At 41.3% G+C, this 144179-nt stretch overlaps 1 protein-coding gene and 1 pseudogene across 4 annotated transcripts; one reads left to right on the top strand and one right to left on the bottom strand.

Annotated features, from left to right (window-relative positions):
* The first annotated feature begins 26194 nt into the window (after window positions 1–26194).
* LOC309815898 (DNA polymerase subunit gamma-1-like) lies at window positions 26195–42753 on the top strand (annotated as a pseudogene). Its single transcript has 2 exons — window positions 26195–26298; window positions 40398–42753. The product of its transcript is annotated as a DNA polymerase subunit gamma-1-like (transcript).
* Window positions 42754–46453: 3700 nt separating this feature from the next.
* On the bottom strand, window positions 46454–111656 carry ATL2 (atlastin GTPase 2). 3 transcript variants are annotated; one of them, XM_082642815.1, is made up of 14 exons: window positions 111525–111656; window positions 80219–80463; window positions 62990–63124; window positions 62633–62737; window positions 59262–59312; window positions 58906–58962; window positions 57344–57436; window positions 55094–55232; window positions 54183–54310; window positions 52537–52593; window positions 51542–51613; window positions 50428–50859; window positions 48878–48892; window positions 48298–48780 (listed from the first exon to the last, which is right to left on the bottom strand). In XM_082642815.1, exons 1-14 carry the CDS (start codon window positions 111640–111642, stop codon window positions 48673–48675), a joined length of 1755 nt encoding a protein of 584 aa, XP_082498941.1. In that variant the 5' UTR covers window positions 111643–111656; the 3' UTR covers window positions 48298–48672. The 3 variants fall into 3 exon arrangements, with proteins under 3 accessions (XP_082498939.1, XP_082498940.1, XP_082498941.1); XM_082642813.1 differs by lacking the exons at window positions 48298–48780; window positions 48878–48892 and adding an exon at window positions 46454–48291; XM_082642814.1 differs by lacking the exons at window positions 48298–48780; window positions 48878–48892; window positions 50428–50859 and adding an exon at window positions 46454–48291.
* Between the last annotated feature and the right edge of the window lie 32523 nt (window positions 111657–144179).

The raw sequence follows: 144179 nt of genomic DNA on the forward strand, positions 1-144179 counted from the left end.
GTTTGCCAGACCTCATAGTGATGATGAGCAAGCATCTTGGTCCTTGGAAGACACACAAGAAACCAGCGAACCATGGTCTTTAACGAACGGGGCCCCTCCAAAGCCAGCCGGTAACAACCACTTAGGATATTTACAGCTTTCTGTCCGTGCAGATTAAACATAGGGAACGAAAAATGGAACTCTTTTGTCTGGTAAACTTACGTCATTCCTTGTTAAGACAAATTGCGAACAAACCTAGATTTTGTTGGGAAACAACTTTTGCTTCTGAAGACAGTCTTGGATGATGATGGGAGTGTTTCTGGGGACAAGGACATCCTGTACAATATTATTCTTAAGTGACATGTTTTTTGATAATTTCATAAACGCTTTAGCTGTATTGTTTTCTAGCAACGGACTATATCTTGGCCAAGAGCAATATTTCTCACTCGTTCATTGGCAATTATTGTTGAAACAGATACCTTGTGGGTGCATTCCTCAGCAGAGAAACACCACCAAAGCAACAAGAGCTTGGCAGCCTGAGGTATCACTTTTTGTTTGAATTATGGACATTTTTCTAAAGATAAATCAGCACTTTGGGTGCTGAGATTGAGGAAAGTGTTCAGTTTACTGTCTTTGCAATCTGAGAACCATGGAGTTAAGGGCAATGGATTTTGGCAGAGAAACTTTTTTTTTCCAAGAAGGCATATGTGCAAGCCCAATATGTCAATTTAAACCCAGAAGTGCTTTGATTCAAACCAAGTAGGAGACTAGAGCTCACCTGATCAGCAACCCCGCTCCTCATGTCCACCCTAACCCACTGCCCCCACCAATGGGGTCCCCCAAAGAGGCTCTGTAGAGTAGGGCTTGAAAACCACAGGTCTGTCAAATGTGCCTGCACTGGTTGCTAGAAGACCTTGATACCTAATAGACCTTCTGCAAAGCTGTGTGAGCTTGGGGAAGCTCCATGGTCTCTCACTGTGTCTGGCTTTCTCATCTGGTAAGTATGGATCTCTTATTCCACCTGCCCAATGCGGTTGGAATGGATGTGGAATAAAGAAGAAAATCTGCCCATAAGCCCATGGCACCCCACCACTGCCCATAAGGGTTGTTTGTTTTTTTTCTTTTTTTGGCCACAGCGCTCGAACCCATGCCCCCTGCAGTGAAAGCACAGAGTCCCAACCACTGGACCGCCAGGGAAGTCCCTTAATGGTTGTTTCTTAAAATAACTTTATATAAGTCACCCATTGAAAGAATACAACTCAATGGTTTTAATATATTCACAGAGGTTTACAACTATCACCACAGTCAATATTAAAACATTTTCATCTTTGCTGTGCAAAAGCTTTTAAGTTTCATTAGGTCCCATTTGTTTATTTTTGGTTTTATTTCCATTTCTCTAGGAGGTGGGTCAAAAAGGATCTTGCTGTGAGTTATGTCATAGTGTTCTGCCTATGTTTCCCTTAAGAGATTTATAGTGTCTGGCCTTACATTTAGGTCTTTAATCCATTCTGAGTTTATTTTTGTGTATGGTGTTAGGGAGTGTTCTAATTTCATTCTGTTACGTGTAGCTGTCCAGTTTTCCCAGCACCACTTATTGAAGAGACTGTCTTTTCTCCATTGTATATTCTTGCCTCCTTGGAATCTAAAGAAAATAAACGGTTCTGAAGAATCTAGGGGCAGGACAGGAATAAAGACGCAGACATAGAGAATGGACTTGAGGACACGGGGAGTGGGAAGGGTAAGCTGGGACGAAGTGAGAGAGTAGCATTGACATATATACGCTACCAAATGTAAAATAGATAGCTAGTGGGAAGCAGCTGCATAGCACAGGGAGATCAGCTTGGTGCTTTGTGACCACCTAGAGGGGTGGGATAGGGAGGGTGGGAGGGAGATGCAAGAGGGAGGAGATATGGGGATATATGTATACGTATAACTGATTCACTTTGTTATACAGCAGAAACTAACACAACATTGTAAACCAATTATACTCCAATAAAGATGTTAAAAAAAAGAAAATATTTTTAAAGGAAAAAATTAATTAAAAAAAAAAAACATTTTCATCATCCCCAAAAGAAACCCTGTTCTCATTAGCAGTCACTCCCCATTTCTCCCCACCTCACATGCAGCCTCAGGCAACCTCCAATCTAATTTCTGTCTGCACAGATTTACCTATTCTGGACATTTCATATAAATGGAATCACATAATATAGAATCCTTTGCGACTGGCTTTTTCCACTTAGCATGTTTTCAGGGTTCATCATTAGTTCATTTCTTTTTATTGAAGAACAATACTCCATTGTATAGATATTCCATGTTTTGTTTAGCCATTCATCAGTTGAAGGACACTTAGATTGTGTCCATGTTTCAGCTATTTTGAATAATGCTGCTCCGAACATAATTGAACATTAAAAACATGTACAAGGGCTTCCCTGGTGGCGCAGTGGTTGAGAGTCTGCCCGCCGATGCAGGGGACATGGGTTCGTGCCCTGGTCCGGGAGGATCCCACATGCCGCGGAGCAGCTGGGCCCGTGAGCCATGGCCGCTGAGCCTGCGCGTCCAGTGCCTATGCTCCACAACGGGAGAGGCCACAACATGAGAGGCCCGCGTACAGCAAAAAAAAAAAAAAAAAAAGTACAAGTTTTTTCTTTTTTGGTTTTTTTGTGGACATGTATTTTCATTTCTTCTGGATATGTACCTGGGAGTAGTCCTATGTTTAACCTATGGTAACTCTATATTTAACCTTTTGAGGAGCTGCCAGACTTTCAAAACAGCTACACCATTTCACATTCCCACCAGCAGTATATGAAGGTTCCAATCTCTCCACATTTTTGCCAACACTTGTTATTATTTGTCTTTTTGATCATAGCAGTCCTAGTGGATACAAAGTAGTACCTCATTGTGATTTTGATTTGCCTTTCCCTGATGGCTAGTAACGTTGAACATCTTTTCATGTGCTCACAATGAGTCTTTATTTTTTAAGATAGTGGCAGGAAATGTAATAGTGTAAGATGTCAAAGTAGATGAAACTCTGTACGCATCCATTGTTTTCTATGTCTGTAAAGTGTACTTCTCATTTGAAGACTAAAAATATTTTTACTTAAGTTATGGGAACTATCTCCCCCAGCGCTCCCTGCAATTCACCTAACTTCATTACTATGCCCTGAACTGAGCCAAACTCTATTGCAAAACACGTATTTCTACAAAACTCTGAAAAACAGATGAACTCCAAAATCGTGCCAATAATTCACTTTCTCAATAAATCCTAGCATTGCCAGGTGACTTGAATTTCACAAGGCTGACACTCTGCAAAGCCCTAGAGTGCCATTCACAATGTCAGTTATGTGCCTGGAGCCCCCTGGAGCTGGGCAGTCCCACCTTGTGAGGCAGCCTTTCCCAACACACCTCTAACAGGAAATGTCCTTGAGAGTTGCTCGTTAGTCAAACACGGGAGTGATTTGCACGGACCTAAGGGGCATCTGCAAAATGGCCAAGTCGGGTGAAGAGCAGAGTGAGATCTGTTTTGTTCATCTAACTGTTGATTTCACAGCCTTGCTTGGAGCAATGGCCACCCCAGCATCCTCAGAAAGCTCTTTCTCAACCACAGCCAGTTACTAAAGGCAGCTCTGTACAGAGGTTAGGAGACAGCATTGGCTCTGGTACCCAATGAGTCTTGATGAAAGCATCTACCACCACCCGTCAGCTCTGCGATCTTACAAAGATTCCTTCATCATTCTGAATCTCAGTTGCTTTATCTGTGCACCTAATAATACATTGTTCAAAGAGCTGTGAGAATTAATAACACAGTGTATATACAGAATTTTGCAGCATGCTTAGGACACAGTAGGTCCACAGCAAATGTTGCTATTACTGTTATTTTTCTTACCAACAGTCCATTAATGCATAAGGATTTCTCACTTCCAGGTACTTATTTACACTTATGGTTTCCTCTGTCCAATATACTGTCCCATATGCTTTGCCCAAGTAATTCGTGTTAATCCTCTGACCTAGGTTTATAGGTACCTTCCTTGTACCACCAAGAGTAGGTGCCCCTTCCATGACCTCACAAGCACCCAATCTTACTCATAGTATGGTCACTATTACCCTGTCTCTAATTGCCTGTGTGCTTGTCTGCATCCTCCACCAGACCCTGGGCTCCTGTACTTGCTGGGAATTTCATAAATATTTGTCCAGTTTCTGCCTGTGCCTGACTCTGAGTTACGGTCTCTTTGCCATCCTCAGTACCTCGATGAAAGGAAAAGAAAATAACAGTGACTGAGCTCGCCACGTGCCAGTACTGTCCATTTGTTAGTTCATATAATCCTAACAGAAGACTAGGTGAGGCAGGTGTTCCTTCCTCTAAGGATAAGGAATGGTTGGCATGGGAGTTTAATTAACTTGATTAACTCACCTTAACTTGCCTAAGGTCCCACAGGCACCGGGCTGGGGTTGGCATCCAGAGTAGGTGCTTCCTGCACTATCCCCACAAAGATTCTCCCTGTCTTCTTTAAGATCTAGTTCCCAGTACTCCACAGGGCTCAACTCAGCTACTGCTGGTTTGGTGCTGAGGAACCAGGAACCATGTTGTGGGGTGGGTGGAAGAACACATTTTTTTCCCTTTATCCTTTATTACAAAAACAGTCAGTTATTTACTAATATCTGTTCTATTTGTTTAACTGATTTTGAACGTTTAGAAGGAGGTGGAGCAAACCCTCTCTGGGGCCCTTTCTCAGGGAGGAGAGCTCGGGTAGGGTTAGAAAGGGGGCTGAGGTCCGGAGATCAGGGATGGCTGCCTGGGGGCCAAAGATGGGGTGGACTGGCCAGTGGAAGGCAAAGGTTTGGTAGGAGACTGAAGACAAAAGCTCTGGTTGTGCATCTGACCAACCCTGCAAACCCCACACCCATTTTCTGAGAGGCTTTGTGGTTTGAGACGCTCACACATCTGTGGGTCTGCATACCACAGCATCCTGGGACCTTCTCTGTGCTGTCCCAGCCCTGCTCAGCAGACAGGACTGTGCATGCAAAATTGCATGGAATTGTAAAAGCCTGGGGTTCAGGGGCAACCTCCCCTCCTTATCTGGAGACCCTTGTAGAGGTGGCTCCACCCAGGGAAAGACTGTGGATATAAACAAGGACTCTTTTTTTTTTTTTTGGTCAAAATGAAGGACTCCAGAAGCAGCCCATCAGCACATCTGTATTGGAAGCACATCTGCTACGAGCCAGCATCTGCTTTGTGCGATGTGATTGTTAACGAACTGAAAAGGATCCTGCTGCTCTTATTTCCAGGGCACAGGAAGTAAAGTGAGGAATTTATTCGTTCCTTAGTTACTTTTTCAACAAATCCATATTGAGCACCTCCTCTGTGCAAAGTAGAGAAGAAAACTGGAATTAAGTTATGGCCTGTACGCTCTAGACAACGTGGGAGAAAAGGCAATGTGGTTGAGGAATTATACCGTTGATGTGTCTCATGCCTGTTGAGCACTCAGCAGGGGAGCTTATATTCTGCAAACTATAAGACATTGTTGAGAGAATTTATAAGATCTAAATCAATGAGAAAACATCCATGTTTATGGACTGGAAGACTTAATATGGTTAAGACAGCAATACTCCCCCAAATGATCTACAGATTCAATGCAATCTCTATCAGAATCCCAGCTGAATGCTAAAAATTCACATGGAAACAAAGGAAACCAGAACAGCCAAGACAAACTTAAAAGAGAACAAATCTGGAGGACCTACACATCCTGATTTTTAAATTCATGATCAACAGTAATCAATACAGTGTGTTACTGGCAGAAGGACAGCTATATCGACGAATGAAATAAAATTGAGAATCCAGAATTAAACCCATGTATCTACACAAAAACTTGTACGTAAATGTTCATAGTGGCATTATTTACAATAGCCAAAAGGCGGAAACAACCCAAATGTCCACCAAGTGATGAATGGATAAACAAAATGAGTTATATCCATACAATGGAATTTTATTTGGCCATACAGAAGAATGAAGTACTGATACATACTATATAACATAGATGAACCTTGAAAACAATATGCTAAGTGAAAGAGCGCAGTCACACATAACAAAACACATATTATAATATTCCATTTATGTGAATTGTCCAGAATAAGTAAATACAGAGAGAGACAAAAGTAAATTAGCTTAGTGTCACACTTAGCTTAGCAAGAGGAATGGAGAAACTGAAGTATGACAGCTAGTGGGTATGGAATTTAGTTTGTTTTTTTTTTTTTTGCAGTACGCGGGCCTCTCACTGTTGTGGCCTCTCCCGCTGCGGAGCACAGGCTCCGGACGCGCAGGCCCAGCGGCTCATGGCTCACGGGCCCAGCCGCTCCGCGGCATGTGGGATCCTCCCAGACCGGGGCACGAACCCGTGTCCCCTGCACCGGCAGGCGGACTCCCAACCACTGCACCACCAGGGAAGCCCCGGAATTTACCTTTGAGTTGATGAAATGCTCAAAAATTGATTGTGGTGATGCACAACTCTGTGAATATACTAAAACCATTGAATTGTTGCACAACTCTATGAATATACTAAAACCATTGAATTGTACACTTTAATCGAGTCTGTGAATTATATCTCAATAAAGCTTTAACAAAAAAAAGCCAGAAATGAACATTGTCTTACAGCACTTTATGCTCTTTTTGAAAAATGTCTTCAAATCGCATCTAGCTAAATTGTACATTAGACCCCTTACATCCCACAGAAGGACAGAAGCGCACAACTGACTTCTCCTGGCTTCTGTACCTGTAAAAGGGGTGAGAAGAATGTCTGCACTACTCTGACTTCACTACCCAGAGTCTTCCTCAGGGTTCATCCATCACACGCAGTGGACTCCTGAGAGTCCCTGTTGTCTTGGGTGAAAAATGTAACAGGGTATTTTTGTGATGTCACAAGGACTGCTGTTCCCAAAACACACTGCTTGGTACAGAGCTCTGGGGGAAGGAGATGGGAAATGTTAATGGGCCCAAGATACTTCTAAGGAGGAAACTGACCAAGACTTAACACCTTTTCCCTCAAGAAGATCAATGATATTAGATCTGTGTAACACAATGGGTTTTAACAGAGGTTCTCAGGCAAGAAAGGACACCAAAAAGAATCTCAACAAGAAGGAAGGAGAGTCTAGAACAGAGACTGCCTCAAGGGCAGGCTCTTGGTTAGGGTAGGGGTAGGGGTGCTTGTAGAGCCCATCCAGGTATCCCTCATGGCCCCAAGACAGGAGCAGGCAGAATGATAAAGAACACCCAGGGTCCTGGGCCTGTAAGGTAGAGGGAGAGTCTGGAATTCCTGCCCAGAATACACATAAGTATATTGTACAAAATGGTATGACTGGCTTAGGATATGGTATTGCTGGTTTAGGATACTGAGATCTCACACTTAAGGAAAACTCTGTTAGCAGGCAATTCTCCAATGCTGATTTTAATAAGGTGTTACCTGCTAATTATGTAAAGAGGATCGTTTTCCATTGAAGACAAATTAGCATTGTGATATTACTGGAAACAGCATGAAATGGATATCAATTTCATTATTTCTGGGACAGAAATTAGAAATGGAATTAAAAGGGTCTTTTAGTGTGGTCATTGCCATGACCACTACAGTTGTTGTTATTGAGCTGCAGCAAGTCAGCACATACACAGACACACACGTGGGCCCCCAACATGAATCCGGTTCTGTCTACTTCAGGGCAGGTTCTTTTGCACGTTGCATGATTTGTTCTCAAATTTCTCATGTGCTTATTCAAGTCACTCTCCACTTTTTACTTTCAAATTCCAAAAAAACCTAATTTGACCTCATGAGCATAGACACAAACACTGATGCTGATATCATGTGATCATAATCAACTAAAGATCTTCTAGAGCAAAGGTAGTGAACCCTTTCTGTAAAATACCAGATGGTAAATATTTTAGGCATCGTGGGCCATACACTTTCTCCACTATTTTCAGCTCCACCATTGTAGCATGAAAACAGCCATAAACATTACATAAACAAATGAGCATAGCTGTGCTTCAATAAAACTTGCTATACAGGGACCTCCCTGGTGGCGCAGTGGATAAGACTCCACACTCCCAATGCAGGGGGCCTGGGTTCGATCCCTGGTCAGGGAACTACATCCCACATGCGTGTCTCAACTAATAGTTCGCATGCCACAACTAAGGAACCTGCCTGCCACAACTAAGGAGCCCACATGTTGCAACTAAGACCTGGTGCAACCAAATAAATAAATATTTTTAAAAATAAGTAAAAATAAAACTTGTTATACAAATAAACAGGTAGTGGGCCAGATTTAGTCCATGGGCCATAATTTGCCAACCCCTGTTCTAGAATATCCTTAAACTATCCTAAATTTTATGTTATAATTAAAATGGTAACATGAAATTTTAAAGTGTTCTTGGAGAACTGTTGAACTCTTGAGAATGTGGATCTATGGACTTGTTTGAGAAAAACTTGCCTGAGGAAGCCAGAATATAAACACACAGACCAGGAATGGGGAACCCTGGCCCAGTTTGAGAGACAAAGTATACACCATGAAAATAACCTCAGGGACTTCTCTGGTGGCACAGTGGTTAAGAATCTGTCTGCCAGTGCAGGGGACGCAGGTTTGACCCCTGGTCTGGGAAGATCCCACATGCTGAAGAGCAGCTAAGCCCTTGCACCACAACTACGGAGCCTGCTCTCTAGAGCCCACAAGCCACAACTACTGAAGCCCACGTGCCTAGAGCCCGTGCTCCGCCACAAGATGAGCCACCTCAGTGAGAAGCCCACGCACCACAATGAAGAGTAGCCCCCGCTCGCCGCAACTAGAGAAAGCCCGCGCACAGCAACAAAGACCCAATGCAGCCAATAAAATAAAATAATAAATAAATAAATTTATTTTTTAAAAAAAGAAAGAAAATAACCTCAGATGGTCCCTGAGGATAGAGGCTTGGACTGGCTATGCCTGTGTCCCACACTAGATTAAGTATAATGTCCTAGCAACAGATAGTGCTCAATAAATGACCATTAAGTGAATCAAGTGAAAATCTAGAGGATCTTCTGGTTCAAACTCTGACATTTAAAGAGCCTGGAAGTCATCAGTCCTGTACTCACAACAAGAAAAAAAAACTAAGCAAATTGAAAACCAACAACTTTTCTTAGGAACATCAGAGTATTTAAATCACAGGACAAACTATCATCTTGAAATCTGGAGAGACAGGTGCATATGGAAAATGAAAGCTGAGATCAGCATACCTGAAGCAGAAGCCACTAGAAGCAGTGACCAGTAGGAACACTTTAATGGTAATTTTGAGGAATTAATGGAGGCTGAGTGTGGACAATTTGAGATTTAGAAACCCTGGTGAGGGTTGGGGGCAGATTTCGGGGGAAGGAGGTTAGGCTACCTTTTCATGGTTTTTACCTCAAAGATTCCTACAAGGTTCTCACAGTGAAGATTGGAGGACAATTCCCTCCTGTTTCCAGCAGAGGGAGGAGGGAAGTAACCACTTTTAACTATACCAGGGGAAAAGTAACCCTTGTGACGTAAGTCCAGAGCATTCTCCATAAGTAAGACCTGTACTCTAACAGAAATTGACCTAAGAGGGCTTCCCTCATGACGCAGTAGTTAAGAATCTGCCTGCCAATGCAGGGGACATGGGTTCGAGCCCTGGTCCAGGAAGATCCCACATGCCGTGGAGAAACTAAGCCCGTGCGCCACAACTACTGAGCCTGTGCTCTAGAGCCCATGAGCCGCAACTACTCAGCCCACGTGCCACAACTACTGAAGCCCATGTGCCTAGAGTCCATGCTCCACAACAAGAGAAGCCACCACAATGAGAAGCCCACGCACTGCAACAAAGAGTAGCCCCACTCACCACAACTAGAAAAAGCCCACACGCAGTAATGAAGACCCAATGCAGCCAAAAATAAATAAAAATAAAAAATAAATAAATTTAAAAAAAAAGAAATCAACCTAAGAAAAGGGAAATTAGCCACCTCTAACCCCCTCTAGTCTTCTTGTCTCATATAAGGGGAGGGAGAAGGCTAAGGAACATTTCTGAAGGCCACAGCCCAGGGACTCAGGCCCACTAAAATCCTGACATTTAATCATAAAATTATAAAACACCTCCCCCCACCCACATCCAATCACTACACCAGCAGGGTTCCACTACAATTACAGTGGCATACAACCAAGAGCTGCAAGACAAAGATTCTATTTAAGAAGTGTTTTGGGAGACATAAAAACAACACGAGAAGGAAAAAAAAAAAACAAGGAAACCAGAAGAAAATGGAGTCTCTGGCACCTACAGTGGCAGAAGACATTAAACATAGAACAGCTCACGCTAAAAGCCTAATTATCTCAGTTTCTTTACCCAATATATCATGTCCAGCTTTCAGCAAAAAAAGGAGATGACATTCTAGAAAGCAAGGAAAAACATAGTCTGAAGAGACAAAAGAAGCATAAGAGACTCAGGCATAACATAGTTTTTGGAATTATCAGATAGGGAGTTTAAAACAACTATGATTAATATGTTAAGGGCTCTCAAGGAAAATGAGACAACATGCAAGAACAGATGGGTAATGTAAACAAAGCAATGGAAACTCTAAAAGGAATCAGTGAGCTTGAAGATATGTCATCTCTAAAAAGAAATGCAAAGAGAAAGAATGATTTTTTTAAATGGAACAGAATATCAAGGAACTGTGGAACAAGTACAAAAGGTAGACCAAATGTGAAGTGGAAGTACTAGAAAAAGAAGAAAGAGAGAAAGGAACAGAAGATATATTTGAAGTAATAATGGCTGAAAAAGTCTCAAAATTAATGACAGACATCAAACCACAGATCCAGAGAAGCTCAGAGAATACCAAGGAGAATAAATACCCAAAAAATCTATATCAAACTACAGAAAGCCAAAGAGAAAAAAATTTTTTAAGAAAAAAAGAAACCTGATCTGTAGAAGATCAAAGATAAAAATTACATTGGGGGATTCCCTGGTGGCGCAGTAGTTGAGAGTCCGCCTGCTGATGCAGGGGACACGAGTTTGTGCCCCAGTGTGGGAGGATCCCACATGCCACGGAGCAGCTGGGCCCATGAGCCATGGCCGCTGAGCCTGCGTGTCCAGAGCCTGTGCTCTGCAACGGGAGAGGCCACAACAGTGAGAGGCCCGCATACCGCAAAAAAAAAAAAAAAAAAATTACATTGCACTCCTCTTCAGAATACATGCAGGCAAGAAGAGAATGGAGTGAAATATTTAAAGTATTGAAGGGAAAGCCATCAACCTAGAGTTCTGTATCCAGTGAAATTATCACTGGATATACAAAGAACACATAAAACTCAACAATAAGAAATGAACAACCCAATTAAAAAATAGGCAAAATATCTGAACACACCTCTCACTAAATAAAAATACAGACTTTAAATAAGTACATGAAAAGATGACATCATATATCATTAGGGAATTGCAAATTAAAACAACAGTGAGCTACTAATACACATCTATTCGAATGGTTAAAAACAAAACAAAACAAAAAAAACTGACAGTACCAAATGTTCTACACTAATGCAAGATGTTAATAATAGGGAAACGGTTTTGGTGGGGAGGGACTGCATATGGGGACTCTCTGTATTATCTGCCCAATTTTTGTGTAAATTGAAAACTGTTCTAAAAACTGAAGTCTCCTAATTTTTAAAAAACCAGTACAGGGTAAATTGAGGATGCATGGAAGATTCACAGAGCAAAAGAATGACAAAGATCAAAGGGGTTCAGAGCTAGAAGAGACCTTAGGATTGGTCATTCGTTCATCACATATTTATTGGACACTTGCAGAGTGTCACTCTCTGTGCGAGGCATGGCAGGTACAATGAGAACAAGATGGCCCCATAGCAGTAGAGAACTAAGTGAACAAGGTCAAATTATCCCATTTTGATACGTGTGTGTGTGTGTGTGTGTATGTGTCAGGGGTGGAGGAGAACTTTGAGAGGATGGTCACTAAGACATTAACAGTAGTTATTTCTGGATGGGCTTTATTTCCTTTTACTGGTTCATATCATTTCGTAGTGTTTCTATGATATGCATGCTTTGCCGTTGTAATAAGAAAATAAAATAATAAAAGTAATTTTTCTTTTATTCTAAAGATGCCACTTTACAGAATACTCCCAGGCAAAGGTGAATTTGGAGCCAGGATTGTGAAAAACATACGAATTGGAGTGGGGTGAGTAGGTGGGTGGAGAAAGGTCCTTTCTTGCAGGGGAAGTACACAGCGAGAGCCCTGGTACTGCACAGAATTGTCTTTGGTGGCCCCAGAGGACAAGCCCAGTGGCTTCTGCAGTGGATTTCACTCATTGGCAGCAACCCTTGACCACCACTAACAACAGCCAGCTTTGTGATCCTGAGAGGTTTTTTTTTTTTTTTTTTTTGCGGTACGTGGGCCTCTCACTGCTGTGGTCTCTCCTGTTGCGGAGCACAGGCTCCAGACGCGCAGGCTCAGCGGCCACGGCTCACGGGCCCAGCCACTCTGCGGCATGTGGTATCTTCCCGGGCCGGGGCCCGAACCTGTGTCCCCTGCATCGGCAGGCGGACTCTCAACCACTGTGCCACCAGGGAAACCCCTGAGAGTTTTTAACACTTGCTAATTTCCACTGAGTTTCCTCTACCCGTGTTTCCCAAAGGGTGTTTCACAGAAAACTAGTCCCCAAGGTATAAGTAGGTGGATTTCCATGGTTAGATGCTTTTGGTAAATGCTAGATCAAACAAAGAAGAGCACAATTATTGAGAGCAAAACCTTTCAAGGCCCTTTTTGTTCTATGATACAATATGTAACTCCAAAACAGAGTATACAGTATTTCCCAAATTTATTTGAGAAGAAAGTCACCCTCTCTACTTTGTTTGTTTGGGTGGGGGCAAGAGAATTTTAAGGAATGGGCATCATCATTTGTTACACACTTTGAGAAGTATTACTCTGCCATACGTCACATCAGTGATTCATGCGCCATGATTTATCTTCTTTGTCACTATATCCCCTAGTACCTTCAGTACCAAGCACAGCAGCTAGTACACAGAAGACTCTCAAATATTTGTTAAGTGAATGAATGAACTTCATTAAGAAAAACTGACTTAACAAAACCCTACACCTTCTGTTTCCCTTCCAGATTTTACTTACACTTCCCTACAGAGACCATCCCAACTTGAGCAATCCACATAGGCGTGGAAGAATTAAAAATCTAGACCCTTTCATCAGGACTGTCTTTCCCAGGGGTTTCTGTCACTGACAGATGAAATTCTCTTCCCAGCTGAGAGTTAGGGACAAATCAAGGAAGATGGGTCTGTGGTTCATCTTACTGCTCCCCTTCAACAAATTCAACTTGCTTCACGAGAGTCAGCTGGGAATGGCCTCCAAAGAAAACAACCAGTTGGATTATATGAATGCGTGACTGTCAGAGCAATAAAGCCTTGCTCTTTCCCCTTCTCCTTCAAAAGTTTAGCAAGGACACGCTTTCCCCACATAGCCTGCATAGCCTCATAACAGCTGTCCCAGAGGATGGATTGCATATGGATTACAACTAATTGGGGTCAAGAGAGATTGCCTACAGTTTTGCCCAGAGCTCTTCTTGGGCTGAGAAAGTGTGTGCTCCCTCAGATATTTTCCTACCCCCTATGGTACTAGTTCCTACCTTCTACGGATTTCTGTCATTGAACAACTAAGAAGCTATTAATTTCATTTCTTCTAAGGACTGAAGGAGCTCCTTAGTCCCTCAAAACACAACAGAGGAAAAATCTGTTCAGCCAAAATTCAAGCCTAAATTTAAAATCCAAATATTTGAAGTGATCATGATGTCCACATGCTACAAAATACAACTTTCTTTTAAAAAGAAAATGCTGGTGATTGTACTATTTTTATGTAGAATGCTGTTCAGTCTAGAGCCATTTCAAACTCTAAAAACTTTATACATGCAAGGAAAGCAAACTGAAAATGAAAGTCACTCAGTTTACTCTTATTTCTAAGATTAGTTTCAACCTCTCTGGTTTTCAACATTCATGCCAGGGTCCAGACTACTAGATGCAGCCACAGCAAGGGATTTCCTCAGTCACATAGAGAACCTGGAATAAATTACTCCGGAGGAATGGGTGCCATTTCTAAGTTTGTGGTCGGCTTCACTGTATTTAAAGTAAAGGTTATTAGACACTAATGCTGCACAGATTTCCTAAATACTTTGTATTGCCAATGGCAGAGCCAGATGTGAACCATATCAGGAGAGACATGCATGACAGCGTTTTCCTAAATGCCCGTGATGAATTATAATTTGCAAAGGGGAAAATTGCAGCTGTGTGGTGCCAGGGTAATTTCCTCCAAATACCACTCCCATCAGGTCATTTTCTCATCAGGGAGAGCTAGGGCTCTCTTTTGTGTGAAATCTAAAGGCTGGTATTAAAGACCTCAGTCGTCTGCCTGCCCTACCTTGAGACCAGCCAAAAGAATCCATACACCCCAGGACGACCTCTTTATTCTCCTCCTATATACTTTGCTTGGGTGGCTCCCTCTGGAATCCATAGCTCCAATGTCCATCAAAACCTGGCTCAAAGCTCATTAATGTCAAGGCGCCTTCCCTATCCAGCCCGTCTCCGTGCTGATCCTTCTGTACTTGGCATTCCCCATATTTATCTGTAAGTCGTCACTATGACTATTGGTGGGGCCACTGGAAAGCTGAGCATGGAATCCGTGACCCCTTAAGGCAAGTGTGTGGAATGGACTCTCTGGTGTGCATTTTCTGCACTTCCTCCTTACCACCTTCACTGTAAGCCTCACCCTTGATTTTGCTTTGCTTGTTCATCACTTCTAAGTTGTTACTTTGCTTTCATTTATCTATTTTATGTGGCATCTTCAATCTTTTCTGGATCGAAGCAGAGGGTCAACGTGATTTTTTGGACCTTATTAGCATGTGCTTTTCCCTTAGTACATGTCCTCTTGGAGGGTCTTACCTCCCACTACATCATATGCTCCTCTGAGGAAAAAATTATCTCAGAAGCAAATTATCATCTTCTGTTCTTAGTTTTTTGGGGGTTTTTTTTTTGTTTTTTTTCTAAGCATATTAAACACGAGGTTTATTTTAAGTACGAGTCCACTATGTGCTATACTGACAGTAGATACAGGGCCAGAATACGTTTGTAAATATTCATACACGTGTAAAAAAGACTACAACTTACACATACTTTATTTACTTGATTGAAAGCCTCATTGGTACATAAAATGCTTTCTATAGTTGATCTCAGCTTTGTTCACACGGAAGTGAGCTGTATCTGGGTTTTCTGTGCTCAAGACTGCTCAATTGCTGTTGCTGCCACTGTTGTTTTCTTTCAGGATCAAGGTGAGTACTTTCATATAAAATCTTGTTTTTAATTCCTTCTCTGGCAAGTCTTTCCTGGATTCTCAGCTTTGCATAATTATACCTACAATGGAACCAGCATCCTAAAGTCACCGAGATAAATCCTCCTACTCCAACGTCACATGACCTAACTCTACCTTCCCGGTCCGGGGCTCCCCGGGCTCCGGCGCAGCTGCCATGGGGATGGATAGTCGGCGCCTCCGCCCCGCCCCGCCTCGGCACTGCAGCTCTGTTCTAGTTTTTTGAAACTAACATTTTTTTGTTGTTGTTCTTCCTTTGATTAAAATATTATATGTACATGGGCTTCCCTGGCGGCGCAGTGGTTGAGAGTCCGCCTGCCGATGCAGGGGACACGGGTTCGTGCCCTGGTCCGGGAAGATCCCACGTGCCGCGGAGCGGCTGCGCCCGTGAGCCATGGCCGCTGAGCCTGCGCGTCCGGAGCCTGTGCTCCGCAACGGGAGAGGCCACGGCAGTGAGAGGCCCGCGTACCGCAAAAAAAAAAAAAAAAATTATATGTACAAGATCCTTTAAATATATTATCTGAACTCAGAATTATCATCTTTAGTTATACCCGAAGAACCACGTAATCAGGAAAATTAAATGGTTGGCCCAAGGTCACCCAGCTAATAAAGACCCAAGACTCAAACCCAGGTCTGCCTGACCCCATATCCTTTGGCTCTGCATGCCCTGAAACTGCCCAGCCCCACAATAGGCACTCAGTGCTCGGTACTAATTGATTTTTGAAGTACCACCAGGAAAACATGGTCTAGGAGGCAAAGCTATGGAAAGTTGAACTTGGAAAACTGAGTTGTAAAACAAATTGGCTTCATAAAAAGACTGAAGAGACCCTAAGCAGGTCTCTCTGGGAAAGACAAGTCAGACCTATGAAGGGAACCAACATGTAGGTGAACATAATACTGAAAGAGATGCCATGTGCTGATGTCCAGGTTTGGATACAGAGAAAAGAATGGATGGGGCATACTCGTTTGGGTTTAAGTCCAGGGCAAACTGATCCCACTGTGCAACTATCACAGGGTTTCAATGAGGGTAACCTTGGTGGTTATCTCCTGAGGGGGTCTGACAAAATGGGATAGACAGACTTTTTACATCTGAAGCCAGAATACAGAATCTTTGTTCACTGAGAGCCTTCACATATGTTATCTTCTCTATAACACTTTCCCTAGCTCCTCCTCTGTTTCATGTTTATATAATATTTACCACATGGTATTATACCAATGTGACTGTGTCTGTCTTCCCCACTAGACCATCAGCTATTCAAGGACCATAATATAATCTTTTGGAAACCTCATACATATGCACTTCTCCCCAAACTGCTCTAATGATTGGATACAATGCCTATTTAAAAAGTCAAATAGAATTGTTGAGGAATTTGACCAATAATTCTCAAATTTATGTGGAGAAGCCAAGATCTAAGCGTAAACAAGGCACTCCTGAAGAGGAATATCAAGACTTATTACAAAGCTGAAGTAATGAAGACAGTGTTTGCTGGCACAGATATAGACAAACTGCTCATTGGAATAGACTAGAGAACCCAGAAAGAGTGACAGAAAGAGGAGATGGAGGTGGGTGCTTGAGATATGATGGAGAAGGCACTGCAGATCACTAAGGAAACAACAAATTCTTCAGTAAATGGTACAGGATTCACTGGTTACTATATGGAAAAAAAAAAACCAACTGTAATCAGATCCTGCTTCATACCATACAGAAAAATCAAATCCTGGTGGGTCTTCAGACTCAGATGTAAAAGGCAAAACTCTAAAATATTTGAAGAAAATGTAGGAGAGTATCTTTAGGACCTCATGGTGGCAAAGATTTCTTAAACAAAACATGAAAGTACAAACTACAAAAGAAAAAATTTATAAATTTGGCCTCTTTCAAATTAAGAATTTCTGTTTCACAACAGATCTGTGATGAAAGTGATCAGAAAAGCCACAAACCAGGAAAAGATATTTGCAATATGTATAACCAATAAAACATATGTAAAGAGGATTTCTTTTAATCTTCAAAGTCCAATAATTAAAAGAATAAATACAAAGCCAACAGCCCAGTAGAAAAATGGGCAAAAGACAGGAACAGGTAGTTCACAGAGTAGTAAACTTGAGGCGTCCATAAATACATCAAAGAACACTCAATCTGATTAGTAATCAGGGAGACAAATTAAGACACCAGTGAGATACCACTTTTCGCCCACTGGATTGGCAAAAATTAAGAAGTCAGACACTGTCAAAATCTTGGAGAGGGTGTGAGTCAATCGGAATTTTTATACACTGTTGACAGGAGTCTAAACTAGACCAGCTCCTTTGGAAAACATAAATTGAACGTTCACATACTTTATAGCCTAGTAATTCTACCCTAGAGAAACCTGCACACGTGCCTAAGGTTCATTTGATTCTACTTCTTTCTCAGTATAAACTCTAGAGAAGCTTTTGCACAGCATTTATGTATAGGAACATTCACAGCAATATTGTAATAACAACCAGACAACCCTTATCCAAAGTAGCTGGAGAATGAGAACAATTATTTATTCATACTTGTGCAATAAAATGTTACACACCATAGCAAAAGTAATGAACTCCTTGCCACATGGATGAACCTTAGAAACATTAATACTGAGTGAAAAAAAGCAAGTGAAGGGCTTCCCTGGTGGCGCAGTGGTTGAGAGTCCGCCTGCGATGCAGGGGACACGGGTTCATGCCCTGGTCTGGGAGGATCCCACATGCCGCGGAGCGGCTGGGCCCGTGAGCCATGGCCGCTGAGCCTGCGCGTCCGGAGCCTGTGCTCCGCAACGGGGGAGGCCACAACAGTGAGAGGCCCACTGAAAAGAAGACTGGGTATGGTATAGTATAATACCATTTTTATAAAGTAAGCAAAATTAAATAGTATATTATTTGATGTTGTATACGTATGGGCTTACTTACTTTTTAAAACCAGGGGTTTATAGAAATAAAATTCAGAATGCTAGTCACTTCTTGGGGTAGGCAGGGCGTGGTACAGGAAGGGAACCCAAAAGCTGAAACAATGGTATTGGCTGTGATCTCTAAGGCCCACAGATCTTCCTGTTGCTATTCTTATTCATCATTACCTGTGTGATAGTTACATTCTTTTGCCAATATCAACTATGACATAATAATTATAAAAGGAAAAATCAGGTGGCCAGGCTTTTCTGAGAACACGGAAACAAGATTCTTCCAGTAACTGATGATTTTGCCGGTGCCCACAGGCTTGCCAACATCTAATGTTAGAGGTGGCCGGAGCAGCGAGGTCATCTAGGCCCATCACTAACTTTACAGATGAGGAAACTGAGGCTCAGCAACCATAGGCGACTGTTCCGTGATCACCTGGCAGAGGCAGGAGCCACATCCAGCTCTTCTGACACTTCCTGCCTTGCACCAAGTCCCCAGGCCATTCCTTTGGTCTGGTGGATAATAAAAAGAAAAGGAAGCTCTAATCTTCTTTATCTTTGCCTCTCTAAGACCTGAAACAAGGCCTGACAATTTGTTGGCTCTCAAAATATCTGTTCACTGGATATTACGGAATTCTTGATGGATTGTCCACAAGGTGTCTCTCAAGTGGTAAAAGGTAATTCTCTCTCCTGGTTCAAGAGCTTCAAACCAAAAAAAAAATTCCTGGAAGCAAAACAGAAGAAACTCTCAGTCCTGTCATTAGCAGGCATTCCCGGAACTCACATGTGTGGGCACACGGGAGGAGGCATCTGAGGGAAGAGAGGCCAGAGATCTCAGCAGTAGCCATGGATGGATTTCCCAGCTGGTTCCAGCAGGCCAGCCTCGCGTGACTGACTTCTGTAGCTTGAGGTGTAGATTTCGGAAGAAAGAAGGCAAGCCCTGTGAATGTGTCTTTGTTGCCTCAGAGGCAAGGAGTTGCCAGGATCTGTGGTTTGGCTGCAGAATGAGCAGTGGAAGCACTTTCTCTTCCATTAGATCTGCAATAACAGCCTGGCTGATCCCAGTCATGTAAGTTCCTGGCAAGGCAAGCGGTTTCCATCTTACTTCACTGATGGCTTCCCTGAACCTCGGGTTTCCCCAGTCCCAGAAGTCTGTGTGGAGAAAGTCCCCTCAGGTATCATCATCATTATACTTTTTTTTTTTTTTTTGGAAAAGGTTTATTGAATACTCACCTTTTATTCATTCACTTAAAATATTGTTGGAACCCTACTATGTTCTATATGTTTTAAACGTTCATTTGTTAATATGATTACAACCACAAGTTGATTTTATCCACACATTACAGATGAAAAGGCTGAAGCCATGTGAGTTTTGATAAGAAGTCCACAGCTGCGGAGTTGAATCAGTTACTCTTGCTGTGGAATAAATTGCCCCGAAATACAGAGTGTTAAGATAATAGAAACACGTTAAGCTTAAAATTCTGTGCATCGACCATTTAGGATGGTTTTGCAGTGTTGGCTAAGTTATGTTGTACGTTGGTGGTCAGCTCTGGGTTGGTTAGGCAAGAAGCTGAATGGTTGACTGGCTGGTAACTGGAGTCCCTCGGGTCTCCTCCACAAGATCGCCTAACTTCCAGGAGACTGACGTGGCCTTGTTTTCACTGTGGATGCGAGAATCCAAAAGCAAATCAGCCTAATTCAAATATCATTATTCTTCCTCCCCTGGTTTTTCCAGACCTTTCCTATCACCAGAAGGCTGAGCCAGGATCCTCGTTTGTGGGGACTTGGCAGCCTCCTTCTCTAACTCAGCAAAGGCTCTTAAAGGCTCTAACTTCCCGTGGATTTTATTTGGTCACTTATACCTGTTTACATTTCAGCAACTTTTGTCATTGCAGCATATTTCCCCCGATCTTTTGTATCTCTACCTTGGGCTCTTGATTACTCTTGAAATTAATTCCAAAATGTTTTGTCATAATTGTTTAAAATAGACTCTATTTTTTAGAGAAGTTTTAGGTCCACAGCAAAATCGAGTGGGAAGTACAGAGAGTTCCCTTATACCCCCTGCGCTCACACGTGCGTGGCCTCCCCACTGTCAACATCCGCAACCGGAGTGGCACATTTGTTACGGTTGATGAACCCACCCTGACACATCATTATCACTCAACGTCCTTAGTTTACATTAGGGGCCACTGTTGGTGTTGTACATTCTATGTGTTTTGACAAATGAATGATGGCACGTATCCACCATAATAGTATCATACAGAATAGTTCCACCACCCTAGAAACCCACTGTGCTCCATCTATTCATCCCTCCCTCCTCGCTAGCCCCTGGCAACCACAGATCTATTTTTTACTCTCACCACGGTTCTGCATTTTCCAGAATGTCATAGTTGGAATCATACAATATGTAGCCTTTTCAGATTGACTTGTTTCACTAAGTAATAATATGCATTTAAGGTTCCTCTAAATCTCTTCATAGCTTAATTGTCCATTTCTTTTTAGCACTGAATAACATTCCATTGTTGGGATGTACCACATCCATTCACCTACTGAAGGATGTCTTCATTGCTCCCAAGTTTGGGCAATTATGAAAAAATCTTCTATAAACATCAGTGTGCAGGTTTTTGTGTAGACATGCGTTTTCAACTCATTTGGGTAAATACCAAGGAGCACAATTGCTGAATCGTGTGAAACTGCCAAACTGTCTTCCAAAGTGGCTGTACCTAACTGAGTCACTTTGCTGTAGAGCAGAAATTAGCACAACATTGTAAATCAACTATACTTCAATAAAATTTTTTTTAAAATGGCTGTACCACTTTGCATTCCCATCAGCAATGAATGAGAGTTCCTGTTGCTCCACACCCTGTTCAGCATTCTGTACTGTCAGTGTTTCAAATTTTGGCCATTCTAATGAGTGTGTAATGTTGTTTTAATGTCATGATTTTATCAGCTAGACTGTAACATTTTTCTGGAGCTTGTACTTTCCTTGATATTTGTTTTTCCTGTTCCTTTCCTTCTTTCCTCTTATAATATCTTTGTACATTACAAGATGTTATGGTGGTTCCTTTTTAATTTCTTTTTATAGAAGCAGGTGATATTTTCCTGTATTAGACTTTTGCTTTCTTATATATGTTACTTGCCTGTGTTAGTCCACCATTTACGCTGAAAATGGTGACGCAGGAGGAAGGGGAGAGATAAGGCACTTCCATAGTTCTTTTCCTTTCAGTCCTTCCTTACTCATCAGGAAGTTGAGAGTGTAGGTAGAATGTGTGCATATCAGAAGTAAAGTGGGGTACTTCCCTGGTGGCACAGTGGTTAAGAATCCACCTGCCAATGCAGGGGACACGGGTTCGAGTCCTGGTCCGGGAAAATCCCACATGCCGCAGAGCAACTAAGCCCGTGCGCCACAACTACTGAGCCTGCGCTCTAGGGCCCGTGAGCCACAACTACTTAAGTCCACATGCCTAGAGCCTGTGTTCCACAACAACAGAAGCCACCGCAATGAGAAGTCCACGCACCGCAACAAAGAGTAGCCCCTGCTCACCACAACTAGAGAAAGCCCGCGTGCAGCAACTAAGACCCAATGCAGCCAAAAATAAATAAATAAATAGATAGATAAATAAATTTATTTTAAAAAAAAGAAGAAATAAAGTGAAAAGAGCTGAGCTCATTGTGTGCAGTGTTTCTACTGTTCTGGTAAAGACCAAATATGTCTGCATGTGTGAGCTACAAAATATGAATTGTATAATTTCAGTGATTGTGCATATAAGTTAAATGCGCCTATATTTAATAACTTAAAACAGGCATTGCACAATATAAGGATGAATGGTAAAATTCACACTAATAATATTAAATTTTAACTTTACTTACAAAAACATTAACTAGTAAATAAAAAAATCATAAGTCGAAAGAGAACACAGGAGAAAGGAAAAGCTTTATATTTTAGGACCTTTAATGGCACTTTTCCCCTGATTTTTGAACAAGGGTCTTGCATTTTCACTTTGCACTTGGCCCAACAAATTAGGTAGCCAGCCCTGCATAGGAGGTTAGTGCTGAAAAGACCCTACAGATTATCTAGCTCAATCCCCTCACTGGACAAGGAAGATGAGGCCCAGAGAAGTGAAGTGACATCTTGCTCAGGAAATGAAAAGGGAAGGGTAGGTTGGGAGGCACTTCATCCATCTTCAGACCTTGAGGAGTGAGCTAGGGGTTTACTGAAACACGCTAAATCCAGAGGGACCCACATCTCCCCATCTGTCCTTGTCCCGGTTTCCTGGTGCCCACCGGCTCCCATGATGATCCGAGGGTTCCCAGAGCCAGCCTTGTCTCCAGGAGTCAAGGGCAGTGGAGCCAAGCTCCCAGCATTCTTTGCAGCTCTGCGTACTTTGGCCACATTCTGACCATCCTTGATTCCCCCGCTAGGCATCACTCCCACACATTTAACGGCCAGACAATATCTTACATCACCAATTGTGTCCCGCCAACCCTGGGCACCTGGGGACTTTCAACAGACATGTGTTCTGTTCTTGGGAATGTTAGGCTTCTAGTAAGTCCATAAGGCTTTTAAAAGTTTGGAAAATGCTGTATAGCACAAGGAACTCTTCTCAATACTCTGTAATGGTCTATATGGGAAAAGAAGCTTTAAAAAGAGTGGATATATGTATATTTATAACTGCTTCACTTTGCTGTACAGCAGAAACTAACACAACATTGTAAATCAACTATACGCCAATAAATTTTTTAACATCTTTATTGGAGTATAATTGCTTTACAATGGTGTGTTAGTTTCTGTTGTATAACAAAATGAATCAGCTATGCATATACATATATCCCCATATCTCCTCCCTCTTGCATCTCCCGCCCACCCTCCCTATCCCACCTCTCTAGGTGGTCACAAAGCACCTAGCTGATCTCCCTGTGCTATGTGGCTGCTTCCCACTAGCTATCAATAAATTAAAAATAAAATAAAATAAAATAAAATAAAATAAAATAAAATGGATACTTTAAAAAAAAGTTTGGGAAATGAATTGTTCAAGGTGGGGTTTAGGGGAGAACAGGGAGTCCTGATGCCGTGTCCTGAATCTTCCTCCCTTGGACAAATGTCTTTTCTATGAAGAAAAAGCAGTAGGGGAATGAAGAGAGTGCTAGGAGGACTGAACTGGGAAAGATGTGAAGTCTTTTCCTGTTTTTCTGGTAAAATCCTTGTTGTGGGGCTTGGAAACGCTGATTTTGAAAGATTTAACAATTACTTTGCTGGCAACTGATTGAATAACACATGTATCAGGAGTCTTTTATCAGATGTCATGTCGTATGATATTCCAGCCGGCACCACACACACACACACACACACACACACACACACACACATTTTGTTTTCACTTCTACAGGGAATAAGAAAAAAATGGACGCTTTCCCTCAAATTACAGTGAGATATTTTTTCCCTCCCCTACATCCCTAGAGCCCACGTCATTCCCAAAACACAGCAATGTTTGAAAGGACACCATGTACCATTTCATTCCTTTGGGTGGAAACATGATTTTGAACTCCACCCGGCCTTCCCTCCACCTTCATTAAAACTCTAGAACTACATTTTCTTCGAATGATATGTTTTCTGGGATTTCCTGATGTTGCCTGAAAACTATTTCTTTCAAAACGTTTTGGCCCTGGCCATGGCTAGCATGCAGTGACAAAGCCGATTGGGACCGGGGTTGCATAGAAGGGAAAAGGGCCTCCTCAGGGGCCATCACGACCTCTCTCAGCTTTCAGGCTGCTCATACTTTCTTGGGGAACGTCTTTTCCAGCCACCACCAGCCACAGGGTTTACAAACAAGCTCAGAGCCTCTGGCTTCCATGCTGTGGGGAGAGCTTTAGGCTCCACCCCTGACCCTCTGGCCCTGCCTGGATCGCACCTCTCCCACGCAGCCCTCCCACCAGACCCTTCGCTTTGGTCGGGCTCTTTCTGTCCACCGGCTCCTGCGTGCTGGACTTCAGGATTCTCAGTCACTTCCTGAGCTTCCTCACCAGGACTCAGAATTCAGTCCTTCCGCCCAGTTCTCCTCATGCTCTTGCAAGAACCAGTTCAAGGGAATTCCCCGGCTGTCCAGTCATTAGCACTCGGCGCTTTCACTGAAGGGGGCCCAGGTTCGATCCTGGTTGGGGAACTAACATCCCGAAAGCCGCCCAGCATGGCCAAAAAAAAAAAAAAGAACCAGTTCAAATGCAATGGCCCCTCCAGGCCTCCCTCGTTGCTCCCAGAACCATCCTAGAGCATCTGAGCAAGGCCAGGATTCTAGCAATTATCTTCGCCTCATCTTTGCTTCTCCCACTCAGGAGCAAGGACATATTTTTCTATGCCTCCCCGTCCACCCCAATGCCTAGCTCAGAATATGTAGGTAGGTGCTCAGTAAAGACTAGCTGTACACTACCAAATGTAAAATAGATAGCTAGTGGGAAGCAGCCACATAGCACAGGGAGATCAGCTCGGTGCTTTGTGACCACCTAGAGGGGTGGGATAGGGAGGGTGGGAGGGAGACACAAGAGGGAGTAGATATGGGGATGTATGTATATGTATACCTGATTCACTTTGTTATACAACAGAAAGTAACACACCATTGTAAAGCAAGTATACTCCAATAAAGATGTTAAAAAAGAAATATAAAAGATAAAATAAAATAAAAAGATAAGCTGTACAAATTAAAAGTTCTCCACTGCAAGCACAGAGTTCTTTAACATACCTACACAAAAACTCAGTAAACATACGTGGTGGGAACTTCGATTTCAGTTTGATAAATGTCTCTCAGTTTTGTTCTCAAACGCACCCACCCACTCCCCCCAGCATCACTGCAAAGGCCATCAGGGAGGTTGTCACACTCCTGAGATCTGAAAAGTCACGTGGGCTGCTCTGCCCAGCTGTAGGGCACTCAGGGCTGCTGTTGAGCTTTGAACAAATCCTGGGATTATTTATAATTGAACATCAGGCTCGGCGAGCCTTCAGAGCCATGAAGGAGTTTATTATTCTCCACCCGACATGCTTCCCTCTGTCCTCTGGCCTCCCCCTCCGGCCTGACATCCTGCCACACTCACAGCAGGCTCTCCGGCTTGCGGGGAGCTCAGGGCACCTGGGCTGGCCAGCGGCCACCTTCCCGCCGGATTGTTCCAGGAGTCTGGAATCGCAGACCACCCGGAACGCCCACACATACCCTTCCGACTGGGATGGAGCATCCAAGGATGAGAATGGCCAGCTGAGGCGGAAACTCCACAAGACTGACTTACTCCAGGCTTATCTCAGCGGGGGCCTGCAGAGTCGGGACAGAAACGGACTTTGCTGGGAGGGCCTGGGTGGGAGCTCGGTCCTGTCCCCAGCCACGTGACCACCTCCCTCCGCATCCCCTGGGCCTGGGCCTACCCCGCCCGTGAACATAGCAAGCTCTTAGGCCTCTGACGTGAATCATGCCCAGGCCAGGGGACTAGGAAAGTGAAACCATAAAGAACATTAGCCCTGGAGAGGCAGGTAAAGATCCTTTAAGAGGATGAACGTAAAACTATTCTAGCTGCAGAGCCCTTTCTTCAAAAGGATCTTACCAGAAAACCCAATGAGCAAAACGGATGAAACCCCAGGAAGAAAAGCCCTCCGCTTTCGCATCTATGGAGCCAAGGTGTTTTGATTTTATCTCCCTTCCATCTTGACCAGCTGGGGCCCCTGACATCTCGGAGCCCACCTACGGTGTGCCCTCAGAGACTCTAAAGCCAGGCCAGCAGGCAGCCTTCTCTTGCCCGTGCAGGAATGGTGTTTACGGAAAGCCATAGAAGATGGGCACATTGATGAAAGCGTTAGAATGTTCTCTCTTGAGAGTGGTAGAAGCCCAGTACAAACAAGCCTAATTAAGGTGCAGCTTCGTTGTAAAGACCCTGGAGCATCCAAACATGCGTCTGGGCTCTCAGTGCCTAGAATTGGGCCTCGACGCCATGAAGGCCCCTCTCTCTCCACCTCCCCTCTCTCCTTACCGCTACTCGGCTTTATTACTCCAGTGAAGATGGATTTTCTCTGCGTGACTGAAAACATAGCCTGGGGGGCTCTAGATTCCCAAACATCCCTCCAACCTCCCTGAGTTAGGAGGACTTCACCACTAGCTCTTAGAACAGGGCCTCCGATTGGCCCAGATTCTGTCATGTGCCCATCCCTGAACCAATCACTGTGGCCCAAGGGATGGGTACATGCCTAAGCCCTGGCCAAGAGCATGGAGTTCTGGGATTGGCAGCCCCTCAGAACCACAGGGAAGGGGGACTGGGAGAAACAGTTCCCCAAAGAAAGTGGGGGCCCCTGTTAGGTTAGTGATCGTGAACAGCCCAGATTCTCAACATCTGTGACAAAGACTCTCTTGGAAACAGGGCCCTAACCCCAAGGAATGATCCCCATGAGTTCAACTTCAAGCATTAGAGACCGGGGCAAAGAGGGCCTCGCAGAGCCCCCGGGACCACCCACAGAGGGCGCCCGCTACCCTCTCTGCCCACACCACCAGAGCTAAACCCAAGCATTAGCTGGGAGCATGTGTGTTACTTTTCCATTTAAACTTAATTCAACTTGAAAGGACTCTTCATCATATCTTGTGCAAGTGAGCAAGGGAGAGTGTTGGTTCAGTGGTGCAATAAATAACCTCTCGTTATGAGAAACATGATGCCTCAGTCCCTAAGCCATTTGGTAACCATAATCTGATATTACAGAAGCTTTTCTTGTGAGACCAGAGATATCTGAGCCACTTCCCTTTTCAAACAACTTCAGCTAATGGCTTTCCATGCTTTTAGTGGAATGAGTCCAAGCTCTCTTTGATTTGTGGTTACTTGTTTGGATCCTGAAAGGGGAGGCTCAGATTTGCAAGCAGGAATAATTGCCTGGGAACACTGCAGAGTTATACAATTCCTGTGGAGTTGGAGGAACCACTCATTTGGAGAAACTTGACTCCTCTACAGAGATGAAAATATTTGTCAAGGTTTCTCACTCCCATGCTGGCCCCTTCCTCTCTCTGACAGCTCACTTCAGCCCTCTCTCTGTCCCCAGTGTTCCTGATGCTGAGAATGTTTTCTTAGAAAGGAGGGGGCTCTTCTTGGATCCTACTACACAATGCCAGAAGCCATTTAGAAAGTGATGCAGAGGCACAGCCTGGCTGGCAGGTCCAACCACCGTATCCTTAGGCAAATGTCAGTCCTGGGAGTGCACCTAGAACTCTGCCTCTGAATTGCAAACTCCAGTCACTGGAGGGCAGGTAGAGTGGGAGCACAGCAGTGTGTGTGGCCATTAAACAGAGTTTCTCTTTCTAATAGAAAGAGAGACACCATTTTGTAAAGTTGCCTGACCACCTGCAGGCTTCTGGGCTAACCCGCAGGCCCATTTTAGGAGTCCTTGGTCCCATTTGATCTAAAAGAAAATGATACTAGAACTTGCCACTGTACTAAGTACACTTCACAGGGAGGGAGGGAGAACACCAGTGGGACAGCATTTGTTTTGACACTAGAAACCTGGCTTCATTTTCTGAACCATAACAACCAGAGGTTATCTCAGGCCTGGAAGGGACTTTTTCTTTTTAATAAGCTTTTGATTTTGGAATAAATTTAGATTTACAGAAAAGTTGCAAATGTAGGGCCAACATTTCCCATATACCCTTCTCCCAGTGTCCACTAATGAAAATATCTTTCCTGACCGCGCTGCATTTGTCCAAGTTAAGAAATTAACATTGGTACCCTGACATCAGCTACACTCCAGACATTAGTCAGATTTCACCCATTTCTCCATTAACGTTCCAGAATTCCACGTGGCATGTAGTCATCATGTCTCCTTCGTCTTTTCCAATCTGTGACCGTTTTTCTGTGTTTGCTTTTTATCATGACCTTGACCATTGTGAAAAATTACTGGTCTGGTATGTCATACACTGTCCCTCGATTCAGGTTGTCTGATGTTGTCTCAGAATAGACTAAAATTATGGGTTTTGAGGAAGAGACCCAGAGGTGAAATACCTGGGAGGAATTTTTTTAAAGAACAGGTAGCTCAGAAGTTACAAACGAACCCGCCTTCAAATCAAATCATGTTTTGCTCGTTCTATCTGTATCTTTGAGAAATTTTGTGCCAATTTTGTGCCGAAGTTTTTCAAGTTAGCTTTTCAGCTTCTCTTTAAAAAATAGAAAGAGCTGGTGACTGCGGGCTTCCATGACAGTTAGAGGTGGGTGCCAGGAAGCTATGGCTCGCTGTGGGATGCGTCCTCTCCAGGCACAATCAGTCCTGTGGCCTCCCCAGCTCTGAGCCTCAGCATCAGCTCCCATTGGTCATCATGTCCACAGTGTTGATTTTCTTACAGTAAAGAGGTGGCGTCTGTGTTTCTATTACAGCAGAAATGAACCCAGATGGCCCCATGCTTCAAGAGAAAGAAAGCAAGAGCAAGAAATGTGGTGAGTCGAATCTCAAAGAAACTGCATGTTTCCTAATGACAGGAAAGGGTGTGAATGCACACCCTGAAAACTGCCTGTGACCCTCTGTGACTATCATTCACATGACACAGCCCTCACCACTCATTTGGCAGCAAAAAGCGGGGGTGGGGGTCAAGAGGGAAGCCAATCAACAGGGAAGTAGGTGTACGAAGGGAAAGGATGCTGCCCTGGGTTCCCTTCCCCAAGATCAAATTCATGTCACTGCCCAGGGATGGCCCTGTCACCTACTGGACACGGCCATGCAGTAGGGTCTACGCAGCTGGGCCTACCCTGGGCAGGAATTTCCAGCACTGCCAATTCCACCTCAGAAGAGGTCCTGCTAGCAGAGAGAGGATCTTCCACATCTTTTGTGCCCTCCCTAAACTATGGGCCTGCTGGAGGCACAGTGAGGCTCTGTCTGATTATCCTCTACACTCCACCCTGCTGTCTGTGAGTCAGACATCCTCTGGCACATCAGCTAGAATTCTGAGCCCCAGCCTTCCCCGCTCCCTGACAGGTCCCCCAGTCCGTCCTGCTTCTCCTCCTCCCCCCCTTTCCTGTCCCACCCCGTCACCCCAGCCTTGAAGGCTTTAGGATCTGAAGAGTGTGACCACACCAGGTGTTGGGGTGGTGACCAAACCAAGTCTCCAAGCGCTCCACTAATGTGCTGAGTCCTACCTGCTGCATCACCAAAGCAAACCTGGGGGGAGCAGGACCTTGAGTGAAAGGAGTGAGCACTAGACCAGGAGTCAGAGGATCTGGATCCAGTCTTGATTCCAGTGATGTGCAGTGTTGGGCAAATCACCTAACCCCTCTGAGCCTGAGCTATCTCAGCTATCAAGTCCAGTGACATTTCTGTGATGTATAAATATGATCGAGGGACTTCCCTGGTAGTCCAGTAGTTAAGACTCTGCGCTCCCAATGCAGGGGGCCTGGGTTCGATCCCTGGCCAGGGAACTAGATCCTGCATGCCACAACTAAGAGCCCTCATGCCACAGCTAAAGATTCCACGTGCCACAACTAAAAAAGATCTTGCATCCTGCAACTAAAGATCCCACATGCTGCAACTAAGACCCGGCGCAGCCAAATACATAAACAAACAAACAAACAAATAAATAAAGATGATCGAGCCACAGAGTCAGTTTCATGACTTGTTTCCTTTGCTCTCAAGCCCGAGTTATACCCTTCTCTACATGCCCAGAGCAGCTCAACTTTCTCCACCAGTGTCCCAACCTCACATTCCCTGCACCCCTATTCCTAATAGAACTGCCTGAGGACAACATACTCACATTGGAACATGGGGCCCAGCTCATACATGAGGACTTGCCTGAGGCAGGGGTGGGTCTGAGGGCTCCTTTGTGGCCCAGGACAGACCCTAAATCCCAGAGTTGACAGTGGGAGTGGTGACTCCCTAAGCTGACTCAAAGATACTTCTCTCAGATGAGCAGAGAAGGCTGAGCCATAGGCTTTAAAAATATTCCAGAGAAATAAACCTTCATTGTTATCGCTGGAGCTGAGGCCCAATAGTTAGTGGCCAGATCAGGAGGCCTCCCAGGACTCTCAGTGGACATGGGCTGCCTCTGAAGTGCTGGAAATTTACCAAACCAGGAGATGGCCAAGCTCACAATAGGCAAAAGGGCAAACAAATCATATGAGCAAAGTGACAAAACCAAGAGAGGGAGACAAAGCCCACTTTGGGACTGGCCAGCGGGATCCTGGTAAGAAAAGATTCCTTGTCCAGGAACTCGGATGGTGTTTGTCATAAGATTATGAAACACTGTGGAACTTGTTGTTCCTGTAATTTGTCTGCTTCAGAGGAGCTAATGTTTATTGATTTCCTTCTGTAAGAGGCAGAATCATCAATTTGGGTTGCCACTGTTGAAAGTTCTCAGGTTTCTGGAAGAAGCTTGAACAAAAAGAATTAGGCATCTCTATACTGGTTTTTTTTTTTTTTTTTTTTTTTGTGGTACGCGGGCTTCTCACTGCCGCGGCCTCTCCCGTCGCGGAGCACAGGCTCCGGACACGCAGGCTCAACGGCCATGGCTCACGGACCCAGCTGCTCCGCGGCATGCGGGATCCTCCCGGACCGGGGCACGAACCCGCGTCCCCTGCATTGTCAGGCGGACTCTCAACCACTGCGCCACCAGGGAAGCCCTCTATACTGGTTTTATTCTTTTTTTTTTTTTTTTTTTTGCGGTATGCGGGCCTCTCACTGTTGTGGCCTCTCCCGTTGCGGAGCACAGGCTCCGGACGCACAGGCTCAGCGGCCATGGCTCACGGGCCCAGCCGCTCCACGGCATATGGGATCCTCCCAGACCGGGGCACGAACCCGTATCCCCTGCATCGGCAGGCGGACTCTCAACCACTGCGCAACCAGGGAGGCCCACTGGTTTTATTCTTAATCACAGAGGTTGCTATCGTGACAGGCTTCGCAGACATCCAAATCCTTATTCTTTTTCAAATTCTCAGAGGTTGAAAGTGTCAGAAGGAATTAACATTTGTGGAACACCGAACATATGTCAGGCACTGAGCTGGGCCCTTTAACAAGACCGCAGGAGGACTTCCCTGGTGGTCCAGTGGGTAAGAATCCGCACTCCCAATGCAGGGGGCCCGGGTTCGATCCCTGGTCAGGGGCCTAGATCCTGAGTGCCTCAACTAAGACTGGCGCAGCCTAAATAAATAAATATTTAGGCACTCGGGATCTTCGTTGAGACATGTTTAGTTGCAGCATGTGGACTCTTAGTTGCAGCATGCATGTGGGATCTAGTTCCCCGACCAGGGATCGAACCTGGGCCCCCTGCATTGGGAGTGCAGATTCTTACCCACTGGACCACCAGGGAAGTCCCAGTAAATAAATATTAAAAAAAAAAAAAAAGGCAAGACGGCAGGGAATTTAATGCATGCAGGATCTCCAAAAATTATTATTATGCCTATTTCACTGAAGAGAAAACTGAATTGTAAAAAATTAAATAGCTTGCCCAAAGTTCCACAGATAAAATGGAGCCAAAGTGAGATTCTGATCCATGTCTGTGCGTCTCAAGTTCCTAATCTTTCCTTGGCTCATACCGCCTCTTTGTGACTGGTTTTTCTCCAACATTTTACATATTTTATTGTCCTATTGCATTATTTGAAACTTCCAAAACAATACTAAATAACGATACAAGCGGTCAATGCTATTTGTTCCAGATTTTAAAATGGCTTCTCTATTTCATAGTTTGATACAGTCGTCAGCATGTTTAAAAAGTTTTATTCTATCCCTAACTTACATGGAATTTTTATTAGTAATTGTTGCTAGATTTTATCAAATGCTTTTACTTTCTACTGCTATAATAATACAGGTTTTTTTCTCTTTTAATCTAACACAGTAAATTTTTTTGATGAATTTCCAAATTTTAAACTATCTTTATAAACCTGAAATAAACATGGGCTTAATTTCCTTTCATTCTTTTTGTAACTTTCCACTGGATTGTTACTAATTCTTACTAACTTTTGTTTAGTATCTTAGCTTCTATATTCATAAGTGAAATTTTCTAGTTTTCTTTTACTATCCTCATCAAGTTTTAATATTAATATTACTTGGGAGCTACTTCCACCTGTTTCTCTGGCCTGTGATAGTTTAAATAGTAACCTACCGCAGTTTCATGGAACCTGGCACAAAACTCCTGGATCAGAGACAAAAGGCAGTTTGTTACTCACAGCAATAGCAGAAGTGACAGATCAGCATTTTGGTGCCAATTTCCTAAGGGCAATGTGAAAAGGACCAGATGACACCTGCACATGCAGCGGTTGGACTACAGGAGAGAAGAACCCTGGGTTTAAAGAACCTGATAATTTCATAATGGGCACTAAGCATACCTGTCATTTGCTCCACTGCGAGACACACTCTGTCTTCCAAGGTCATAAGTAACCTGCCCTTTATTCTGAAGGGAACCACCATCTCTACCTTCCACAGTCGTTCACCATCCAAACATCCTGGAAAAGATGGCCCAGTAGTTCACTCGCAAATGCACAAAAAGGTGAGAGACCCATGGAGAACTATTTCCCAACAGTGGACAGCTGAGACCAAAAGGACAAAACATTAGTATTTGTTTATTCTTAGACAGTGGGCATGTGAAAGTCATTACATTCTTTTCTATCTTTTTCTATATTTTTTAAACACCCCTTGCAAAAAAAAAAAAAAAAAAAAACAAGGAAAGAAAGAAAGAAAAAAGAAAAGAAAGAAAAAGGAAGAAGAGCTTTCTCGTAATGGAATCACTACTTCAAGATTTGGTGAGTGTTCCAGCAGAATATGGTGACTTCCTTTTAGGGACATTGCAGAATTCCTGAACTGGATGGGTGGGGCAGGGTAAGGCCCTTCTAATTCAAGGAATCTACAATATTAAGTCAACTTAGAAGGCATTTCAGATCTCCTTAGCTATCTTACTCAGTACCTCTGCATTTCATCATATTCATAGGTGAACAGGGACAGATGATTGGAAATCTCACACACACACATACACACACACACACACACACTATTTCCAAATAACTCATGGCTGGGATTATCCACATTTCTTAATCTCTTTAGTCTTTTCTTAATGAGGTCAGTGGGAGGGCTGTTATTTTTGCTCCTAAAGCACTGGTATATGAAAAATGTCATGGTCACAGGAAAGTCAGTGGTGAATAAGATAAACATGACCCTGTCCCACAGAACTTACTATGTACAGGAGAAGAGAAATAATTCAACAGAATAATAAGATTTGATTGGCTCTCAGATTCACAAGAAATTGATTTAGCCCTCTCCCCTCCCACCTCTACTCACCCACTGACTCTCTAAGGAGCCTTTGCCAGAGGGAGTTGGTGTAGTTTTCCTGTGTTTGTCCCGTAGAGAGTAATAGAACAGGAGGCCCAGGGAAACCATAGATTAATAAAAGATCCAGTAAGGTGCTGGTTGATAAAAGGTATCTGCTCAGGTAACTCTCCTCTCTTTAGCTCAAATTTTCCTTTTCATAGGAAATTTCAATGTCTAGCTTCACAGCTCAGTTGAATACTTATTGCTTTAAAGGACCCAGCAAACCTAACATACCATTAAAAAGTCCAAAATTAGGATATTCTCTCGACATCTTTGCCCAAAATGCAACATCCCACATCCTTGGTCCTCTCCTTTCTTCTGCCCCTCTGATGCCATTCTTGTGGCCATAACAGTATGTCAAACACACACACACACACACACACACGCGCGCGCGCGCGTGTGCATTTGCTTTCTCTACATTTCTAAAATTTCCTCTTATTCACTCCAAAAGGATGTAGGAGTGGCTACTAATTCTGAAATAGGAATAAGATTAGCTAATGAGGATGGTCTTTTTACCCATCCTCTCAGCAAAAATCAAAACACAGCTACAGTTCAATTTAAGCAAATACTTAAATGAAAATTCAGATTTATGGAAAATATTCAATTGAATTAATGTTAAATCCATTGAATAGTCTTTATTTTTGAAAGCATCCAGAGTAGAATTCCTTTACTTAGCAAGCGTCCCTCACAGTTATTTCCCAAAAATATTTACTCTGAAAGAGAAAATGTACCTGCAGTTTGGCTTTTTCCCAGATTTGATACCAGAGATACCGAAAGTCAGATAAGCAATGAGCAAAATGCAAAACCAGATTCTAGTTTCCTTCAAAAACTGAAGTGACAATTCTAATCTGCTGCCATCTAAAACGCTGGGCTGCCGCAAATGATTTTGAAAGATGGACTTTATCTGCCCCCTGCTGTATTCTGAGTAAATGACAGGACATCCTAATTTAGCAGCAGGAGACAGCCAGACGTGGTGTGTACTAGCACCCCTTACTAGAATAGAAAGGTTATGGCAAAAAGACCGTGCCTGGGCTTTACCACTGTGTCTCCAGAATGAAGTGTAGCTGGAATGTAGCAGGCATGACATTAATATGTACCGAATGCATGCACATACAGGAAAGGAAGCTGTGTTTACATACTCTGTTTGCATAAGCATAACACCAAGCACATATAGGCCCAAGGGGAAAAAAAATATTTTGCAATTCTCTGTTCATAAGTGTTTGAAATAAACTGGTGGCGATCGGGCATGACTGGCGTCCTCTAATAATTCCACTGGGCTAAGCAAAATAATAAATTGGAATATTCAGACTTAACAATAAAGATAGATTTTCTAAATGTTGCTTACTGCCAAGAAATAAATCTTTGAGAGCTTAGGATCTAAAAGCCACAAGGTTAAAAGACCATATGATTATTTCCAAGATGGAGGACTGGTTGAGATATCATAAAATTCGCTGTGTTCTCTCTTTCATCCCTTTCTCCAGAGACCCCTCCTGCTACCAGCCCTCTAGTGATTATCCGTATATCTCTCAAACACTAGTGAAGGCAAGGACAAAAATAATAGGCGTCTTCCTTAGTTGGGGGTGGATTTATTGAATACGAAAGAAGTCACGTTAGGGCTAAGATTTAGACATTTGATATACCTCCATACCTACCCTGAAGGTTAGGCTTCTCCGATGACTCAAAAAATCAGTGTATGCAGAACAGTTCTAAAAGGAAGATAAATAAGTGCCAATGGATGTGATATAGAAGATGTCGAAAGAGAAATGTTTCCACCAGGGGAATCTTTCTACCAGTTGAGACTGGCACTTGGCCATTTCAGGTTCCTTGCACCACGCCACTAAATCAGCAAATAAGATGGGGTGCAGTGGGGAGTGCTGACTATTTCAGCTGAGGTCGTTGATCTTGGGTGTTAGGGAAAATAGCAGTGCTTCCTTAGGCCGGAGCAATGTTCACAAACTGAGGGGTCCTCCTTGTACCTCCCCACGGAATGCTGCAAGTTAGCAGGACTAGAGCAACCTTAGAGAAGTAGAGGGCCACCAAGAACTCAGATGCTCAGGAATAAAGGTTAGGGTCACTCCACCAGGTAAAGGCAGACCAAGTTGTGGCTGAGGGCAAAGGTAACATGGAGTGGGTAAATATCAACTATAGCCTTATATTTCCCCTTGCAGGTGAGTTATGTTATATAAGAATATATGTTAAATTTTCCCCCTCTCCCTTCCCCACATATATCGTGTATATAGCCTCTGTGGATTTATTTTACAATTTATCCATGGCTAACAGGGCATTAAGAAAAGAGTGTGTTTAAATTAGAAGAATGAACATCAGAATTCTGAATATGGAGCTGAATGCAATCAACTGAAATTTGGGGCTTCCCCTTTTGAGGAGAGAGTAGCATATTTTGTATAAGGGATTGTTGCATTGTGTTCTGCAGGCTAGAGATTTAAGGATGGAGGGAGGGTGTACATTGATGTTGGGCCTCCAGAGGGTGACTGCGGTGGACATCTGTCCCTACCCTGAATCTTTTAAACAGCTGCTTCTCACTTGGATAATTCTCCAAGTATAAATCCTACCTCCCTCATCTGGAATAACTTTTAAAAAATACATTGAAATTTTGAAATTAACACAGCAGGTGTGTTAGAGTCTACCAATCAGATATACATGTGTAAGACTTTGTTTTGAAAGTGAATTTTCTGAGAAAACAGAGAAGGTCCAGGCCAGCAAAGGCAGCCAGTTCTGAAGTCAAGTGGTGACGGGATTGTCTCCACCATCCACAGCAGAGTCCAAGTGTTTTGGCTGGGCTCCGTTACATGGTCAAATCTGAGGTGTGGTTCTGAGAGTTGTTCCTAGAAGCTCAACCTAGCTTCTCCAGAAATTCCACAAATTTCTAATCGCCTTTGCGAATCCCTTCCCAAGTAGACTAGCTAGAGAGGATTCTATTGTTAGAACTAAGACGTCTGATTAGAATAGAAAAAGTTAGTAGCTATGTGCCCAAGGCAGTTTGCTTTGCCTCTCTCAGCCTCAGCTTTGTCATCCTTGAAAACTTTCAAGCACTGTTGTAAAGACCAGAAATAATACAAAATGTCTTATATCTAAAAAAAACCCTATGGAGAACAGTATGGAGGTTTCTTTAAAAACTAAAAATAGAACTACCATGTGACCCAGCAATCCCACTCCCGGGCTTAATTCAAAAAGACACATGCCCTCCAATGTTCATTGCAGCACTATTTACAATAGCCAGGACATGGAAGCAACCTAAATGCCCATGAACAGAGGAATGGATAAAGAAGATGTGGCACATATATACAATGGAATATTACTCATCCATAAAAAGAAACGAAATTGAGTTATTTGTAGTGAGGTGGATGGACCTAGAGTCTGTCATACAGAGTGAAGTCAGAAAGAGAAAAACAAATACCGTATGCTAACACATATATATGGAATCTAAAAAAAAAAAAAGTTCTGAAGAACCTAGGGGCAGGACAGAAATAAAGACGCAGACGTAGAGAATGGACTTGAGGACACGGGGAGGGGAAAGGGTAAGCTGGGACGAAGTGAGAGAGTAGCAGCTGCATAGCACAGGGAGATAAGCTTGGTGCTTTGTGACCACCTAGAGGGGTGGGATAGGGAGGGTGGGAGGGAGACACAAGAGGGAGGGGATATGGGGATATATGTATACGTATAGCTGACTCACTTTGTTATACAGCAGAAACTAACACAACATTGTAAAGCAATTATACTCCAATAAAGATGTTAAAAAAAGAGAAAAAGAAAATGGGGTTAGACTAGGTAGTGGTTCTCAGTCCTAAGTGCACAATAGAATCACCTGGGGAACTTTTAGAAAATGGATAACCAACAAGGACCTACTGTATAGCACAGGGAACTCTTCTCAATGTTATGTGGCAGCCTGAATGGGAGGGGAGTTTGGGGGTGAATGGATACATGTGTATGTATGGCTGAGTCCCTTTGCTGTGCACCTGAAACTATCACAATGTTGTTAAGCAGTGATACTTCAATATAAAATTAAAAGTTGTAAAAAAAAAGGAAGAAGGTATCAGTGTTTATCTCCAACAAGTTCAAAGTATTCAAGATAATTGGTTTTTATATTTTCTAAATTTCTTGCATTTTATAATGAAAGGAAAAAAAGATGTTTTTATTTGGGGGGATTGTTTAAAGAAATGAGTTTACAATATAGTCCCAGTTCCCACTGTTCACACGTGGAATTTGGTCTGTCTGACCCAGTCTGTTTCTGGTGACAGGAGCATGACATAGGCCTTGAAGTATTAAGAAAAATCATCCAAAACTTGGAAATAACCAAAAGACAGTTACAGCATGTCCTTTCAAGGTCATACTGGTACATTGTTTAACATGCCTGCCAGGATATTTCTTAATCTAGGGCAGTGGTTCTCAAAATGTAATCTAAGGACCCCTGAGGGTTCCCAAGACACTTTAGGGATTTTGCAAGGTCCTCCCTTTCCAACTACATAACTGTGTGAGGCCAAATTTTCCTCATATACTTCAACCAAAACAACATATTGCAACATATGAATGCAGAAATTGATATAAGGCTTCAGCTGTCTTCTGATAAGCCAATTAAGTGTTCTATTTGCAAAAGTGTAAAACAATGCCTTTTTTCTCAAAATATATCTGAAGTTATTTTCCATTAAAACATGTTAACATATAGTGGGCTTGTTATTTTTATTTTTAAACTACAGTTGACCCTTGAACACACAGGTTTGAACTGCGCAGGTCAACTTATAAACGGATATTTTTCCTTAGATACCAGCTGCTGTGCTACATGATCCATGGCTGGTTGAACCTAGAGATGTAGAACCCAAGACAAAGGGTGGACTGTAAAGCTAGTCCTGGAGTTTTGACTGTGGGAAGGGTGGGTAACCCTAACCCTCACCTTGTTCAAGGGCCCACTATAAACTAATACTTAAACATTTGTGTTTCAGTTTCTAATAAAGTTAATATTGATAGATCATTGGGATCCTCAGTTTTTAAGAGTATTAAGGGATACTGAGAACAAAAGTTTGAGACTCGCTGAGCTACATGCTTGACTTTGCTATTCACTTTGGAGGGCTCAGATCACTCAGCACACTCATTTCAAAACACCCTTCCTGGTAGACTGCATAATTCCTGTTCCTCCGCTTCTGCTTCAAACCAGCTTTGCCATCTTATCAGTTTCCTCATTAAGGAGGTGAATAAATTTGACTAATACTCATTATATATGTATGACAGTCAAGTTTGATCTTTTGAAGATTATACTTTGATAGGAGGTGTAATCTCTGCTGATTCATAAAGACATTTATGATTTAGCCCTGGAGTTCTTTTCTTTGCATTCAAATGTGGATGAAGCAAGGAACACTATGAAAATCTCTTACTCTTAAACATTTCCCTAATGAAATGAAATAAGACAACTGCGATGATCAGCTGTGCCTAAAACTACTTTGTTCCTCGAGGAAAGTATTTAAGACAGAACCAGTCCAAAGCTTGGGAAGCAGAGCGGCAGGGTTTTTTTGGTTTTACATTTTATTTATTTATTTATGGCTGTGTTGGGTCTTCGTTTCTGTGCGAGGGCTTTCTCTAGTTGCGGCAAGTGGGGGTCACTCTTCATTGCGGTGCGCGGGCCTCTCACTATCGCGGCCTCTCTTGTTGCGGAGCACAGGCTCCAGATGCGCAGGCTCAGTAATTGTGGCTCACGGGCCTAGTTGCTCCACGGCATGTAGGATCTTCCCAGACCAGGGCTCAAACCTGTGTCCCCTGCATTGGCAGGCAGATTCTCAACCACTGCGCCACCAGGGAAGCCCAGAGCAGCAGTTTTAAAAGCACATCTAAGGTTAAAAATGGGTCTATAATTTGGGAGAGACAATATTCACTTTAATATGGAAGAATATACTTTTTAAAAAATTTTTATTTTATTTTTGGCTGTGTTGGGTCTTTGTTGCTGTGCGTGGGCTTTCTCTAGTTGCGGTGAGCAAGGCTACTCTTCATTGCGGTGCACGGGTTTCTCATTGCGGTGGCTTCTCTTGTTGTGGAGCACGGGCTCTCAGTACGCGTGCTTCAGTAGTTGTGGCTCGTGGGCTCTAGAGCGCGGGCTCCATAGTTGTGGCGCACAGGCTTAGTTGCTCCGCAGCATGTGGGATCTTCCCGGAACAGGGCTCGAACCCGTGTCCCCTGCATTGGCAGGCAGATTCTTAACCACTGCGCCACCAGGGAAGCCCTGGAAGAATATACTTTTAATCTACTGTTAATAGCTGTCCTTTACAACACAGGCTCCACCTCCCTCTCAGGTAAACAACATAAGAACATAATTTCAGCTGTCTGCAGAAAACTTTCCTAGTCAGTATAAAATCAGCAGAAATTGATCACCCTACTACCCATTAGGAAACACCTCTCAAATCCTTCAGCTCCAGTGCGCATCAGAATGATCTGAGAGGCCTATTAGACATACAGATTTGAGTTCATTGTACAGTGTGGGGCGGGGCAATACTGTGCATTTAAAACAAGCACTCCGGGTGATTGATTTAAAAATACATAAAACCACACTTTGAGAAATTATCTAGACAATTAAAACCTGCTGAACTGATCTCTTCCATTTTTCTAAGAATCACCGTGTATGCTTAACATCTACATGCCAAGTCTGTCTACGGGGTCCGTAAGGCACTTCACAATCTGACTGGTGTCTCACAACTTCCTCTCCCACCACTCCACCCATCTCTCCCCTACAACCCCCTCCCATCCTGGAGCCCAACTGGCCCACTGCTGCAGTCCTCCTTGCTGTTGACCCTCTTTCCCTCTCCCTTCCCCTGCCTGTGCAGGACTGTTTATTTTTCACAGCAGTGCAATAGCGTGGACAGTTCCTGGCTATTTGGACTCTAAAGCCAGTAGACCTGGCTTCCAATCCCAGAACCCTTTGGTAAAAGTGGCCGACCCTGGGGGGGCCTGCCCCTACATAGCCACCGAGTCCCTGTACAGGAAGCACTGTCTTGAACAGGGGAAGCAGCAGCTGGAGTCGCAGGAGGCAGACCTGGCTGAGGAGTTCCTGCTCACTGACAGCAGCGCCATGTGGCAGACGGTGGGAGAAATGGGCTGCTTAGAAGTGGAGGCCGAGGCCAGGATGGAGAACTTGTGAGTGGCAGTTCCAGGTCAGCCCCCCAGCTCTGACTGCTGCTGGGGGCCCAAAAGCCAGCCAGCCAGCTTATCACCACGGCAACGGACCCTACAATGATGTGGATATCCCTGGCTGCTGGTTCTTCAAGCTGCCTCACAAGGATGGTAACAGCTGCAATGCTGGCAGCCCCTTTGCCGAAGACTTCCTGCCCAAGATGGAGGACGGCACCCTGCAGGCTGGCCCAGGAGGTGCCAGTGGGCACCGTGCCTTGGAAATCAACAAAATGATTTTTTTGGAGGAATGCCCATAAACGTATCAGGTCCCAGATGGTGGTGTGGCTGCCCAGGTCAGCTCTGCCCAGTGCTGTGACCAGGCACCCAAATTATGATGAGGAAGGCCGCTATGGGGCCATCCTGCCCCAGGGGGTGACCGCTGGCACCATCACCATCTACAGCCCATCACGTGGGCTGTAGAGCCCACGTGGCTCATTGCCAGCAGCGCCCGACCTGACCGAGTAGGCAGTGAGTTGAAGGCCCTGGTGCAGGCCCCACCCGGCTACGCCCTCGTGGGTGCTGACGTGGGCTCACAGGGGCTGTGGATTGCAGCTGTGCCTGGAGACGCCCACTTTGCTGGCACGCATGGCTGCACGGCCTTTGGGTGGATGACACTGCAGGGCAGGAAGAGCAAGGGCACCAATCTACACAGCAAGAGAGCTGCCCCAGTGGGCATCAGCCGTGAGCACACCAAGGTCTTCAACTATGGCTGCATCTATGGGGCGGGGCAGCCCTTCGCCGAGCGCCTCCTAATGCAGTTCAACCACTGGCTCACGCGGCAGGAGGCAGCTGAGAAGGCCCGACGGATGTATGCGGTCACCAAGGGCCTCCGCAGGTATCAGCTGTGAGATGAGGGCGAGTGGCTGGTGAGGGAGTTGGACCTCCCTGTGGACAGGCTGGAGGACGGCTTGGGTTCCCTGCAGGATCTACGCAAGATCCAGAGAGAAGCTTCTAGGCAATCACAATGGAAGAAGTGGGAGGAGGTTGCTGAATAAGCCTGGATGGGGGACAGAGAGTCAGCAATGTTCAAAAAGCTGGAGAGCACTGCGATGTCTGACACACCACGTACCCCGGTGCTGGGCCGCTGCATCAGCCGAGCCTGGAGCCCTCTGCTGTCCAGGGGGAGTTTATGAGCAGCTGTGTGAATTGAGCGGTGCAAAGCTCCACTGCGGACTACTTACACCTCATGCTTGTGGCCATGATGAAGCGGCTGTTGGAGGTGTTCGCCATCGATGGCCGCTTCTGCGTCAGCATCCATGATGAGGTTCGCTACCTGGTGTGGGAGGACTGCTACGTGCTGCCCTCGCCCTGCAGATCGCCAGCCTCTCGACCAGGTGCATGTTTGCCTACAAGCTGGGTCTGAACGACTTGCCCCCAGTCAGTCCCCTTTTTCAGTACAGCCGATATTGACCAGTGCCTCAGGAAGGAAGTGACCATGGATTGTAAAAGCCCTTTCAACCCAACTGGGATGGAAAGCAGAGACGGGGTTCCCGAGGGTGAAGCACTGGATATTTACCAGATAATTGAACTCACCAAAGGCTCCCTGGAAAAATGAAGCCAGCCTGGATGGTAGCTCTGCCTGGAGGCTCTGTATTTGCTCCCGTGGAGTTTCATCGGGGCGATGCAGGCTCCTAAACTCAGGCTTTCAGCCGTGCTTTTTGCAAAAGGGCTTGCCTAAGCCCAGCCGTTTTTCAGTAGCAGGACCTGCCAAGAATGATTGCCTCTAATTGACGGTGCAATTGAGTTCAGAACCAAGATGCCAACGTTGGTGCAGGCTGTAGGACAAGGGGGCATTGTTGCTTGTTGGGTAAAAAGAAAGCAGAAGCCCCAAAGTTCCCATTAACTCAGGCATTTCACTTCTTTTTCCTTTTCTTCTTGGCTGGTTCTTTGCTCTGTCCCTCATGCTCTGATGCAGTGCCCTAGAAGGGGAGAGAAGTAACGCTCTAAATGGGGTAAGCCTGCTCGGAGGCAGTGGAAATAAAAACAAAGATCCTTTATCTTCTCACCAAAAAAAAAAGTGGGCAACCTCTGTGAGCCTCAGATGACTCCTCTATCAAAACGGAGGTTAAAATACCCACCCCAAGGTTATTATTACACCAGCACTGGCGGTATTTCGTTTAGATGCCAAATGTGTTCGTTTGGGGGTTTTGCCTCCTGTTAAACCTTCAATCCTCCCTGGAAGAACTAACTGCTCTCTCCTCTGTTCTAAGCAGTGCTAGCATTCCTAGAGATACTCGATGTATATAAAAACCCTTATCTCCTTACTGCACAGGTCTGTAAACCCAATTCTGTTAAGGACTTAAGGGCAGATACTTAAGAAGCTGCATTAGATCAAATCAGTATACTAAAGTTCTAAAGATAATCCAAATCCTTAAGGGTAACCTAACCTCACTCTCCCCCAAAGTTATTATACCAGATACTTCTTACTTAATGATCATGTTCCTTCGCATTTGGAGGCCAAGGGGAAATAATGCAAAACACTGATACTTTCGGGCCCATAGCTGCCACGTAACCACCTCGCTCATGTATAGCGGACGGTATATGTTTAAATACAGAAGGTGGGTGAAGGCGATGAAGTTGAACAGTCCAGCCCATGTTAAAATACTCTGAGGGCTTCCCTGGTGGCGCAGTGGTTGGGAATTTGCCTGCCAACGCAGTGGACACGGGTTCGAGCCCTGGTCTGGTAAGATCCCACATGCCACGGAGCAACTGGGCCCGTGAGCCACAACTACTGATCCTGCGCATCTGGAGCTTGTGCTCCACAATGGGAGAGGCCGCGACAGTGAGAGGCCCGCGCACCGCGATGAGGAGTGGCCCCGGCTCGCCGCAACTAGAGAAAGCCCTCGCACAGAAACGAAGACCCAACACAGCCAAAAAGAAAGAAAGAAAGAAGCTTTCATTAAAAAAAAAAAAAATACTGAGCATTTACCATATACAAAAATACTAGATAATATGAAAGATTAAAAGATGCATGAAGTATGGTTTCTTCTTTCCAAGGAGCTTAATCCAGTTGAGGAATAAAGAACTTACTGATACTGCTTTTCTCCATAGACAAAATAACAATGACCACCACCCTCCAAGATTCATCATGTTTTTTCTCTTCAGGAAGCAGAGGGTGTAACATTAAGCGTAGGTATGGTTTGGAAGGATAGATGCACGTGTCACAAACATCATCCCCAGAAAAGGGATTCAGAAGAATGTCTACCAGGATTTTGATACATGTTCTCGTCTCATCCTCCTCACAACCCTGAGAGGTAGGTATTATCTCCATTTTATAGATGAAGAAGGTGAGGCTCAGCTGTTACCTAAGTGTTTGCCCAAGTTCACAAAGCTTGGAAGTGGTGGTGCTGGGAACAAAGCTCTGTTTTTAACTCCAAGGTCCATCTCCTTTTCCTGGAGTTGAAATTCAAGTATTCATCCAGTTCTAGGTTACATAAGTGTTTAGGGAGTCTTCACACTTTGAGTTTGGGAAATCTAAACTATGCCATTTTAGACGACCTTTCTTGCTTGCTCTGTCAGTAGCTATAGACCCATTTTCCTCCACAATGATTATGTTGTTTGCCATATAAACGTATTTGTCAGAAAGCTTAAAATTAACTGTTATTTAAACAACAGCCCAAATTACTCCCATGCCCCACCAAAAAAAAAAAAAAAACACATTATGGACAAGCTTCAGGAAGTCGTTACCAGCAGATGGAGACTTAAGACAAGCAAAACTGAGTACAAATTTTCTATGCTACCTGCTTCTTTTCATATTTGATTCTCTCACCAATCCTGTGAGGGCAGGAATTGTCATAAAAAGTAAGGAAACTGTTAGCAGAGATCCAAGGTCTAGTGCTCTCTCCTTAAAACCCCACTTACCCTCAGAAGGGTCAAAGCAACCATGTGAGCATTAAAGAATTACTTAATGGCCTACAATGTCAGTTATATGAAAAAAAATATATCATGTACAGGGTAATTCTATTTTTGTGTAAAATAAAAATTGAGTATGTTTTATGCAATATAGCGACGTGTCAATAAGCACAGGGAAAGATTTCCACAGCACACACACCAAATATACGGTTACCTCTGGGGTGTATCAAAAGGACCAGAAGATTTTCACTTCTTGCCTCATGTGACTTGTTTTTTTAAATATAGTATTATGGGTAATTTTCACCTTGTTTCAGTATTAACAGAATCTTTTTTCTCCACATTTAGTACTTTTCAGAATGCAGCTAAGACAGAGCTTTGAGTTAGGAATGTTACTCATCTGTGTCTGAAACCTTCCACTGACTCAAACCCTTGGAGGTGTGGAGTTGCAGAATCCTGGTTTGCAAGCCTGAGATACCCGAGACACCTTTTTTGATAAAGTGGTTTCCTACCACAGGACTGTTGTACAAAAAGTGCTAATGTATATTTAAGTGCTTGATTGAGCTATGCAAAGGCTATAATCCCATCTTCTCCTAAGCTTTTTTACACTCTTTAGGTACTTTTGACCTGGTCAACTGCTAGCTTTGGCACTGAAGAATCGAAAAAGTCACAAACCTAAAGAGAACATAATAGGAGCTGTATCACACTCAAGTATGTCAAGGGTAGATCAATTCTTCAGCCTAAATTCCAGCAAACTGCAAACCTGGAGAGAAAAATTCCTAGGATCTGATAGAAGACTTAGGTAGAGAAGGTGGCATTTCTCTGTCCTGCTTGGGAAAGCTCTAATGTAGCTTTGTTTGCCCAAAAGCCAAGTGGAAGGATTCTCTCTGACAGAGGCTCCAGACTGAATCCAAGTAAGACAGTCATTTGATTAGTAAACTCTGGCCAAGTAAGATGGCTGCCTGAAACAGCTGCCAGCTCTCCAAGCTGATTCTCACCATCAACCCACAACTAGGACATAAACGGAAAAACATTTAGGTGCACAGATCAATTATGGTCAAAGTATGGGAAAATTCAAGCCAGGAATGAAGCTGCTGAAACCTAAAAGTGTGTGCAACAGACCCAAGCAACCCGCACTAGCAGAGAAGCAGCTCATCAGAAAGCTTTCCGTAAGGCCGTTTGACCTCAGTGGACCACTAACAGCAACGTCAGTGTTTTCTGAAACTTCATGGTATATTTTAATAGGTTCTTAACCAAGTTAAGACCAAAAAAACTTTTTTAATCCCACAATAATGAGACAATGTAACTAACAGCAGCAGCGCTCACACCTACAGCAAGGGTCACGTCCCTGTGGCCAGCCCAACTCTGGAAGTAAAATAGCTACAGGAAGCCCCGCTCCAAGTTCACTGAAAACATAAACCCTCAGAGAGTAAATACTGCTCTTCAGCGTCACAAGTAGAGTATGTTCAGTGAAGCTAACTATCTTCATGAGAGACATACAAGGCATACTCAATAGTAGGGTCACAAATGATTGTCCCTTCCACAAAAGTAAATTATTTATGTCTTAATTAGGAAGATAGACTGTTTGTTATTGTTTCTTTTTTAAAAACCTACCTTATAAATTACTAAAAAATTATACCACAGGAAATATACTAACACAAAACTTATTTCAGCAAACAGTTCTGAGTTTGTCTTTATTCCCTTTTATTGCTTCTTGCTTAGCAATGTCCAGAGTCTTCCAGCTGAAACCAAAGTACTTTCTTAGAATCCTTTATAGAATTGTATCTTTGGGGAAAACACTCTTTCCAACAAGAAATACTAAGAAATCCAATGGTTTAGATTTTACAACACTTTTGCTTAAAAATAAATAAATAAATAAATAAATAACCAACCTGTCTTTAATTTCAGAAGAATCGCTATTATACAACAAACTTTTTATTTTTTCCATTCATAAAAACAGTCTACAGCATTCATAAAATAGGGTGGTAAAAGAAATAAAAAGAGACACATTTCAGGTGGATTCTGTTTAAGAACAGATGAGTTGGTAGCAGTTTAATACAGATGGAAACAAATACAATCAATATAAAAACAGGATTTGAAGCAGGAGGCAGATATATTAACCAAAGTAAATTTAGAGCTTTCGGCCATGCAACTCAACATCTGAGTTCTCTTCACTTAAAAACCAAACTAGACGCTTTAATAGGTGTTCATAGAAAAGGCTACAAAAGTATTACAGAATGTTAGCCTTACATACACCACAAAAAAGAGAGAAACAAAATTAATAAATCCCCTAGGCTAATCACAAGTTTTCCCTAACAGAGACAGACACAGAAAAATAACTTTTTACAAGCTTAGATTCGAGGTATGAGGTACGATACCTTACAGCTCTCACTTGGGTGTTTCCCACTCATGCTCTTTTCAGTATAAACAAATAGGTTTATGTAATGGAATACATATTTGAAGAATTCCTTAAAAAAAAATCACAAGTTCCATTTTATATATACAAATTTTTAATTATGTACTGAAAATAAATTACAGGAAGGAACTTTAAAATGCAACAGAGGACAAAGTCACGATAAACATTCCCATTGAATTCCCTTGGGGGGAGGGGGTGGGGGGAGGGTGGTGAGATTGCAGTGCTCAAGATAAATATCACAAATATATCAAAAACTTCAAATTGTCTATGCATTCACACACTGACATGAGCCACAAACATTCCTTCACAGGGACTGTACTCATTAGCCTACCACAGAACCAGATTTTGTCATAAACTACAAAACTTTTAATACAAAATCGTATTTATATATTTATAATTCATATACATGCCCTACCTGTGATTTTAGAAAATAAAAGCTACACACTGTATAGACACTCTTAACTCATAGCTGTAGGCAACATTTTTGGATGGAATTTCTCCCCCAATAAATTAACGGCATATTTTATGTACATGAAGGCTAAACTGCATAAAGACAGTTCAGTTTCCCAGATATGCATCTCCTTTTAGGGCAGGTTTATAAATTTAAAAAGGCAAGACAAATGTACACCTCAGAATCACTTTCTTAGCTATAAGATTTGTCATGTAATTTCTGTGAAGTTTCTGATACATGCATTTATGTAATACTGGTATTGAAGGCAGTAAAGCAATATATACTTTTAATGTCGTGGCTCAATAAAGGCTTCATTGTCATTCCAATCTGATTCTTGATACAGTGATTCATAACTTCTCTAAAAATTAAAATTTCAATGGGACACTGTGTTAAAGAGACTCTAAATAGATTTCTTAAAATATTTCCCTGAAATATCCTTTACATAAGACAAATTTCACTAACATTAGATTAAGTAAAAAGGGAAAAAAAAGAATTAAACATGGTACAAGTGTGCATGAAAACTAATGCTCCTCAGCCAGTCTTCATGTCTTAGGAGCCATGAACAGAATGCTTAAAACCAACGAACAATTTCACACTCTGTGGCAGCCATCTGTGAAGCCAGTTATACTAAACTACTTCTACAGTTGATTGTAAACTTTGGTTTATCTTTGAGTTCTCATTGTACAGCAAGCATGAAAAAAAGAAAGAGGAGTCCATGAGGAGATGAACTGTCAGTCTGTCTTTAATCTGGCATGATGAGACACCTGGTCAGTCAGGCCTGCTTTGATAGAGTTTGTTACAGACTGCCTTATGTTTTCCTCCATCAAATTATCACCCAGGGGCTTCAATACCTGTGGTATGAGAAATGTGCAAAACAAATAAAAACATGAGGTAAAAAAAGAGTTACATATAAAAATAGATATAAAAATTCAATTCAAAGCAATGAAGAAAATAACCAGGAATGTGGGAAATAAAAAGGTGCTTCTCCCAAAAAAAGTTATGATGCTACAAATAATGCAGTTAGACATTTTATAATGCAACAAAAATTACTTTCCTCCTATTCAAACCATTTACAATTCCTATGAGATGGATGTGCAATTCCATACCCTATATGCAGCATCAAATCTGGTATGTATACAGCATTTATGCAGACCGGCCCAGACGGTCCTGCTTATTGTCCTACATGTGTAAGTGTGAACACTTCGGATAGAGAAAAAAGTTTAAAATACTGTCTAATTTTTCTTCTTGTTATTGTTGGATGACAGTCTCTGTCGCTGTGCTGATGAAAGAGCACGATGAACCATTCGACGTCTAGTAACTTCAAACAGTTTGGAAAACACCTAAAACATGGAGTGATTCGTTAGGAGAATGACTCAGAGTGCCTTGAAGTTAAAGAACTTAAGACTACAAGAAATTGAGACTTTGTAGGTTTCTCACCTTCCTGGGACTCCTCTGAAGCAAAAGAAAAGAGAAATGCAAAAAAATTTAGACAAGTGTTGACACAGCACAGATCTTCTGACTAGTGATCATCTTACCTCAACTATACTGAAAATAATTTTACACACTTTAGATTCTTCCATTTACATGTTTTGTAATAATGGCACCTCTAAAATCCTAGAATCAATGCTGTACGGGAGATGAGTGGTTTTCAAAAGAAGACAATGTACAACTATCGAAATTCATACTGCAGAAAATTAGTAATGGTCCAACATTTTTAAAGTAGGTAATATTTTAAGTGACATTGTGATAGCTTTTTGAGGTTGTGATAGCTTTTAATCCATCTTCTGTCAGAAGATATCAAAGGAATATAAAGAATGAGATTATTTTTAAGATATAAAAATTTAAATTTTACAAACATCCAGACACAAGCTTCCAAATCAGATCTGAATAGAGCATTTCTATAAAGAAGAAATATAAAATCCAAATTAATATAGTGGGTCACTGTATAAAATAATAATGACATTATTAATAAAAAAGTCAACATCCAATCAACTTCTTCAGTCTTTGAATTTAAAGCCAAAAGCAACATGGACCTGAATATCTTAGATCTTCAAATAAGCCCAATACTTCATCAGCCCAGAAATGGTATCTGAAAACACCTTTTCTAACTGTCCATCAGTAATAACTGTAGTTTTCATTCTGGTCCTTGACATGATGCTCAAGTATTTCACGATGATCATTTTAATGACAACATCCTTAAATGAAATTTTCTGAACACAGGCAATTCCAGACAACAGTTGGCTGATATACAACAAGGCTTTCCTTAGTAGATACTTGTCAGGCACAACTGTGAATTCTGGTTTGAGGTAAAAAATCATGATTTGAATTCTGGTTGAGATAATGGATTATGATTAAGAAAAGCTGGTTCTCTGTTTGTGGTGCTTTGCTTTGTTCATTAATATTTCCATAGTATAGAGGTCAAACAAAGTTTCTTTGATGTAAGAATTCCCTATAAGATTGTTCCTTGTAGTACATCAGTAAATCACTACTAACTTCATGGAAGGCAATGAAGACCCAATATTTTTCCTGGAATATAAGCATGCCTTGGTTCTTGCCAATATTAGTAAGAAACTTCTTTTGCTTTTCTAAAGCAAAAGAATTACACTTCCAAACTTCTTTCCTTACCTTCATAACTCTTGCACTAATTATATTTTCTTTTCTTAAAAAAAAAAAAATCCTTAAAGACTCTGGTTCTGCCCACTTGTCTGGTATAATCAGGCCTATGACTAAGAATCTATCCAAAGGATATTACAGATGTAAGCCAACCAAAGCACACTATAATTACAACTTTAAAGGGGAAAAAAAACAGTTCATACTTTATATTCAAATTATGCATCTAAACAAAAAGGAAAATATCCTTTCACCATTCTCCATATAAAGGAAAAGTAGGTGTGCAAATACTTGGGGTGGGGAATGGGGCACTGGAAGGAGGGGTAGGGAGTCACAGGGATAAGATTAGTCACTGAAAAACCAAAAGAGATACCAACCTGTTCCCATAGTGTTTCAGCAATCTGATCAATCACTGTTCCAATTTCTCTGAACTCCCCAGAGTATTTAACATATGCCCAAGTACAAAGAGACGTCAGTGCTAACCCCATGACAAGGTTACACAAGACGGCTATAGAGTTTAGGCCAACGAAGCCAGTCAGTCCTGAGATTATATACATAGCAAACATGACTGCAAATAGTGTGGCAGGGGTACGAGCAGCATAGAAGATATTTTTGCCATCATTGTGCTTTATAAAATTTGCATAGGTTTCTTCTATTTCAGCCTCAAGCTGGTCCTGATAACGACGGCAGAATTCATCTCCACCCATTTTTTTTACTGAACGAAACTGTTTAATCGCCACTTCCTTGAAATCCAGGTGTCTTCGCTCCAGATCTGAAGGTGCAATGTAAGGCTTGTCCCCACCACATACCTGTACAGGCAGGGTTACATTAGGACAGATTACATGCTGGAAATAATTCACACTTGAAAGCAATTCCCTGATCATAATTTTTAATCTCAAAAAGTCAAACCACCTACATGGTTTAGTTTTAAATCTGTTCATAATACTTCACCCATTATCATAACCTACTTATTTCTTATATGTTTAACTGACTCAAGCAAAATAAACTTTCCAAAATTAATTATATTGGTATTAATTATATACCAATAAAGACAAAAAGAATTATACTGCAATCTGTACCTGACTTCACCTGGCCCAGCAATACACCAAAAGAGTACAAAAGATTGCTGGCAAGAAAGTGGGTAAAAGATAACATAAAAAAGGTACTTTAATGTTTGAGTTAGCAAGCTTAGCAAAGAAATTGCTATTGCCCTTAAGCTGATGTTGCTTGCATCAGAAGCTACTAATAACAGCACTCTGAATCATGTGTCAGAAAATATTTCAGTGTGGTCTATGTAATAACTTACTACCCATATCCTGCACTCTAACCATGGAAATTATATTTTTAGTTTACTTCCAGCAGAGATGATAAAGGGAAATTTGGGAATGATGTAACATGACAATGTATAAGGAGCACAAATTGGTTCAATTATTTTAAATATAAAAATCTTCTATCTTACTCTAGTGTAAAATTTAAATTTTAGTTACAAACCTGCTCCATACTTTTGCAATAGATCTCTCTTGCTCCTGCTACTGCAGCAAGATTATTAGCTTCAGCTGTTGCCTAAGAAATAAAATAAAATGTGCTAATTTTATGTGAAATACCTGATAACTATAAATTCTGATTAAGACAATAAATTATGTACAATGACCAAGTCTGAAAATGAATCAGAGAAAATATTATCAACTTCCAGTTTTCCTTTCTAATTGAAGGAAACACCAGTATAAAGGATATAATAATTGCTTCTAATAGGACTACCTGCTTAATTTTGTTTTGCTTAGGTTAAAGTGGGTTTGTAGAAAATACCATATATGCCCAGGAAATTATAGAGAATTAAACAGATACAACCCTAAAATGTGTCAAGTCCCCAGGTGCAAAGAATCAAGAATTACTCATATGGTCCTCTCTCTCATAATCAGTATTACACACAACATACATTTTAAAATCCACAAAACTGCTTATTGTATGGGTTTTATGAAAAAACAGTTTAATCCACTATAAAACTGAGAAACTGCCCAAAGCAGCAAATTTTTTAAAAAAATGAATTAGGTTAAAGTAACATTGTCCTTAAAGAACACCTTTTTAAAAAAAAGAAAAACAAAATCTATATTCACTAGAACCAGACGCGAATCATTAATATCCAGAGAAAATAAGCCTTATTTCAAACAACATTCATTGTCAAAGACTCAGAAAGCAGAAGCAAGGCTCTTGGTTTGGCAAGGCCCATATGAAGCTATCTTCTGAAGCAGAAATTCTCCTACACTTTTTGAGCAACTGAAGAGAAGGCACCGAGGACCCTCATTTCTGGTGTGCACGGTGTGCGACCTGTAGTTACAAGAACTCATTAAAACTTCAGGACCCATGCCTTAAGTATCTAAAATGTATTTGCATGGAAAGAAACACTACCCCATTTCCAACATCTATCTCTAAAGCAAAGATTTTTTTTTCTCCTTCATAAATAAATGTATGTACAACACACACACTACCTGAAGCATGGACTTTGGATGTGGAAGTTCCTCTCCTTGATAAATTTTAATGTAAGCCTAAAAATACAGAAGACTCATTAGATTCATAGGTTATGCAATTGGCTCCACATCCCCAAAGAAAGAAAAATCATTAAATAGAAAAATGATTCACGCTATTATAAGGAAAGTCTAGGCTTTAAAAATCATCCACTCTCATTCCAACAGAGTTAACCCTATTCTCAACTTTATTGTGTATGTTGCTAAATAATATCCTAGAGAAATGTCTCTAAATATAACTCCAACTTGGCATAAAAGTTATGTCTCATATTTAAAAGTTATATATAAAATGCCATCTACTTTATGAAAAGAAATCCATAATTCTCCCCTAATGCCAACATTTCAAATAAATATGTAAGAAAATATTTTAACTCAGTATTTTACTTTGACCAGCTTAAAGTATACTTCAGTTCAAGGGAAAAAAAATTACTGAATTTGTGGTTTAAGAGTAAGAAAGAAAGATGAAAAATTTTGGGGTTTGGGGTTTTTTTTTGTTTTTTTGCAGTACGCGGGCCTCTCACTGTTGTGGCCTCTTCCGCTGTGGAGCACAGGCTCTGGACGCACAGGCTCAGCAGCCATGGCTCATGGGCCCAGCCGCTCCACGGCATTTGGGATCTTCCCGGACCGGGGCACGAACCTGTGTCCCCTGCTTCGGCAGGCAGACTCTCAACCACTGTGCCACCAAGGAAGCCCAAGATGAAAGTTTTAAAGTTTAAGTTTCATATAGGAATCTTTCACCTCAACTTTCTACTGACTCTAAATTCATAACTGAACAAAGATAGTATGAAAGTGATCAACTATCCATTAAATAATACAAAAATACACTCTTAGTTAACTGTATTTCCCTTCCGTCTATTTACCACTACAATGAATAAATACAAACCTCTACAATAGTCTTGCTCTGGCAAGCAAGCTATAAAGACTAGAGAACAGGGCTTCCCTGGTGGCGCTGTGGTTGAGAGTCCGCCTGCCGATGCAGGGGACACGGGTTCGTGCCCCGGTCCGCGAAGATCCCACGTGCCGTGGAGCGGCTGGGCCCGTGAGCCATGGCCGCTGGGCCTGCGCGTCCAGAGCCTGTGCTCCGCAGCGGGAGAGGCCACAACGGTGAGAGGCCCGCGTACCGCAAACAAACAAACAAACAAGCAAACAAAACGACTAGAGAACAGCAGAGGGGGAAAAAAAATCTATGCATAATTTACTTGAGCTCAAACCCAGTCTGGATACTTTCAGCTGCTCTTATCAAGTCCCAGACTCCGAGAGAAGGCTTTTGTGAGAACTCAGGATACAGAATTATGCTCCCAATACCTATTATCATCCTCAAATGATAGAGTGGTATTATAATATTATGGTGAATGGTTCTTCTTTCCATATCAGAGTTGGAGAAAAAGTAGGATAACTCTACAAAGAATAAAATCACTGTCTAGAAGATACATGTTGTCTGCTACAATCTTAAATATTCTTAAATACTGATACATCCAATTCAAGGCAAAAAATATATAAATTTTACTTTTTTGCTTTAAAATAAAGAAATTTCTTGTACATACAGATGAGTTTTAAGTCAGCTATATTTCTAACTTAGACAAAGCCATTTAATGTAAGAATTTTCCTACCTTAAAGTATTCTACAAGATCTCTACAAGTGACTTTAGATCCACTTATCTCTTTTTCTACCAAATTTTCTGGGGCAAGCAGCAATGGAACCAGATTTCGAAGCTCTCGTTTAAACTCTTCATCAATATCTAGTGGACACGAAATTAGTCAACATGTTAGTAAAAAAAAAAAAAAAAAAAAAAAGTAAAGTCCCCATTGGTAAGAGTTAATAAAATTCTATTTCATAAAATAAAAATATGCTACTTAAGCATAGATTCATTTCAAAAAACTCATCCAAACACGTCACACTGTCACATCTCCTAGGAAAAAATATAACCACCCCTCCACTCTACTACCCCACTTCCCTCATCTCCCAATAATTCTTTCAGCCCAAATAATAAATAAAACTGTGGCCTACCAGAACAAATTCCATATCAAGTATTTTAACTAAACTATCCTTTCCAAATGGCAAGCAATTCATGAAATTGTATTAAATTTTAATACTAAATTTTGTTTCTCCAGCCATACTGTTAAAAGTTTAGTCAATCCTCAAGCCTTTTGCCATCATGCTCAAAATAATCCTAAAACATACGCAAAAAATTACACCATCACCCCCAAACAGACTTAAATCTAATTACATCAATATAATATATTGGTAATGCTTTTTAGCAGACTGCAATCAGATGAAATACTGAAATGTTCTTAGCCTTCAGTATTTTTAGGACATCAGTGCTGAGCAACAGACCACCTTATAAAATGTTAATCAATATGCCAGGTGTTTGCAACAAACCAATACATTACAATCACACCATTAATAATGCATCAAAATGTCCTCCAGTATAAAAGAAAAAATTTAAGGAACCATGTATTTTTTTTTAACTTTCAGCCTCTAAAACTTAAGTTCTGATTTTAGCAAGAATGGGAATTCCCACCTTTCAATCTCCCATCAAAACTAGGATTAGTTGCAACTTTAAGACCAGGATGTGGCAAAAGGAAGCAACCAAGATTTGAGAAACAATTGTGAATGTGCTTCCTTACATTCTGTAGCTCTTCATGTTGATTTTGTTTTACCTGGGGACAGAAGGGGCAAGGTGAAGGTGCAAACAAGAGAAAAACACATTTTTTTAAGAAAACACACATACGTACTCACATGCATGCACACTAACTGATGCTAGTCTAGATGTGTGTTTCTTGACAATAAAGTTTACTAAAGACCTATTTCTAACCATTTGATAAGACCCCACTCTGTCTTAAACCAAAAAAGATTTTTCCCCATGTTAGCTGCCAAAGATATGAATTAATACAAATAATAATTAATCATAATATCTAACACCAGAACAACAGGTGTGGTTGTGATTTATAAACCAGTAAATAAATTAAGAATTTGCCTTTAAAGTACTTATAATGGCAAAGAGAAAAACGAAGTACTAATTTGCCTACAAATAAAAAGGTCAGCCCCTGAGCAAAACAACAGATAAGGCGAAAAGCTCCAATGCAGTCCAAAGAGACTTAAGAATTTATTAGGATTTCGGCACTCACTCCAAATGATTATTTATGATTTATGCTAGTTTATCAGTGTTTTGCAGAAGAGAGACTGCTATGTATTTCTGGAAGGAAATCCTAAGGTTAGATTTTTAATAACTACTTATCCCAATATAACTCACATATTCTCCCAAACTCTTCTCAAAAACCATTCTAAAAAACATGCACCATTCGTAATCAACAAAATCTGGAAACTACCTAAATCTCCATCAAGAGTAGAATGGAAAACCTGCTGCCTGTTCATACAATGGAATACTGCATAGCAATGAGAATAAGTGAACTAAACTACATGCAACAATATGGATTCATCTCAGAAATGTAAGACTGGGCAAAAGAAGCTGGACACAAAAGAATACATACTGTATATGATTCCTTTCATAAAAAGTCCAAAAACAAAGCCTGTTGGAGGTCAAAAGAGTAATGAAGGGTTTGGGGTGGGGGGGCAGGAGTTAGTGGATACAGGCAGTTGCTTCTGGGTGGTTACATGGCTATGTTCAATTTGTACAACTCCTCAAGCTGCACACTTATGATCTGAGTACTTTTCTGTATCGCTTCAATAATATATTTTAAAACCTCCTTATCTTTGAAGTACATAATTCTGAATTTAGTTAGTATGCCTGATGTGCTGTGGGTTAATTTCTTCTGCACAAACCAGGGAAAACGCTGATGAATGAAATTATCTCTGACAAGTCTAGAAATGCCTTTCAAATAATCCAAGAAATGAGGAGTTGGTTTTGATCTCATTTTAGGATTAAGAAAAATTACATTATACCCTAAGTCTTTGAATGTGGCTGCGAAATTAAATGCATTTTTCCATAGGAAACAAACAAAATTTTATTACCCCAAAGAGCTAAACCTCCTACTTATGAATAAAGGTATTTTTATGTATCTTTTGTGGACGTCAGTAGGTAGGTAGTATCTGACCTGAGGGTTTCCCAAAGTACTTCCATGTTATTTTCCAGGAATGACTTGGTGTGGCATTTTGCATAGGCCAGGCCAGGAGTTTGGATATTTGGGTCCTACTCCCAGTTATCAATGCTTAGTTAAGTGACCAAAGGCAAGTCACTTTTCTGGGTCCCAGTTGTGTGTGTGTGTGTGCCAGTTGTGTGTGTGTGTGTGTGTGTGTGTGTGTGTGTGTGTGTATAAAGCCTATACTAGATAATGTTTAAGATCCCTTTTTTCTCTATATGCTGCCACTCTACGAGATAGTATTCCTTGGAAAGAGAGTCTCACATCATCTGTGTTCAATGCATCCACACTAGATTATCCAGCCTGTCCCAAATGCTCAGAAGCTCAGCTGGGCCAGAAAGAGAAATGCATGCAACCTGAGCAGATCAAAAAGTTAGTCTACTTCAAACTTTTATCCTTTGAATATTGATTTATTGAAGGGGCAGTTGGCTCTGGAGAGAAATATCCAGTCCTTAACTTCTACTTGAGGGCATTTCTATTGTGCTCTTTCACAGGAGTGCTACCAATTTACTTCTCATCAATTATGTATGCAGTTATCTGGGTTAACTTGGGATACTCAATTTGTTCCAATGACACTTAGAGGTTGGTAGTCTAAGCAGCAGTCCAGACAGTCCACACCTTCACCTGGGGCTTGGTGCTTATGCTCTCCTCTCTAAGAAATGGGGGCTTACCTGCAATCTCTTTTCAAGGAATTGTTTTCCACCTTCCAAACCATATGAATGTTCATAAGGGTAACTCCAGTCTCGAATCAAAAACATGAGTGTCTACAGAAAGGGAAAAAAATTGAAATCATTTCTTATAAAATTTTACCAAAAATTACTACTTTAATAACTGAAGCACCCCTTACTCCCTAAAAACAATCCTTATCAAAAGTTATAGTAACCAAATGGCTTAATACTACTCATAGTTATATCAAGAGCCTACATAAGCCAACAATATTCCCAGCTCCTATACCAAGAAACTACCTCCATTTCAGAATCTCACTGTGTATAAAGAGTCACCACAAGCAATAATACAGGGTATTTTAAAAAGAAACAAAAGACATATCAGGGTATACAGATCATAATTTGAAGTCACGATTGTGTAACTAGAAGACCAACGAACCTAATTCTAGACCAATTGGTTCTTTTCACAGAATTTTTTAGTCCGATATGCTTAAGTTCCTCAACTCAGCACTACTGACACTTTGGGTCAGATAATTCTTAGTTGTGTACGGCTGTCCTACATTCTGTAGGATGTGGAACAGCACGTCTGGCTTCTATAAACTAGATGCCAATGGCATGAACTTCCTCCCCAAAACTGTGACAACAAAAAATGTCTCCAGACACTGGCAAATGCCCTCTGGGTGGCAAAATTACCCCAGTTCAGAAAAACTGATAGAGGCCAAATAGAGTATATTTCATCATATACACAAAATGACATCATAACCTGCCCAAATATTTCACAGAAGTGATCACCTGAGCCAGACAAGACTGAGGCAGAATCAATGTAACCCACTCACAGAATCACCAGTGATGCTATCACACAGGAAGGACTTCACACACTGATGAGCAAACAGGGTGGAGTCATTCTCACCTACTATAACACAACTAACCAAAGAGTACGATGTCTACTTACAAATTACACTTATTTCAAAAAAAGAATCTATCTGAAATTAACTCTGCTTTTTTTTTACATCTCTAACGATAAGACTCCATAGAAGCAAGCAGAGCATATGCTTCTCAAACCAAGGTTAATTTCTGACTTAATATTATGTACCTAGCATTTAAAAGTAATGAAAAAACACATGGGGCAGAGATATAATAAATTCTGAAACTTTTCTATTTGAAACAAAAATAAAGAATAACAGGTCTAACCTCAACTTGTAATATACCACACACACACACACACACACACACGCACATGTACAACCAATAACATTTTCTAGTAGTTTATCACATATAAAAGAAATTCACATGACTGTCTCAAGTTTTGGAAGTAATATCCAGTTAAGAGAAATGTTATTAACCTCTTTAAGTAAAAGTATTAAGAACCAGTCTATATTCATTTGTTCTATTTCCTACCCTGTAAGCTGCTACTGATAAGATGGTGATGACATTACCATAAATTAGTTTCAATTCCACTAGATCTGTTGCTAAAAATGAGTTTCACATAATGTCCTCATATCTCCAGAGATACAAGATGATAGCTTTTCATAGATAAATTTTTTTTTAATGATAAAATATTTATTTACCTGAAATGGCTTCTGGTAGATTTCTTCCATTGCAAGTCTGCCGTATTCTGTAAATAACTATTAAATCAAATTATTTAAAATAATGCCCCCGAAGAGGTTGAAAGAAGACCTGTGTAAAGCTATTCTATATCAGACGACTAGATGTCAGAGCCTTTAAAATCATTTGAAAGCCAAGCATTTAATTTTTTAAGACTGCGTATACTTTAAAATTTCTTCTAGTTAAGAAGTCGTACATCTGTTTAAAACCATATAATGGTCAATCTTCTTACAATATTACAGGTTCTTGGTGTAAAGTCACAACAAAGTGGGAATTAAATTTTCAATACTTTGGCACATATTCTTTGAGACATACATACTTGCAAGTGTTGAAGATCATCTTCTTGAATATTTTGAGACAAATTATACACCTGTTAAAACAAATTTTTGTTTTTATTAGTGTTTTACTTTGAATACCCAGCCGTGTATAACTTTACTTGTGGAAACGAAGGCTATTTTACACCTGAGCACAAATGAATGACTCAGTCACTATCTTAACCAGTGGTCCATGAAAAGAATTTTCTTTTTTCTTAACAGTCAGGATAAAACATTAAGGGGGAAGCAGTGGTGGTAAACTATGTAAAAATCATGAATATACGCATATGGGGCCAAGAAGGCAGCAGACATTTAAAAAAAAAAAGTATATTACATAGTTAAGTTTCTTTAATGTTACGACATGATTTTTTTTTTTTTTAAGTGAAGAGTTTCCCCAACTACCCAACTGTTTTTCTAAGTCAATGAATGTGAAGGGCATAGTTCTCTTGGTTTGGCCAGAAAGTTCGTTCGGATTTTTCTCTGTAAGATGTTACAGAAATCCCAAACGAACTTTTTGGCCAACCCAATACAAAGATAAATTCCTCCCTGGAGCATTCATAGCATATAGTTTATGGTTTATTCAGTGGGTGCCTCAACTAACTTGACTCTAATATTACGGTTATCGTTTTACTTAAGCAAACTCAGTCTAAATAACTTAACATGCAAATTTTACCAGACTGTGGCAGCTAAAACACACACACACCCCACCACCACCACCCCCCACCCCGTAGGTAGCACTCTTCCACTTTCCAAGGCCCATAGACCAGAGCTGATAACGGAAACTTAAGTTCTCTCAAGAAACAGCAACTGGAGAAAAGATTCACTAGGTCCAATCCTTCTGAGTCAGGTCTTTAAAAGATGACCTAGACCACCAAAGGAGAAAAGTGGATGTCCACAGTGGTCACCTCTGCTAGGAAATAACTTATATCTAAGAAAATAGGGTTACTCCAAGTACAGAACAATTTGTTCTAACAGCAAATAAGTGATAATCTACCTTAATCACTTGGAGGTCAAGAATATAAACAGCCAATATAGCCCAGCAAACCTAAAATGATATTCTCAGTTGACTAATTCCAAACAGGTTCTTAAAAAGTAATTAATGATGAGGTGATTAAACTCTAGATTTAAACTTAAAAACTGAAAGAATAACCAACCTATTCTCACCCATATGGGCCTTAGCTTTTAGAAAATAGGACCAGATCCCTTCATTGTCAGGGCCAGGTTGTAAATAGCAAACAGAAAAGAAGATTTGTTTATTGTAGATCATTAGTACTTAGCATATTGTGTTGTACTTAATAGATGCTCAGTAATTATTTTTTGAAAGAATAAATGACAAAGGGATCAATTTGTCATTGATCTATCAGCCAGATAACTTATGTAAGGAAGGAGAGAAATCTAGCCTCAAGAATCAGGAAAGAAGCAATAATAAAAACTAATTTTAGGGACTTCCCTGGTGGTCCAGTGGTTAAGACTCTGCACTCCTGGGACTTCCCTGGTGGTGCACTGGTTAAGAATCCACCTGCCAATGCAGGGGACACAGGTTTGAGCCCTGGTCCAGGAAGATCCCACATGCCACGGAGCAACTAAGCCTGTGCGCCACAACTACTGAGCCTGCGCTCTAGAGCCCGTGCTCTGCAACAAGAAGCCACCGCAATGAGAAGCCCGCGCACCACGATGAAGAATAGCCCCCACTCGCCGCAACTAGAGAAAAGCCCATGCACAGCAACACAGCCATACATACATACATACATACATACATAAATAAATAAAAAGACTCCGTGCTTCCAATGCACGCGGGCACGGGTTCCATCCCTGGCTGGGAAACTAAGATCCCATACGCCGCAAGGTGCGGCCTTAAAAAAGAAAAAAAATTAATCTTCTTGATTATTTAGTTTACAAACCGCTTTCTTATGCATTATCTCATTTGGATCTCATTTCTGACTGCCCACAAAACCACATGTGAGATAGGCAAGATGGGCAAAATCTTTGTTTTACGATAAGAAAGTGGCTGAATGGCTTTACGTGTTTGTCCAAAACCAGTTCTCTTGCTATCATAAAGTTGAATAAACAAGAAAACACCATGGTATAAGTTTTAGGACAGAGAACTTATAATTTAATGCAAGCCACAGAGCCAGCTAATCTGAAGGGCTATAATGCGATAATATAAACACAAAGATGTGGCTTCTGCTTGCCTCAAGAAAATGGCAGTTGTGCTGCCCTGCAAGATCAGAGAAAAAGAGGTAGGACAAACTGAAAAAAAGAGACTCTGAGGGTCCCCAATAACATCACTTAGTTTGTAGTGACATATTCCCATCCCTATAATAAAAAGAATAATCTCTTTTATCTCATAATAATTCCAAAACTTGTTTCCACTCTGACAGCTAGATACACTTCAAATTGAGGAAGAAAGGAAATGGGAACTTTAATAGAAACTGGTCATACATTCCAGATATTAATGGAAAGCACAAAAATTCCAAGACACTGTGATGGTATCACCTATAATCTACCATCCATAAGAAATATTTATCTCAGGAGAAGCACATACTTTTTAAAATATCTGCAAATATACATCTTGATACATCACCAGCTGGACCTAACCACCATACTTCAATAATTCATTTTTCAGCCAGAGAAGTATCAACCACAGATGAGCTCAGGAAACAGAAAGTAAAGAAATAAAGAATGACCTGTGGTGGTTTAATTCAGTGCAATTAGTCTAAATTATACAGAAAAGAGATGGCCTAGCTTGAAGAGACTAGAACTTGACAGAACCCAAATATAACTCTAGGGTACAGCGTAAGTGAAAAAAACAGAAAGGATTTTACCCCTTTCTAAATGAAACAGGTGCTCTAAGTCCTTAGTTTATTATATAAACATCATTAAGGTTTCCTAAATACGAATTATTATGCCTCTACCTCCATTAGTTCAAATAATCATGTACTAGTTGTCATACATATCAAGTAGAAAACTAAATTTAATTACTTGGTTTTGTTGTTTGTTTGGTTGGTTTAGCCAAAAAATAAAGAAACACTCTATATTTTACTGTATATGACTGAATTCAATTGAATTCAATATCAACTGAATATCCTTGAATTCAATTAAGGATAACATGCAATAATATATATTCCTTTAAAAAGAAAAAAGCATAGATGCTATGATGAAATACCAAAGGGATTGGCTATTGGTTCACTGCTTCCCTGGTAAGCACTAAAAGTATGAAATTTCACATTGTAAGCCAGAACAGCAAGCATAGAAATGTAAATGACCAATACTAAATGTAAATAGTTTCTCTAATTTTAATCCTTTTTTTTCCTTCAATCAAAAGGCATTTTGAGATTGTCTGACCTGATCATACCACAGCATCTCTGTATCTCACCTGGACAGAGCTAGTCATAGTGCTCAGAGCAAACACTGTTGCACAATCTTTGATAGTTGACTGGCTATCAAAGGCACCCTGGGTATCCATTAGCAGCACAGCCACCTAGGAATTTAAAAGTTTAAAATACTAAGTAAAAAATTCACCAATAGTGACTATAAAAGTCAAATATAAAATGGTTAATATCAAAATCAGTAATTAAGTCAAGAAAAGTCCTCTAACTTAAGTATCTCACACATTTTGACATAATAAAATCCACATATGTTAAAGTTATCAAATATTAATAGTTCTGTGTTGTTTTGCTCAAGAAAGAATATGGAAGAAAAAAACAGTAAAAAACTATAAAGAGAATCTCACTTTTGTTCCATTAGGTCTGTCGATCACAAACACTTCATTCCAGACTTGTATGCCTGTTGTTTCTCTTTCGCAACCACCTCGCCACGTAAAGCCAGTCAATGGTTCATTGTTTCCACCAATCCAACTTTGAGAATCCTGTTAAAGTCAAGCATAAATAGAAAATAAAACACACAAAAATAAGAACTCAAAAGGAATATAAGAAATCACCCGCTCTTCACAACATTGTAAATCAACTACACTTCGATAAAAATTAAAAGAAATCATCCATTCATTTTATAGATGAGGAAGGTACATCCAGGGAGATAAAATATACTGTAACATTACACAAGTACTTACAAAAACAGTCCCAAATCCCATCTAGGGCGTTTTGACTAAGAGAGATGTGGTCTTCCTCCAAACCTGAACCTTCTCGAATAGCTCTCATTTTCATACTCTAGGTTTCTAATAAGTGGGGTCACACCCACTTCCCTCATTTTGGGAAGATTTCCTATGTTTAAAAATCATAAAAAATAGATACTAGGGCTTCTCTAGTGGCACAGTGGTTGAGAGTCCGCCTGCCAATGCAGGGGACACGGGTTCGTGCCCCGGTCCGGGAGGATCCCACATGCCGTGGAGTGGCTGGGCCCGTGAGCCATGGCCGCTGAGCCTGCGCGTCCGGAGCCTGTGCTCTGCAATGGGAGAGGCCACAACAGTGAGAGGCCCGCGTACCGCAAAAAAAAAAAAAAAAAAGATACTAGCTATTTTGATACCTCCTTGTACAAAACTAAGTTCCAGACAGAATGGCTGTCAAAACAGCGTTGCTCTCTTAGAATAGCTTATACTAAAATGTTTTCACACTGCCTTAATTTTCTCTTTAAAAAATATCAACTTTAAAAATAACCACAAGACTTGTTTGAAACCTGATTCAAACAATCCAGCTATAAAACTCTTTTTCGAAATCAAAAGGGAAATCTGAATCCAGACTGGGTATTATATTAGATGGTGTTAAGTTGGGGTAAAGATGATTGCTTGGTGTGATAATGGTTTTGTGGTTGTATTAATAATAACAATAAAGCCCTTAACTGTTAAATATTCAAGTATTTATGGTGAAAGAATATGCTCAGCATTTGCTTTAAAATATTTCAGCAAAAAAAAAGAATAAAAGGGCAGAGAGAAAAACAGATGAAACAAGACCAGCAAAATGTTGATAGGTATACTGGGGTTCATTATACTCTACTATTTTGGGGTATATTTAAATTTTTCCATAATAAAATGTTTTAACGCACCTCACAGGGCTAGACTGTTATAATTAAATATCATAAAATTATATAAAAGTTACTATACCATAAGGTAATTTATCTAGAAAATTAAATCTGGACTATAATAAATGAGTTAACTTTGACATATATTAAGAGCCCTAGGGAATTCCCTGGTGGCACAGTGGTTAAGAATCTGCCTGCCAATGCAAGGGACACGGGTTTGAGCCCTGGTCTGGGAAGATCCCACATGCTGCGGAGCAACTAAGCCCATGTGTCACAACTACTGAGCCTGTGCTCTAGAGCCAGCGAGCCGCAACTTCTGAAGGCTGCACGCCTAGAGCCCGTGCTCCACAACAAGAGAAGCCACCGCAACGAGAAGCCCGTGCACCATAACGAAGAGTAGCCCCTGCTCACCACAACCAGAGAAAGCCCGCGCGCAGCAACAAAGACCCAACACAGCCAAAAATAAATAAATAAATAAATAAATTTAAAAAGAGCCCTATACTTTAAGTATACTTAAAGCCCATATACCCTTTTCTCAAAGTACCTCCCCCCACAGGAAAAATTCCTTTGTTTCAGAAATACTTCTAATAAGCTTTACTGGATAGTCCAAAATAGATATCAAAGCTCAAATTAGGGGTGGAAAAAAGATGGGTATGGTAGGCTCAATGAGGGATGAAGCAATTTATGAAAACGAGATACAAGGTGGGGGAAAAAAGTGTTGTCCAGACCATCACTACCTAATGTGAAGATCCGTCTTAAACTTCAAACCATCTATAATTATTATTATCCCAAAAAACTCCCATCCCCAGTAGGTTACCAATCCTATTAACTACAAAATTCTCTTGGATTCTCTTCTTCACTTTCAGTATCTTCAACTTTTGACCCTCATCCCTCGGTTGGTCACAAGGCTGCCTGCCACATGGCACAATTCTATTCACATTATATACTATGCACTTGTGCTTCAGGAGGCACCCTTACAGGGATTATGGTCTGCCCCTGGGCTATACTTTAGATGCCCCAAATAGCCTGGAACCTCCCTGTCGTACTCTTCAACCCATCCTTCCCATAGTCACTTAATTTTTTCAACAAGAAATGTAATCTTGCCACTGTCCTACTAAAAAGTCATCTGTGGCTCCCCAATTATTTACAGGACCATCTAGAGACCTGCTGCATACAATCCACCTTTAACTTACTTTTTCTATCTCTGCTCCTGATAGTACTCATAAGTTCCCCCAACACACACACACACACACACACACCCCTCTTCCAGTTTCTACCACTCCAAAAAGGTCACTATTCCCAAATACGTATGTTGTTTAGCATCTCTATACCTTTGTTCCACCCGCTGTCTGCCTAGACTGAGCCAGCTGTCAAGAAACTCCCTCGCTTTGTCACAGCTGTGACAAAGCGAGAGAGTGGCATGGACATATATACACTACCAAATGTAAAATAGATAGCTAGTGGGAAGCAGCCGCATAGCACAGGGAGATCGGGGAGATCAGCTCGGTGCTTTGTGACCACCTAGAGGGATGGGATAGGGAGGGTGGGAGGGAGGGAGATGCAAGAGGGAAGAGATATGGGAACATATGTATAACTGATTCACTTTGTTATACAGCAGAAACTAACACACCATTGTAAAGCAATTATACTCCAATAAAGATGTAAAAAAAAAAAAAAACCAAAAGAAACTCCGACTTTTGTGGACTCTTAAAGCATATTACCGACACTGCAGGTGGTTATCTTTAAATAGCTTTGCACTGCAGTTCTTGTGTGAATACCGAGAGCAAGGGCTGTAAACTCCATTTTTGTTTACAAAACTGTTCCTACCAAAGTGCCTTGCCCTATTCTAGGCTCTCACATGTGGCATCTCATTCCCCAACAATGTCAAAGTGGTATTTAATGAACTGATTATTTTTAAAAGGTCCAACCTACACAAGTAACTTAAAAGAATCTACCCTATTAGAGAAATGTTTTTATTCTACATCTTGTTTCCCTATCTCTCCTATGAGAATGTAAGTTCCATGAAGAAAGAAAGTTTTGTCTTTTTTTTTTCTCTCAAAACATAGAATAGTACTCCCAGAAGAGAGAATAGTGTCTGGCTTGCAGTAGGCACTCAAAATATTTGCTCAATAAATAAATACATTAAAATTTTTAATTATTAAGCTTCAATGTGTTCCCTTTTGAGCATGTGTAAGAGATACCTAAGAAATATGATCCTTTTGGGGACTTCCCTGGTGGCGCAGTGGTTGGGAGTCCACCTGCCAATGCAGGGGACACGGGTTCAAGCCCTGGTCCAGGAAGATCCCACATGCCTCAGAGCAACTAAGCCCGTGCGCCACAACTAGCCCGTGTGCAGCAACAAAGACCCAATGCAGCCATACATATATACATAAATAAATACGTTTACTAAAAAAAAAGAAATATGATCCTTTTAATTATTCCTATAAACAATTACATGAACAAGAGAGTAAAAATAAATTTTAAAAAGTATAGATGACTGATATCATAGGCTAAGATGTTTGTAAACCTTACCCTCTCCAAAGAAACTTTAAAAAGAACTGGTGTCTCATTTAAAAAAATCTATTGACTATATATCATCTCTTCTTAGTTTACCCTGTAATGGAAATGTTTACTAAACTGATTAGTCAAAAAAAGGATGAAAGAAAAGGTAAGTCAGAGAACCTAGCTAATTAAAACCACTAAGTTTTGATATTTCAAAACATGAAATTAAGAAGTCTTGCTATTTCTCTAACATATTGAATACGGATAAATTTAATATATTCATATATACTCATTCAACAAATATTTATTGAACCCCTACCATGTGCCAGCCACTGTTTTAGGTTCTAGGGATACAGCAGTGAAAAAGAACAAACATTCCTGCCCTCAGGGAGCATTCTAATGAATTCTAGAAGCAGCCTTGCTGATAACAGATACTATTTGCTGTCATAAGTTAGTAAAAGCAAACTTAAGAACTTGAAAAACAGTAATCTGATACCATTTACTACTGTAGAGACAAAAAAGGCCTTAAAACTCGAAATTTCTAAAATGATTTTAATCCTCCAGTAAAATTAAAAAATCTTATTGAATAAATCTCAGTTGCAAAAGGCAATATGAAAACACCTGAACTTTAAATGTAGTCAAATATTATAGTGAATAAACATAAACCCTTGCCAAGAAGACTTACCAGTGTAATATAATTATCAACAATAAAGAACCCGGGCTTCCCTGGTGGCACAGTGGTTAAGAATCCACCTGCCAATGCAGGGGACACAGGTTCGAGCCCTGGTCCAGGAAGATCCCACATGCCGCAGAGCAACTAAGCCCGTGAGCCACAACTACTGAACCCGCGTGCTGCAACTACTGAAGCCTGTGCCCCTAGAGCCCGTGCTCTGCAACAAGGGAAGCCACCGCAATAAGAAGCCTGCACACTGCAACGAAGAGTAGTCCCCACTCGCTGCAACTAGAGAAAGCTCACGTGCATCAACGAAGACAACGAAGACCCAACACAGGCAAAAATAAAATAAATTAATTAAAAAAAATTTTTTTTAAAACAATAAAGAACCCCTACCTACTCTAAATAATAAGAAACAAATTCTTATTTCACCATAGGAAAGATAACATTCTCTAGCAACAAAGTGAAACAACAGCTGGTAAACTTGAAACACAGACTTGGTGGTCCAACCAAGGTCTACATGTATCAGACCATACACCCTGTTCCCAATCTTACTGACTCCAATGGGCAGGCCAGAAGAATAAAGGCCCATTCAAAAGCCATAGTAGCTCATCACAGTGAGGAGGAAAAGGGACAAAAAGGATGAAATTACAGACCCAAGTAACTATACAATAAAAGACCAGATCCTTCCTAGTTGTGAAGCATTCCCCATAAAAACATAACAGATGGGACTTTCCTGGTGGCGCAATGGTTAAGAATCCGCCTGCCAATGCAGGGGACACAGGTTCGAGTCCTGGTCTGGGAAGATCCCACATGCCGTGGAGCAACTAAGCCCATGTGCCACAACTACTGAGTCTGCGCTCGAGAGCCCATGAGCCACAACTACTGAAGGCTGTGTGCCTAGAGCCCGTGCTCCGCAACAAGAGAAGCCACCGCAATGAGGAGTCCGCACACCGCAACGAAGAGTAGCCCCCACTCGACGCAACTAGAGAAAGCCTGCACACAGCAACAAAGACCCAACACAGCCAAAAATAAAATAAATTAAAAAAACATAACAGGGCTTCCCTGGTGGCGCAGTGGTTGAGAGTCCACCTGCCGATGCAGGGGAAAACGGATTAGTGCCCTGGTCCAGGAGGATCCCACATGCTGCGGAGCGGCTGGGCCCGTGAGCCATGGCTGCTGAGCCTGCGCGTCCGGAGCCTGTGCTCCGCAACGGGAGAGGCCACAACAGTGAGACGCCTGCGTACCGCAAAAAAAAAAAAAAACAAACAAAAAAAACCATAACAGATGAAAATCTTAATCTGTATAAAACTAGTACCTAATTCTGGAGATAGGTTATTAACATTAAACACACAAATCAGTGGATAGAATGAGTTAATATACACATTCTGACCACCAAACATAATTTACAGTTTTCATTTGAATAGGTAAGAATACTCTACAAGTCCTGGAACAAATTAAGCAACACTAGACTCTTAAAACAGTTTTAAAACTGTCTAACATCTTAACCACCCTCATGTCCAACTCCTCCCTTTTGGGGCTGGACAAACAGATGACATTATGACTGACCCAAGGCACTAGCTCAAACAAGGACAACTATATCAACTTAGGTACACACCAAAGTAGTGTAAATAACCTTTTTTTTAAGGTTCTGGTTAAAAGGTGACCTTGACCTGGAAGACATTATGCTAAGTAAAATAAGCCAGATACAAAATAACAAAATTGTATGATTCTACTTATATGAGGTAACTAGAGTAGTCAAACTCATACAGAAAGTAGAAAAGTGGTTATCAGGGGCTGGAGGAAGGGGAGGAATGAGGAGTGGTTTTTTTTTGTTTGTTTGTTTGTTTTTTTGCAGTACGCGGGCCTCTCACTGTTGTGGCCTCTCCCGTTGTGGAGCACAGGCTCCGGATGCGCAGGCTCAGCGGCCATGGCTCACGGGCCCAGCCGCTCCGCGGCATATGGGATCCTCCCGGACCGGGGCACGAACCCATATCCCCCGCATCGGCAGGCAGACTCTCAACCACTGCGCCACCAGAGAGGCCCAGGAATGAGGAGTTTAATGTGTACAGAGTTTCAGTTTGGGAAAGAAAAAGCTCTGGAGATGCACTGGTGATGATGATTGTACAATAATATGAATATACTTAATGCCACTAAACTGTACACTTAAAAATGATTAAAATGGTAAATTCTGTTATGCATTTTTTAACCAGTTTTTTTTTAAGTGTACTTGAGTGCTACTAGAACAGAAAGGCGAAACACCTCTAGTTATTAAATTAAGGTTTGGCATGGAGATTTGACTTCACAGTCTTCCACTGGACTTCCAGCCTCAGTGCTCCCATATATAAAGCTAATGTAAAAAGCACACCAGCCTCACAACAAGAAAAAAGCTCAATACGAAAATCAACAAACTTTCTTTCTTAGATCAGAGAATTGAGGTCACAGGGCAAACTGCGCACCAATATCTGAGAGACAGGCAAATACAAAGAATCACAAGCTGAGGTCAGTTACCAAGGAGCAGAAGCTGCTGGAGCAACTGGAAGAAACACTTAAATGGTAATTTGGACAAACTGCTGGAAGCTAAGAGTAGACTAGCCTGAGACCTAAGACCTCTCGTGGAGGTTCAGGCTTCATAGGCCCCCACTTTCTTGGGTTTTACCTCAAGGAGCTCCCTGAGGTTTTCTTTGTTTTGTTTTGTTTTGCCATGGCACACAGCTTGCAGGATCTTAGTTCCCTGACCAGGGATTGAACCTGGGCCACAGTGGTGAAAGCACTGAGTCCTAACCACTGGCCTGCCAGGGAATTCCCTGCAACCATTTTCAAGTAAACTCAGGCAAGTAAGCACTGATAGCAGTCCCCATTAACAAAGGCCTGCCCTCCAGGACAAACTACCTTATCAGAGCTTTATCTAAGCCTGGAAAGGGCAATTCATCAACTCCAGCCCCCTCGACCCTTCCTGTCTCAAGTAAGGGGAGAAAAAAAATTGTTAAGGCTAAGAAACCCTGCTGAAGGTCACAGCCCAGGGACTCAGGCCCACTTACAAAACTGAGACTTAATCATAAAATGATATAGCTTTCCTCTCCCACACCTTACCACCACATCAACCAGGCTCCACTACGATGACAGTGGATTACAACTGAGAGAGCTGCAAGACACATTCTATTTAAGGAGTTCTTAGAGAAACCCATGCATAATGGGGGAGGGGGAGAAAACTGAAGTCTCTGGGACTTAAAGCAGCAGGAAACATTAAACACATCTCTGAGCTAGAGCTAGATTAACATAACACCTCACACTAAAAACTTAACTGTCAGTTCCTATTTTGATATTTCATGCCTGACTTTCAACAAAAAAATTACAAGCCATGCCAAAAGGTAAGGAAAAACAGACTGACGAGACAAAGCAACCATCAGAACCAAACTTAGATATGATGCAGATTTTGAAATATGAGGTAGTAAATTTAAAATAACTAGGATTAATATCTTAAGGGCTTTAATGAGAAAAGTAGAAAATGTGCAAAAACAAGTAATGTAAGCAGAGAGATGGAAACTCAAAGAATTAAAAGAAAATGCTAGATATAAAAAACACTGTAATAGAAATAAAGAATGCCTTTAATATACTTAACCACAGACTGGACACAGCCAAGGAAAGAATCAGTGAACATGAATATATATCAATAGAAACTTCCCAAATTGAAATGCATAGACAAAAAAGGATAAGAATATCAGAACAGACCACTCAAGGACTGTGGGACAATTGCAAAAGGTGTAATATAGGTGTGATGGAAATACCAGAAGGAGAAGGGAGAAAAGCGTAAAAGAAACATCAGAAGTAATAATGGCTGAGAATTTTCTAAAATTAATGACAGATACTAAAAAACAGATCCAGGGCTTCCCTGGTGGCGCAGTGGTTGAGAGTCCGCCTGCCGATGCAGGGGACACAGGTTCGTGCCCCGGTCTGGGAAGATCCCACATGCCGCGGAGCGGCTGGGCCCGTGAGCCATGGCTGCTGAGCCTGCACGTCCGGAGCCTGTGCTCCACAACGGGAGAGGCCACAACAGTGAGAGGCCCGCGTACTGCAAAAAAAAAAAAAAAAAAAAAAACAGATCCAATAAAGTCAGAGAACACCAAATAGGATAAATACCAAAATATCTATACCAGGCATATCACAGTCTAACTGCAAAATAACAAAGACAAAAAGGAAATCCTGAACGAAAACAGAGACAAAAAACACTTTACCTGTAGAGGAACAAGGAAGGATAAGAATCACTTTGGACTTCTCACACACAAACAGGAAGAGAATAGAGTGAAATATTTCAAGTGCTGAAAGAAAAAAGCCACCAACCTAGAATTCTGTATCCAGCAAAGTTATCCTACAAAAGTGAAGGAGAAATAGTCTTCCTTAGACAAAAACTGAGGGAGACTGTCACCAGTACACCTGCCTTGAAAGAAATGTTAAAAGTTCTTCCAAGGGAAAGAAAATAATATAGGTCAGAAACTCAGACATATATATAAAAGAATGTCAAAGAAAGACAAGAAAGTAAATCTTTTATTCTTCTTTCTCTTAATTCATCTAATAGACAACTATGTGTATGAAGTGCTAATAGCAACAATGTATTGGGTGATTATGGTACATAACACAGAGGATATTAACAACATCATAAGACATAGGAGGGAGGCATTGGGAATACTCTGTCATAATGTACCTGCTCTACCCATGAAGCCGTATAGTAATATTCTAAAGCAGACTTAGACTAGTTGTAAATGTATATTGCAAACTCCAGGAAACCAGTTTTTTTTTTAATGTTTAAAGAAGTATAATAGATATACTAAGAAAGAACAGAATGTGGAATCATATAAAATAGTCAATTAAAGCTAGAGAAGGCAGAAAAAAATAAAAAAGAACAAACAAGTACAACAAATAGAAAATTACAAACATAAGAAATAACAATCCAATCCTATCAAAAATCACTTTAGATGTGCATGATTGAAATAAACCAATTAAATGACAGAAACTGTCACTGTGGATTAAAAAAAAAAGACCCAAATATTTGTTGTCCACAAAAAAAACCAGTTTAAACATAAAGAAAAGGAATGGAGGAAGATATACCATACTGACACTATTCAAACAATAGCTGGAGTAGCTATACTAATTTCCAACCGAACTGACTTAAGGACAAGGAAATTATCAGGCTAAAGAGTGGTATTACATAATAATAAAGGGGTCCAGAAAAACTTAACAGTTATCTTTAATGTGTATGCACTTAACAACAAAGCATCAAAATACGTGAGGCAAGAACTGAACTGCAAGAAACAAGACAAATCCACTATTATACTTGGAGACTTCAACACACCTCAATCAGTAATTGACAGACCCAGAAGACAGAATATCAGTAAGGATACAGTCGAACTGAACAGCACCAACAATCAAGTGGACCTAATTGACATTATATTGGGTTGGCCAAAAGGTTCCTTTGGTTTTTTCCATGAGATGGTTCTAGTAGTGCTTAGCTGTCTTTAACTTCATTCGAAACAATTTTGTTACATTGTATCGTGACAGCTGTCATACCAGCGTGCCTTTAAAAAAAAAACTTATCAAAGTTGGTGAATTTTTGTGTAGCCATTTTAATACTGAAGATGGAAGAAAAAAAGCCACATTTTTGGCATGTTATGCTTTATTATTTCAAGAAACGTAAAAATGCAACTGAAACGCAAAAAGATTTGTGCAGTGTATGGAGAAGGTGCTGTGACTGATCTGACGTGTCAAGAGTGGATTGCGAAGTTTCGTGCTGGAGATTTCTCTCTGGACGATGCTCCATGTTCGGGTAGACCAGCTGAAGTTGACAGTGATCAAATTGAGACATTAAATGAGAACCATCAACGTTATACCACACGGGAGATAGCCGACATACTCAAAATATCCAAATCAAGCAATGAAAATCATTTGCACCACCTTAGTTATGTTCATCTCTTTGATGTTTAGGTTCCACATAAGTTAAGCAAAAAAACCCTTCTTGACCATATTTCTGACGTGATTCTCTACTTAAACATAAGGAAAATGTTCCGTTTTTAAAACAAATTGTGACAGGTGATGAAAAGTGGATACTGTACAATAATGTGGAACAGAAGAGATTGTGGGGCAAGTGAAATGAACCACCACCAACCACACCAAACACCATTCTTCATCCAAAGAAGGTGATGTTGTGTATATGGTGGGATTGGAAGGAAGTCCTCTATTATGAGCTCCTTCCGGAAAACCAAACGAAAATTCCAAAAAGTACTGACCAAATGAAAGCAGCACTCGACGAAAAGCAGAATTAGTCAACAGAAAATACATACTTTTCCATCAGGATAACGCAAGACCGCATGTTTCTTTGATGACCAGGCAAAAACTGTTACAGCTTGGCTGGGAGGTTCTGATTCATCCGCCGTATTCACCAGACATTGCACCTTCGGATTTCCATTTATTTCGGTCTTTACAAAATTCTCTTAATGGAAAAAATTTCAATTCCCTGGAAGACTGTAAAAGGCACCTGGAACAGTTCTTTGCTCAAAAAGATAAAAAGTTTTGGGTGGATGGAACTGTGAAGTTGCCTGAAAAATGGCAGAAGGTAGTGGAACACAACAGGGAATACGCTGTTCAATAAAGTTCTTGGTGAAAATGAAAAACGTGTCTTTTATTTTTACTTAAAAACCGAAGGAACTTTTTGGCCAACCCAATAGACTCCTTCATCCAACAACAACAGAATACACATTCCTCTCAAACTCATACAGAACATTCCCCAAAATAGGACATATACTGGGCCTTAAAACACACCTTAAAATAAATTTTAAAGAACAGATCATACAAAGTATGCTCTCAGACCACAACTGAATTAAACTAGAAACCAGTAATAGAAACATAGCTGGAAAACCCCATAATACTTGAAGTTTACACAACACACTTCTAAATAACACACGGGTCAAAAAAATCTCAACAGAAATTTAAAAATATTTTGAACTAAATGAAAATGAAAATACAACCCATGAAAATATGTAAAATGCAGTGAAAGCAATAGTTAGAGGAGAATTTATAGCATTGGGTGCATATATTAGGAAAAAAGATCTAAAATCAATCATTTAAACTTCCACCTTAGGAAACTAGAAGAGTAATATAACCTAAAGAAGCAGAATAAAAATACAGCAGACACCAATAAAGCTGAACACAAGAAAACAGCATAACAACACAACAGGGAAAAAAAATTAATGGAACCAAATCTGGTCCTTCGAAAAGATCAATAAAATTGATTTGACAGAGGAAAGACAAATAATAATATCAGAAATCAAAGAGGAAATATCAGAAATCAAAACTACTAATTTCATGGACATTAGAAAGATAGTAAAAGAATATTAAGAACAACTCTATGCCCAAAATTTTGATAACTTAGTTGAAATGGACCAATTATTTGAAAGACACAACCTACCAAACCCACACGAGAAAAAAATAGATCTGAATAGAACTGTATCTACTAAAGAAATTTAATCAATAATTAATAACCTTCAAAAAAGAATGAACCAAATTCAGACAGTTTCACTTGTAAGTTCTACCAAACATTTAAGGAAGAAATGATACCAGTTCTCTCTAAGCTCTTGCAGGAAATAGAAGTAGAAGGCACACTTCCTAACTCATTCTATGAGGCCAGTGTTATCTCAATACCAAAACCAAATAGAGACATAACAAGAAAGGAAAACTAAAGATCAATATATCTCATGAACATAGATATAAAAATACTCAACAAAATATTAGCAAATTGAATCCAACATTGTATAAAAAGAATTATACACCACAACTAACTATTCCAGGGACACAAGGTTAACTCAACATTCAAAAAATTAATAATGTGATCCATCACATCAACAGGCTCAAGAAAAATCATATGATCACATCAATAGATGCAGAAAAAGCATTTGACAAGATCCAACATCCATTCATGATTAAGAAAACAAAAACCCTCTCAGCATGCTAGAAACAGAACTTCCTGAACTTGATTGAAAAACATATACAAAAATATTCTACAGCTAACAACATACATAGTGTGAAAACCTAGATGCTTCTCCCTAAAGATTAGGAAAGAGATAAGGATATTTGCTCTTATCACTTTGTACTCAACATTGTACTGGAGACTCTAGCCAGGACAATTAGCTAAGAAAGAGAGAGATAAGAGGTACTCAGATTGGAAAGGAAAAAGGAAAACTGTATTTACAGGTGACATGATCTTATATATAGAAAACATTAAAAAGTCCACTAAAAAACTATTGGAACAGAAACTTCCTTGGGGTGCAGTGGTTAAGAATCTGCCTGCCAATGCACGGACACAGGTTTGAGCCCTGGTCGGGGACAATCCCACATGCCACGGAGCAACTAAGCCCGCGTGCCTAGAGCCCATGCTCTGCAACAAGAGAAGCCACTGCAATGAGAAACCCGCGCACCACAACAAAGAGTAGCCCCTGCTCGAGGCAACTAGAGAAAGCCCATGCACAGCAATGAAGACAAAATGCAGCCATAAATAAATAAATAAATAAATTTAAATAAATAAATAAATAAATGAAAATTGTTCACTTAAAATGATTAAAAAAACACTACTGGAATGAATAAATGAGTTGAACAAGGTTGCAGGATACAAGATCAATACAAAACAATCAACTGTATTTCTGTAAACTTGCAACAAACAATCTGAAAATGAAATTAAGAAAACAATTCTGTTTATAACATCAACAAAAAATGAATAAATTTAACAAAAGAAATGTAAAACATACTCTGCAAACTACAAAACATTTTTGGAAGAAATTAAAGAAGATCCACATAAATGGAAAAACATCCCATGTTCAAAGATTGAAATGCTTAATATTAAGATGGCAACACTACCCAAACTGACCTTTTAGATTCAATCCAATCACCAACAGAATCCCAGCTAACCTCCCATAGATACTGACAGACTAAGTCCAAAAATCATATGGAATTGTAAGGGACCTAGAACAGACAATCTTGAAAAAAGAACAAAATAAGAGAACTCATTTCCTGTTTTGAAAACTTACTACAAAGCAAAGGTAATCAAGACAGTCTAGTACTGGCATGAGAACAGACATACAGACCAATGCAACAGAACTGAGAGTTCAGAAATAAAGCCACATATCTATGGCCAACTAGCTGTCAACAAGGGTGCCAAGACCATTCAATGGGGAAAGAATAGCCTTTCCAACAAATGGTGCTGGGACAACTGGATAGGCACATACAAAAAAAAATGAAGCTGAACCCTTACCTCATACCATTATCATTCATTATTATATATTAATGTATTATATATAATTAGTGAATATATGTTACATTAACATATTCATAGAATTATAGCATTATTCATAAGCCAAAAGGTGGAAACAACCCAAATGCCCACTAACGATGAATGGATAAATAAAATGTGATATATGTATACAATAGAATATTATTCAGTCTTGGGCTTCCTGGTGGCACAGTGGTTAAGAATCCACCTGCCAATGCAGGGGACACGGGTTCGAGCCCTGGTCTGGGAAGATCCCACATGCCACAGAGCAACTAAGCCCATGCGCCACAACTACTGAGCCTGTGCTCTAGAGCCCGTGAGCCACAACTACTGAGCCCATGTGCCACAAGTACTGAAGCCCACGTGCCTAGAGCCCATGCTCCACAAGAGGAGCCACTGCAATGAGAAGCCCACGCACCACAACAAAGAGTAGCCCCCACTCGCCACAACTAGAGAAAGCCCACACGCAGCAATGAAGACCCAACGCAGCCAAAAATAAATAAATAAAATAAATAAATTTATTTTAAAAATAAATAACCGATTAATTCCAACAGGACATGAAGGAATTTTATTCTAGAAAAACTTGTAATTCACTTCTCAAGTTTACAAAAGACTGATTTCTTTCCTTCTATATTTCAAGCAAAAACAACCTATTTTCATAATACAAGTAGCAGCTTAAAAAAAAAAACTGTGTAGGAAGCTATTTACTTTGCAAGAAAATGAGACCTAAAAATCAGAATTTCCCCTGTAATTTGGAAATGTTTGGTAACAACCTCAGAATATTCTTGGTTTTAAGAACTTAGCTACTGAAGTTTTTGTTTTTATCCAACAGAAAAGAGCTCACATTCAGCTGTTATGATTCCTTTACTAACTAATCAAAATTAAAACATATCTATTTCTAAATCATGAAGTAAAATATTTACATTTGGCTCCTTTAGTGAACTGCTTTACATAAATTGACTCAGGTCAATACCGAAGACATACGAAATCAGTACAGTAGGCCCTCCTGATGTGAAACCCACAGATACAGTGGGCTGACTGTACTACGCCATTTTATATAAGGAACCTGGACATCCAGGGATTTTGGCATCCACTGGAGGTCTTGGAATCAATACCCACCCCAATCCTGCCCCCACTCTGGGATACCTAGGGACGACTGTATAAAGCCACTGTTCATCTCCTACCTTCTTCAACTACCAACCCATCTTTGCAGGCATATAGGTTAATGAAATATTCCAAAACTATCCCACTGGTTTTTCTCCTTTACCTTAATCTCCTAGGAAAAGCATGACCCACCACTAAGTCAGTATAAGTAGAAGCCTGTTATTCCTCCAAATCAAACACTGTTTAATGTGATTTTCAATTGACAGAATAAGATTATCTACATCAGGAATCCTATATGGAAACCTTATGAATGAAAATTAATAAAGACATTTAGCTTAGAAACCACTAACTAGGTGTGTAGCCTCAGGTCCTCCTTAACATTCTGTGGCTTCAGTATCTTACCCACAAAGGAGGAAATTCTATTAGTTCAGAGATTACAAATATATGACACGTGTGGGCTGCTACGCCCCCTCTGAACAGCCACTACTAATTGATAAGAGATCAAATAAGAAATGGCACCTGGGCTTCCCTGGTGGCACAGTGGTTGAGAGTCCGCCTGCCGATGCAGGGGACACGGGTTCGTGCCCCGGTCCGGGAAGATCCCACATGCCGCGGAGCAGCTGGGACTGTGAGCCATGGCCGCTGAGCCTGCGCGTCCGGAGCCTGTGCTCCGCAACGGGAGAGGCCACAACAGTGAGAGGCCCGCGTACAGCAAAAAAAAAAAGAAAAAGAAAAAGAAAAAGAAATGGCACCTAAGGTGAAACTTGCTAGACAAGTGATCTAAGCTTCCTTCCCCTTCTAACATTCTGTCTGTGACCTACTTGGAATCAAATACATTTGCAGTGAACAGCTCAGACACAGATAGAAACAAAATACACAAGCTAACTTAAGGAGTTAGAGCCTCAAAATACAGAAATTCTTTATCATCTTTAAACGTACAGACTTTATTTTTTTAAAGAATAAGTCACTATTTATACATTTCTCTATTTCAGATGTAAAATTCTGGAAAATAATCAAGTCTAAGTGGAAAAACCTTAAAATACTATATCTTTCTCAATTTCCAACTTGTGTAAAATAGTGTTCTTTATCATGAACTACATTCTTGATACTCAGGCATGCTTGAACATGCCTGAAGAGATCCCTATGGAAAGAATATTGAAAAGCTTCCTGAAAATCAACTAGGAATGTTTGCCTTATTACTTATCTCAAGTAGGATGCATATCCAGTTACAGATTTACACAGAACTTGTAAAGGTGAACACCCTGACAGACATTTAGACAATTATATAATTCTGTCAAAGTGTTATTTCTAGCACCTTCATGTGGCCTTCTGAATGTCTAAAGCCTCCTCCTATAAAGCCCTTCCCCCTAAGTGCTCCACTACAAATTTCCAATTCCTCCTTCTTGGTTCCTATCAAACTCTCATTCCCTCAGCCCAACTTTCAACTGTTAGAAAACTACTCTGACTCCAGCGGAAAAAAAAATTTTTTTTTTTTTGCTTTTGTTCAGGGGAGAAAGTCAAAGTCAGGGAGGGGGAGGGAAATAATTGTCTGGTACCATCAAAAAGTGAAAATGTGTAGAGAAAGGGTGATTCATCAGTCAAAATAGAAAATAAGTTCTTACTATGGGCCAATTATCGTGCTAGGCATGGGAGATATGGTAATCAAGATAAGGCCCACTCCTGACAGTAAACTAGCCAGGAAAAATAAGTAACTAAAGTAGTATCAATGAAACATAGGACCTGTGCCATATGGTCATAACACAGTCTTAGAAACCAAGGAAGGCTTCCTACGAAAAAAGATTAGCCAACAGTACAGCAACATTTGACAGATAACACGACATACTCGAGGAACTGCAAAAACTATAGTATACCTGACATACAGAGACAAGGGATGAGACTCAGAGATCATGGAAGACCATGGAAGTCACTTTAAGGAACTGAACCTTATCTCAAAAAGTAAGTCTCTGAAGGAGACTTATTTGAGGAGCATAAGTATACCTTTATAGAAGTCTCTATCAGCCTACTTCACCCACTGTTGTAAAGGCGATTGAGAAGGGGAAGGTGTGAGGAAATAACAAAAAGCAAGAGACTGAACAGTGCTTCAGAGACTTTAGAGTATACTCAGACATCTTAGGTTAGAGCTACAATGCTTGGAACACAGGTGCTCAATCATATGCCTCAATATGTACTACATGCAAAAAGGAATTATGGAGATGAAGAAGAATCAAGAGCTCAAACAAACTTACATTACTGTCTTAACTGAGAAGTCTTATCAAGAACTGTATTTTCGTAAAATTAAAGATACAGCTCTTACTGTTTTTTGTCTATTATTTTTAAACAATATTGGTTGGTAATTTTTGTTTTTAACTCAGTTCAATTTAAAAGACACTATTCACCTTGTTATACATATATCTAAGCATGAAGTCCAGTAGAAATGATTTCCCTTTACGAAAAGCTCCTGCCACGGATACCACTACTATGTTAAGATCTCGTATGTGCTCCTGTAGCAATATCTGCTCCAAAGCTTCTTCATCAAGCTCAAAGTTATGGTCATCTTCATGTGCAAGAACAATCTGTACTGGACATGGTTTCTTCATAACCTCATCAGAGTTTACTAGGTCATCATCTTCATAATTCTCACCTAGAGTTAAAAAAGAGAGAAACAGGTTACCTTAATTCCTGCATTCTAAACTTTTCCTAAAGGATCACAACTAAAGCAAAATTTCAAATAACTTCTCCTCCATTATAGGTCATTTGGAAATAGTTACAAAAAGGGATGCTCAAACACACACTGGATTTCTCACTTCCTCTATAATAGGACCAAGAATACCAGTCAGTTTCCTACTATATACAGAGATAAGCAGGAATACTAAGTAAGGCCTCTATCTCAATCAGGTCTTAACAGCTAAATGTGAGCAGCAGCTGTTTTTGAACACCGTATTATTCTATAAACAACTTTTGCTACTGTATGCACACACAAACCAGATGTAGTGAGTGGAAAATCAATTTCATCTAATAATTCAGATTCCAATTTCCCTATAGGCATCACCTGGAAATTACTCCAAGTTACAAAGATTAAAATATACATATAAATTGTAAACATTATTTTTCATTCTGAAACTTCAAGGGTTAAGGTCCTAAGAAATTTCCAAAAATGACACATGATAAAGCTAATGGTTCCCTAATTTAATAAGAGTTACCTAAAAGTATAGCATTCCTTATTAAAACAAAGCACAGGATTAATGTTTTAGTGGAAGACATAAGAAGAACAGTCAACGAGGTGCAGAGATTCATCTGTCTCTAGGGCCCTTTTTCACCAAACACCACAGACACCCCTTCAAAATTATATAGCTCCTAAAAAACAGCTATATAAACTCTTTTGTTCACCCAGCACACCAAAAGAAGTTAACCTTTGCAGAAGAACTTTACTGAATAGTGATGAAGAAATAACTATAGAATATGTAACAGGTGAGAGAGTTTTTTAAAGTTTAGGTTTCTGTTTTGTTTTGTTTTTTTGTTTGTTTTTAAACCCACTTAATAGCTAGTTTCACAGACTATGTACCTTGTCTGCCTTTCTTCTCTATCAATTGCTTGATCCCACTAGCAACACTCCTGGGGACTTTATCCTCTCCCACATCAACATTTTTAAGACTCTCCCCTTGAGGTTGTCTACTAAGTGCCAGTCTCCAATCTAAGGAGACATACAGTATCTACTGTGTTCAATGCAATGACAGCCCCTCCTCACCGAGGAGACAGCCAGTCCACTGAGGAGTGGCACATTATTAGTGCACCAATACCTTATCCACACAAACACTATTCTCAGCATGAAGATTATATAACTACATTAATGAATTTTTAATTTCTTTACAGAAAGAAACATCTAGCTTATTTGATTTGCAAAGACTATTAGAGCCTTTACCTTCACATCACAAGGCACATTTAACTGTACAAAGCAAAATCAACACTATTTCAAAAGGTGCTGCAAACAGTAACAATATAATGTAATATAAAGAGCAGTCAGTTTCAAAGGAGAATTTTTGAAAGTAAAAGCAATCAGTATTTAATTAAAAAGGATATTATCACTGCTTGTTTCAATGCTATACAGATATAGCCAGGTATGCTATTTGAATGCACAAAAAGTAAACCTTCCAGGAAAAGTACAACATAGTTAAATTCCAATTTAATATATTACCAAACAGTATGTAAATTGTGTGATTAAAACCTTCCAAACCTAATTAGTGGTTAAGAATGAACCAGGAGGGGCTTCCCTAGTGGCAGTGGTTGAGAATCCGCCTGCCAGTGCAGGGGACACGGGTTCGATTCCTGGTCCGGGAAGATCCCGCATGCCGCAGAGCAGCTAAGCCTGTGTGCCACAACTACTAAGCTTGCGTTCTAGAGCCCACAAGCCACAACTACTGAGCCCACGTGCCACAACTACTGAAGCCCGCGGGCCTAGAGCCCATGCTCTGCAACAAGAGAAGCCACCGCAACGAGAAGCCTGCGCACTGCAACGAAGAGTAGCCCTCGCTCGCCGCAACCAGAGAAAAGCCCACGTGCAGCAATGAAGACCCAACAGAAGCAATAAATAAATAAAATAATAAAATAAATTAATTTAAAAAAAAAGAATGAACCAAGAAGCAAAACTGCCTAGATGCGTGTCATTTAACTTCTCTATGCCTGCTTCCTCATCTGTAACATGGGAATAATAATAGCACCTACCACATTAAGTTGTCATCAGGATTAAATGATTTGAAATATGTTTGATACATTGTAAGCATTACAGGTGATTGTCATTAAGGTGACAGTAATTTTAAAATAATCAATCCTACAGAAAAGCTTTTATTTACACCTTAAAATGCTAAAACTCTACAGTGACCTTCAACTGACCAGTATAGCTGTGTAACAACATCACCATCTACCTATTTGCAGGCACAAACCTGAGGGCTGTCCATGATACATCCCTCCTTTTCCTTACCCCTAAATCTAACCAATAACGAAGGTTTTATATTTGTCTTCATTCAAAATCTTCTGATACCATCCCTATTCTCATCACCACCATCTTATCTCACTTAAGGTGGTAGTGAACTGGTCTCCCTTCTTGCCCCCTCCTCCAAACCAATCCTCACAGAGTAGCAACTGAATAATACGGTTAAATGTAAATGTGATTAAGTTACTCTCCTTAAAATCACTGCTACAGAGCATTAACAACTAAAATCCGACATGTGCCTCATAAAATCCTGTACTCACTGCCAAATCTCTCCTGCCCCATTTGGTGCTATTTTCCCCTGTGTAAACTACAAATAGACAAGCTAACCTTTTTTCAGATCCTTATGCTATTAAGCTCTTTCTAGACTCTTATTTCACCCATGTTATTCCTCTGCCTGGAATACTCTTTCCCATGTTATTCCCCTAATTAATTCCTTAAGTCTCAGTTTAAACGTCATTTTCTCAGGAATATCTTCCCCCAAGGTTCCTAACCAAATTTAGTCCTCCTACACTCCCCCAATCTTAATCCACCCATCATTTGAATATTTATGTAAGTACTTATTTATTACATGTCTCCCCTCCTAGACTGCCAATCCTCTGCTTAAAACCCTCAATTAGTTCCCCACCATAACCAGAAAATAGAGGGGGAAAAAAATCTTCTAAATTCCTTACCATAGCCTCCACAGTTCTGTGTAATCTGGCCCCTGCAATCTGCCCCTCTTGCTGTTCCTTGAACAGGCCAAACCTGTTTCTCACCCCAGAATCTTTGTCCTGTGTTCTCCCCTGTCTGGAATGCTCTGTCCCTAGAAATTTACGTGGCTTGCTCCTCCATCATCTAGGTCTCAGTGCGAATGTTATCTCCTCCATGTGGCTTTCCTCAACCACTCAGTCTAAATTACAGACCCCTCTCCATCACTTTAACAAAACAGGGGTTTTTTCCACAGCCCTTTTCAGTATTTAAAATAACTTTTTTCATTTGTTTACATGTGTGCCTTATATCTCCCCCTTCATAGAAAGTATGTGCCACAAAAATAAGGATCCCAATCACCCTACTGACCACTCTCTTAGTACTTAGAACACGCGTGGCACCTAGCAGGTGCTTAATAAACATTTCTTGAATGAATGAAATTTACATATTTTATTCAGGAGTTTTACACATGTCCCTACCTATTTTATAAGCAAATTTGACAATCACATAATTAGTTTGGGGAAATACTTCCAGCAACTCAAGAGTAGTATATTTATCGCAAAATTACAATTAAAAGTATGAAGTTCTACCAAGCAACAAATTTTAATTAAAAAGAACTCAAGGGCCTCCCTGGTGGCGCAGTGGTTGAGAGTCCGCCTGCCGATGCAGGGGATACGGGTTCGTGCCCCGGTCTGGGAGGATCCCATATGCCGCGGAGCGGCTGGGCCCGTGAGCCATGGCCGCTGGGCCTGCGCATCCGGAGCCTGTGCTCCGCAACGGGGGAGGCCACAACAGTGAGAGGCCCGCATACCGCAAAAAAAAAAAAAAAAAAAAAAAAAAGAACTCAAAAGTAATAAGTGCTAATGTATCATAATGACCAAATTTGGAGATTGCTGATTTTGTTAAAACCAACAAGTAGTCTTATTCTTAATGTAAAGAAAGCATTAGTTGGTTTCTTAAAAATAAAAATAAAAACAAAAACAAACCATTTGGCAGGAAATCTTTGCTACCTTAAAATTTCACCTAAATTAATTGACTATAGTGGCCAGTTTTCTTTTATTAGCACGAATAAAGATAGATACTGCAGATATACAGGCAGCATATTTGTCACTATTTCTAGTCAACAAACCTCTAAAGGGAAGTATAGCGAATATGTTTCATGGGTATCATGGAGTACAATGACATGATTCAGCTAAATTTACTCCCCCATCATAATTTCCCTACTAAATTTGGACTAACTACAGATAAAGTACTTCATTCATCAAACACTGATATAGGCCACCATATAAAAGAGAATTATATGCAAATTTCTTTAGAATACCTATAAATATTAATACTCTGTGATCACCTACAATTGGAAGTCTTTTTAAATTTAGCATTACTTAAGATTTTAAACTGGAGTTAAATTCTATATAGAGAATAGTGATTTTATTTCCACTCTTTAATGCCAAGAGATTGCTGGAAAAAGAGATTTCAGTCCTCCAATAGATTTTCCTAATTCACTGTTCCAAGTCAGTTCTCCCAGACGTGGATCTTTCAGGGTCAAAGCTGAAAGACACCTACAGACAATCAACTGTTCCTCAAATATTTCTCCATACCTTAACACTAAGTATACTTAACCTATTTACCACAAGGCCTACAAAAAGACACCGTCTTAGTAAAAAAGTGGGGAAAGAGAGGTGACTAGGTGGAACACAAGAGGATTTTTAGGGCCGTGAAACTATTCTCTACGATGCTAATGGTAGAGGTGTATCATCATACATTTGTCAAAACCCATAGAACATACAACCCCCAAAATGAACCCTAATGTAAACTACGGACTTTGGGTGATAATAATGTGTCAATGAAAGTTCACTGATTGTGACAAGTGTACCACTCTGGTGTGGGATGCTGACAGGGCGAGAGGCTGCAGGTGTGTGAGGAACGGGGGTGGGGTGGGGTCAGGGGTTGGGGGGTGCACATGCGTGCGGCCAGACTCTACTTTGTGCTCAATTTTGCTGTGAATCTAAAACGGCTCTAAAAAATAAGTCTATTAAAAAAAAAAAAAGAAAAAGACACCTGTCTTTTTTTATTGCTATTTAATCAAACTTTATCTTAACTCATACATTCAGCACATATTCCAACAGGAAAATTTACACTTCAGGACTGACTAGGTACATTTGCAAACTTCAATCTTAATCATAAACTATGACAATAAAAAGGTGCTACAAATCTGCATTACAATGTTACTAACATTAGATTACATCAACCCAAAACTAAACTTGTATAAAGAGAAACAAAAGTATTTCACTTTTATTATTCACATTCCAAATAAAAACTTGTAACAAATTTTTATGGATAGTAGCCTGGACTCAGTGCACTCAGTCTATCTATAAAAATTAGCTATTCAGGGCTTCCCTGGTGGCACAGTGGTTGAGAGTCCGCCTGCTGATGCAGGGGACGCAGGTTCGTGCCCCGGTCTGGGAGGATCCCACATGCTGCGGAGCGGCTGGGCCTGTAGGCCATGGCCGCTGAGCCTGTGCATCCGGAGCCTGTGCTCCACAACGGGAGAGGCCACAGCGGTGAAAGGCCCACGTACCGCAAAAAAAAAAAAAAAAAAAAAAAAGCAAAGTGATATTTTGATGTCTGGTACTTGGACCTCAACATTTATACTCCATAACAAAATGAAAATAGTATCTAAGTATTCAAAAGTTTAATCCAGCACATATTTTAAAAAGGTTATACCATGGTAAACCTATTTGTAGATATTTATTATAAGAAACAAAGATGCTAACACAGATATATATATGGTTTATCAGTGTTATTTATGGTAGTGAAAATTAATGTTAAATGTCTTTTTAAATATTTATTTATTTATTTATTTGGCTGCGCCAGGTCTCAGTTGTGGCGTGTGGGATCTTCATTGCAGCATGTGGGATCTTTTTTTTTTTTTAGTTGTAGCATGCGGGATCTAGTTCCCTGACCAGGGATAGAACCCAGGCCCCCTGCATTGGGAGTGCAGAGTCTTAACCACTGGACCACCAGGGAAGTCCCTAATGTTAAACTTCTTAAAACTGGAAATTGGCCTAATATATTTTTTTAAAATAAATTTATTTATTTATTTTTGACTGCGTTGGGTCTTTGCTGATGAGTGCGGGCTTTCTCTAGCTGTGGTGAGCGGGGGCTACTCTTCGTTGCGGTGTGTGGGCTTCTCATTGTGTTAGCTTCTCTTGTTGTGGAGCATGGGCTCTAGGTGTGCGGGATTCAGTAGTTGTGGCCCACAGGCTCAGTAGTTGTGGCCCACGGGCTCTAGAGCGCAGGCTCAGTAGTTGTGGCGCACGGGCTTAGTTGCTCCGCGGCATGAGGGATCTTCCCGGAGCAGGGCTCGAACCCGTGTCCCCTGCATTGGCAGGCGGATTCTTAACCACTGCACCACCAGGGAAGTCCCGGCCTAATATCTTAACTACATGTTGACATGCAGCTTTAAACCACACACACACATTTAAAATATCAAAGATAGTCTTCAACTCAGTATAAAATAAGTGGGGAAAAGGCAAATCACAAAGTAGTACAAATATTCCCCAATTCTGTTTTGCCTTGTTTTTAAAAACACAGGTACACTTGGGAGTTGGGGGGGAGAGAGAAACAACATTTGAGGCTTCTTCTTCCAGTCATTAGAGTAACTGCTACCAGACTGGCCCTCTGCCACAAACTATAAATCTAAACAAAATATATGAGGCACCTGTTTTCAAGCACTGGACAACAGGCAGAAGAGAGTAATCCTTGAGAAAAGGTCACACACACACACACGCCTCCCATCCACTGCCACACTCTGCTAAGAACAATTTCTTAAACGCAGCGTGGGGAACCAAAGCACAAGCAAAGATTTGAGTTCAGGACTGCTAAAAGCAGTTGGAAGCTGTGCAGCAGGACAGAGAAAAAGGAACTATGCAGAGGTAGAGCCCAGAAATCCTTGGCCAAGGGTGATGAGCTTCACAGGTGCAGGGGAACACACTGTGCAAGGCTTACCAAAAAATAGCAACTACAGGGTTGTAAGAGGAACAGAGATACCACAAGTCAAACAGTACTGGGACACTGTGGCATTTTGGCCCAGCCATGATGAATAGATGAACACTTCAGGCATCAAGCTAAAACACCAGAAAGGCCACATCTTCAAATCAAAGACCATGTTCTAGAGTAAGGACTACTGAAGATTCACCCAAACAAAGCCTAATACTAAGACTTGAAAAGAGGGGAGACAGTTTTAGTCCCCTTTAGAGATGTAGTCCCCTCCAGAATCTCCACAATGTGTAACATAAAGTATATGAACAGAAATTATTAGAAATGCAAAGGAAGAAGAAAATGTGGCCCACAGTCAAGAAAAAAAAGCAGTTGATAGGGTTCCCTGGTGGCGCAGTGGTTGAGAGTCCGCCTGCCAATGCAGGGGACACGGGTTCATGGCCCGGTCCGGGAAGATCCCACATGCCGCGGAGCGGCTGGGCCCGTGAGCCATGACCGCTGAGCCTGCGCGTCCGGAGCCTGTGCTCCGCAACGGGAGAAGCCACAACAGTGAGAGGCCTGCATACCACACACACACACACCAAAAAGCAGTTGACAGAAAGCAATCCTGGGACTTCCCTGGTGGTGCAGTCATTAAGAATCCGCCTGCCAACGCAGGGTACAAGGGTTCAATCCCTGATCTGGGAAGATCCCACACGCTGCGGAGCAACTAAGCCCGTGCACCACAACTACTGAGCCTGAGCTCTAGAGCCTGCAAGCCACAACTACTGAGCCCGTGTGCCACAACTACTGAAGCCCGCGTGCCTAGAGCTTGTGCTCCACAAGAAGAGAAGCCACCGCAATGAGAAGCCCGCGCACCGCAACAGAGTTGCCCCCACTCACCACAACTACAGAAAGCCTGCACACAGCAACAAAGACACACACAGCCATAAATAAATAGATAGATAGATAGATAGATAAATAAACAAATGCAATCCTGCAATGGCCCAGATGTTCAACTTAGCAGATAAAAGCTTTTAAGAAGACATTGTAAATATGTTCAAGGATTTAAAGGAAAATAAGTTCTTAATAAGTGAATACTTAGGGAGCCTCAGCCAATAAATAGACTATTAAAAAACAAATGAATATTCTAGAACTGAAAAGTACAATAATTAAAATGAAATATTCACTGGATAGACTTAACATCAGATTGTAAACAGCAGAACAAAGTGTCAGTGAACTTGAAATCACACCAAAGTTCTCTAATTCAAAGAAGAAAAAAAAAAGAATGAAGAAAAACTAACAGTCTCAGGGACCTGTAGAGCTACATCCAATATGCAGTTAGAGTCCCAGAAGGAGAACAAAGAGAAAAAATACTGAAAAAAATATTTGAAGATATAATAGTCAAAATGTTACTAAATTTGATGACAGAGACTTACAGATCCAAGAAGCTCAGCAAACCTCAAGTAGGGTAAACACAAAGAAAACCACATCAGTCAGACTGCTAAAAACCAAAGGTAAAGGGAAAATTTTTAAAGAAGTGGTGTGGTGGGGACTCCCTGGTGGCGCAGTGGTTGAGAGTCCGCCTGCCGATGCAGGGGACACAGGTTCGTGCCCCGGTCCTGGAAGATCCCACATGCCGCGGAGCGGCTGCGCTTGTGAGCCATGGCCGCTGAGCCTGCGCGTCCGGAGCCTGTGCTCCGCAACGGGAGAGGCCACAACAGTGAGAGGCCCGCGTACCGCAAAAAAAAAAAAAACATCTTTAGTCTTTTAAAGACACAAAACATTCATACAATCTGTTATTTGCTTCAAAATAGTCTGGTAGGGAGGCTGGCTATGGAAAATAGATATAACAAAGTGGCCATTATATTGATAATTGTTTAATTTGGGAGATGTATATACACAGGGTCCTTATGTTGTTCTCTTTACTTCTGTACATATTTGAAAATTCCATAAGAGTAAGTGTGTTTTTTTTTTTTAAGTGGTGAAGCTAACAAAGGCTTTATTAGGAAATGAAGTAGATCTAAGTTCGAAAGATAGAGATACAGGCTACAGCTATTAGAAGCGAGTAGAAGTCTCTCAAATATTCTAGAACACTGCTTCTCAATCTTTCTTCTGCTTCCACAGCATTTTAGTGATTGGGAGGGGCAGGAGGGTGCTGTGAAGGATCAAAAGAAAATGTTATCAAAATATACAAGGTCAAGTGACTATAAAATTCTGAACCCACCCCATCACTCCCCTCACCCCACTTCTCCAGAAATACAGTTCTAAACACATATCAAATCTTGCCTCCTAAAAGCTGGAAGAAAAAACCCTATTCTAAGAAATGTATTACTAGTTGGCTAACTAAAAGAATATTCTCAGTCTTTAGAAGGGAGAACTGAAAAAAATCAGGTTTAAAATCAAATGCATTAAACCCCTAAAAAGAAAACTTTAGGCCCAGATGGCTTCACTGGAAATTTGGTGAACTACCAACCATTTAAGAATGAAATTATACAAATTCTACACATACTTTTACAGAAAAAAAAGGAAAGGAACATTTTCCAACTCATTTTATGTAGCCAATATAATTATCCCAATATCAAAACCAGACAAAGACATTACAAGAAAACCAAACTACCGACCAACATCCCTCATGAACAGACATAAAAACCCTTAATCAAAATCCAGTATTCAGAATACATAAAGAACTCTTACAACTCAATAAGAACAATTTTTAAATGGCAAGAGATGCTTCAAAGAAGATACATGAATGATCAATAAGCACATGAAAATATACTCACACCATTAGATGCTAAGGAAATAAAAATTAATACCACAATGATATACGACTACATACTCACTGAGATAGCTAAAATTTACAAGACTGACAAAAACAGAATTGGTGTGAAACAACTAGCACTCACATATATTTCTGGTGAGAGTATAAAACGATACAACCAGTTTAAAAAACTTTCTGGCAATACATTATATAAAGTTAAACACATACCATACAACCAGCAATCACGCTCCTAGGCACTTAAAAGAGAAATTAAACATATGACAACAAATAACTCAAACACAAATGTTTGTATATTGGAGAAGGGGACATTTTTTAACTCCTACAAGAGTTTTAAGTTTTAAGCATCGAGAGACTATGCATACGCTCCCTAGAATGTCAAGAAATTTTAGGACATTCAAGTTCTAGTACAGATGCTTGAAAATTAGCCTCAATAGAGCTGGAAGAACTGAGGCCTGGATATTGCCCCACACCGCCGAGGTGACCCAGCAGATCTGTGACAATGTGCATGCTGTGAGCCACAATAGTGCTTGAGTCTCAGCCAGACTTCCCAGCGTAAACATGGCTGCTGCTTCCCTTTCCACCTTCTAAATCTCGAATACATTTCTCTTTCAGCCAATTCCAACTCAAATCATTCAAGGAAACATGTTTCTGGCTCAGCTGATCTCACACAACCCCAAGTCACCATAGTAAGTAGCAGACGTTACAAAATCCTATAATCCATAGTCATAAACATATATTTCTTTGAAGCTCATTGATTCCAGATAAACCTGGGTACTAATTTAGACTTTACCGCCAACCAGCATGTCAACTTTAGGAAGTCACTTAAACAACTTGACTTTAAGATACTGCACTGGCTAATTAAGGACATTTCGATGTTATCTCTAAATTGCTTTCCAACTCCATTATGTCCTGACTCTAAGATCTACCTTATTATTTTTTAATTTAAAAGAACTGAGTATAGAAAATTCGACCAATAAACATGATCTTTGATCGTTGTGCATACCTGTATGTTAGTTCTAAATGTATGAAGTTTCACAATACTTATTTTTTAGAGATACATACTGAACTCTTTGTGGAGGAAAAGACATGATGTGTGGGATATGCTTCAAAATAATAAATGAAAGAAGGAAGTGCCAGGGAAGAAAGGGAGTAAACATGAAACATAATAGGCCATAGGGACTTCCCTGGTGGTCCAGTGGTTAAGACTCCACACTTGCACTGCACGGGGAGCAGGTTCGATCCCTGATCGGGAACTAAGATCCTACATGCCACACAGTGTGACCAAAATAAACAACAACCAAAAAAAAGGCAAAACAACATAAAAGGTGAATTCTAGAGGGCTTCCCTGGTGGTGCAGTGGTTAAGAATCTGCCATGTCCGAGCCCTAGTCCGGGAAGTTCCCACATGCCGTGGAGCAACTAAGCCCGTGCACCACAACTACTGAGCCTGCACTCTAGAGCCTGCGAGCCACAACTACTGAGCACGCATGCCACAACTACTGAAGCCCGCGAGCCTAGAGCCCGTGCTCCGCAACAAGAGAAGCCACCGCAATGAGAAGCCCGTGCACCAAAACAAAGAGTAGCCCCCGCTCACCACAACTAGAGAAAGCCTGCGCACAGCAACCAAGACCCAACACAGCCAAAAATAAATTAAAAAAAAAAATCAATAGGCCATAAATTAATAATTGCTGAAGCTCATAACTGTTGAATGTGGGTAATGGGCTCATTACACTATTCTCTCTACTTCTGTATATGTTTGAAATTCTCCATAGTAAAGTGTTTATAAAAAAAATTAGCCTCAATACTTAAAATTAAATCTAATATATCACTCACAGGGGCTTCAGAGATTATGCAGCCAAATTCACTCTTTTTAAAGATAAGGAAAACACAAGACTAGACCACTGTTTGGAGGGAGAACTGGGCGTGGTCTTATTAATTTAATGTTATTTCCTCTACATTAGTGCTTCTCAAACTTTTAAAATGCATACAAATCACCTGGGGATCTTGTTCAAATGAATGTTCTGATTCAGGAAATCTGGGATGGAGCCTGAAACTGCATTTCTAAATAACTTCACGGTGATGCCAACATCAATGGTCCTCTGAACAGAGTACCAAGGATCATGATATTTTACAGGTATTTAGTACATAAAGATTGTTCAGTTAATTTTACTTCATGTAGTTTCTAGTGATGCTACTGTTTTCATTGAAGGAAAAAAAAAGTTTTCAAGCTAAACTATAGTCCTCCATTTTTCCTAGGAGACTGCTAATACTCTGATAAAACTAACCACTCTAGTCGAAGTACTGTGGATTCTGTATAAAGTGAAAAGAGGCAGTGTACACAGACATCCCTACTTTAAGAATATAAATGTACAAATTTGGTCTGGAGTCATCATCAGTCACCTGGGTGAGCTTTTAATAGCAGGCTTCCCTCTCCCTGCCCAAAAAGATGCCACCTGGAATAAGAATACTGACAAAGACACAAACTTGGACTTCAAAAAAATTTAAGGAGAGAAGCAGCTACTACAAGAAAGGGTTTAACTATTTGCTCCTATAAAATAATGTTATTAATAACTTATAAAGTTAAATTTCTCTCATATAAAACTGGAACTATGATGCAAACTGCAAAAATAAAAACTATAAAGACTCCAGAAGACCTACTAATAATAATGTCAGATATCAGATACTTTCCCCCATCAGTTTTGCCCACTTGACCAACTAGACCATCCTAAGTAACCCAAGCTTTAAAAATACTTTTAAAGAGCATATAATGTAGTTCATATTTCCTTCCTTCATTACTATCAAATCAGGAGATAAACAAAAAGTTGTTTTCCTATAAGATTCAAACATTTTTCACTTGAAATCTACTCTGTTTCCACAGTAACCAGCACTGATGTCACAGAATCTTTGCTGTTCCCATTTAAAAAATACTGAAGATAAAAATGCTTTTATGCATTTATCTAAACAGATGAAGAAAATTGTAAAATAGATTACAAAATATTTTTCCCAAAGTTTATCATCAAATATTAACTAGCTCTTAAAGCATACATTTAAATAAGAAGTAAGTATACTCCATAGAATAAATAATGGCTCAGGAGACTCTAAGCAACAAGACAGAAATTCAGAAAAATTCTATTTAGGTTCCGCAACTTAGAGTCCTCAGTAAGGTCCTTCTCTATTTTCTTCTAAAGGAAAGTCTTGCAGAAAATCTCACCCAAGTCACCCAAAGGGTCCGGCATCTTTTGTACCTTTTTTCAAAGGCACAATACTGAAACTTTTTGAATTTAATTTTTAGATAAGTTATTTATATGCTAGAGGAATTCTTACACAAATGCACAGAAGAGACAAGGTTCCTTGTTCACTGAAGTATTGTTTGTAACTGCAAAAAAAAAAAAAATTGGAACCTAAATATCCACGGATAAACCATGAAATAGAGAATTAAAATTAATGAATACAATTAAATGTGTACACATAGATAAAACTCAAAACCAATGTTGAATGAAAAAACAAATCAAGCCACAAATACACAGTTTGAGCCACTTTCTAAAAATTTTTAAATATAGCATTATACCATATATTGTTTATGGAAAAAAATAAATATATATATTATAGGACTATTAAAAAATCAGGAAACATACATACTAACTTCAAGATAGGTGTATATCTACGGAGGGAGGGAAGAGGAAAAAAGAAAGATGTCAGGAGAACACTAACTTAGAGTAACATTTTATTTCTTTTTTAAAAAAGGATTCAAAACAAATATGGCAAATATGATGTATTAGATCTATGCAAGGGCACTTGGGCATCTATTATATTTTCCTCTGTCATTTTTGTAAGTTTGAAATACATTACAATTGTTTCTAATGAAGTATTTTAAGTTGCTTAAGAATTTACTTCCATAGGGAAAGGAACTTATTTATTGAATGACTCTGTAACTTTATGCTGGGCACTGTGAGAGGAATCCTCTCAACAACACTGTGACTTAGCAATTATCCCCATTTCAGAGAAGAAATGTGGACATTCAAAGAAGTTTTAAAAAAAAATTCTTCCAAGACTCTACAGCTAAAAAGTAGTATAGGAATCAAGATTTCTATTTAAGTCTTTTTATTAAGCCCATGCTGTTTCCTCTATACCAAACTGCCTTTCAATGTTACAGGATAATTCTTATAAAGATCAATCTTTGTCCCCCAGTGGTATAGCCATAGAAAGAAGATGCAAATCAGTCCGTATTTTTAAATGATGCTTATCACTTAAAGTAAATCCCTGATATTAGCTCATCTATTCTTATGAGTAAAAAATAACAAGTACAGATTATGTATGGGTTTAAAGGGTTTGGTTTTGTTTGGGAAAGGTGAACTGATAAGCATCCTGTATTTGAGATTTTAAGGTCCTGATTAAACTGGATTTCTGGACAAAAACTAGAGTAACCAAAATAATCAAAACTACAAAAACACATAACTATTCCTTGACATAGCAACAGAAAAAAAAATGTTTGCTACAGAATAGTCGATTCATCTGAAATTTAATTATACATGGGTCTGAAACCAAGTTATACTGTCAATATTTAATAAGCCCCAGCCACATCGTAAAACAGTGAGTCCCATGCACACTAAAGCTTAAAAGAACCACCTGGGTGGCTTGTTTGGAATACAGACTCTTGATTCTCATCTCCAAAGTTGATTCAGCTCAGATATGGGGTCCAGGAATCTACATCTGTAACAAACACCCCACTAACAACCACCAAGGCAATTCTGATGCAGGGGTGAAAGGACTAGAAGTGGGGATGCATAAGCCTTTATTCCTTCAATATTCACTGAACACCTACAACATGGTTCTAAGAACTGCAGATTCAGTATCAAACAAAATAAACAACAAAGAAAATCCTTCCCTTAGGAATTTATTACATCCAAAAGGTGAGGAGATAGAAAACAAATATATGACATCAGCTGGTGTTAAGTGCTATAGAGAAAAATAAAACAGGTTAAGGGAAATGAAAGCCGGGGTTGCCATTTTACAAAAGAACAGTCAGGCAAGCCTTCTCTAATAAGGAGACATTTGAACAGAGAACTGAAAGAAGTGGCTATCTGGGAGAAGAGGTGAAAACATTATTAGGAACTTTCTCATTCCTTGAAATAATTTACTGTATGAAATAATTTTAGGTGTTGTTCCTTTTACTATAGAAGAGAGAAAAACACTTAGAGTGCTTACTCTATACTACTGACTATATAATCCTCAAAATCACTTTGTGGGATTAGCTAAGAGTTTCCTTATTTGTATAAAGGAGGACACTGAGGTTTAGATTAAGCAGTTTGCTTAAACAAAATTTAACATTTTGTAAGTAATCGGATCATGATGTACATCCAGGTCTTTGTAACTGTCAGATCCATCATTTTCCAACTATGCACGTTCGTTAAACAAACTCAGAAGTGAATTCTTATGTGCTCAAGATTTTTAGAAAGCTTTAAAAAGTTATCAAAAATAGTTTGTTTAAAAGCAGAGAAGTTTATTTCTCATCTTTATAACAAATCTTGGCAACAGCTATTTTTCTCTTTATTTTTTCCAAAAATCTCCTTGTCAAAACTTAAGGATTTATAGTCAGCAAATCATTTATACAGTCCCCCAACATTTGGGAAACAATTTTTTCTTCATAAGCTATGTAGAAGGGCAGGTTTTAAATTGCAGACTTTTAAAACATAAGATGCAATAAAATTATACTTTCCCATATTTAATAAGATGAATATATATGTAAATAAATGTGCAACTCATTGTTTCATATTCACTGATTCCAACAAGGCTCAGCACACCTATACAATGTGTCGTGAACTGAGGAAGGTTCTCCCACCATATCTACTTCAAACTAGTAATCAGAGAGCAAGGCACTATGCTAGATACTAAAGTAGTACAATTTGCTACTAATAGTCCTTATTCTCAAACTTCTGACACAAACAAGTATAAAAGGACAGTACAAAGAAAAAGAGCTATATTGGATTATTTAAACTAGGTTTATCAGTAAAGACACCCTGGAGAAGGCTGTATCCATGAGACTCAGATTAAGCTAACCTTAAAAGTTTAGGCTAAGAATGCGAGGCATTATCCTGAGGAGAGCCATGGAAAATTCTGAAGCAGAGTGATAGGATCAAAGCTGTGCTGCAGAGATAAACTGAAGGTGATGAGTGAGTAAGAAGTATAATGAGAGTCTAAAAACAGGGAAATCAGATATAAGGCAAATGGAAGAGCCTGAATGTAAGGTGAAAAGCCCAAAGTCAAGATGTGACAGTAAAAATAGAAAGCGATGCATACAAGAGCTAGCTAGTTCTTCAACATCCTTCTTTGGAGTAGTCAACAGATAACACTAAATTATTCCGTATACATTCTCTTTTCTATAGGCTTTTATAAAGCGACAATGTACTAAATTTCCATTTCCAAAAGTATTGTTGGTACAGTGACTCCAACGTTTTCTAACACAGCAATCGGGAATCCAACAAAACCAGAGTACATACATTGCCTCAATTTAGGCAAATAGTTTAACCATTCTCTCTGTGGCCCCCAAATTAACTCTGTAGTAAGTTAAAAGATATTAAACTCATAGAAGAGCTATTGAAATTTGGGATAACCAGTTAACAAAGGAGTTATTTTAAAAAAATACATACAAGCTTAAATTTAGAATAGCGTTTTCATGACAAATCTCAAATAGGTATCTGCCAAGACTCTGGAAATAAGACACTAAGTTCCACTTTGCTCCAGCTCTCAACCTCAGATGACTTGTTACAACTGCAGTTTAAAAAAAAAGGAAAGAAAAGTAGAGTATATACTCAAATCCCAACCTTGGCTCAATACAGGCAAAAATCCTACTAAGAGAGCAGTTGTAAAAAAGAAATAGTGCCGCCTTTAGAGACTTCCGGGTAAGATGGCGGAAGAGTAAGACGCGGAGTTCACCTTCCTCCCCACGGATACACCAGAAATACAGCTACACGTGGAACCACTCCTACAGAACACCTACTGAACGCTGGCAGAAGACCCCACACCTCCCAAAAGGCAAGAAACTCCCCACATACCTGGGTAGGGCAAAGCGGAGAGATCCCCACACAGAGGATCGGTGCCGAGCGGCACTCACCAGCCCGAGAGGCTTGTCTGCTCGCCCGCCGGGGTGCGCAGCGCTGGAAGCTGAGGCTCGGGCTTCGGTCAGAGCGCAGGGAGAGGACTGGGGCTGGCGGCGAGAACTCAGCCTGAAGGGGGCTAATGTGCCACAGCTAGCCGGGAGGGAGTCCGGGAAAACTCTGGAGCTGCCGAAGAGGCAAGAGACTTTTTCTTCCTTCTTGGTTTCCTGGTGCGCGAGGAGAGGGGATTAAGAGCGCTGCTTAAGGGGGCTCCACAGACGGGCGCGAGTCGCGACTGAAAGCGCGGAGCCCAGTGACGGGCGTGGGACACTGGGGCTGCTGCTGCCGCCGCCAAGAAGCCTGTGTGCGAGCGCAGGTCACTGCCCACACCGCCCTTCCGGGAGCCTGTGCAGCCCGCCACTGCCGGGGTCCCGGGATCCAGGGGCGGCTTCCCTGGGAGAACGCACGGCACGCCTCGGGCTGGTGCAACGTCATGCCGACCTCTGCCGCTGCAGGCTCGCCCCGCACTCCGTGCCCCTCCCTCCCGCCCGGCCTGAGTGAGCCAGAGTCCCCGAAGAGGCTGCTCCTTTAACCCTGTCCTGTCTGAGCGAAGAACAGACGCCCTCCGGCGACCTACACGCAGAGGCGGGGCCAAATCCAAAGCTGAGACCGAGGAGCTGTGAGAACAAAGAAGAGAAAGGGAAATCTCTCCCAGCAGCCTCAGAAGCAGCGGATTAAAGCTCCACAATCAACTTGATGTACCCTGCATCTGTGGAATACAGGAATAGACAACATATCATCCCAAATTGAGGAGCCCGGAGTCAGTGCTGTGCCTCTGAGGTGGGAGAGCCAACTTCAGGACACTGGTCCACAAGAGACCTCCCAGCTCCACATAATATCAAACGGCAAAAATCTTCCAGAGATCTCCATCTCAACACCAGCACCCAGCTTCACTCAACGACCAGCAAGCTACAGTGCTGGACACCCTAAGCCAAACAACTAGCAAGACAGGAACACAACGCCACCCATTAGCAGAGAGGTGGCCTAAAATCATAAAAAGTCCGCAGACACCCCAAAACACACCACCAGACGTGGACCTGCCCACCAGAAAGACAAGATCCAGCCTCATCCACCAGAACACAGGCACTAGTCCCCTCCACCAGGAAGCCTACACAACCCACTAAACCAACCTTAGCCACTGGGGACAGACACCAAAAACAACGGGAACTACGAACCGGCAGCCTGCAAAAAGGAGACCCCAAACACAGTAACATAAGCAAAATGAGAAGACAGAAAAACACACAGCAGGAGAAGAAGCAAGATAAAAACCCACCAGATCTAACAAATGAAGAGGTAATAGGCAGTCTACCTGAAAAAGAATTCAGAATAATGATGGTAAAGATGATCCAAGATTCTATTTCCCAGATCCAAAATCTTGGAAATAGAATAGACAAAATGCAAGAAACAGTTAACAAGGACCTAGAAGAACTAAAGATGAATCAAGCATCGATTAAAAACACAATACATGAAATAAAAAATACTCTAGATGGGATCAATAGCAGAATAACTGAGGCAGAAGAACGGATAAGTGAGGTGGAAGATAAGATAGTGGAAATAACTGCTGCAGAGCAGAATAAAGAAAAAAGAATGAAAATAACAGAGGACAGTCTCAGAGACCTCTGGGACAACATTAAATGCACCAACATTCGAATTATAGGGGTTCCAGAAGAAGAAGAGAAAAAGAAAGGGACTGAGAAAATATTTGAAGAGATTATAGTTGAAAACTTCCCTAATATGGTAAAGGAAATAGTTAATCAAGTCCAGGAGGCACAGAGAGTCCCATACAGAATAAATCCAAGGAGAAATACGCCAAGACACATATTAATCAAACTGTCAAAAATTAAACACAAAGAAATCATATTAAAAGCAGCAAGGCAAAAACAACAAATAACACACAAGGGAATCCCCATCAGGATAACAGCTGATCTCTCAGCAAAAACTCTACAAGCCAGAAGGGAGTGGCAGGACATAATTAAAGTGATGAAGGAGAAAAACCTGCAACCAAGATTACTCTACCCAGCAAGGATCTCATTCAGATTTGATGGAGAAATTAAAATGTTTACAGACAAGCAAAAGCTGAGAGAGTTCAGCACCACCAAACCAGCTTTACAACAAATGCTAAAGGAACTTCTCTAGGCAAGAAACACAACAGAAGTAAAAGACCTACAATAAGGAACCCAAAACAATTAAGAAAATGGGAATAGGAACATACATATCGATAATTACCTTAAATGTAAATGGACTAAATGCTCCCACCAAAAGATACAGATTGGCTGAATGGATACAAAAACAAGACCCATATATATGCTGTCTACAAGAGACCCACTTCAGACCTAGAGACACATACAGACTGAAAGTAAGGGGATGGAAAAAGATATTCCATGCAAATGGAAACCAAAAGAAAGCTGGAGTAGCAATTCTCATATCAGACAAAATAGACTTTAAAATAAAGACTACTAGAAGAGACAAAGAAGGACACTACATAATGATCAAGGGATCGATCCAAGAAGAAGATATAACAATTGTAAATATTTATGCACCAAACATAGGAGCACCTCAATACATAAGGCAAATACTAACAGCCATAAAAGGAGAAATCGACAGTAACACACTCATAGTAGGGGACTTTAACACCCCACTTTCACCAATGGACAGATCATCCAAAATGAAAATAAATAAGGAAACACAAGCTTTAAATGATACATTAAACAAGATGGACTTAATTGATATTTATAGGACATTCCACCCAAAAACAACAGAATACACGTTTTTCTCAAGTGCTCATGGAACATTCTCCAGGATAGATCATATCTTGGGTCACAAATCAAGCCTTGGTAAATTTAAGAAAATTGAAATTGTATCAAGTATCTTTTCCGATCACAATGCTATGAGACTAGATATCAATTACAGGAAAAGAGCTGTAAAAAATACAAACACATGGAGGCTAAACAATACACTACTTAATAACGAAGTGATCACTGAAGAAATCAAAGAGGAAATCAAAAAATACCTAGAAACAAACGACAATGGAGACACGACGACCCAAAACCTATGGGATGCAGCAAAAGCAGTTCTAAGAGGGAAGTTTATAGCAATACAATCCCACCTTAAGAAACAGGAAACATCTCGAATAAACAACCTAACCTTGCACCTAAAGCAATTAGAGAAAGAAGAACAAAAATATCCCAAAGTTAGCAGAAGGAAAGAAATCATAAAAATCAGATCAGAAATAAATGAAAAAGAAATGAAGGAAACGATAGCAAAGATCAATAAAACTAAAAGCTGGTTCTTTGAGAAGATAAACAAAATTGATAAACCATTAGCCAGACTCATCAAGAAAAAAAGGGAGAAGACTCAAATCAATAGAATTAGAAATGAAAAAGGAGAAGTAACAACTGACACTGCAGAAATACAAAAGGTCATGAGATTACTATAAGCAACTCTATGCCAATAAAATGGACAACCTGGAAGAAATGGACAAATTCTTAGAAATGCACAACCTGCCAAGACTGAATCAGGAAGAAATAGAAAATATGAACAGACCAATCACAAGCACTGAAATTGAAACTGTGATAAAAAATCTTCCAACAAACAAAAGCCCAGGACCAGATGGCTTCACAGGTGAATTCTATCAAGCATTTAGAGAAGAGCTAACACCTATCCTTCTGAAACTCTTCCAAAATATAGCAGAGGAACACTCCCAAACTCATTCTACGAGGCCACCATCACCTTGATACCAAAACCAGACAAGGATGTCACAAAGAAAGAAAACTACAGGCCAATATCACTGATGAACACAGATGCAAAAATCCTCAACAAAATACTAGCAAACAGAATCCAACAGCACATTAAAAGGATCATACACCATGATCAAGTGGGGTTTATTCCAGGAATGCAAGGATTCTTCAATATACGCAAATCAATCAACGTGATACACCATATTAACAAATTGAAGGAGAAAAACCATATGATCATCTCAATAGATGCAGAGAAAGCTTTCGACAAAATTCAACACCCATTTATGATAAAAACCCTGCAGAAAGTAGGCATAGAGGGAACTTTCCTCAACATAATAAAGGCCATATATGACAAACCCACAGCCAGCATCGTCCTCAATGGTGAAAAACTGAAACCATTTCCACTAAGATCAGGAACAAGACAAGGCTGCCCACTCTCACCACTCTTATTCAACATAGTTTTGGAAGTTTTAGCCACAGCAATCAGAGAAGAAAAGGAAATAAAAGGAATCCAAATTGGAAAAGAAGAAGTAAAGCTGTCACTGTTTGCAGATGACATGATACTATACATAGAGAATCCTAAAGATGCTACCAGAAAACTAATAGAGCTAATCAATGAATTTGGTAAAGTTGCAGGATACAAAATTAATGCACAGAAATCTCTGGCATTCCTGTATACTAATGATGAAAAATCTGAAAGTGAAATCAAGGAAACACTCCCATTTACCATTGCAACAAAAAGAATAAAATATCTAGGAATAAACCTACCTAAGGAGACAAAAGACCTGTATGCAGAAAATTATAAGACACTGATGAAAGAAATTAAAGATGATACAAATAGATGGAGAGATGTACCATGTTCTTCGATTGGAAGAATCAACATTATGAAAATGACTCTACTACCCAAAGCAATTTACAGATTCAATGCAATCCCTATCAAACTACCACTGGCATTTTTCACAGAACTAGAACAAAAAATCTCACAATTTGTATGGAAACACAAAAGACCCCGAATAGCCAAAGCAATCTTGAGAACGAAAAATGGAGCTGGAGGAATCAGGCTCCCTGACTTCAGACTATACTACAAAGCTACAGTAATCAAGACAGTATGGTACTGGCACAAAAACAGAAAGATAGATCAATGGAACAGGATAGAAAGCCCAGAGATAAACCCACGGACATATGGTCACCTTATCTTTGATAAAGGAGGCAGGAATGTACAGTGGAGAAAGGACAGTCTCTTCAATAAGTGGTGCTGGGAAAACTGGATGGGGACATGTAAAAGTATGAGATTAGATCACTCCCTAACACCATACACAAAAATAAGCTCAAAATGGATTAAAGACCTAAATGTAAGGCCAGACACTATCAAACTCTTAGAGGAAAACATAGGCAGAACACTCTATGACATAAATCACAGCAAGATCCTTTTTGACCCACCTCCTAGAGAAATGGAAATAAAGACAAAAATAAACACATGGGACCTAATGAAACTTCAAAGCTTTTGCACAGCAAAGGAAACCATAAACAAGACCAAAAGACAACCCTCAGAATGGGAGAAAATATTTGCAAATGAAGCAACTGACAAAGCATTAATCTCCAAAATTTATAAGCAGCTCATGCAGCTCAATAACAAAAAAACAAACAACCCAATCCAAAAATGGGCAGAAGACCTAAATAGACATTTCTCCACAGAAGATATACAGACTGCCAACAAACACATGAAAGGATGCTCAACATCTTTACTCATTAGAGAAATGCAAATCAAAACTACAATGAGATATCATCTCACACCAGTCAGAATGGCCATCATCAAAAAATCTAGAAACAATAAATGCTGGAGAGGGTGCGGAAAAAAGGGAACACTCTTGCACTGCTGGTGGGAATGTGAATTGGTACAGCCGCTATGGAGAACGGTATGGAGGTTCCTTAAAAAACTACAAATAGAACTACCATATGACCCAGCAATCCCACTACTAGGCATATACCCTGAGAAAACCGTAATTCAAAAAGAGACATGTACCAAAATGTTCATAGCAGCCCTATTTACAATAGCCCGGAGATGGAAACAACCTAAGTGTCCATCATCGGATGAATGGATAAAGAAGATGTGGCACATATATACAATGGAATATTACTCAGCCATAAAAAGAAATGAAATTGAGCTATTTGTAATGAGGTGGATAGACCTAGAGTCTGTCAGAGTGAAGTAAGTCAGAAAGAGAAAGACAAATACTGTATGCTAACACATATATATGGAATTTAAGAAAAAAAAATGTCATGAAGAACATAGGGGTAAGACAGGAATAAAGACACAGACCTACTAGAGAATGGACTTGAGGATATGGGGAGGGGGAAGGGTAAGCTGTGACAAAGTGAAAGAGAGGCATGGACATATATACACTAGCAAACGTAAGGTAGATAGCTAGTGGGAAGCAGCCGCATAGCACAGGGAGATCAGCTCGGTGCTTTGTGACCGCCTGGAGGGGTGGGATAGGGAGGGTGGGAGGGAGACGCAAAAGGGAGGGGATATGGAAACATATGTATATGTATAACTGATTAAATTTGTTATAAAGCAAAAAAAAAAAAAAAAAGAAATAGTGCCAAAAAGAGACAAATAAACATCCTTCTAGCTAGATAAAATGTGACTAATTTGAAAAAAACAAATGGGATAAGAGAATCAGAGGTTCTCACTATACTCTCCTTTTGTCCTTTCCTAAGTTTGGCAATTCTAGAGTACGTGTCAGGATTCCTTGTGGCGGAGAAATACACATGCTCAAAAATAGGGGCAGGGAGCACACATCTTTACAGTTTTTAGTCACATTTGGGGGACTATTCAGTTTCTCTAGGAATTATTCAGTTATTTAAATCAATTATTTGCTCTACTTGGCTACAGGAAAACTCATATTCCTTTTTTTAGTAAACATGCTCTAACACATTTGATTTTTCAATTGCTTCACCTAATTGCTTTCAAATACTTTTTAAGCATCCCTTTTAGAAATATTCTTAGAAAGCAGGAACAAGGGCTTTAACTAAAGCTTCCCAACATACTGCCTATCTTTCTATCTTCAAACAAGTGGTATATCCTACATCTCTGCTAAGGCCCACCCATTCTTCAAGGACTGAGAAGCCCAACCTCCCCCATGAAGTCTTGCTCAACAATATTAACACACATTAATTTCTACTTCTGAAATTATAAACTTAAACTTTACTCACAAATATGCATAAGGTCTATCTGATCTCCCATCTACATAAAAGCTTAGAAACAGGGATCTGTTCCACACTTTTCTACGTAGGCATTAATTACAAGCAACAGAGAAGCCCTTTTATAAGGCAGGTGCTCAATACAGCAACAAAACATCAAGGGGACAAAAAAGGTAGTTCTTTGTCCAAGTATGGTCCTCTATCTGCCTGTCCTACTCCATCTCTTTACTCCCAAAAGAAAACTAATCTCAGCCCCTTCACGTTCTCCTTTACCCTTGAGAAGGAATAACTTTCTTTGTACACTCAATACACGTCAGGTGTTTTAAGACATTTTCTTTTAACCTTAAATTTCTAAAGTAAATTTTTTTTGTTAAGAAAGCCAAAGCTTGGTGGTGGTGGTGATTTGAACCCAGCTCCTCAGCTTGGAAGCTTCTACCACACTACTGGGCACTAAAGCAGATGCCCATACTCTGGCATTATAAAGAGACAGGAATAAACAATCAATATCTCACAAAGAATTTAAAACAATAAAAACAGAAAAAGAAAAAAAAAAAAAAGAAACTCCCAACAGCATACCTAAATATTCAAAAGAGACTAGCACTAAGTTAACAAGTTGAGAGTTGCCAATTTATTTAAGAAAAACACCCATATGGAACCATTTTAAATATTTTTAAAACAAATTATCCTATTTTTATATACTAGTATACTATTTTTAAAATAATAATATACAAATAATAAATATAATAATAAATATACCATTTTTAAAACATACTATTCATATGTTTGTTAAAAAAACAGACACAAAAGAGAATTTCTTGTATACAAAAGAGCTTTCACAAAGATAAGAGAAACACTGAGAGCTGGTCAAAGAATACAAAAATGCAATTTAAAAAAGAATTCACGTTCAATTACCATATTAAAATTTCAACATCAACTGTAATTGAAGAAATGCAAATGAAACAGTGAGATCCCCATTTTTCCTATGTGTTGGCATTTATTTTTAATTAACACCCACGTGTGAACAAGCACAAATCTAACCTTAATGGAGACAGAATAAATGGATACAACCTTTTTGAATGGATTTGCTGATGCGTGTCTTCAATTTTGAAAATGTACAGGCCATTTTACCCAGAAATCTACTTTTAAGACCTTACCCTATATGGTCAAGGTTTATCTAGAAAGATGCTTAGCTAGCATTATTCACGAGAAACAACTCCATAACCAAAAGGAAGATTAGTTAAGTAGTAGAATAATGCCATTAAAAAAATCATGTTGTAGAGATTTAATCATACAGAGAAATACAATATGAAATGAAAAAGTAAATTATAAAATTACAGTAAGGGGCTTCCCTGGTGGCACAGTGGTTGAGAGTCCGCCTGCCGATGCAGGGGACACGGGTTCGTGCCCCGGTCTGGGAAGATCCCACATGCCACGGAGCGGCTGGGCCCGTGAGCCATGGCCACAGAGCCTGCACGTCCAGAGCCTGTGCTCCGCAACAGGAGAGGCAGTGAGAAGCCCACGTACCGCCAAAAAAAAAAAAAAAAAATTACAGTAAGATACTAATCTAGGAAAAATTAAACTATGCATTTTAAAAAGGATGTATACTAAAATGTTAGCAGTGGTTACCACTAGTTGGTATGATTTCTACTTTCTTCTTTTTTCCTTTATTTGTATTTTCCAAAGTGTCTACAAAGATTTACTGCTTTTGGAATTAAATTTTAAACTTTTATAACAAAGCATAAATTATCGTATTACTCAATTAGGTTAAGAGCTGTGATCACAAGTCCTGTTAAATCACAAGCTTAGCTGTAACTTAAAAGGCAGTAAATTTCTGTCTTAATATCCAGTTGTAAGACATTTGGTATCTGGTATATTGCTCAACCTTCACAAGGACTTTTAGCCTACTTCAGGATTTTTTGAGAAACAACATCCAAGTGTATGCAATAAAAAGCTTCTTGACTCTAAACAAAAATTCCACATAGCCTGCTCATATTGTCAAATCTATCTTAAAATTAAAGGGCTATAAAACAGCATTTTCTGATGATTAATAACTGTTTTTGTCAAAAACACTAAGAAGAGGGGTGATTTTCGTGTCAAAATTTCTCTCCAACTTATCACTCAAAATTCAACTTCCCCTCCACCATTTCAATAAAAGTGAACTTAATCCAGCTTTTAATATCTCATAAACCCATTCATTCAAATACAAAAAGAGCAGCTCGCTGAATGTGCCAATTTCACCCCCTTTACAGAGTTTCTTTGTAGAAGGCTTTGAAGTTTCTAAAGTGCCTTCATAGATTATTATCTATTTAATAACCCAAAAAAAGACCTACAAGCTTGCTAGGGTAGATATTAACCATCAGGAAGGAAAAAATGTTATTCCATTCTGAAGGCCATAGGAAGTTTACAGTACTCAAAATTAAGTCTTTAGTTAAAATAAGTATGTTCTTATCACTACCCATGACTCTTCTATAAATGACTATTACATGAAGGGGAAAAAAAGCTTTTTATGGGATTCATGATTAGTGTGGTTTCAAGTCAATCACTTTTTTAGGCATTCTTGTGCATAAGAGACGTAAATTAGATTTTGTACCTTTATTGTTTGAAAACCCAATGTTCTCTACTGGAAAACTGCCATGACCTTAACTAAGAAATTAATTCACATTGAATCCTGTAACTGAAAGACTATTTTGCCACATGATTAAATGATTCTCTAAAATGAAAGTTTATTAAAATAAAGATAGCTGAGAAGCATGAATGCTTATTTTTATCTTATAAAAACTGAACAAAGACCTTTTAAATCACCTATTTTAAAAATTAAATGTTTAGTTCAAAATCTCTTAAATAACCACATATTATAGTAATAAGTACCATCAAATAGAATGTTTGCCATTGGGTTAAGCACTTTAATCACATTTAATACAATAACTCTAATCATGAACACATTATCAGCATTTTACAGATAAAGTTAAAAATTTACCCACCATCCTTACCCACATTAAACCTTTGTCCACATTATAGGAAAAAAAAATTAGAAGAGACTTTCTGATTGCAAATATACACATATATAATAGAACAAGTAGTCAAACTGGCACATTCTTACATATATATTACTGTGTCTTACACACAGCTCTACAATTTACAAAACACTTGTGCCCTATCACCTCATTTGTTTCCCACTACAGCCCTTATGGGATTATTATCACTACTGTATGTGAGGGGTTTCAAGCTCAAAGAGTTTAAACCAAATCACTCAGCTTTTGATTCCTCATTCTTTTTCTACTACACGATCTTGATTCCCTGTGATTAAAGAAACACTGCCCCCAAAATCAGAGTATTACACAATAAACAGGTAAAATGTGCTACAGAGCCTAGATAAACAACATCAGTTACATTTTTCCCCAAGTTATTAGTTACTGCTTATTCTGATGCCAATCACAGAAATACAAGTTATACAAATAATTTTATTAAACTGGTACCTTAGCAAGGGAACCCCCTAGATTCTACTTGTATTGCCCAGATTAACCCCAAAGCCTACTTTATTAATTCTTCTACTTCTTTCTACAGTATCCATCTTTTGCCTTCCTACTTTAAAATTTCCCACTCCACTTAGTGACCTGCCCTATCTTTACTTTTTAACTGTCCCATCTTCTCATTAGTATGATTTCAGACTCCATTCAACAAAGTTTTACCCAGTCATCCCTAATGATATGCAATAATTTGCAATGAAGAAAGGCTCATACCCTCCTCCAAGTCTGGTGAGGAGCAGTAAGAGTTCCTCTGAGTAGTTTCTGTGACTTAGACCAGTCACAATCACTCCCTTCAATGGGAATAACTTAATTCCCTCACAGGAAGGTTTTAAGAATAAAATCAAAGCAAGGTGTTTAAAGTGCTTTATAAAGTATCAAGTATTATCCTACTGACATATTTTCAGGTTGGTCTTTTTTTCTGGATATCCACTTTTAAAGCTATGGAGAAAACCCTCAATAGTTCTTCTGTATTATGGGTGGTGAAAAAGAGTAAAGGATAGGAAGAAACTTACATGAGTAATGAATTAATTGGGGGATCAAGTTTAGTTATTCTATATTCACATCTCTCTTCCTTAAGTTAAATAATACCCAAGAGAGTAAACAATACAACCCTAAAATGGCTAGACAATCAGAATACGATTACACTTAAAAAAAAAAAAAAAAGAAAAACAAAAAAACTGTTTCCCTGCACCCACTCTGGAAAAAACTCCTTCTGTAAAGCTATAAATCACTATTACAAAAAAGTTTAACTCCTATTCCCATCCCTTACATTTCTGGCTCTTTGACAGCCTGCCAAACAGTTTGCTTACAATCCTGTGTGTCAAAAAGGTCCTCCAATTGAGCATAAACAACTTTTTAAAATGTATCTTACTACTAGGTTTCACAATTTTAAATATGTCTTGAACTCCAGCATCAAGCTACATGACAGTCCTCCAGGTGTACTCTTAGCAGCTGCTTAATAGCAGATGAATGGAAAAGACACAATTTTGGAAACAGTCTAACAATTACAAGAAAGTTACTTTCACTTGTGAATACTCAAAAACTTTATCCTAAAGTTAAAACACAGAGGTAAACTAAAAATGAATCCGAAAATAGGTGCCTTGGACTTAAGGCCAGAATCTCATTTTAACTCATGGTTTATTTGCCCTATAATAAGTACCTCTTTACTGTAAGCTCTTTCTGCCCCAACTAAAGAATTTCAAAGGATTTCAAAACACTTTACTAAATACTTAATCACATCCACAGATTCTTAGCATCCGACAAAGTCATTAGAATAGAAGAGTTCATAAGTGCTTTATAAAGGTCTTACAATATAACCCTAGAAAGAGCAAGTAAGCACTTCTCTTTGAGAGACACAAAGCACCTTCCTAAGACTAAACTACTAGAGTGGCACCTGACTCACCCCAACTCAACTCTTATGACTTTATCCAGAAAGCAGAGGGAGACAAAGAGTTTCTTCAGCCAAAATCAGATGAGTCCCTACTCAATCACAGCCTGTTTGCTCTTACTTTAAACACAGATCTCAAAAAGTTTACTTGGTTTTTAATGTATTAATGGGTGACTCAGAGCAAATTAGCAGGGAGAGGGACTATTTTAGGCAGTCATTTGATAGGAATGGCTATCAAATGAAGGACTAACTCCACACACACACAAAGACAAAAACCTGTGAGTAGCAGGCGGAGCATTTAATAAATGATGACCCCTATTTATCAAGTCTTAAGAATAGCATCTCGGGGCTTCCCTGGTGGCGCAGTAGTTAAGAATCTGCCTGCCAATGCAGGGGACATGGGTTTGAGTCCTGGTCTGGGAAGATCCCACAAGCCGCAGGGCAACTAAGCCTGTGCGCCACAACTACTGAGGTTGCGCTCTAGAGCCCGTGCTCCGCAACAAGAGAAGCCACCGCAATGAGAAGCCCACCACCACAATGAAGAGTAGCCCCCCTCGCCGCAACTAGAGGAAGCCCGCGCGCAGCAACAAAGACCCAACTCGGCCAATAAATTAATTAATTAATTAAAAAAAAAAGAATAGCATCTCTTCTCACTGTGCCACAGCCTAAAAACGATGTTCATAACCCTGAGTCATAAAGCAATGCTTCTCCTAATAAGGCAAACACATAAAACGCTTTGAAACTACATCTAAAACGGCATAAGTAGATAAGTAAATAAATACGCACCACCCCCCCTCTCCAGGGTCCAAAAGGGCTAAATTAACCAATCCATCAGCATTCCAGAACAACTTATTACTTGAGAATTCCAACCAGAATAGGTCTCAGGCAAACCTCTCTCCTTTGGCAGCATTTTCTTCTGTGTAAACAGTTCTGTCAAGTGCTTTGGTTGGCAAGCAATAACAAAATCAGCTTTATTTCCTGTCTTTTCCCTTAGCAAAACTTATAGTTTGTCATCACCTCTGACATACATTCCACACGTCCAAGGTCTACCATGAATGACGAAGTATATTTCACATAAACTTTTTCTTTTAAAGTGAGTCTTTTATCAAAATGTTTTACATTTTACCTCACAAAACCTTTATCAGATTGTGGAGAGAAATTTGAAAAACACAGTTCATACTTAGTATAGTTAATAAACTCTTATCTATGCCATGGCCATACTTACCTAACCGTAGGCTTTTACTATTTATAAGCCTTGGAAAAACTTTATGCCTTTAAGTAACATCAAAATTCTCAATCAGGATTTCAGGCGTTCAATTCACACCACAGTGAAGGATCAAATGCTAAACTCCTAAAAATAGGGCGTTGTGAGTGAGAGGGACACACAACACTCCGCCGCCAAGGCAAATGCGTCTTCCAGGGGGCAGGGGCGCTCCTTGTACACGTACAGTAGGAGCTCACATTCAGCAAAACCGGGGAGCGAAGGATCAGGTGACTTCACACCACGGACACTTTCAGTCCGATCGGACCTTACTGTGATCTCAATATTAGTAAACAGCTCATAACCCCAGTTTTGACAATTAAATCTGAACTTGCATCCTAAACACGCGCTATCCGCATGAATGGGTTCGGCAACCAAGGGTCCCCGGAACCCGAGCCCCCGGACACAGCCCTGGCCTGCGGACCGCGGTTCCCTCCTGGAAGGGTGTCTGGAGAACCTTCCAACCTGGCAGCGAGGTGTCTCCTCCCCCCGCGAGCTGCGCGTCCTCCTCCTCTGCTGGGCCCATCACGACCTGGTTAACCCTTCCTCCCTTTCCGCGCGAAGGACAGAGGACAGCGAGTGCCGGCCGGGTGACAGGTCGCCCGGAGCTCCCTAGGACCTCCCCGCGCCGCCGCCAACCTCCCCGCGCCCCGGGTCTGCGACCCCTGCTCCAGGCCGCCCCCTCTGGGGGGGAGGACGCCGCTACAGCCACGCGGCGGGCGGGAAGGCAGGGGGCCGGGCCGGGCGCAGACGCGCGCGCCGCCCGTGCACCCGACAGCTGCTGGAGCCGCGGCCGGAGGACCGCCCTTTCAGGCCGCGCGCCGCGGGAGCTCGGGGGCGCGGCGGGGGCTAGGCCCGGCGACCAGACGCGGCGGCGGGAGGAGAGCCGAGCCAGCGGCGGACGACGACCCCACAGCCTGCGGCCGGTGCCAGCGAGCCCAAGCGGCCCGCACCCTCTCCCCACCCGGGCCCTGCAGCCTACACCTCGCCGGCCCGTACCTAGGAGGGTTGTGGACGAGACGTGGTTAACCCCGGTGTTTGGGTCGCTGGTTCGCCTCCGGCGCCGCAGCCCCTCGTGCGACTGCTGCCTCCGCGCTGCCTCGTCCCCCTCCGCCATCTTGTACCGATTTAAAATTAACTCCCCACTGACGTCAAACGCCGCCGCCGCTTTATCAACCTCCCGGGAGCCGGCGGGGCGCCGGCGGGTCCTAGTGCCGCCCTTACCAGCGCCTCCTTGTCCTCCCCACGCCCTCCCTCGTCCCGCCCCTCGGCGCCCTCGCTCCGCCTCCGCCCTGCTTGCCTTGCAGCCTGCCGCTCGGTTTTCCCAGGCTTCCACCTTGGGGAGAAATTGGGCGGCGCCCCCACCGCAATCATCTCACACTCCCACCGCCCTAAGTCCGGGACCGCACCCCCTTAGCGCTGAGCGGGTCTGTGTAAAAGCCGAAGGGCTCTCCAGAGAACCAAGTCCCTCCTTCCCAATCGAGTAACACAATTCTCTTTGCAGCTCTTCATAATCGTTGACTCATGCACTGCACGTGAGGTTGCTTTCATGCTCCTTTCCTTCTCTCCTTTTTATCTCCTCCTCCACTGCTATTCTCCCCCCTCCCTCCTTCGCTCCCCCCGCCCTGCACTCCCAGGCTATTGCTGGTGCCCTGCTTTTCCTTTTGATCTTTCTTCGCACAGGTCTCTAATATTGTTTCCCATCTAGAGACCATCCTATGCTTTGTTTGGCATAGCTTCCTTCTACTTATGAGGTCCTCCTCCTGTCTTCTTACTGTGCATCCCCTTCCCCTGCTGCTCCTAGCCCCTTACAGGTGCAAACCAGAAAGCACTCTAATCAGAAAATGAATTGTAGCTGGTCCTTTCCTAACTGTGATGAACCTTCTTGTGGGGATCCAGTGACATCCTATAGAAAGTTCAGGTCACTTTTAAAAATAAATATCTGCCTGTGGAAGCTTCTGTGAAACATGGTCCCTATTCTTTTGGATTTTTTCCATTATCACCAGCTGCACTAGAAATTCCTTCTCTCTGATAAAGGCATGTGTCCAGGTGTCCAAATCGCTGCCTTGTGCAGGTCTTCTCACAGACTTTCATCCAGCATGACCTCTAGGAAAGCACTGTGTGTCACCAAATCTTGCAAGGTGCCATTCTAGAGGGGTTTTGGGGGCTGTTTATTCATCTGTTTTCTGTATTATTGGAAAGGGATTTGGAGCTCCTCCTGGACTTCCTAAGTCCCTGCATCCTGGTTTGATGCCCCGGGACAACCTAAGCCCCAAGCCATAAGCCCTGCTTGATGATGGATTTCCTTTCATAATCTCCCTATGAGACATCTATTTAATATTGCCACAGTCTGCTTTATGCAGGGTATCATCTAAGGTGTGAGACAAGATGCAAAGATGAGTATTTTTGCCATCAAAGAATAAACTTCCAGTTACAAATTAGCAGTTAACTTAGCCCTGAGCACACCCCACTAGGGACCCCCCAGAGGGTTAAGGCTGCACTACTAGTCAAGTGACCTCCTAACCAGTGTCCTTTCCACTATCAGACAGTTTATCCCATCTGCTACTACAGTGCCCTGACAGGTCCAAGTCTCCTGACTCCAAGGAGGGTAAAGAAGCCAAACGCAAATACAGTCAAGAGATTGAGCGTTGTCCCATGGTCACCTCAAATCCATATGTTTAAACGGCCTTCCTCCATTTTCCCCCATCAGCCATCCCTCTTCAATTTCTTATCACAGTGAAACCTCAGTGTTACTGCAGACTTCTCCCTCCCTCTACACCCATCAAGTCCCAGTGAAGTCAATTCTGACTTCTAAATTTCCCTCCAGCTCATCTCCTCTCCATCCCCTCAGCTTCCCTCTTGATTCAGACCCCATTATCTCCCACTGGACTTATTACAACAACCTCCCTGCTGTTCCCCCTTCTCCTGTGGGTCCTCCACACAGACTGGCTTGAGTTTTCTTAGATGCAAATCTATTCATGTGATTTCTCTGCTCAGGATAAAGTCCAAGCTCTTCAAAATAGTTGACAAGACCTTTCATGATTTGGGCCCTACCTATGCATCAAGCCTCGTTTTTCACTACTCTGTCATTTATTCCTTTATTTTTTCATTTAACAAATGAATTTTGACACTGTTGTGTGTGCTGAACAGACAGGGACAAACAAGACAGACAAAATTGGTTTCCTTGGTTTTTGTTTCTTTCCACACCCACACAGGCTGCCCCACCACAAAAAAGTGAGTATCCAAGAGCTCAAAGATCTGTCTTGTTCAGGCTATATCTCCAGCACCTAAGTCAGTGCCTAGTACATAACAGGGTCTCAAAAAATAGTTGTGGAATAAATGAATGAATAAACGAATGAATGAATTAATGAATGAATGGGTTACAACCTGATTCTACCACTGATTCACCTAATGTTTCTAAACTTCCAGGTCCTCATTTTTATAACTAACTATATAACAGGATTCTTATGGGATCAAATCAATGTATTGAGAGCGTTTTCTTGGCTCTAAAATAGCCAACATTTATGGAATGTTTACTGCTCAAAGTACTTTACATATGGTAAGTCAATTAATCCTAACAGTAATCCTAAGCGGTAAATGCTAATGCTATTCTCATCTTACAGATGGAGAAACTGAGGCACCAAGTGGTGAAAAACTTGCCTAAGTGGCAGGACTGGCATTTGAAGGAAGGCAATCTGGGTCCAGAGATTATGCTCATATCCACCATAATAGTGTTCAGCTTATAGACTGTGAATTCCTGGAGGGCAGAATCCATAGCTTATCCACAGCCAGGTCTTTGGGATTCTGCTTTCAGTTAATGTAAATTGTATTAAAAGCTATTTCTACCAAATAAACAGCTTAAAATTTTTTCAAATCCTATTAATAATTGGGCAAAGACATCCACAGACAATTCACCAAAAAGAATTATCAAAGTGGACCTTAAACATATGAAAAAAGGTTCAGTTTTACTCATAATAAGAGAAATGTAAATTAAAACGACACTGAGACACCATTTCTCACCCGTCAGGTTGGCAAAAATTCAAAAGCTTACGATTACACTCTGTTGGCAAGGATATGGGGGAATGCAGGCACTCTCCTACATTGCATCCTCACTGGGAATGCAAAATGGTATAACCCCTGTGGAGAAGAACTTGGCAACATCCAACAAATTTCATTCCCATTTACACTTCAACATGCCAATCCCACTTCTGGGCATTAACCCTGAAGATACAACTCCAATAATCAAAAAAAAATTTTTTTTTGCAGAAGGTTATTCACTGCAGCATTATTTGCAGTTGCAAAATATTGGAAACTATCTAAATATCCAAGTGTAGGTGATTGGTTATGTAAACTATGCTAATTACTCATGATGAGCACTTTTTAACTGTAAAGAAAGAAGAGGAAGAACTCTATGAACGGATATAGAGTGATTTCCAAGAGACATTCTTTTTTTTTTTTTTTTTTTTTTTTTGCGGTACGCAGGCCTCTCACTGTTGTGGCCTCTCCCGTTGCTCCGGACGCGCAGGCCCCGTGGCCATGGCTCACGGGCCCAGCCGCTCCGCGGCAAGTGGGATCCTCCCAGACTGGGGCACGAACCCGCATCCCCTGCATCGGCAGGCGGACTCCCAACCACTGCGCCACCAGGGAAGCCCCCAAGAGACATTCTTAAGTGAAAAAGCCAAACTGCAAAAGAGCCTATGTAGAGCCTACCTTCTGTGTGAGAGGAATACGAAAACATACAATATCTACTTGCCTATCCAAAAAGAAACTCGGCGAGGTTAAATAATAAAGTTAGTGGCCTCCGAGGAGTTGGGAGTGGGGGGAATAAGATGGAAGTAACACAGAACACAGTACACCTTTTTATCTCGTGTTGACTTTTGGAAACACGTTCTACATGATAAAAAAAATAAAATTAAATCAACAAGAAAGGGAAGGGGGTACTAAAACTGAAAGCAAACCAAATAAATGTTAACCGTATTTAAATGAATAACAGAACCAAACTGAAGAGGGAAGAAAAGAAAGCCAACTAATCCAAGTAACCTACACACATAGTATTGAACTACAAATATTTCTTGGTCCTGGTCAGGGTGGAGGGAGAACAGCAAACAAGTCCTGAACTCTTTTTAGTGGGCTTGTTTTTGTAGAGGTATGGGCAAAGCAATTCGGAACCTATTTTCAACGTTTTATAGAAGTAAACAAATGAGTAAGTGTGTTTTATTGTTGACAGCCAGGGTTCTTGATGGGAAAGAAGGGACACCCAAATAACAAAAGGGGGAGGTAAGATAAACTATATGGGATGGATTAAGTTGGAGGTATTGATACTGACCAAAGGTTTCTAAAATATGTGTCTGAATATGTGTGTGTATGCAAGTGTAAACATTCATGTATATGTGTTGCATATGTACAGATGTGTATATACATGCATATATTTCCTAGCTCTGTCCACAGAAAAGGCCTAAGCAAAGACACCCGGGTAGTAATGATCATACCTAGTGCCCACTCTTGATCTCTAATACTATTCCCTTCTAAAAAGAAGTGGAGTCATGGGAGAAACGGCTGGTTCCAGAGCTGGGGTAGGGTGGGCACAAGGCGAACCATGAGCATCAACTTTGTGGCAGAAATTAAGGAGGCAGTCAAAAATATGATGGAGCCTATCTCAGAGAGACTTTCTTTCTGAGTCTTCTAGGCAAGGGAAGCACAGGGTACTGGGGATGTGAGATGTGACTGGAACCAACCCTAGGATCTTTCTCACCTTTGTGGAAATGGTGTAAGATAGAAGGAATCTTCTCCCCTGTAAGAGGTAGAGATTTGGGTATCTATTAATGGAAACTATTACCTTGATTTAGGGGCATCAGATGGATAGGGCAGGGTTAGAGTAGGGGAACAGGTAAACAAATATAAAACAGTGACCACCATAGAAAAGATGTTGAATATTGCTGTGGCTAAAAGATAAATTGCTCTCTGAGAATGAAAAAGTTTGTGTTAGGGGCAAACTGCATCTCTGTAGACCTTACCCTTTCAGTGATGTGTTTACTAGAAGTATAATTTAAGGTACCCACCATGTTTGCATACCATTGCTCCTTTGTGTGAAGAGATGTGCTTTTTTGTCCAAGAATGGTTGACAGAAGATGAATGAGCCATTTCCCGGAAGCTATGTGAGACCAGATCTGGGCACAGGCAGGACTGCTTCAGGGGCCAGTAGACAAAAAGAAGAACAAGGCTGGGAAATTCCCTGGCAGCGTTGGGAGCACTACTGAGCTTAACCCAACCACCGGCATCTCTTGGTGGACTTTGCAGGCTCCTCTCATTGACCTTGGGGGCAGTGGCCACTGATTGATCCCAGAAGTTGTACAGTGACTGTGGCTAACAAACCGATTTGCCACATTGGCTTTGGCTTTCTTTGGGATTACCATTTTGAGGGAGGGGCCAAAGAGGAAATTTTTTGCCAGGAAGGAGGGAAATCAAAGTTCTTACTGGAGTAGTTGTGAACAAGAAGAGGGACTCTGAATTATTGATTGGCAGGGATATTTTATTTATATACAAAGCTGATAGGCCAGGGTCATTGAATTACATCTTATAAAGCAGATCAAATCCAGAACATCAAGGGTTCCTTGAGGCTAATACTAGTAGCACCCCGTACGTGGGTGCACGCCTCTCTGACACAGCTGTGCTGAACTCATGAAGAGAATTGTGGACATCTTGGAAGGCACTTGCTCCATATGGAACACTGTGGGCAGATGGGTTTCCATCCAGCTTGCTGCTTAATATTAGGTGTCCATTGTTCTCTGAAGCAAGGGACAGCTGTCCCTCATGAATGTGAGAGGGAAATAATGACCCTTCCAATCCATATTCATTCTCAGACGTAATGATCTGAACTGGGTACATAAGCATCAGTGTCACTTAGTGAAAAGAACACCAACTCTGGAGTTCAAACCCCAGCTATGCCCCTTGATTTTATGACCTTGAGAAAGTTAAGTAACCTCTTTGATCCTCAGTTTCCTCTGCTGTAAAGTAAAGGTCTCTTCCTAGCATTTTTTCATGATGATTACAGATAATATAGATAAAGTATTTAGCTCAGTGGCTGGCACATGGCAGTAAATGATAACCATCATGATTATTACTCCAATCAAGTCTAAGAAGAAATTGAAGAATGGGAGCATAATTAAAAATGATAATACCTATTCATAATTTCATTTAATCTATAAAATACCTCTATGAGGCAAGCATTATTGGTACCATCAGCCTTTTACAGAACAAGAAACTGGGGCTTTAAAAGGTGGCATAATTTGTTCAAGCCCACATGATTAGCAAATTGAGGAATTGAGATCTAAATGCAGCTCTGTCTGCCTCCAGAGTCTATGTTCTTAACTATCTATCTCCGGATAACACATGGTTTAAGGGCTAGATGCTGGAAACGCTATAATCATAAGAACCATTTATGCTGACCACAAAGTAGCTAGAAACAGCTTCTGGATATCCAGGAAACTGTTTCAGGTAGCTGGAGTGGAGGTAAACATCACTCAAAGTCCAGCCCCAAGGGACTTCCCTGGTGGCGCAGTGGTTAAGAATCTGCCTGCCAATGTAGGGCACACGGGTTCGAGCCTTGGTCCGGGAAGATCCCACATGCCACGGAGCAACTAAGCCCGTGCACCACAGCTACTGAGCCTGCGCTCTAGAGCCCACGAGCCACAACTACTGAAGCCCGTGCACCAAGAGCCCGTGCTCCGCAACAAGAGAAGCCACCGCAATGAGAAACCCGTGCACCACAACGAAGAGTAGCCCCCACTCGCCGCAACTAGAGAAAGCCCACACACAGCAATGAAGACCCAACGCAGCCAAAAATCTACATAAATACGTAAATAAATATTTATTTTAAGAAAAGTCCTGCACAAGGGCACCCATGAGCACCGTGACAAGCACTCTCCTTGAAACAATGGAAACATTACTTGCGTGATCGACTTCCATGGAATTCAAGGGTATCTTGTGGTCACTAAAATAGTCTAGTAGTGGGAGTAACAAAAATCCCAATTCGTGAACTGGACTTGCTTGAGAACGTTTTGAGAAGTAGATAGTGACTGGGTTTTTTTGTTTTGTTTTGTTTTTTGCGGTACGCGGGCCTCTCACTGCTGTGGCCTCTCCCGTTGCGGAGCACAGGCTCCGGACGCGCAGGCTCAGCGGCCATGGCTCACGGGCCCAGCCGCTCCGCGGCATGTGGGATCCTCCCGGACCGGGGCACGAACCCGTGTCCCCTGCATCGCAGGCAGACTCTCAACCACTGCGCCACCAGGGAAGCCCGTGACGGGTTTTTAAATTAATATCAGCATACAAAAGAACACTGGCGAGAACTCTTCAGGAACTATATTCAATAACACCTTCTCAAAAATAACGATGAGGGAGTGAACGTAGCCACTAGGATACCGAAAATGTGCTAGAAGCTTGAAGCAAACACTGCCATGTGCTTTCAGCTCCTCTGAGAACAGGGCAGTGAATGATATCCACCCCAGACAGCCCATCCAGACACACCTAACAGCCCCCCCACCCCGCATCACTCCCGCCCTCAGGAATGCCTTTGAAGTTACAGTGGGAAAACCATGTTTCACAGAAGGAACTACACATCTTAGCCTCTTTTAAGATTAAGACAATATCCACTTTGGCCTTATTAAAATCAACATATTGTATTTGTAACTGGAGTGCAGCGAAATCTTTCTTTCTATCTCACACCCAAGCTTAATTCCAAACTCCCCAAAACTGGCTGGCTAGTTGGCAGGCAAAACACTCCACCTTGACGATACCCTTAGAATTAATTGTCCCTGTTGTAACCTACTTAATCCTTGGATTCACTGCCACCAGTGTAGTTTCATCATCATATTTTGACTGTTAAAGCTGCACCTCACCTCAAACACTTCCCCCCAGCCCAGTGCCATTTCTCCACACCCCCAATCTTCTTGAGGTCTGTCTTCAGGTATAAACACTTGGAAAGGGAGTTCCTTCTTTCTTTTCCCATAACAGTTCCTTGCTCAAGCTGATATATCTGCAGGTGATACCACTGCCACCTGATCTGACTGGCGAATATTTATCTTTCAAGCTTGTCCTGATCACCCTCTAAGAAGGTGAGCTATTATAAGACATAATGAAATGATTGTTATTTTAACATTCAGTTTTGGGGTAATTTGTTATAAAGCAATAGATAACCAGACTACATGCACAGAGTGTACTACCGATGTGTGAATATGAACATATATACATAGAAAAGTATAAACTTCAATACATAACAATAATAAACACTGAATTCAGGATAGTGGTTATCACTCTGGTATAGTTACTTGTTTGCTTTTGCTGTCTAGAGCAGTGGGTTTGTTTTTTTTAATAGATCTTTACTGGAGTATAATTGCTTCACAATACTGTGTTAGTTTCTGTTGTACAACAAAGTGAATCAGCCATATGCATACATACGTCCCCATATACCCTCCATCTTGAGCCTCCCTCCCACCCTCCCTATCCCACCCCTCTAGGTCGTAGCAAAGCACTGAGCTGATCTCCCTGTGCTATGTGGCTGCTTCCCACTAGCTAACTGTTTTACATTTGGTAGTGTATATACGTCGATGCTACTCTCACCTCCACGGTGTCCTCATGTCCATTCTCTATGTCTACGTCTTTATTCCTGCCCTGCCACTAGGTTCATCAGTACCTTTTTTTTTTTTTTTGATTCCATATATATGTGTTAGCATACGGTCTTTGTTTTTCTCTTTCTGACTGACTTCACTCTGCATGACAGACTCTTAAGTCCATCCACCTCACTACAGATAACTCAATTTCGTTCCTTTTCATGGCTGAGTAATATTCCATTGTATATATGTGCCACATCTTCTTTATCCATTCATCCGTCAGTGGACATTTAGGTTAGAGCAGTGGTTCTTACTTTGTTGTTGTTGTTGTTTTATTTGACAGTGATACAGATAATAAGTGGCATTCATTTACAGGTCGTGTTCCCGTAGGCATGCACAAATATCCACTGTTGGCCACTCTCCATTAGACTACTGGCTGTGCAGCTCCCAACAGGAGCAGATCCAGGATTTGTGGGGTCTAAAGCATCTACAAAGTTGGGGAACTTCTTTAAGAAAACAAATTATGAATCAAAAGTAGATTTGAAAGTAAATATTTAGAATAAGAAAAGAAATCCCAAATTTTATAAAGTTAACATTCCACAAATGTACAGAAAATTTATATTTTTATTGATTAACCTCATGGCATACATCTCATACTTTTTTTCTGACTTTTTTGGCTGCATGGTCTTTGATTGGCTTTTCATATTATGTGAATTGGGATATCATTTTCTGAAGAGAAAATAAAGACAATTTAGTTTTTTCTCCAACATAGTTAATAAAATTTTCATTTATTGATAGCTTAGAAAAGTCTCTTTTAGCTTCATAACGTCTTATTATTGATATGTAAATTTTTAGGATTATTGTCAAATTTGGGAAAATCTCTATCAGGTCTCTTTAGCGTAGGAGCTTCAGATTTCAGGGCATATCAAGTTTTCTTTTCAGTGACTAATCTCACATACTCTTTGAATTGAAAATGCATGGGGCATTTATAATTGTATGTGCTGCATTTTGCAGTAGAGGCTTAACAGGAGAGAAATTCCATTTTTCATCATCACTGATGAGTACAAAATCCTCTTTTTACATTTTTACCCATCTAGTGGTTGGAAGAATTTTCCAGAGGCTAGTTTCTGGCTACATACTTTTCAAACATTATTTTCCCTCCACTCCCCACATATACACTGTCGACACTTTTACTCCTGACCTTGCACATGTTCCTATCTCCTTTGAGTCTGAGAGCAGGAAGAGAGACAAAGGGGACATGTGATCTGGTCTGCCCTGTTAGGGCTTATATCAGGAAGTCTCTGTTAAACAGAAAGCAGAGAGAGTTTGTGCCCTCTCCCCCATTTAGTACTCAGGGAGCAAACTGCTCCACTAAGTGTCCTTGCTCCTTCAAGAAATGGTCATAGCAGATTAAAAACGATGGTGCGGGACTTCCCTGGGGGTCCAGTGGTTAAGACTCCATGCTTCCATTGCAGGGGGCTCAGGTTTGATCCCTGGTCAGAGAAGAAGATCCTGCATGCCGAGTGGTACAGCCCAAAAAATAAATAATAAAAATAAAAACGATGGTGCACGGAGGTTAAATGGAAACAGGCCTTATTTATCCCTTCTGAGCTCCCTTTGGCTGGGGCCTAGAGGCCACCACATACACCATGGAGGACTAGGAAGGTAGCTGATTTGAGAACCAGAGGTCATCGTTGTGAAGACAGAGTGTTCACCCTAAGCTAGGAGTCAGATGGAGGTTGTAGGCAAGATTCAGACAGGTATGCCACTCCAAGGTGACCTGAACCAGCAAGAAAGAGCACTGGGTCCTGGACACACCAAAGAACAAAGCACAGGCAGGTCAGCTCCAGCTCCGCAGATGAGTGCAAGGTGCCTAGGGACCAGACTAGCCAAGCCACCTCACAGCAGAGTCCAGCAAGGCCCCGAACAAGAGCACTGGGATCCAGATGTGTATCTGGGACCCTCCCCTTGCCAAGTGGTCAACCGAATAAGCTCTCCACTCTGTCTGCAACCTTGTTTGTTCCTTTAGCTAGTGCTTTAGGAGCAAGTAGAAACAATGGAACCTAACATACTAGAATTAGATTTCAAGTCACAGGGGAAGATCCCTGGAATCCTCTACTAAGACTTTTAAGAGCACAAGGAAAAAAAATTTTTTTCTATTTCTTTAATTTTGTATCTATATGAGATGATAGATGTTCACTAAACTTATTGCGACAATCATTTCATGATGTCTGTAAGTCAAATCATTATGCTGTACACCTTAAACTTATACAGTGCTGTATGTCAATTATATCTCAATAAAATTGGAAGAAAAAAAATAAAGTGCATTTCTTGTACACAGCACACACAAAAAGTAACATTTATCAGGTACTTGTATGTGTCTGGTAATTCATGTTACCATAATAAATATATTTATATTATATTACTTTTTATTTTTAGTTAAGTTTCACAATAACTCCAAAGCAGAGGTACTATTACTATTTCCATTTTATACCAAGAAGCCTGAAGCCAAGAGAAATTAAATAATTTACCCATGGTTACCCAGCTTATAAAATAGTGGAGCTAGGCTTTGAACCCACTGGTAGAACTCAGGAGTTCACACTTGGAACTACTAAATTCTGTTCTCCTGTAGCAACTTGAAGAACTCCAGGTGTATGATACCACTAGCTCCTTGGGGTTGGCCTGACTATCCCCTGCTACATGTCCCTTCCTTGTCACCACGTGACATCAATGGCAGATCTCAGAATATAAGATTGCTGCTCCAATGTATCAGGTGTAGTCTGCTTCTCAAATCCAGAGCCCAGACTGCTTTGGAGGAGGGTCCCCTGTCGCTGGAGAAGAACTACACAGCAGCTGTCACCACCCTGTGGATACCACACCGGGGCATGCTGGCAGTGGCTGACCACGCCTTCCATTCCAGAAGCTTATGGTGCATTTTAAAGACACACTCACTTCCAGCACAACCATGTTTTAATCCATGGAAATTCATCCTTAAAAATAACCACACTTGCCCAGAAACTGGAGCAGCAAGGGGTCTAGATTGCAATTCTGACTCCGTGATAAGAACCCTTGAAAACATATTTAACCTTTATGGACTTTCATTTCCACCAAACTGAAGGGGATTGGACATACTACTATCATTTATAGGCTGGTTGATTTGTTTTTTCTTGAGCAAGTATTCATGTTCAGGGTTCTTCTCTGCCCAGCCTTGCCACCTCCTCCAACACTCATCAGCATCTGCTTTCTTCAGAGCTCTTGAGGACAAAGCCATATCCTTGCTGGCAGGGAGAGCTAGGATCTGTGCCAAGCCTGCAGACTGCTGATGCTCCTAGAGCCTCTGGTCTACTGGGTACCATGGCTGAAAGATTCCATACAGAGACAGCGAGATCAGGCTCCAACCAGCCCTGCCATGCTTTGCTCTAAGCAGTTCTGCGTGTGCCTAAAGATTCCCAAAGTCTTTCCTGAAGGGAGACTTTGCAGTTTTTTCCTCCCACCTCTTGCTGCCTCAAAGTCCCATGAAGCCATTTCCTCAGTTTCTGGTCTCACCCCTCTAACCAAGGTCTCCAGCAGCTTCCAAGAAGACAGGCAGGGAGCAGATGCTGTGCCTCTCCTCTACCTCCCGCCTCTCAGGCCCTACTCTCAACTAATCCTACCTGTCCTCCCATCAAGGGCACTGGAAATTTGACCAACCCAGCACAAAACGATGCACATTAGTGACGACAATGGGTGCAAAGCTGAAAAGGATTTGAAGGAGAAATATTGTCCTCACTAACTATATTTTGGCCCCAGCTCTGTACGGCAAAATTGTCCTGTAACAGATGTTAAAAATAAACATACTTAGGAATTTCAGCATGGATTAGATACTTTCCTCCTGTTCTTGTTTTACTGATACAGAACCAAAAGAGGGTATGTCCATCTGGGAAACATCATTTAAAAATTTTAGATCATGGACGTATTTAAATCTGAAGGTCATGACCAACAGTACCCTGGATCCCATGCTGGGACTCTCTCCTCGAATACATTCATGTTTTCTTTTATTTCTTCCTTCACTGATGATGACTGATAGGATTTATCAAATCAGGTCAATGAAAAAAACCATGGGAAGCTCACCATGACTGTAGGTAGGGTACTCGTTCTTTACAAGATAAGCAGGTTATTTCCCACAATAAATGTTGCAGTTGTAGAAGAGAACAAAAAGCCTCTCAGTGTAATACTTTAACAAGGAAAATGATTACAGAGTGGTTTTAATATCTTTCGTGATGCTTATTTGAGGCCTGAGGAGCTGGTAGTCATTCTGGGGGGAGGTTAAGTAGTATGTGCAGAAGACTAATACACGGCTATTTTCCAAATTAGGTCAGGAGAAATTCCACGTGCACAGATGCTTTGGGGAGAGTGGAAGGAAAATAACGGGCCTCTGGTGAAGAGAAAGGAAAAGGGATATTATGGGATAAAAGAGCTAGTTGTAAGCAGTCAAGAATGGGAAAGTGAGGCTAAGAGGAAGTTAGACTTATAAAGGTGAGAAAAAGCCCATTGTGGGTCAAGAGCGAAGAAAGAGAAATTAGGCAACAAAAATTCAGGAACCAAAAAAGAAAAGAGAGAGTATAAGTGGGATTAGTGGAGTCCCATATGAGTCTGGTCGATCTGCATCTGCTCACTAAATGATGGTGTTCCCAAGCCCCACAAGCAAGGAAATGAAGAATAAGAAGATCTTGGTTTCTAGTCTATCCTCTCCAACATCCACCAAAGCAATCTGGCCAGCTATTCTCTCTTGGGTGGCAGGGGAAAGGAGAAGGATGCAGACCGCAAAGGTGGGAAGGAAATATAAAGGACAACAGGCAGCAAATATCTAAATAAGAGAGACTTGGGAGGCGCTGCTGGGGAAACACGGAGAGAGACCGAGTGCAGGATCTACAGTGAGCTAGGATCTGGGAGACAGCCTCAGGGCGTCTTGCACTGGGCTTGCAAATGGAGATCGCAGCCAAAAGGCAACTTCCTGGGCTCATCGATCCTTTGATAATTTTTAGATCATTTGCAGTTCAATAAGTGAGGGGGATTTAAATCTAGGACAAAAATTTCCCTTAGGCTTTCTCTCAATCTCAATGCTCAGAATTGCTACCCATGCTGATTTCTAAACTAATCTCTGGCAAGGAAAATGGACTCACCATGACTGGTTTGATGTAATTAAGATCCACCCTGCTTTGGGCTGGGAGCAGATTTCTCTGAAGCACATAAATTGCCGGAAACCTGAACAAAGTTGGGATATTGTTAGCAAGGACGAAAGGAGGAGTGGTCAATGGAGAAGCAGCTCTGTCACAGATCAGAACATGGGGCATGACTTCCAAATACACCCTCACCAGCAGCTCCTCCTCTTCTGCTCCAACAATCCACTTGCCACAAGGAAAATAAACTTAGCCCCACATCCCCCAAATTTGGGCATAACTGAAGTAATGAAGGCTAGGAGCAGCCTGGAAGCCCTGAGACTCACTCAAGAAGTCTACAATTACCAGAGAAATTAATGTAGTCATAGGCACCTTATATTGAAACGTGCCACCAATTGAGAAGCGTAAGTTACACCACTGATGGTGACAAAGAACCTTCCAATTCTCAGTAAGTACCAGTTATGTGCTGTTCCTCTTCAGCCCTTGACCTGGCATGTTTATAGAGTTCTTGGCTTTCTATGAGACCCTGCTACGTGGTTGAAAATCCTGTTTATCTTATTGTCACACGTATCCTTATAATACAGATCTTCTTCCACTCATGATGGAATAAATCCATGATAAACCCATAAATCTATCTTAAGTTGAAAGTATCATTAAATTGTAAAGGCATTTAATACACCTAACCTACAGAACATCATTGCTTAGCCCAGCCTACCTTAAACGTGCTCAGAATCCTTCTGTCAGCCTACAGTTGGGCAGAATCATCTAACATAAAGCCTATTTTATAAGAAAGTGTTGAATATTCATATAATTTATTAAATACTGGAAGTGAAAAATAGAATGGTCGCATGGGAACAGAACAGTTATAAGTGTATCGGTTGTTTACCCTCGTGATGGTGTGGCTGCTTGGGAGTTGCAGCTCACTGCCACTACCCAGCATCACCAAGACAGGACGGTCCTGCACATCACTAGCCCAGGAAAAGATCAAAATTCAAAATTCAAAGTACGGTTTCTACTGAATGCATACCACTTTCACACCATCATAAAGTTGAAAAATCATTAAGTCGAAACATCACAAGTCAGGGACCATCTATATAGTGCTCTATAACTTGAAGTGACTTGAATAAGTTGGCTTTTTCCCACCAGAAAATCAGTTTAACCTGGAGGTTGAGGCTTGGGAACTGGATAAGACCTGCAGATTTGTTTTGTTTGTTACACAGTTGGCCTGCAAAATGATTTTTTTTATTTTGAATTAATTATAAACATTGGAAAAATCAGCAAATTACACTTTTTTTTTTTTTTAATCTGGATTTCAGGCTCTTCTTGAAAAATCAGAAGATCTGGCCCCCTGGGCCAGCCTACCTACATAGTTACTGTTGTCTGATGCTGACTAGTGTATCCCCCTTTGGAAGAGAAATAGATTCTCCAGCTTGCTACAAACCCCATTTCATATTCATGCTGCCTGCTTGATCCACCCCAAGCATTTGAACTTATGGCACCTGGCTACCTAACAAATATACCCATGGAGTAACCTAATGGACCTGAATTTAATAAATCCAAGAGTCATAGCCAGTTCAATCTGAGATTGAAAAGCAAATACACACACGAAGGGAGAAACATATATGTATGTGACGTGATCTCCTATCAGGAGATTTGAGACATGAGGCCCATCCCCAGAGGAAAAACATTCTGAAACTCATAGCCCCCCCACCTCCCCACAAATCTTGGGAAGCTGCCCAGCCCGGATAAGAGAGAGTCAAACAGCCCATTGTTTTTGAGTCTAGTCTACAACAATCGCTGTGTCGTGGGAGGCCCCAGAGCACTAGATCTGATTACCTGCTGATCATGATTGCAGATTGCAGAACAAGCCTGTTCCCATTAGTGACTGTATACAATTACAATCTGATATGCTTTGGGGATCTTACCACAATATTCTTTTCAGGGATTTCTCATTTCTTCCACCATCCCCCAGACACAAGCACACACACTCTCTACCTTGATATGCCTGACAGCAGGGGGCCCAGATGGAGTCTGGAAAACTGGCTTAGTTTGATCAGCACGCTATACATGTTTCTCAAGATCCATCTTTTCTTCCTTCTTTCATCCCCCCTTCATGACCACGCCCTTTAAAGCCCATCTTCCCAATGAGAGAGTCCAAAACTGAAAGAAAGGGGGTGGAGGGTGGATATTTCCACCAATTGTTCTCCATAAGTGCCTAATTCCAAACTCAATCAGAACAGTTAAAATGTACTAAGGTAACATCTCAGGATCTCAGTCAGAAAGAGCCAGTATTCAGTATGAACAAAAATGTGCATAATGTGACACACTGCTGCGTGTTGAAACAGACAACCGAGCACGGATCCTTCAGCTGATGAGATGACAGAAACAGTTCTTAACAATTAGGACAGATTTTTTTTAAAATCAGCAAAAAAATGAACTAAGTATCTTAGAGATTACTGTGGCCTGTGGAGAAATTTCTTTCAAACTGGATGCAGCCATAGGGAAATCAGGTTAGTGTAATAAGATCAGACATTTTGAGTCCAAAGCACCCCTTCAAGCATGGAAGGGCACAAACAATGCTCTCTCCTGACAACCCCGGGTAAGACAGTCTTCTGTCTGTTCCGCTTTCTAGTGGACTTAGGTACATGCCTCGGGAAAATCCTGTTGAAAATAGAGGGGCTCATTGTACCTAAAAAGTTTTAGCGCTTGGAATGCAGGCTCTAGAGGAACATGAAGGAATTGGACATTTTCTAGAATTCCTCTCTCTTGGTCCTTTTATCACCTAGGAAATATCTGAAAGTGGAGTGACTAGGCAGGGAACAATGAACAGAGAGACATTGGTGGGTTTGCCTCCATCACTTAGTTCAGCTCAATTCAATCAGAATTTACTGGGCGCCTACTCTGTACCCAGCACTGTGCTAAGGCTATAACAACTATGAAAGGAGCCTATGACAAAGCCCTTGACCTCCAGAAGCTTGTCATCTTTTGGGTGGGCTGAACCTACATACATGAAGGAATTAGGGAACAACACAAGAATATAACTGAGCATTAAAATTGATCTAAAGTAGTAAATCAACTATACCTCAATTTAAAAAAATTATTTTTGATCTAATGTCTACCTAATCTCAGGTTCCTTATCTACCATTTCACAAATGTATTTACAAAATTATAACAAATTAAATTAATTATAGTTTAAATATATTAAAATCCATCATAGGTCACATTCTAGCAGAGCTAAAACAAGAAGATAGATAACGCCAACTGTTAAGAAGAACATGGGGACTTCCCTGGTGGCGCAGTGGCTAAGACTCCGTGCTCCCAACGCCGGGGGTCCGGGTTTGATCCCTGGCCAGGGAACTAGATCCCATATGCATGCTGCAACTAACAGTTCACATGCAGCAACTAAGACCCGGCACAACCAAATAAATAAATAAATACTAAAAAAAAAAAAAAAAAGAAGAAGAACATGGATCATTTGGACATCTCATACATCAACGATGGAGAATAAGTTGGTAAAACCACTTTGGAAAACTCTTTGCCTATATCTAACGAATATATCCTATGATCCAGCAATTCTACTTCTGGATTTATGTGCAAATGAAATCCATATATATTTTCACCAAAAGACATGTATAAGAGTGGTCACAGCAGCACTGCTTATAATAGCCCCAAACTGGAAACAACTCAAATGACCATCAGTAGTAGAATATATGTGCAGCACAGTCAGGCAAGCAACTATTATAGAGCAGTGAGAAAAAACAAACTACAACCGTATGCAATAATATGGATGAGTCTTACCAACATGATGTGGAACAAAAGAAGCCAGACAGAAAAAGATGACGACATACTCTATGATTCCACTTGTTTAAAGTTCAAAAGCAAGTAAAACTAATCTATTGTGGTGGAACTCAGGAGAGTGGTTACCCTAATTCCGGGGGAGTAGTTATTGAGATGAGAGCCAGGAGGAGGATGCTGGGGTATTGGTGATGATCTATATCTTGAGCTGGGAGCTGATTACATGAGTGTGTTCACTTTGTACAAATTCATTGCACTCTATATGATTTGCATATTTTTGTATGTAATTTGTCAATTAAAAAATCCATACGTCTCATCAAGAATCACAAATGCATCAACATTTTCCTAAAGATTTCTATCAGTGGAGAAGTAAAGCCCAAAAGAGTTCTAGAAATTGACTTTCAATAGTCTCTGACGAGGACCAGGAATTTCAGGATTCTGAACTCCCTGTTCTGTCACTGATTCTCCAGACAGTTTTAGGAAAACATTACTTCCAATGCCTCTGTTCTAAAAAACAGCAAGGTTGGCTTTCATTCTTCATTCACCATCTAATAGATTTACCTTTATGGGTGAGATATGTGAAATTGCCCAGCAGTCAGTACTTTTGACAATAAATCAAAACGAAAATTCAAGTCCCTCATCATTTTCATGATAGGTAACAAAATTCTACTGCACCTACTGTATTGTTACTGTCCAAACTTAATCATTATCACTACATAATAATTGTCCTGATTCTCTGCTGAACCCACAGGTGAAGACTGGGCTGTCTGCCATGAACCTTTATGTGGAAGCCAAATCCTTTTCTCCTTCCCTTTCAGAGGAGTGAGGAGAGGTGTTGTCTCATTCCATACATGGATAGATTCTTTGGTTCTGAGGGGCCAGGAGAAGTAACAAGTCTTAGGAATATAAGCCAGCATGGAAAGAGAGTTGGTTTTGATGGAAAGAGACCTTGTGCTATCCCTTAACAGCTAGAAAATTTTAGATAAGTCATCTCACCTCTCTAAATTTCAATTTACTCCTCTTTAATTTGGGGCCATATCAATCCCTCTCCTACTTACCTCCTTGGGTTGTTTTGAGGTGGAAGTGACATTACGTATTTAAAATTTTTTTGGAAACGAGAAAGTGCTATACAAATACAAAGTATTAGAATTATGGGAAAATGCTCTCAGTAAACTCTGTTGGGTTCTTTTTAAAATGAGTGTCTATGTGAACCACTGCAGGATATAGCACAGTGAGCAAGACAAACAAGGTCCCCGCACTCAAGCAGCTCATGTTGGGGGAGAGGACAGACAGGAAAATGGCAAAAAAATAAGACGACTTTGATTAGTAAAAAAAAAAAAAAATGCTATGAAGAAAATAAAACAAAGCCGTGTAATAGAGAGTGACTAAGAGATTTCTTATTTGTTGATCAGGGAAGGCTTCTCTGAGATGGTGGCATTTAAGCCATGTCCTGAATGTGACAATGAAGTTCTGGGGAGTGTTCCAGGCAGAGGGAACAGTAGATGCAAAGGTGCTGAGATGGGAGGGAGCTTGACAGTCTGAGGACCAGACCGAGAGCCAGTGTGGCTGGAGCTGGAAGAGAGGCTCGAGATGGTCAGAGGGCGGCCAGGGGCTTGACCACAGAAGACGTGGTGAGGGCGCGTCCCCTAGGGAAAGGGTGTAGGTAGAAAAGAGGGCACAGGACCAAGCGCTGTTTATAGCAGAGGAAGAACTGGCAGCAAAAGACTTTCCTCCCAGGGAAATAGCTGTGAGATCATAAAATCAGGCCTGCCTTCTGCCTTGCACAATTTAGGACAAACACCACGCAGGTTCCAGAGGTGGCGTCACTAAGAAGCTGATGAGTATAAGCTACAGGGCGCCTCACTTGTACCAGGCTCTTCCAAAGCCCTGGGAGGCACCCTGGCGTATTTGGCATCAAATTTTATACTCTTTTTCTTTAAAAGATCTCCCCAAATCTTCCCCTACCACTGAGTGCATCCAAATGCCATGGCAAATTTCTAGAATCAGAGCTGCAGCAACAGGTCAGGACCCTGAGGGTTGGAACTGTCTCCCTTTGGTTGCCTCAGGGTCCCCGGTCCAGTCCAGGAAGTCTGAGATGCTATTTCGCCTTTCTTTTCCTTATGAGGCCCTGGAGCCAGCCTTTCCAGAGTCTGGCCTCACTTAGCCTTTCTAGCCTGGTTCCCTGTGGCTTCTCCCAGCCGCCTCCTTCCTCCACCTCCACAGCCTTCCCCGAGCCTGTGCGAAGCTCTACCAACTGATTCCTCTTCCAGCCTCACACAGGTCCTCTCTTGGCTCCATCTCTTTGCACGAGCTCTTCCTCGTGCCTTGAAGGCTCTTTCCTCTCTCTTCCTGTCACACTCTTGCTGAACCCTCATGCTCTGTAAAGCAACATGGTTCAGCTTTAAAGCTGTAAAGCATGAGGGTTCAGTCATGTCTTGTCCCCCTCGTCTGATTGCTGCTCCCAGGACACCATGTGTATCACTCGATGAAGGCACTGATCTCACATAGTGGGGCTCTCATTTCCACGTCTGTCCTCCCCCGGATGCCCACCCTACACTGGACGGGTGGATTCCTTGAGAACATATTCTGTTCATCTCCTGCTTTCTCCTGCCCATCCCAGGACCCGGTACAACGTCAAGTGGTGAATCAGGGGATGGCAACTTCCCAAATTCTTGGCAGGAGAGAACACGAGGGTTTGAGGAAACTTCTAGTTTTGCCAACAGACCTCTAAGCATGTAACACATTTATTTCATTTCATTTTATTTTTTTATAGATGCATGCATCCCAGCAAGCCCAATATCTAGTACATACTAGGTGCTCAACAAGTGGCTATTGACTATTTGGTTGTGCACTTCCTCTCACAGGCGAGGTTGTGGGCACTCAGCACCCCTGCTCCTGGGAGGAGCCCACACTCCAGTGCCAGGTGGAGCACGACGATCATTCTAAAGAAAAATAAGTAATAAGATCATCTCAGATAGTGGTAAGTGCAATGAAGACCATTTTAAAAGGACTACAGGTCGGGAAAGGGAGCTAGTTTGGAGAGGGCATAAGGGATGACCTCTCTTGAGGTATAAATGATAAATGAATCTTGTCCTTGGGGAAACTGTCTGCTTCTCTAAGGGGGTCTGGCTTGGTGAGAGCTTGTTCTCCTGGAAGTTTTTCCTGACGTCCTGCAAGAGGAACAAAGGTTTCTTTTCCAGAGCAGTCACTGGCCATTTGTCAGGCCTCCGGATTGCCGAGCTGGCCTCAGTGTTTACTAAACAAACCAATGTGATTATCCTGTCAAGATCTGAAAGAGAAAGACAAAAAAACTTAGCACAAATACAAGGCCACCTATTCAATTAAAGCTGCAAACCAGGGCAGCGAAGACTGAATATAAAACAGTCAGGGAGAGTTTTAATAAGAGTGGGTTACATAACTTGAGACTTGCTTGAGACTCGAACAAAGGCGTTCCTATCTCAAGGTTAAAGAAAGGGATTAAGACTAGCAGCAGTTTCCAAGGACTTTTCCTATATACTTTCTGCCAACAATGAAGCTCAGCGCTGGGAACTAGGAGTGACAGAGGCTACACAGCTAACCATTCCCGGGGGTTAATTAGGGCATCTTCTGGGCAAGGCATGGTTCCCCCGTGGTGGTAGAATTATGGGGTTTCAAAATCTTTACCATTCCACAGTTACTACAGGACTGGACCCGCTGACGTCCAGGCTGTGGTCACTTCCCCTCCACCACACTACCTGCACCTTCTGACACCTCCATGGGCCCACGGTCGGCAATCGATGGCTGAGGTGACAACTGGGTGTGCCCCCTGCCCCCAACAAACGACGCTAGCCCCCAACCTGCCCACCTGAAGCCTTCTCCTTCCTCCCTTTCCTTTCTCTTCACCTTCTCTCTTCTTTCTCCTCCTTCCCTTCCCCTGGCTATGTCCTCAACCCGCTGGTGGCACAGAGGCACCTTAGCCATTGCTTTCTCTTCTTGGTGGCGCTGGAAGGCAGTGTAGTCCGGAAACAAAATGTTTCTTTCTCTTTCAGCCTCCTCTTCTCTCTCTCTTCCGGTCCAAGCCTTGCCCCACCTAGTGGCCCTTCCTCTGCCCCCCGGCCTTCCCCCCGCCTCAATTATCCGTACAGTACTAGAAAACCAGTCAGGTTTAAGGCAGAACCCTCCCCAAGATAACTGCATTTTAATAGGGCACTCTTTAACACCCAACAGCTTTCAACAAGAAACAGAGTCCTGACACTGGACACATTTAACAGATAAATACGTGGAGACTGGGCTGTGCTGACCTCCCTTAGACGGATAGCTTAGAGGCAGTCCAGTCTCCGTCCCGCTGCTCGAAGGGCAATCAGAGCTACCCAATGCCCCGCACCACCTCCTTCAGAGACCTGTAAGCCCATCCTGGGGTCCATCACCTGCCCTGGCCAGACTCTTCCTTTAGTGAAACCTATATTTGCCATGCTGTAATCCGAGGTCATGCCTTCTGATGTTATTCTCCTTGGGGACATACAACACTGGTCAGCTCAGAACTCCTGACTTACACAAAGAGAAAAGGGCTACTTCTGAGCCACCTGTGCCAGTAGGTGGGTGGCTTAGTGCTTTAAATCCAGCAGAATGGTCCAAGCTGGTTCTATGGACAATGAAGTGCTTCTTTGTCTCAGGGACCTGCCGGACCAGGTTACTGTAGGAGGCAGGCTGTGGCAGGACTGGTAGTTTCCCAGGGGTGTTGGGAATTACACAACCTCTTGCTGGATGGACAGGCTGAACTGGCAGGCTCCCTGGAATGGAATGAGGCCTTGGGAAAGAGCTTTTTCTCTGCAACTCTGCCAGCATCCCTAATCATTCTGGCTCCAGATTTGGGGGCCTTAAATGACAAAATGATAGGTCTGAAATTTACTTTGCCACTCCAGAGAAAATTGTAAGACTCCCCATAGGCTTCAGAATTTTAGAAGACTTAGTTTTGAATAACTGGCTTTTCCAAAATCCTGCCACATCAGCAAAGCGCACCGGAGAGAATGACAAGTTGCATTTCTGAGGGACCAGGTCCTGCGCTGCCCCTTTCCTCTTTACTGAGCAGTGGCCGTCTTAGATTTGCATCAAAACAAAGGGTACAAGCCTCAAACTGGGTGGCTGTTGCCGGGTTGTTTTGCATTTTTCCATCATCTGATTTAGAAAGCACTAAGACCTTTCTCGTTCCTTTTGGCTCCCTCCAAGTGGAATGGTCTTTTAGGTCCAGCGTATTTCAAAATAAGTAATGGGTCAGAGAGAGCGTGTGTTTAAATTTCTAGTGCTGCTTTTAGAACAATCAAAGAATGAAATCTTCCCAGGGTGCCCAGTGTTCCCGGAGGGCAAACCCATACTATGAGTCCGCCAGGAAGAAGGGATGGTTAAAACAGGGGGAGGGCTGCTTCTTCAGCACCATCTGAGCGCAGCGCCTGATGGTTTCTGATGGAACTTCTGAAAACTGCCATCCACCTCTACTGAGTGTAGCCATAGGAAAGCGCCACAGAATATCTCCATGGTGTCTCTTGCATGAATGTCATTGAAGACATGGTGTATTCATCGTGCAAGACCCTCTTTTTGAGGATCCTCAGGACAAATTTCATTCTGGTCCTAATACTGAGGATAGACGTACATCTCTTGAACCATAATGCTACCTTATGGGATTCTGTGCATTCTTGCAAACAGTCTTCAGAACCCAGGTATATATCCTGCATGGATCCTGCATCTGTGGTTTATCAGGGCTGCTCTGGGGAGAAACTGCCTGCCCAGACTCTCAAATCGCAGAGGACACCTCCCATGGACAGCCAACCCAGACCCAGGGCTTCAAGAAGCCTGACCTTAGCCCAAACATATCCCTGGATCTGAGTTTTTGTGGATATATCATTCATTAAATAACAAATAGTTATTTGACAAATATCTATAGAGCACCTACCATGTGTCAAAGGATATGGCCATGAACATGACAGGCAAAATTCCTTATTCTCATAGAGTTTGCAATTTGGTAGATTTATCCAGCTGGATCCACTTGAATTTATAGATACACCAATGAAATTAACAGGCAGCTAAGGTGGAAACCTCAGAAAAAGACCAGAGGAGCAAAATAACAACAACAAAAAGCTGATCTGAGCCAGAGTGAACAAGAAAGACACTTAGAGGAAGTGAAAGAATTATATTTCTATTTGCTGTGTAATCTTGAGCAAGTGACTTAAACTTCCGAGTCTCAGTTTCTGCATCTAAAAAAGATAACACCGTGAAGGCTTATTATGAGAAATAAGTGAGATAATATTGATTAAGCTCTTAACACATAGTGATAAAGCTCGTGAATGTGCTCCATAAACACTGGCTCCCCCCACCTCTAATATTATCCAAGGAGTGCTGAGAGGAAAGGGGCCCTTTGCATGGTATTTTGGCCACATGACCGATTTCAGTCCTACCAGTGGTAGAAATGGAACGGTGGGGAGGAGTGAGATGGCCATTCTATAGGGACCACGCCTGTGATGTCACCCAAAGCCCTATTATTTCCAGTACACTCACACTTCAATTATTTCTAATCACAATCCCTCTTTTTAGGTAAGAAGGTAACTTCCATTGTCCTTTCCATTTTACTGATGAGAGCAGTTTCCATCTTACTGATCTTGGCCAATGTTAGAGAATTTTAGCACAGACAGTCCAGACCTTCTAACTTGCACCCCTGTTTGTGTGTTCTTTCGAAGGAAGGAAAAAAATCAATTTGCGTTACCTTTGTACTTTTTAGGCAGTAGCAAGCAATGTCACATGCCATGGACAAAAGTCTGAACAGTGCACATTCTAATTTTGGAGTTCTTTGCAACTGGCTTTCATTATTACTTCCATAAAGTTCCTAGTCAAAATGCCTCATTAAATGTAACATCTAAGGGACTGTTGGTTGCAGCCCTGGGACACACAAAAAGGAAAGTTAGGAAGATTCCAAAAAGATATGGTTCCCTCTTTGGCTCCCATCTCAGCCTCAGTGAATAGCCCACTTCTTTAAATATTTATTTATTTTTTATTTTATTTATTTGGCTGCAGCGGGTCTTAGCTGCGGCACTTGGGACCTTCGCTGCGGCATGCAGGCTTCTTAGTCGCGGCATGCGGGATGAGGGATCTAGTTCCCCAACCAGGGATCGAACCCGGGCCCCCTGTCTTGGGAGCGTGAAGTCTTAGCCACTGGACCAGCAGGAAAGTCCCAGAATGGCCCACTTCTATTTCAAGGGGTTGATCTTCAATATACAATCTGGGCAATGAAAATCACATTTTGAATCCACAAGATCCTAAAATCCCAGGATCTTGAAAACCCAGTCTTCTCAACTTCTGTGCTTCAGCATACCCACTCACCCCCACCCACACTCATTTCTCCATCCCTCCCACACCTTAGTGGCCCTGAAGAACCTTCTCCAAGGCCAAGCAGAGAGGAGCTCTGCAAACAGAGTGGTGAGTGAGAAAAAATACCCACATGCCCCACCCCACCCCCATCCCCCCAGGAGCTGAGGGACACTTAAAAGAAATGGCCTTACTGCATGCAAACCAGGAAAGGCTAGAAGATGAGAGAGAAACAGCATGCCACCAGTAATTTCTACTCATGTAAGACGAGTAGGCTAGTGACATAAATAGGAGAGGGACAAGTTTCAAGCCCTCATGCCTTTATTCTCCATAGACCTTATGAGCTGATCATGGCCTGTCCTCTGTTAGCAAACAGGCCAACCAAGTGCTGGCCTCTCTCAGCTGGCTGAGTTCGGGTACCTTACAGCAGAGGACTCAAGGAACCCCAAACATCCACTGTCTTACTGGGGCCTGAAGCTTGGAGCAGTTCCTTCCAGTCAATGTGCTGGAAGGCAAAAGTCAGGGCGCCAGCTCTAGATACCCTTGGCAAGCGCTTGTCAGAGCTCTCGAGCAGGGATCTGAGCCTAGTTGTCAAGTGCACGGGAAGAGGAGAAAACCAGTCCCAGGAAACAGGCCTCTAAGTTCTCCAATTTTACACTATTTCTGCTCATCCGGTGGCTCTGAGTTCGGCGTGAGCATTGTGCTGTGTCCTGTACTTCCGGTCTACTAGATATTATACAAGACAGTTCTGTGGCCTAATCTGTAGCCCATAGGAGCTGCAAAACCTCCCAAGTGTGTGTCACCTTATATATTGTCCTGCCTATATGCCCTTGTAGATGTACCCAGGCTTATTTCACCTAGAAAGATTATATTATAAAAACTTCTGGGAAATTTCAAGGAGTATTATCACGTTGACCTAGGTGATCTTATAACTGCTATACACATTGCTTTTTGAATGCAGAATGTATATTGAATATTTTTTCACATCCAAAGCTCTGAAAGTTAGTCTCTATTTGTTAGCATGCTTTAACTATCATGTATTCTAATTAAGTGTGAATCTGACCTGAATCTGATTCCCTTGATATTACCCTAACCAAAGATCGTGAAAAATATTCTAGCCCCCATGAATTGAGTGTCTACTCTGTACAGGTCAGTAAATGTCTCAGGTACTTTACATACATCATTTCATTTCATCTTCACAAAAGACTTGTAGTATTATCTCCAGTTTACAGATATCAAATCTAAAAGGCGGGAAGTATAAGTAACAACCAAGAGCACAGTTGCAAGTGGTAGAACCCAAATGCAAACTCAGATACGTCTGATTCCAAATGCAGTGATAGGACATACTGCTTCGCCTGAGTAGGAACAGCCAGGACATGGAAATTCCTTCAACCTCGCTTTCTCCACGTAAGTACTGAAAAGAGGGCTTCCCTGGTGGCGCAGTGGTTGAGAGTCCGCCTGCCGATGCAGGGGACACGGGTTCGTGCCCCGGTCCGGGAGGATCCCGCATGCCGCGGAATGGCTGGGCCTGTGAGCCATGGCCGCTGAGCCTGCTCATCCAGAGCCTGTGCTCCGCAACGGGAGAGACCACAACAGTGAGAGGCCCGCATACCGCAAAAAAAAATAATAATAATAATACTGAAAAGAACTCATGGAGCCTTCTTTCTGAAAAAGGCTCATGGTGTCCACAAGATGATCCTACTCTACTCCACACCAGTGAGGCCTCATCTGTGGTGTTGTGAACACTTGTAAGAGCCACAATTTAATAGGGATACCAGCGAGGGAAGTTGACAAGTCTAGACGGGTCTGAAAAATGCAAGAGACTATTGAAGGGGAATCATCCTGTTAGAAAAAGGCAAGATGGGGAATAGGAGAGAAAGTCTAACAACTGTGTTGTAATCTTTGAAAAGCTGTCATGCAGAAAAAGAGATGAATTTTGTTCATTCATTCATTTAGTCATCTACTCATCCAACAAACATTTCTCACACACCAATCATGTGCCAGGCACTGAGCTAGGGGATGGGCAACAGTGAGAGACAAGCCAAATATACCTACACAGTGTAGCAAGGAAGACAGATTTTAAAGAAATCGTTGCAACTATAACAATTTGCATGGTAGTAAAGGGAGATGACAAGGAGTCTGGGTCTTAGTCCTGAGTAAGACAGAATGAGTCTTCACGGGTAGAAGTATCAGCGGGTAGAAGTGAAAGGGAGGCAAATTACAGGGCAGAATAAGAAGAGCTGTCCTGAGCGCCCAACAGTGAGGCAACATCATGAAGAAGTGAGTCCCTGTCGCTGGGAGGGTTCAACTGGAGGCTGGATGACCACCTGACAGAAACACTCCACACGGGATGCCCACATAGGGTAGGAGGTTAGCTCTACCAGCTCAGATTCTCAGGTCCTGTAGTCTTGGACTTCACCCCCAACAGAGTGAGTAAAAGCTCTCTGAAAGAAGGGCTTTTTCACACTTTCAGGGGATTGGTGATCCCCTCCGACCCATTGCTGATGAAAACTTGGATGAAGGAAAACTCATTGGGCATAAAATGTAGCATCCAGGACCTGGAGTTAGCTGTGCCTATTGGGGACAGAGACAATGTTTTTAGGAAGCTACTCTATCATTGCTCTGAACCAAAATTCAAGAGCCCCTCCCTCCTTCCTTCTCTTAATCTCCTCAGCCTTGCCTCTTAAGAACCACTGAGTGTTCATTAACTATTCATTCTGGTTGAGTGATAAGGAGGAATGCTCTTGTCTTCTATGATAAAGCCTGTTTTCTGTTTCCCCGATTGGGTAAGTAGCCACAAGCCTGGGAGATTCATCAATTTATTATTCATGCCAATTTTGGAAGCTCACAACTTAGAATCAAACTAGGGATCTCTACTATTATACAAACCTAGCTAGCCACTGTGGAAACCTCAGGAGAGAGAGAGAAAAAAAAAATATATATATATATCCCCTTTTACCAAATTATTCAAGTTGGCATCATCTCATTTCACAGATCAATTGCCCATTTAATCATAATGCCTTGTAGTCACATGACATTGCAGGGAGAGCTTACAAAGCATGTTCTCATTTGGTATCTCTTCACCCTCTGAGTAGTCCTCTGCAATGGGCTTGGCTGGTGCTATCACAGCAGGCTCTGGACTATGAGCTAGAAGGACGGGCTCTGGCTCCAACCACTTCCTTGATTGATGTACTTAGGCAATTTCACTTAAGCTCTAAACTTTAAGTTTTCCTTTCTGCACAAAGGAGCTTAAACACCTAGAGACAGATGAAGCCAAGGAAGCTTTAGATTTAGGACATGCCACTTGCACAGGCTGTGAACCTAATTTTGAATTCAGTTTTGTGTCCTTTTTCTTTTTTAAAAAATAAATAAATAAATAAATAAATTTTTTATTGGCTGTGTTGGGTCTTTGTTGCTGTGCGCGGGCTTTTCTCTAGTTACGGCGAGCGGGGGCTACTCTTCCTTGCGTTGCGCGGTCTTCTCATTGCAGTGGCTTCTCTTTGTTGCGGAACACAGGCTCTAGGTGCGCAGGCTTCAGTAGTTGTGGCACACGGGCTTAGTTGCTCCGCAGCATGTGGGATCTTCCCGGACCAGGGCTCAAACCCATGTCCCCTGCATTGGCAGGCGGATTCTTAACCACTGCGCCCCCAGGAAAGTCCTGTGTCCTTTTTCTTTAAAAGGGGTCCCCAAATTGTAATAAGCTTCAGGCCCCACAAAACCTAGATCAGTCTCCTAATAATAGCTGCTCAGTCTATTACCAGAAAGCAGGACTATGACAAGCATCTCTACGACTTCAGCTCTGTCAAATGGCCCTTATTGATCACCATTCATCCCTGTGTAGTCAGTGGGCTCTGTTGGTGCCCTGCTGGATGGCTGCAAAGGCTCACAGCTTCCCCTTCTCTAGAGAACTGCCCTCCACTGCATGGGAGCCCCTCATCCTGGAGGCTGTTCCACCACCCTCAAGCTGCGCAGCAAACCAATGTCTGAGTGATGGAGAGTAGCCCCCTCCCTGTAACAAAAGGCTGCAGTCCTGTCTCAGGGTAGGACCAGCTCTGTGGTGCAATCCATGCTTCTTCTTCTTCTTTTTCTTTTCTTTCTTTTTTTTTAAATTGAGGTACAGTTGATTTACAATATCATATAAGTTTCAGGTATGGAGCACAGTGATTCACAATTTTTAGATCTATGCTTCTTTGACTGAAGCTTGACTCCATCTGAGGTATCTTTGCTTAGCTTCTCCCTCTGTCTCATTCAGCTTCTCTCACACCCTTTCTCCTAGAGCATTGCCCCACCAAGACATGCACACCTGAACCCCTGCCTGGGGCTTGGCTTCTAGGGTACCTGACCTAAGACACAGAGTGATAAGAAGAGTGTCATTTTTTTCCTATCTCAAAACCTGTCTGGTCCACTTTCAAACACAGTCAAAAAGCCACGAGCCTCCAAGACCCACTGCAGCTGATGCTCAGGTGACTGCAGAGGTGTGATCCCATGACCAACATCCAGGCATGAGGCCCAACCTGGGCCCTGAGCAAAGTCCACAGATTAAGAGCTGTATGTACCTTTGGACTTAGGCAGTGGGAGAGTGAAGTACTGAGTACTTCACTGAGTACTTGGTAAAACCCTACACTGTGACCATATCACCCTTAGTATCTTCTCTAAAACATTTGCTTTGGATGTTAGAGAAGAAACCAAGAGATAAGAAAAGAATGACTGGTAGCATGGTGTCTCTTTTGATCATTTTCTTGACACTTTTTACTGCAGGAGATTTATAACTAGCTCTTTGATCCCAGCTGAATAGAAGAAGGATCCAGACTCTCCAATGTTGTCTGTCATTTTAGAGAGAGACAGAGTTTAGGAGTAAAGAGATTTACAGACTGTTTCTGTCTCATCTCTGACTTGGTCTGTGACTTGAATGGAATTCATCATCACCTTTTAGCACTCCCACGTGTGGCATGGAGATTTACTTACACATCCCACAAAGAGCAAAGAGTCTCTGAGGAGGATCATCATTATAACCACATTTGGCCCATCTGTCTGACTCTCCTCTGCCATAATTTCTGACTCCAGTTCCCTCTCCAGCTCCCTACTGGGTCCAGGGCCCATCCCTGAACCTTGGTTCCCCTGGCTGTGGCCCTGTTCATTCTAGTCTCTTCCCCAGGACAAATGGACCCTTGGATAAACACATTGGATACACACAGGGCACCCAAACTCTCCTTAGAAATGCCACCCTGTGCTCTGCCTGCTCAACGCAGATAGAATCCCCTACCAACCAACCCAGCCTGGATCAGACTCAGCCTCACTCCCCAAGCTTAGTGGTTTGGACCATGGATTCTGCTCCTGGTGGGGATAGGTCTGCAGCCATCTCCCCCCACCCCCCAGCTAGTTCCCCTCCACCCTCAACTCAACATCAGTTGTAACTTTTTCCCTCCTCCCCTTTTGGGAGCCTACAGTATGTACAATGACAGTTTTTAATACCTTTCCCTAAAACTATCAGCAAAGACAAGAAAGGCACAAGATAAAAAGCTCAAAAGAAATATGAAGCATGTACTTTAAAATTTTTCATCCTTCAAAGGAAGAATCAAAGATAATTAAAATATTAGTGAAGGGAGCACAGGTAAATAAGATTATATTTGCATATTCTTTAAATTATAAATTAGTGTGTTGCCCCTGAGCAGGGGGAGAAAAAAGCTTTCTACTTCAACAGCTTAGCTTATTGAAATGAGAAAGTTTGCAGAGCCCTGAAAGCCTGTCAAATAACTGCACGTTGTAAGCACTATGCGTATCATTGATGATTTTATATTGTATAAACTCCGTTGAGATGGTGGGTGATCCTCAAATAAGCACAAAGAAGATAACAGGCTATTAGGCCAAACAAAAGATGGCTTTTGTTATTCACCTAACAGTTTGCAGATGTGGCATGTGATGGCTGTTTCTCTGCTGGGCCAGGCAGGAGTGGACTGTGGGTGGCTGAGCGAGGGGATGGAATGTCCCTCAAAGTGTTGTTTCTGGAGCAGAGGACAGTGATCCTGGAGGCTTCATCCTGAGACCTAACCCCCCCACTGATGCCAAACCAGGCTGGCTGGAAAGTAGCTTTCCAGCTTATCACCAGGCTGGTGATAAGTAGCTTCAGGACCTTGGATTGGACACTTGGGAGGCAAACTAGGAAGATGGAGGTAAGTGCAGAGACAGGAAATTGTCTACTTGGGAGAAGAGCTGGAGCACCTTTCGACAAAACCTTTGTGGCCTTGACACAGGGCCAAGAAGGGAGCCATTAGGCATCAAGTGGGTCTGGATCATTTCTCTTCCTCCTGGAATCGTAACTCAATCTACTTATGTCTAAAATTCTCCAATCTTGCAACACCAGGGAGGGACACACCCCAAAACTTAGAATATCTAAGCATCTGGAACAGGGATTCACACTTTGTTTTCTTTCATGGGAAGTCTCTACTTTTTTTGGGAGGGCCGCACCGCACAACTTGTGGGATCTTAGTTCCCCAACCAGGGATTGAACCAAGTCCTAACCACTGGACCGCCAGGGAATTCCCTACTTTTTTTTTATCTTGACCGTAAAGGAATGTGGTTGACTATTTGGGCCAAGTCTGGTAAATAAAGCAGGCAAATATCATTTGGGACTCAAAATCATGCACCCTCTCTGATGTGAGCACGCGGTGATTAAGCTGACAGAGGTGGAACCAGCATAAAAGAAACAGGAGACCAGGGTCCAAGGTCCTGGCTTTTCCACTGACTACCTCCTGTGGAATTAGGGAAAGTCACTTCATCTCAATTCCTTCAGCTTTAAATGTAAATGATAAAGTGTTCTTTAAAATAGTAAATAAACCAGAAATTGATCTGCCAGTGTAAGGTACTGTTAGGCATACATTGACCAATTTCCCAAGAATAAGCCTCAAAGATATTATATTAAGCAAAAATTCCACCTTTCTTTGATGATTCAGAAGGTATTTCAGCAAGTGCTTCAGGCTCATTATAAACATTCTTTACCATTACACCATAAATCTGTGAAAATACCAGTTAATAGAAAGCTCCATTTGATAGAATGGTATGTAAGCCAACTTCTGAATAATACCTTACTGTTTTCAAACTGACACACCATGGAAAGATCTAATGAGTTTATCGCCAAAACAGTGTTAAGGTTTCACGAATTAAATGCAGACTTAGGGATGGAAAGGTTCATTCCAGCTCTGTCAGTTTAATCATCGTGTGTGGGTCCCCAGTGGGTTTAAAGGGATGGTATTAGGCTTTACGATTTATGGTCAATGATTCACATGCACATCATTGTTTTCAAGCAGGAAAGTCAAACATTTGGGCAACAAGCCTTGTAAGATTCTCAGTTACAGGGAGGTTAGGCAGCCTTGGTGATGAGTCTCATCGAAAGAGAATTTTTTTTTTTTTTTTGCGGTATGCGGGCCTCTCACTGTTGTGGCCTCTCCCGTTGCGGAGCACAGGCTCCGGATGCGCAGGCCCAGCGGCCATGGCTCACGGGCCCAGCCGCTCCGCGGCATATGGGATCCTCCCAGACCGGGGCACGAACCCGTATCCCCTGCATCGGCAGGCGGACTCTCAACCACTGCACCACCAGGGAGGCCCCGAAAGAGAATTTTTAAAGGCTTTCATCACCTGCAAGTCTGAAAATTCCTGTTTACCACAGTAACACAGAAACTGCATTCTAGGGAAAACATCTGTCTTCCTCCAGGCTTTCTGGAAACCATATACTGTGGTGACCATTACTTCATGAAGAAGTGGTGTGG

Source organism: Mesoplodon mirus, assembly GCF_964341445.2.
Source record: "Mesoplodon mirus genome assembly, chromosome: 14".
Taxonomy (NCBI): Eukaryota; Metazoa; Chordata; class Mammalia; order Artiodactyla; family Ziphiidae; genus Mesoplodon; species Mesoplodon mirus.

Excerpts from the sequence above, each read along its gene's own strand:
- ATL2 (XM_082642815.1), bottom strand. The coding sequence starts at position 111,642 with ATGGCGGAGGGGGACGAGGCAGCGCGGAGGCAGCAGTCGCACGAGGGG. Across the intron at positions 63,125-80,218 it reads TTAGATATATGTATAACAAG|GATTCTCAAAGTTGGATTGG; the intron begins GTGAATAGTGTC and ends TGACTTTAACAG. Across the intron at positions 50,860-51,541 it reads ATTGCAAAAGTATGGAGCAG|GTATGTGGTGGGGACAAGCC; the intron begins GTTTGTAACTAA and ends CTGCCTGTACAG.